The sequence below is a fragment of the Amblyomma mixtum genome, chromosome 5 (genome assembly GCF_055824585.1).
Source record: "Amblyomma mixtum isolate Tamu chromosome 5, ASM5582458v1, whole genome shotgun sequence".
Classification (NCBI taxonomy): domain Eukaryota; kingdom Metazoa; phylum Arthropoda; class Arachnida; order Ixodida; family Ixodidae; genus Amblyomma; species Amblyomma mixtum.
Window position 1 is genome coordinate 69,179,969 of NC_143016.1, and position 121,896 is coordinate 69,301,864.

At 49.4% G+C, this 121,896-nt stretch overlaps 4 protein-coding genes, 20 non-coding genes and 1 pseudogene across 24 annotated transcripts; all 25 read left to right on the forward strand.

The window, feature by feature from the left end:
* The first annotated feature begins 12,364 nt into the window (after positions 1-12,364).
* On the forward strand, positions 12,365-24,581 carry LOC149342516 (chitinase-3-like protein 1). Its single transcript, XM_089546811.1, has 8 exons — positions 12,365-12,620; positions 15,032-15,261; positions 16,604-16,885; positions 17,661-17,867; positions 18,404-18,583; positions 19,797-20,006; positions 21,209-21,439; positions 24,253-24,581. Exons 1-8 carry the CDS (start codon positions 12,365-12,367, stop codon positions 24,349-24,351), a joined length of 1,695 nt encoding a protein of 564 aa, XP_089402937.1. The 3' UTR covers positions 24,352-24,581.
* Positions 24,582-62,483: 37,902 nt separating this feature from the next.
* Positions 62,484-63,370, forward strand: LOC149342517 (uncharacterized). The gene has a single exon (XM_089542180.1). The coding sequence runs from the start codon at positions 62,484-62,486 to the stop codon at positions 63,180-63,182; it is 699 nt and encodes a 232-aa protein (XP_089398306.1). The 3' UTR covers positions 63,183-63,370.
* A 2,457-nt stretch (positions 63,371-65,827) lies between these two features.
* Positions 65,828-69,438, forward strand: LOC149342518 (uncharacterized). The gene is made up of 2 exons (XM_089542181.1): positions 65,828-66,101; positions 69,123-69,438. The coding sequence occupies exons 1-2, from the start codon at positions 65,828-65,830 to the stop codon at positions 69,374-69,376; spliced, it is 528 nt and encodes a 175-aa protein (XP_089398307.1). The 3' UTR covers positions 69,377-69,438.
* A 5,280-nt stretch (positions 69,439-74,718) lies between these two features.
* Positions 74,719-74,800, forward strand: TRNAS-GCU (transfer RNA serine (anticodon GCU)). The gene has a single exon. It is a non-coding gene; the product is annotated as a tRNA-Ser (tRNA).
* Positions 74,801-74,874: 74 nt separating this feature from the next.
* Positions 74,875-74,956, forward strand: TRNAS-GCU (transfer RNA serine (anticodon GCU)). The gene has a single exon. It is a non-coding gene; the product is annotated as a tRNA-Ser (tRNA).
* Positions 74,957-75,030: 74 nt separating this feature from the next.
* Positions 75,031-75,112, forward strand: TRNAS-GCU (transfer RNA serine (anticodon GCU)). The gene has a single exon. It is a non-coding gene; the product is annotated as a tRNA-Ser (tRNA).
* Positions 75,113-75,186: 74 nt separating this feature from the next.
* TRNAS-GCU (transfer RNA serine (anticodon GCU)) lies at positions 75,187-75,268 on the forward strand. The gene has a single exon. It is a non-coding gene; the product is annotated as a tRNA-Ser (tRNA).
* A 74-nt stretch (positions 75,269-75,342) lies between these two features.
* TRNAS-GCU (transfer RNA serine (anticodon GCU)) lies at positions 75,343-75,424 on the forward strand. The gene has a single exon. It is a non-coding gene; the product is annotated as a tRNA-Ser (tRNA).
* A 74-nt stretch (positions 75,425-75,498) lies between these two features.
* TRNAS-GCU (transfer RNA serine (anticodon GCU)) lies at positions 75,499-75,580 on the forward strand. The gene has a single exon. It is a non-coding gene; the product is annotated as a tRNA-Ser (tRNA).
* Positions 75,581-80,771: 5,191 nt separating this feature from the next.
* On the forward strand, positions 80,772-80,853 carry TRNAS-GCU (transfer RNA serine (anticodon GCU)). Its single transcript has one exon. It is a non-coding gene; the product is annotated as a tRNA-Ser (tRNA).
* A 262-nt stretch (positions 80,854-81,115) lies between these two features.
* Positions 81,116-81,197, forward strand: TRNAS-GCU (transfer RNA serine (anticodon GCU)). The gene has a single exon. It is a non-coding gene; the product is annotated as a tRNA-Ser (tRNA).
* A 99-nt stretch (positions 81,198-81,296) lies between these two features.
* Positions 81,297-82,479, forward strand: LOC149342527 (uncharacterized). The gene has a single exon (XM_089546813.1). The coding sequence runs from the start codon at positions 81,322-81,324 to the stop codon at positions 82,477-82,479; it is 1,158 nt and encodes a 385-aa protein (XP_089402939.1). The 5' UTR covers positions 81,297-81,321.
* A 6,479-nt stretch (positions 82,480-88,958) lies between these two features.
* TRNAS-GCU (transfer RNA serine (anticodon GCU)) lies at positions 88,959-89,040 on the forward strand. The gene has a single exon. It is a non-coding gene; the product is annotated as a tRNA-Ser (tRNA).
* Positions 89,041-89,113: 73 nt separating this feature from the next.
* On the forward strand, positions 89,114-89,195 carry TRNAS-GCU (transfer RNA serine (anticodon GCU)). Its single transcript has one exon. It is a non-coding gene; the product is annotated as a tRNA-Ser (tRNA).
* A 4,972-nt stretch (positions 89,196-94,167) lies between these two features.
* Positions 94,168-94,249, forward strand: TRNAS-GCU (transfer RNA serine (anticodon GCU)). Its single transcript has one exon. It is a non-coding gene; the product is annotated as a tRNA-Ser (tRNA).
* Positions 94,250-94,322: 73 nt separating this feature from the next.
* TRNAS-GCU (transfer RNA serine (anticodon GCU)) lies at positions 94,323-94,404 on the forward strand. The gene has a single exon. It is a non-coding gene; the product is annotated as a tRNA-Ser (tRNA).
* Positions 94,405-94,477: 73 nt separating this feature from the next.
* Positions 94,478-94,559, forward strand: TRNAS-GCU (transfer RNA serine (anticodon GCU)). Its single transcript has one exon. It is a non-coding gene; the product is annotated as a tRNA-Ser (tRNA).
* Positions 94,560-94,632: 73 nt separating this feature from the next.
* Positions 94,633-94,714, forward strand: TRNAS-GCU (transfer RNA serine (anticodon GCU)). The gene has a single exon. It is a non-coding gene; the product is annotated as a tRNA-Ser (tRNA).
* Positions 94,715-94,787: 73 nt separating this feature from the next.
* On the forward strand, positions 94,788-94,869 carry TRNAS-GCU (transfer RNA serine (anticodon GCU)). Its single transcript has one exon. It is a non-coding gene; the product is annotated as a tRNA-Ser (tRNA).
* A 75-nt stretch (positions 94,870-94,944) lies between these two features.
* Positions 94,945-95,026, forward strand: TRNAS-GCU (transfer RNA serine (anticodon GCU)). Its single transcript has one exon. It is a non-coding gene; the product is annotated as a tRNA-Ser (tRNA).
* Positions 95,027-100,107: 5,081 nt separating this feature from the next.
* Positions 100,108-100,189, forward strand: TRNAS-GCU (transfer RNA serine (anticodon GCU)). The gene has a single exon. It is a non-coding gene; the product is annotated as a tRNA-Ser (tRNA).
* Positions 100,190-100,263: 74 nt separating this feature from the next.
* On the forward strand, positions 100,264-100,345 carry TRNAS-GCU (transfer RNA serine (anticodon GCU)). Its single transcript has one exon. It is a non-coding gene; the product is annotated as a tRNA-Ser (tRNA).
* A 2,210-nt stretch (positions 100,346-102,555) lies between these two features.
* LOC149342538 (uncharacterized) lies at positions 102,556-103,834 on the forward strand (annotated as a pseudogene).
* A 3,574-nt stretch (positions 103,835-107,408) lies between these two features.
* TRNAS-GCU (transfer RNA serine (anticodon GCU)) lies at positions 107,409-107,490 on the forward strand. Its single transcript has one exon. It is a non-coding gene; the product is annotated as a tRNA-Ser (tRNA).
* A 76-nt stretch (positions 107,491-107,566) lies between these two features.
* On the forward strand, positions 107,567-107,648 carry TRNAS-GCU (transfer RNA serine (anticodon GCU)). Its single transcript has one exon. It is a non-coding gene; the product is annotated as a tRNA-Ser (tRNA).
* Positions 107,649-121,896: the final 14,248 nt, after the last annotated feature.

The following is a 121,896-nucleotide window of genomic DNA, read 5'->3' on the forward strand; positions in this document are numbered from 1 at the left end:
TTCAAAGGGCAAGGCATCGCGCCGAACGGGTGGTGGCGTTCCTCCCTTCCTGTGGTTCGGGTGTCCACCGAGATGACAGAGAATTACTGCGCCATGCCTTGCCCTTTGAACGCACCGCTTTTTAAGGAAAGAAAATGGCGCAGTAATTCTCTGTCATCTCGGTGGACACCCTAACCGACCGCTAAGCGCGCCGCGCGCGGCAGGAGCGGAAGTTAGGCCGCGCTTGGTAGCTGCGGCCTCGCTACGCGACGGCGCGAGTTGGGCCCCTGGTTTTTTCGACAGATGGCATGATGTCACAGCAGGGGGTTATGCTAAAGGTCATTGGTAGCTACCGGCCTCGCTACGCGACGGGCTGAAAGTGCAACTAGTATTGCTTTCGCAAGAAAAACTCTTGCATCAAGATCAGGAAGGTATAGGTTCCGGTCAGTTCATTGTACATGTCGAAGACCACGAGGACGGCCAAAGTCCTGCACCACCAAAGTCGCAGTTGGTCACAGAGGCTATGAAATGGGATTTTGATGTGCTATTTACTGCAAAAGGGGGCTTGCGGCAACCAATAACAATATCGTCATGACATTTAATTACGTTATATGAACAGCAGTTGTAGTGCGGTTGTAGAACGTGGCAGGTTATAAATGAAGTAGGTAGACTCAGTAGATTACGGCTGTAGGCGGCCAATCCAAGTGAGTAAATCTTTTGCGATCTCTATGATGGGGACTAACTGTTATAAATGCGTTAGCATTAGAACTGTCTGTGCGAGCGGAATTGGTGACCACCTTCTGTCAGTAGGCAGTGGCAATTGGCGACCTGCCCAACGGGCTACGAACGAATTAGCATACTGCTTATACGAACTTAGTATACTATCTCGGGTACAACAAACCTTAGTATGCCACCCCGAATATAAAGTAATTTCATGCATAAACCTCGGTCATAACAAACCTTCGTATGCCACCTCGGATATAACAAACTTTGTGTCTTAACCTCGGATATAACAAATTCAATGTGTTGACCACGGATATCACGAACCTAAGTGCATCACCTAGGATATAGCGAACTTAAGTGCTTCCTCCTGGGATTTAACGAATGTTTGGATACTAACACATTGAAACGATCCACCCGGGATCGCCTAAGAGCTTTTTTTTTTCTTGCTCGAAAAAAGTGCCAGACAACCCGAACTACAGGCTTTAATCAGTTATATCTGATTTGAAGACGCACCAAATGTCAAAGAATCTGTGGCAGGCGCCGAACCTAGCACGAAAGTGAAGCATGTGCTGGGATAGCTTCTTTTAGGTAGCCGTAAACACTACATGAAACATTTTGTACGTGCAGTCTTTGTCAAAATATACAGCCCAAGGGGTTTGTTTCCAAGCCGTGTAGCGGGGCTTTTTAGCACATTCGACAGTCCTAAGCTTGGGAGGGTTTAGGACTTACGTTCCTCCCGCCTTAGTGATATTAGGGTTCCTGAGTATGCAAGAGGAGCCGCGCTGCAGGGCTTCGAAGCAGACTCATTGGGCTGTATACGTTTGACAAAGACTGTACATTGTAAGCGGCTAAGCGATACCGGGCTGCTCCATAAAAATGCTGGAGCTCTCAAACCCTGACAATTGAATTCGCGGCCGTGGTACGTGATTTAGGGGGCTGGTTAACAAAGCCATGCATAACGCTCAGTTGTGGGGATCATTTCGCTGGTTGCGCCTGCCATGACATACGCAGAGGCGTCGACTGTATTTCTTCTGACGAACGTCTACAAGTAGGCAATGCGTTAGCGGTTTCAAAGAGCATCGGTGAGTGAAGCCTCTTCCCTGCAGAAGCATCAGCTGCTAGAGAGCCCCTCACTGCACCCCCCTAGCTATAGGTGAATGCCCACTCAGCCACCGGCACCCTTGTTACACCTCCCCACCCCATCACCGCCTACCTTCACTAGAGTGCCTCGATGCCAGTAGTTAAACCGAGAAGGACATGCGAAAGCACTTGAGGGAACACCGCCTCAAAAGCAAGAACATGCAAGATCATGGTCAAATTTCAAGGTCAAAGGTAAGATCAAAGGTTGAGGCTTCACACATACCCCGGGTTTTTCAGCTTTGCCAGCGAAGTAGTGCTTTCGCACTAAAAGCGACGGCGAAACCGAATTCTAAGATGCAATGGGAAATCCAGCTGCCCACCAAAGGCATCAACCCGCCGCCACTCCGCTTCCACTGACACAGTAAAAGCATTTATTAGAGTACGAACATTGAAGTAATCATAGAGGGTAATCCAACTGCACTAGCAGATTTCTCGCATCTGGTTTCACGCTTACTCACTCGAGATTGTTCAGAATGATTCTACCCGTTTCACTCTTCAAAACTGAAATCGGAGTGCTAGTCCCTACCACGAAACAAACCATAAGTCCATCGCCACTTGCTTCTCGCCTTAATTTTTCTTCCCTCTGCATAGCTGACAAAATATTTTTTCGTAACACCCACCTGCGCAATTAATATCTGATTCATCCTATCGTTCAGCCCGCCTTTTTCAATCTCGCGCAGTCGGATTTATTTCTTGCCGTACTAGCTGTTTCCTTTGCAGGTTTTCCTATTTTACCGGGATCGGTTTAGAGTAGAGGCCGGCTTAAATCCGAGTGTATACGGTATACCCAAGGTTCATGTTTTAAGAGCAGATAGACCAACTGTTGCCTGAGTGACTTCCTTGTCCGGCTTCTATGATCAACATATCGCCCTCTGCGCCAAAACGCACGTCGTTTGTGGACACCCTTATCCGCGCTGCAAAAGCCGTTGCGGTAACCCACAGCGCCCCTAGAGGCTAATCCCTTGCCCCAGTAGGCCTCAAGGGGCGCTTTGCGGCTAACCTACACCGCGTTAAACACCCTCGTAGCACCGCTTGGGATTATGCAACAGCGGAACCAGCTTAGCAGGACTGAGAGCGCTGTCCGTTGTGTACAAATCTCTTCGAAAAACGCATGTTTCTCGCCAGCGGGTCAGGAGGCGACGGCGACAAATCCTGCTTGCAGCCACACATCAACCGCAGCCGTCGCTGCGCCGACGACATTGTGTGCGGCGCGAGGTATTGCCGGGCCTTACACTCACTCTCTCCCCCTCTCTCAGAAAGGAGGGCGAGAGAGAAAGGGCTGGAGAATGAGTGGAAGGAAGGAGACACAAGCACTAATCTCGCGCACTGCCGGCGCCTCATTTGCATAACCAGGCGTCGGCGTCCCCTCCGGGCGGGTGTTAAGTACTGCGCGCGTTGAAGCCGTCAGCGACGACGCTCGTTACCGGCACGCGCCACACTTGGACCCGAGCAGAGGAAGCTACACTCGTTTGCTTTAAAACAGTGCAGCGTCGGTGACCCTTACGCAGGCGTTGGCTGTTCAAGACAAAGCTACCAGACACGTTTAAAGCAGCCATTCTTCCCCATGAATTCCACCCCGCTGTTATGAAACACGCCGTCCAGAGTCCTCGATCCTTGCGGTAGCGAGGTGAGGGAGAAAGGGGGGGTGGGGTGCTTTTATCCAGTGCCGAATAATTAAAAGGAATGGAATGAGATTGGAATCGTCAGACAAAATATTCGACGTGTTTGTAACAAACAGCAGTTGGCGACTGGCTGGCTCCATCTGCGACGTACGCCGCTATGCCCAGTGCGCCAACTCCGATCAATCCTATAAGCCGCTTCAAGCCCCAGAAGCTTTGCGAGTTCGTCTCCTTATTGAATGATGCCAGTTCTAGCTTCCACGGCACTGCACACTTTTCTCGAGAGTCGAGCGTAGAGGCGCACATGGGGTGCATCGCCCCTCAGTCGTCGTCGTTGTCAACGATCCCCTCTCGAGGACGTGTAGCAGGTCGGGCCACGGGCAGCCTGCGTTCGGCGCGTTCGGCCTCTCCCCAGGTTGATTCGCGGTGCAGAGAACCGAGTTTGTAACGCTCGAGGCATCGATGTACTCGAGGTTCGGGCACATGCCTTGTTTTCTTTGAGCGGTTGTATAGGAACTGTAGGAACTCCGAGTCGCCGCCACTGTCTGCAGGGTTTGTGCGGGAAACACATTTCCCACAATTCGGTGCCGGCACCGCGACAGCTACACGCCGTCTTCAAACTGGTATACTTCGTAGCGCGAGGCGGCGAATTCCTTAAGTGCGCTGCATTCACGCGATCGAGAGTGAATCACACAGGTGTCGATGCCGTCGAAACACGTCCAACATTCTGGGACAAAAATTTTGAAAATTGGAAAATTGTAAGACACTGTTATGGAAATATTGAAGGTAACAGTCCATTCTTCTGATATGTAGCAAAATCTTGCTTTTAGAATGGTTCCACCCATCGCATCGGACAGTTAAGACTGACACGGAAAACCAATGGGGAAGGCATTTCACGATAGCAAAAGCGTTAATAGAAAAGAAAATTCAAAAGTTCCGTCGTGTGATCTGCTGATATATCGATTGTTCTAGTGAAATCTTACATAATATGAAAAAATTGCGTTCATAAACGAATTGAAGCTCAAAAATACTTCTTCCAGAATTGTTGGATATGAAGCGCTCATAGCTTTTGCTCCATTGTCAGCAAGTTTTGAGACAGAGTTCCGCGCATGCGCTCAGACAAAGGTTTGGCAGCTCGCACATCTCTCCTGGATACATTGAAGCTCTCAAGAGCCATCATTCCGCGACTAAAAGACAGTTTGGTCAAACGCTCAGGTTTGATCCTGAGGGCGCCGGACGGGTCTGTGTCGAACAAAAATTTAACGATATTCACTTGTTCGTACTGGAAATCTCGGTGTATCATTTTGGGAATGCAGACAGCCCAAATATACTGCTCTTAATTTGTATAACTCGTAAAATTGTTGCATAAATCTCACTGGATCACGAAAATCTTCCTCCCTTCCCTTCGTCTGCCCTCTCCTCCATTCCACTTCGCTGCAGCTGGCGTGGACGAGTTTCGTCTTTTCCACGTGGCTACAGCTGTCGCGAAACCGGTTTTCGACCTTCACCAGGACCCCACTAGGCATCACTAGGACATATAACGGCGTTTTCGCTAGTGCTCGTGCACGAAAAGGAAATAGGGATTTTCCTCTCACAACTTCGCCACCTGCCAACTGTAGGAGGTGGCAGCTGGGGAAAAGGAGGCTTCACCAAGGCACACACAGGCTTTTTCATTAAGGTCCCACCTACTGCAAGCACACTCCACCTGCCAATCATGGCAAGTGGAGGTTTCATCCGCAGATACACTCTAAACACGAATACGCTTATATGGGAGTAAACAAAGGAGTAAAGTTGTCCTCTGGCGCACTCCCTTCTATAAATGGGAGTGGGCTAGAGTACAGTTCACTCCCTTTTTACTCCTCTCTGTTTAGAGTGTAGGACGACTTTTTTGCTAGCGAGGCATCTAGCGCTAACGCGCTAAAAAAATCCTGGCGATGAGCCTGCTCCTAAACCCTACCCGTTCTTTCTTCTACCGTCTCAAACGCTCCCCTGCGTGCACAAATTTCCCGCATATACGCTACTCTGGAACATTCCCTGCTGTCCTCTCCCGTTGCCATTCAATCTCCCCATCACCCATACCCGTCGCTCGTGATGTGGCGAGACTGGCTGGCTTCGAACCAGCTGACGGACCAGTTGGCGTTGGTGCGCCGGGCGCAGGATATTATTGTCATTCAATGCTGCGTCGTAATGACGTTGTCTCTCTCTTTTTCAAACGTTGGAAAAAATAGCTGGCAAAATTCATAGTCCATGCCTGAGAAGGATATATTTCTCAAAACATACTCGCAACATCAGCGGTAGCAGAAGCAGAGTGTATGAGACGCAAGATGGTTTACTGTAGAATGCAAATCTCCGGCCGAAACTGCCGAAACATTTAGTGGTCGTAGTCATCAATCAAAACGTAAGTTGTACTCCTAGATGCGCTCCTTATAGCATAGAAGGAGCGCCTACTCTTCGCCGTAACGGGCAGAGCTCTGCTGGCCAGGCTGGGCTAAGCTGACAGTATTAGAAAAATTCAGGAAACGGGCATAATCTCAGATGAGCTACCAAAGACATTCTTGGTCCAGCTGCTGCCCCGGAACGTGCACCCCGAACTACACAAGGGGCGCAGGGAGGCATGAGCCAGGGCTCTGGAGAAACGCCTAGCGGGAAGGGCAGATATGGTCTTCGTAGGCGCCTCCGCCTGCTTAGGAACCAGAGCGGCAGTAGCCTCGATGGTCGACCATGCTCATAGGGAGATCACCAGCGACACCGTCAACTGCGGCAACCCACTGGAAACGGAGAAGAGGCCATTGCCCTGGAACGGTTGAAGGCTCCAGCAGGGCTACTCCCTAAACAGCAGTCACAGACTCCCAGGTGACCTGGCGGATTTACCTTAGGAGTAGGACCAGCAAACCGGCCGGCAGCTACTAACTGTGCTGCGGATACCATAGCTCGAGGGTACACTAACCGAGCTGCAGAGGACCCGCTAGAACCCAGACCAGTGGTTTCGACGTGTAGTGGTATCTTAGAAGAACATGAAGGATGGCTCTATCCCAGCTCTCAGCCAGCTCACACAAAAAAAAAAAAACCGCTGGGAGGCGGCTAGAGGCAAACACTTACCCTAATTTACACATCCTCCGCAAAACCTACCCAACAGCCGATAGGGCCGCCTCTTCGCTATGCGGGGAGGTGGCCATACTATATCACACCTCGTGGCGCTGCCATCGCAACACGGCAGCTCCCAATATACTAAACCCATCGCAGGAGCAGTGAGAGGAGGTTTTGTCCTGCTCAAACTAGTCTGCCGACCACTTCGCGGTGCGCTTCCCGACGCCGCAACCGTATTTCAGTACACACGACATGCCGTATTATGTGGAAACTGTCTGAAGTCTTAAGGGCCAACCTGCCGCCGAGAAGTGGAGTTCGCAAATATGCTTTTTTTGCGTGTGTGTGTGGGGGGGACCAATGACGGACACACTTGTCCTCAGGGAAACACAACGTTCTTTCTCCCTTACAAGGCTGGCTTGTTTCCTCTTCTTTATTCCTTCTCTATTCTGCAGGTTGGAAAGCCGTAAACATATCACTGTCGCTAGAAAATGTCTTCAGCCAAAGAAAGGTTTTCAAGCGTCATAAGGGTTTCAAATAAGCGCGTCGAATACGCCTTCGTTCTGCTTTGCATCTAGGTGTAAGGCGCCGGGCGACTGGTGCGTCTAGTCGTACTTTTCTCGCTCGTCAAAAGCGAGCGCTGTAGCGAGAGGTAATTGACGAAAAAAAAGAGAGAAGCTCTACCATTTTTCTCATTCGTTACAGGGGGCCTGGTAGCGGAGTCTAGGCCTAACAAAGAGGCAGGGGGACCAACAGACCGACCGACCGACCGACAACTAAATGCGACCGTCGACGAGCAGCAAAGCAAAGGGGCACTGCATTCGGCTTTCACACGCCCTCCCGCCGCGCGGTGTCGCTCCGTTAGCGGCCGCCCGCGGAACTGCAGCAGGGAGCAAAGGTTCCTCGACGACGTCTCCCGGCCGCCGGGTTGCCGAAAAGGAGACAGCCTTTATCAGCTGTCGGCGAGATGGAGCCCGGGGCCGGGGCCTCCGGAAGTCTGCGAGCCCCGGTTCGACCATTACTCATCGCCTGGAGACGCGCGGACCGATAAGGGCCGCGCGCAGGCTTGCATCATCTCCCTCCTTCTCCGTTGCCTCCGAGATTCGCTGCAGTCGCCTTGCTCCGTACGCGACGCCCGTCTGCCGGGGACGGCAACACTGCGGTGATACGTCGAGAAGCAGAAGCAGCGGCGACGGTTAGGCGACTTGCTCCAGTCTAGCTTCGGCGTGTACGCACACTTGGCGCTGCCTGAGCTCCGCTGCCAACGACGATGGTGCCGCTTCTCGTCGTCCGGAGATGTTGACACGAAGTGCTGCCTCGCTGTATAAATAACAAGGAAATATAGATAAGGGCTTTTTCTCGAAAACCACTCGTTTTCTGTTTGCTTTCTCTCTCTCTCTCTTTCTCAACTTCTTTCGTTTTCAACATCAAGGCGTGCGAATCGGATTTGCGATCCATAAACGTTATACGGCGTGCTCGTGACATCAATACCTTGTCTTGTTTTATAAAGAGCAGTCCTCTAATCGCTACTGCAAAGTGGTGCAAAGTCTAGGATTACTCTCTAATTACACTGCGAACATGAAACAACAGTGAGCCTGCGCTGTCAATATGGGCGTTATCCACGTTTGGTTTCTGGCGCAATGGTCATGCTGGACAAGAACGCTAGGACTTAGTAACGCTACAAGATTCGTTCCTACGCGTTCCGCGATGAAAGCGTCGAAACGCAAACTTTGCTCAAGAATAATGGAACTCTTAAGTGAGTAAACATTGCACACAGCACTGTATTAAGATCGTACGCGAGGAAGTGTCGTCACACAGAGGCGACGTGCTTGGTGCGCTCTATTGCCATTTTGTCATGTTTTCGTAGTTTGTTAAAGAAAGATTTCAGAACTACATGCAGGATTGAACCATGTCGAATGCCGGATGAATTGCTACGAAAGCTTTCTGGCTGCTGCCTCAAGTTCCCACTGAATTCTGTTTCACGCCAAGACCCGGTTTCCATGATGGTGGTCCGAGAATCGCTTCCGGAGTGCCCGTTGCAGCTTGTTGCGATAAGCGGATTAGATAAACCCACTGCCTCTCCAGTATTCGTGTTTTTTTTTCAACATGATGGTCTCTGTGACGTCAGTGCAGCCATGCCAAAGAAAGGTAATTTCTTTCAACATAAGTAACGAAACATAAGTAACTCATTCAACATAAGTGACGAAAAACGTCTGTCGAGTGACTTAATACACGTAGGATCGGTCTAAGGAGAGTGTTAGGGTACCTTTAGTACATCATCATTATCATCAGCCTGACTACAACCACTTCAGGACAAAGGCCTTTCCCATATCCCTCCAATTAACCCTGTATTTTGCCAGCAACGGCCACCTTATCTCAGCAAATTTCTTAATCTCATTCTCCCAGCTAACTCTCTGCCGCCCTCTTCTACGTTCGCCTTCTCTTCAAATCCATTCTGTTACCCTTAAGGACCAGCGGTTATCTTGCCTTCGCATTGCATGCCCTGTCCAAGCCCATTTCTTCCTCTTTATTTTGACTACGATGTCATTAACCCGCGTTTGTTCCCTCACCCACTCCACCCGCTTCCGGTCTCTTAGCGTTACACCTATCATTTTTCTTTCCATTGCTCACTGCGTTGTCAGTAAACTGAAGCCTTTTCGTTAGCCTCCACATTTTTGCCCCATTACAAGCTTTACAACCTTTAGTACAACCTTGTTTATAAGTGGTCGTGAACATTCCACCTCTCAGCAACTAGCAGCACCACCCTCGGCTACTCATCTCTGATCTTCTCTCCTAATAACCGACGATGCTTCATACGACCGCAACGAAATTTCTGAGCATCCTTCTGCGATATGAAACTAACTGCCTTCGCCACAACCGCAGTGCGCCGGTCCGTATTCTCGCGTATTTCCGAGTTGCGTCATCCAACGGGCGGGCGACTTCGACGCGGCACCACGCTGCAGGCAGCGAACCGCTCAGCGGCCTGCTTGTCGGTGTCGCGCAACGACCGATCGAAGCCTCACGCCTGCCTCAAAGTGCGCCCGCACGTTCCACCATGGCACTCGCGATGGCGGCACATATCGCAGGTCGCCAGCGCAAACCTGCGCAGCTTTCCCTTCCCTCCCCCTGGCGACCCCGCCTTTCCCGTTCCGCTCGTATGTCTTCCTTCCCGAGGGGATTGCATCGCAAGGTGTCCGAGCAGGGCGTGACTACGGGTCTGGACCTCTGGCCTGTCAAGGAGCGCAACCGGGGCGCGCTGGCTGCAAGCAACGCGACAGCTGGGGGAGGACCCTGCATCGTTAATGTAAACCTAGGGCGCTCTCCGCTAGCCCGTTATTGTAACAAATGGAGGCTTGAGTGAGCCTGGGCTGTCACTGGAGTAGAGGCAAGAGAAACGTCGTATGTCGGGCGATGTCACCGACAGAAACAGTGTACCCGCTAGGTCAGTTAGTTGTCAGGACAGAAGCGTTCAGGGTATGGTTTCTAGCTCCGCGAGCTTTCTGATGAAGGAATTATTAGCTTTTACGCTTCTGCAGTGATTATACTTTGTTCGTCTGCTCCATCAACGAGTATATCTGACTGCCGGACGCCGCTTATCAACGCCGGTATTTTCCCCGAACCTCCTTGAAATATACGTGCAGGTGTTGTTTCCCTCCCCATATCATGCACGATTTCACTATTCCGGAATATAAGAGTAATTCTGCACCAGTGTCAGATTCTTTTCGCGCTTCGTTTCTGGGTGATTATTATCAGCATTCTCGTTATCAAAGCGACTGGTCGCATGGCGAGGCGATGATATATCATCGCCTCGCCAGTATACTTAAAGAAAAAGAACAGTACTCGCGTAACAGCGTCCGTAAAACGACGATCATCGCATGACGCCAAAGTGTAACTGGAGTACTGGAAAAGCAGACATCATCGGCAAGGACATGCGCGATCCCTATTTTTAACGAGTGGGCGAAGTAGTCAAGGGATGATATGGCGTGTAGCCAGTTGTTTCGTAAGCAGTGTCATTATCAACATGGCGTTTCAGTGGCTGCTAGAAAACAAAAGGCTCTGCACTCCTCCTGCCACTTCACCGCTCCTTGCCCGGTTGACCATACCATGCCATGAATTTTGACTACAAGATGCAAGAAGCTATGGCGACCGTCTCTAATACTGGCGGGCATCGCTCCATGCGCTTCTTGGTCTAAACTTATAGCATGAAATGGTCAACCGGGCAAGGTGGTGTGACGTTACAGGAGGAGTGCAGAGGCCCTTTGTTGCCAGAAGGCATAGGTCGTTCTTTCGCACCTGACACGCCGCAGAAGCACTGGACGGCAGGTCGATTGGTGCACGATTTCGTAACAAGTAAACCAGATGGGAAGGCGCACCAAGATGCAGGGCGACGGCGATTGTTCGGTACCCTCCTTTCTTGTTTTGCGTCGCTTTTGCCTAAACGAAATGTTTAAATGTTAACAAACTTTCGAGTCAGAAAGCAACCCTGAGGCCTAAGAGGTAAGTCATAAAGTGTTTAGAGTTATTTGCAACCGCTTCCTTGAAAACTCACTCGCTAGAGCTACTCTTCGTTGGCAGCCATGAGAGAACAGTAGCTAATTGAAAACACTCCCGACCCAGCGAAAAAAAGCCTTGGGTGCAATAGTCGCAGAAATGCATTCGCACTAGAAGCCCATAGAAAGCCGTATATTGTAACGAGGCTGTCTAAATCGTAAAACAATGCGCGGACGCAGTCACCACCAAAGACACAAACACTAGAGGGCAAAACACTTACGCCCAAATGTTCGTGTTTTATGGTTTCTGTGTCCACGTACTCCATCCTGAAGGTTGCGCAATGTATTCAAGCGCCAGTGTCACACCGACTAGCCCGTTGTTATTGTTGTTTGCCTCTGATGACATGGCACAGACCCACGAAGGGGGATCGGTCAGGATTTGGAGAATAATGCCACGAAGTGTGATCGAAATGATGGCAAGGTTAAGGGGGAAGAATTTTTTGCTGTTGTTGCCACTGAAGCAATGGCACGTACCCACGGAGCGCGATAAGTCGGAGTTTGGTGCAGATCCAAACAAAAGAAAAATTCATTCAGACTTATCTCAAATGATTCATAATGTTGTTGTTGTTAGCCTTTGAAAAGATGGCACATACCCACACTGAGGGATCGGCCAAGAATCGGGAGGCAGAGGTTGCTATTCACCTGTACATACTAAAGGCAAAAGAAAAGCACACAAGAGAGCAACACCGGGTTCGATCCCGGCCGCGGCGGATGAATTTCGATGAAGGTGAAATTCCAGAGGCCCGTGTACTGCGCGATGTCAGTGCACGTTAAAGAACCCCAGGTGGTCGAAATTTCCGGAGCCCTCCACTACGGCGTCCCTCATAGCCTGAGTTGCTTTGGGATGTTAAACCCCAATAAACCAAACCAAACCATTATCTTCTACTTCTTCATCTCTTCTGCTTCCACGTCTTCTTTCAAGCTCACCTCCACAATATAGACAACCTTATCCTGCTTACCTAAGCTGCTATGTATGTAGTGAGCGTTTGTGAGTATACGGGTGCTCAGTAATGTCATGCAGCTGATCGTTGACATGAATTAATATTCAGTTTATTTCAGCAGTACAGCGCGAAAAATTAGCGCCCGAAAATTTGGCGAGAAGCCCTAGAATGCATTTATGCAAGAAAAAAAAAGTCACCACGTGCGCGCAGGCGCCCAGCCGCGTGGCGAGGAAGCAGAAGGAGGGCTCGTGACACGTGAGGCCGCTACCGCCGTCCTTATTCTGAGAGCTGAACGCCGAAGGACGCCATTATCTGGGCAGCCGGCAGTATGGCTTCAACGCTCAGCCACGTCCGGAAGGCTTCCTGCGTGGCCGGGGGTGAGCTCGGTCCGCTGCAGATGCCTGCAGCGATCGCGGAGCGCCCACTTCCACCGGGCACCGAGGCGAACGAGCCCCCGAGCTCAGCGCCGCCATCACCACCGCTTCCGGCGGGCTCCCGTCCCACTTCAGTCCGGTCCTCGCCCCAGGCTGCGACTTCGGTAGCGACTTTGACTTCGACCTGGTGCAGAATCCTGCCGTCTCCAGGTCAGTGGAAGGCGCCACTCAGATATTCCTCGTGAGAATTTAATGCACAGCTTAGGTGTGAAGATGCCGGTACAACTGCACTACCCTAAGTACTGCGTGCAGGTGTCTTCGTTATTAAGGCGAAAGTCTTTAATGCCTCATACTGTCGTTAGCAGCCGTGTCGACAGCCGTGTCGGCAGATGTGAGCCGCCGCGGTAGCTGTGGTTATGGTGCTCGGCTGCTGACCCGAAAGACGCGGGTTCGATCCCGGCCGCGGCGGTTGAATTTCTTTGGAGTAGAAATTCTAGAGGCCCGGGTACTGTGCGAGGTCAGTGCACGTTAAAGAACCCCAGGTGGTCGAAATTTCCGGAGCCCTCCACTACGGCGTCTCTCATAGCCTTAGTCGCTTTGGGACGTTAAACCCCATAAACCAAACCAAACAAACCAGATGTGTTGGCAGATGTGTCCGCGTTTTGACGGGTGTCCACCTAGTTAAGCGATACAGTTACTGCGTAATTTCCTTTCCTCAAATACAATTTTCAGTTTCTTCATTACGGCGCCTCTTTCTCTTTCTTCTTTCACTTCCACTTCCTCCCTTCCGGTGCGGTTCGGGTGTCCACCGAGATGACAGAGAATTGCTGCGCCTTTTCCTTTCCTCAAAAAGCGTTGCGTTCAAAGGGCAAGGCATCGCGCCGAAGGGGTAGTGGCGTTCCTCCCTTCCTGTACGGTGCGGTTCGGGCGACCATCGAGATGACAGGGAATTACTGCACCATTTCCTTTGGTTTGGTTTATGGGGTTTAACGTCCCAAAGCGACTAAGGCTATGAGAGACGCCGTAGTGGAGGGCTCCGGAAATTTCGACCACCTGGGGTTCTTTAACGTGCACTGACATCGCACAGTACACGGGCCTCTAGAATTTCTCCTCCAAAGAAATTCTAGCCGCCGCGGCCGGGATCGAACCCGCGTCCTTTGGGTCAGCAGCCGAGCACCATAACCGCTGAGCCACCGCGGCGGCACACCATTTCCTTTCCTCAAAAAGCGTTGCGTTCAAAGGGCAAGGCATCGCGCCGAACGGGGGGTGGCGTTCCGTGGAGTGCCTGGTAGCGCTGCAATATGCTGTCACGTTCCACTGCTAAAGGCGAAGCTTAAGCGTCATTAATTCGCAGTTAATTAGTATTTAGTCATTAATCAGTAATTAGCCACTAATTTGTAATTTGTCATGACTTCGCCATCAATTGTGTGACGTCATCCAGTGGTGACGTCACTAGTGTCACATAGGCAAAGTTGTGCGGAAAACGCTTTCGCCTCTACGCACTTTAGTGCCCCCTGAATTTTTTTTTCATGGCTATGGAGGATGAGGAAATGTCCTGGAGTTCTTTTCTCAGCATTAAGAAATCGATGCGCGTGCACTACAATTGCACACTTTAGAATACCGGCCTTTTAAAGTCATACCTCAATGCATGCAGGGCTTCCCCAAGGCTTGATTTTCAGCGAAAAACTGACAAAGGCACAGAATGAGTGCAGCATCTGTGTCTGTCTTTTGATGTGTGACATCGAAGTTCCATGAGACTGGTCGTCGTGAACGGTGTTCCCGCATCCCTTCTTCCTTCTTTTTTGGCGCGAAGTTATCAAAGAACAGTTATCACATATTTGCCACATCTCTTTTTGCTCATATCTAAATGACGTTTCTAGTTGCACCTCATGTACATGCGTCACTTATATATTTTCATTTCATTTTCATTTTATTACCTTAAAGACCCACGAGGGGTATTACATAAGGGGTGGGTACATATATTTTGGTGAGCCAGTGTTAACACAAAGAAACATGACTGGTAACATTATTAGCAAAGTTGGATGAGCACATGATGGCTGCGATTTTGTTGGGTAGGTCGTTCCAGTCTGCTGCAGTACGGGAAAAAAATGATGCGGCAAAGGTGGTAGTACGGGCACGAGGTCTGGAAACTTGAAAAGGATGACGAGTGCGATGAGATATGCGGGCTGGAGGGACGATGTAGGGTGCGTGGCCTAGTGAATTATGGAAAAATTTATGGAACAAGCAAAGGCTGGCAATGCGGCGACGAAGCGATAAGGGCAATAAGTCGGATTCAGCTTTCAACGCTGATACACTGATGTTGTAAGAATACGATGAATGGATGAATCTGGCTGCTCTGTTTTGGACTGATTCGAGTGTATTTATAAGGTAAGCTTGGTTCGGGTCCCAAATGGGTGAAGCATTTTCTAATTTTGGTCTAACAAGAGATTTGTATGCTAATAACTTTACATCGCAGCTTAGTTCGAACGCTTCTCCGGATAGCTGGGTTGGTCAGCTCAATAATGTCACCAGTCCCTGCTTCATCGCAGCCAGTTAACTCTGCTGCATTGTATAAAAGGGTGGGGCACCTCTCAGAGCCCGGGTTGACTTGGGGAGCGCAGAGGGTGGCGACCCGGCCGGCGGCGCGGAGGCAGGCGGCAGCCCCCTGGAGGATGCCCGTGCCGACGTGCTGCTCTCGGTGGCGTGCCTGCTGTCGGTGCTGGTGTTTCTGCTGGCTCTCGCCGTGGCCCTGGAGGCGCTGCTGCTGCGCATGCTCAACCTGGACGGACCCCCCTCGACGCAGGCCAGGGCTGCCGAGCGACAGCCCAGGCTACAGAGGCACCAGCAGCAGGTGCGCGCTAGTCAAGCCTGTTTCGTTGTACAGGCGGCAACATTCAGCTGTCTGGGTAGCTTGTAGCCAGTAGCTTGTAGACTCTGCACAATGTTCAGTAGCTTTGTTTTTGTTTTTTTACTGTGTTGTCAGCGCTGCTGGAATGGCAGGCGCTCAAGAGTAAATCGCTCTGTATTGCCGAACTGCAAGGAAACCTCTAATTGTCGTACTTCACCACTGGAACGCCAACAATGGCACTTGAGTTTTTTATTTTATTCATTCGTTTTTATTTCTAACCCTTAATAATGTCTACTTCCATGAACTAGCGCAACAGTACATAGGTACAGTCTTTGGCAAAAGTAACCCGGCACAGGTGGTTCGTTTCTTAGGCGCGTAGCGAAGCACTCGTGGCAGCCCTTAAGCCCTGATTCTGTGCAAAGTAAGATGAGCCCTTGCCCTTATGTTATGACACCTTTCGGTCTTTAGGGGTACCATAGAGGCTCCGTTATGCGGTTGAGAAGCAAAATCCTGCTGCTCGGTTGCTTTTGGCAAAGGGGGTACATACGGAGGTTGAATATAAATCGATGCACGCAATCCCGCATTCCAGCGATGTTGGTCGTTCCTAGCCAATCATGTGCACTGAATGGAGGTTAAGAGACGGCAGCTTCACCCAGTGTGGACAATGTGCGTTATATAGTGTAAAGGTTTAACTGTACCGCACATACCGCCTAGCTGTTCAGAGTTCCGTACACCACCTAACTCATCTGTGCTATATTCTGTGGACTCAATATGCACGTGCCCTGAAAAATTTAGAACTACGCCGCGTAAAACAATTTAAGTTAATCATAATGTCCGTACAGCTTTTGTAAAAAAAAACTGGAAACTACTTTTGCTTTCTCGCCATGCAGTAAAGCTCTCTAGAGCTCTTAGCACACCTGAGCCGCGGTGTGGTCGAGGGATGCAGAGAGCAGGCGTTGTGAAACTAGCCGCACTGTCAAACCCTCAAAGAAGCCCAGAGGTCTGCTCATGTTGCAGAGATGGCACATCGAGTGTCTACGCTGGCTACCTCTCGTAATAATCCAAATTACTGCGTTCTAAGTTTCGCACTTCATGGGCCATGCTGGGGAATTGTTATAGATGGCGAAAATACGCTGAGCTTTTAAAAGTGAGCCAGTTAATTGACTGCATAACTTGTCTGTGCCTATTTAAAAGAAGAAAACGGACAGGGGGCAATTAATTTTTTGGTTGGGTTAGGTTGGGTTGTATTTAAATTTCTTCGATTGCACGATCATGTGCGCTTAGATGCACCGAGCTCTTTTACTCTATTCATCTGCCGCGATTTCTTATTCGTACTACGTTACAGATGCAGCACGAACAGAAGTCCGGCGTCGATCCGGGGCGCACGCCGCTGCCGTCTCTGCCCAGCGGCGCGTACCAGTCCAGCCGCAAGATGTTCTGCGTGTTCAACGGAGTGCCGCGAGATGCCAGCAGCGCACGCCAGGGCTACGGACTCGCCTCTTTTCCACACCAGCTGTGCACGGACGTCGTCCTGTGCTGCGCGGGCCTGGAGCCGACCACCATGGCGCTCGACTTGGACGCACCGCAGGCACTCCACTTCGCGGCACTGCGCCTCACCAACGCCAGAGTGCGCGCAAGTCACTTGACGCAAATCTATCCACTCTTTCCGCGCATCATCTATGAAACACCTTCGTAGCAGGTTTTATATTATGGCACCCATGCCAGGCTTGAAAGACTCTTCTCTTCGGGTATCTTACTTAAAGCCGCGTTCAAAAGGTACCCCATATTTTCTGTCGGGTTAGGTAGCAGTTGGCTGCACTATAGGACACTCGTGCTTTGGTGCCTTGGAGAGCTGTGCATTCAGAGGCCTTTTCTACTGCACACAGATTTCTGGCAGAGCTGTCTTAACTCAAGTGCCCACGTTCCACGTTTCGACTGAGCCGAAATACGAAAGATACACGAGTTCTGTGCCATGTTAGTGCATGCTAAAGATCCCCAGGAGCTCTAAATTATTTCGGAGCTCTCCCCTACAGCACCCCTCTTTCTTCTTTCAATCCCACAAAAGGAGAAAACATGGAATGGTGTCCTCTGGGACTTCGCACGCAGAATGGCTAAAGGCAATCAAACGCTGTCGTTCCCCATCAGGTCTAGTTCCTGCTTGCATACAAAAGTGCGTGCCCTTCTTAATCTGGTAGCGGATCCTGTTGCTTTTACATGTGAGTACACTTCAAACTGAAAGCGCCCGAGGCTTTCGTACTTCTGTGTCAGACCTCCTGATTTGGCACCGTGGACAATGTCAGTGACGAACGCATGCTGTCCCATAGCTTCAAGTCGTTAGGCAATGTAGCACCACGATCGCGTCCAGATGGTGTAGTCGTTTTCTAACTGAGTCGTGCTTGCAGCTTCGGCTGTGGCTGTGCGTGGGCGGCGACGAGCCACGCAGCCGGGGCTTCTTTCGTGCCGCCGAGGACGCCGAAGCTCGACGACGTCTGGTGAACGCTGCCATCGGCTGGCTCCAGGAGTCCGGCTTCCAGGGCCTGTTCCTCCACTGGACGCCACCGGGACCCCGGCGCCCGCGGCAGTTGGTCCGCATCCTCGCGCCCCTCAAGGTGAGAGTTTGGCCGGTTGCACCCGCAGTGGCTCATCATGTGTCGTGAGATTTATTCGAGGAAACAGTTCGGCGACCATTTCAACCAAAAACTGTCACTGTTTTCTAGTGACGCATTCGCGCTAAGTCCGTGGCTTTATATGCGCAGTCTTCTCTAATCATAAATGCATACTTGAAACGCTCCCTAAAGTAGCTCGACTGTTCGCAGCTCTGTAGGCGCGCATCTGTTGCGCAATCAAGTATGTTGTGGCAGCTGTAGACTGAAAGCGACGCGAAGTTGTCCACGGTAAAAACTGTAATCTTGTCTTGGGAAAAGGCCTTAGGGGGCCCCAGGATAATAAAGGCAACCCATTGAACCTCAGCCTGCGAGCTGAGCGTAGCTGAGCGTAGCTGCCACACCAGAGCCCTGACGGGGCTTCTTTAATGAATGAGAAGAAACATGCACGATTGTGTAACTTGGGCCGCCCTGTGCCGCTGTCGCTTCGGACACGATCACGTGCGGAGACATCTCGACGAGTATAAGTTCTTTGGTGGCAGGTGGCCCTCGACCTGACTGGCCAGTCGCTGGGCGCCGTGATACCGCTGGACGAGGAGCAGCGGGCACGATTTGACGCCCCCGCCGTGGCCGACCTGCTTGGGCGCCACTCTGTGCTCGTTCTGCCGGATGGGTCCTCCGCGTGGCACTACAACCGCACCTTCCTGCCCTACTCGCAGGAGGTATATACATACCGCTTTACTGCGTTTTCAGCTCCGGCGAACCGGCCGCACGGTTATTCTATGGAGAGCTCATTATCGTAGCACTACTGTAAATTCGGGGACAAAAGTCTCCGGACCACGTGTTCTTCTAACGAAGCCGATAGCTCTGCTATTATTCGGCGGCTGGAGACCACTCTTGTGGAGGTAAAAGTTAAATTTTTGTTCTTTCATCTTCACAAGTGCGGTCTCCAACCGCTGTCTGATTGTAGAGTTATAAGCTTCGTTTGAGGAACACGTGGTCCGGAGACTTTTGTCCCCGATTGTACATCAAAACGAGGCAGAAGCAGCGCCTGTCTCCTAGCTCGTGCTTCGTTCTTTCGCGTTGCACCGGTTGTTTTACTGCAGGTGCAGTAACTCCGTTATTTCTGGAGCATTTGTTTACTAAGTGCAAGTACTATTTGTGACAAAAGTCTCCAGGACGCGTCAGCGGTAACCAAAGCCGACAGCTCCATTAAACGTTGGATCGAGCCGACACTCGTGGAGATGAAGTCGCGCACTGTTACGCGCAATAGTGAAATGTCATCGCCGTTTAACAACGCGACACATGTGAGACATTTGCCCCCAACGTGACACCTTTACGGCGTGATGAAGGCAACAGCATAAGACGGATTATACTAGTGAACTATACTAGTGAACTCGCTTCGCTGGTTAAGTTGCACGCGCTGGTAACCTTCAAGATAGCAATTCTCAATTCCTCTTACGCCACGCGCAGTAGCTGAGTGGTGCTCGGCTGCTGACCCGATAGACGCGGGTTCAATCCCGGCCGCGGCGGTTGAATTTCTTTGGAGGGGAAATTCTAGAGGCCCGTGTACTGTGCGATGTCAGTGCACGTTAAAGAACCCCAGGTGGTCTAAATTTCCGGAGCCCTTCACTACGGCGTCTCTCATAGCCTTAGTCGCTTTGGGACGTTCAAGCCCATAAACCCATAAAAACGCAATTCCACTTACGATCTCAACATAAGGGGCTCTTTCCACATAGCTGATTATTGGCACACAAATAGAATAATTTTTACCGTAACCTCCTCTGGCATAAATTGCTTGCATATCCATAATGTCACGATGCTTATTTTAAGAAAGTTTATGCACATGACCCGCACTTTATCTTTGCATCAATCCCAGCGGGCGCAGCGCATAATGCGCGCAATGGCGGTAAAAGCGGTTCTCGCTTCTCTCAGGTTGTGGAGCAGTACGCGCGCGCGGCCGACGAGTTGTCGCACGAGGCTTGCTACCTGGTGACGCTGGGCGGCACCTCGCTGGCACTCGAAGACCGCGACCAGTGGGACCTGGGAGACCCGGCCCGAGGCCCTGGCACGTTGGGCAACGGCACCCAGTCGGGCCTTGCGGCGCTCGATGAGGTCTGCAAGCTCCAGTGGGTCGGCTCCAAGGTTAGCGAGATTCGATCACTTCACCAGCTTCAACCAACCGAAAGCTACTTAGATAACTTAGATAACTGATAACTGATAACTTAGATAACTGACCCTCGTAATAGAAGCCTGTGATGAGCGTAGTTATCAAAGCCACATGCCCGTGTTTGATCGCCCAGCAAGACCATCCGCCGAACAGATGAAAGTATATTATCGGGTATTGGCGCTTAGGGTCTGTGTCCTCCTAGTCATCAGTAAACTAAAACTTGAGCAAGGCAACTAAGTGAAATTCTACCTCAAAACACACAGAGGTACACATTCCTATCCGACGAAAAGGCCAAAGCCAGTTGGCCATTTCCCTTCCCTCCGCACATACAGTATCGGAGTTGTAAGGGTACGCGCGTAGTGACCCACGCAGCTCCAGAGATACACCAGTAACAAACACGTGCTAGTCGGGCGAGACATTGGATTTGGCGGTTGTGTAAAATGCCCATGTGAAGTGAAGTGGCCAGTGAATTTCGCCGGAACTGTGGCTTATTTCTGAAATTAGTTCTAGCGCTCACCTCTTTTCTTGGCGAAAGCGATTTTCCTCGAAACGACTGCCTTACCGCTAAGACATCGGAATGTTCTAAGTATTTAGTCTCTACACAATTTAAGGCGAAAGCCTCTAATGGCTCATACTGTCGTACGTTAGTAGAGGTGTCTTCGCAGAGTTTAACTCGCGTTAACTCGGGAACTAAAAAACACACGAGAAAACCGATGGTTTCTTCAGATAGAGGAGTAAAAAATAAACCAATGAGTCACGTCTGATGGCTGTAGATTAATTAGTTAATTACTTACAATCAAAAATGTGAAAATTGCGTCGAAATAGCGCGGATGTCGATATAGCCACGGAAACGGTGTGACGATACATTCACCGGAAGTCGTCACGGCATAGTGAAAATTGCCACAGAATGGTCGGAAAAACGCCAAATTTGTGTCAAATTAGATGGTAAAATGTGTAATTAAGCGTAATTAACGCTTAAGATACCCGAAAGATGTATAATTTGGGCATCGATATAGCCACGAGAATGGTGTCACGTCACATCCACCGGAAGTCGTCACGGCATAGTGTCGTCACGGCATAGTGCCTCTCAATACTTTAGTTGCCGAAGTGTCCGCAATTTTCAGCATGCGCCTGAAGGCTTCCGCCTCCTCTCCATCCGTTGTAACTCCGCTCGCAGGTTAGGCGCTACGGGACGTACTCACGGCGAGGGACCCAGTGGGCGGGCTACCTGACCGCGAGCACGCTGCGAGACCTGCTGGTGGACCTCGCCAACGCCACCAGCTCGCTCGGTGCCTCCACCTGCCTCGGAGTGGCTGACCCCGAGTGGGACGACTTCGCGGCGAGGTGCCGACCGGGCCACCCCTTCCCGCTCACCAGAGTGGTCGCCGCTGCTGCGCTGGGTATCAAGGTGCGTGGATGATGCGGTGAGGGCTATTGGGCCGACGGCTGCAGACTTCACCTTAGTATCTACTGCCGCACGAAGGCAGAGCCGAGCGGACAGGTTTCATCTAAAATACGAGGTCTGTTAGAAAAGTATCCGCCCTTTGGCCGTTGAAAAAAAACTTGCATAACTGAAGCGTTGCAAACCTAGTCATCTTTAAAGTAGTCTACTTGGGACTCCACACACTTCTCCCAGCGGTGCTGCCATTGTGGGAAGTATTCCGAAAAGACCCTTTTCGGAATGGAGTTTAGCTCAGCTGTCGTTGCAGCCATAATGTTCTTCCTTGTCTGAAATCGCGCTCCTTTCAATGGTCTTTTGATTTTGGGAACCAGCCAGAAATCGCAGGGGCCATATCAGGACAGTAAGGAGTCTGTTGAACTACAGGAGTCTGGTTTTTCACCAAAAAATCTGATTCGAGTGCGAGGAATGTGCAGGAGCATTGGCGCGATGGGTGCGCCAATTTCCTGTTGACCTCAGCTCCGGGTTCTTGCGCCGCACAGCATCACGTAGGCAACGTAGGACATCCCTGTAGTACTCTTTGGTCATTGTTTGACCCTGTAGAGTGCGTACTCGTGGTCTGCCACACAGAGGGTGTCAAAGAAAGCAGTCAGCATCACTTTCACATTGCTGCGCAATTGGCGGGCCTTCTCAAGTCTTGGTGACGTGGAATGCTTCCACTCTGACGACTGGGATCTGGTTTCCGGGTCATACCTGTACACCCAAGACTCGTCACTAGTGATTATGATGTTGATGAAGTCGGGGTCACTGTTTGCGGAATCCAGCATGTCCTGTGAGACTTCAACACGAAGCTGCTTTTGCTCCACCGTGAGCAGCTTCGGCACGAATTTCGCCGCAACTCTCTCCATGGCCAAATCTTCGGTGATAATGGAATGTGCGGAGAAATTGCTCATGTCCACCTCTTCCTCAATTTCTCGGATAGTCACGCGACAGTCCCGCATCACCATAGCGTTCAGTTCGGCAATGACCTGGTCATTTTGGCATGCTGATGGCCGATTGGAGCGTGGCTCGTTCTCCACCGATGTGCGGCCATCTTTAAAACAATTGTAACACTGCTTAAACTGTGTGCTGCTCATAGCATCTTCACCGAAAGCCGTCTGAATATTTCGAATGGTTTCCACTCGGCTGTCGCCAAGTTTATGGCAAAATTTGTTGCAGTAGCGCTGCTCCTTTCACTCCGCCATTTTCCTTGCAATAAAAAACCGACGAGAGCACTGCACACTGCCTCACTCAAACGCTGCTTCCCAGCAACTGACGCTATCGGCAAGCAGGAAAAAATTCATGCATGCGCATGAAGGTTCAAGATCGCCTGATGCAAGCGCGCTTGTCTCATATCCATCAGGTGTTCGCAAAAAAAAATAAAGTCGGATACTTTTCTAACAGACCTCGTATTTTCTGCGCCTAACTAAAGAAGCTGGTTGTGTTAGGCGTATTCGCTCTAAATACCACGCATTTTCTCAGTCATCGTAGAGTTCTGTAATTGCAATTTTACTGTCATCCTTTTAATTGCGAATTCGACACAGGATGTCTCTTTAAATGTGCCTTGAAACGATTTTAACCGAGATTAAGGAAAATGCAAGAGTGGTAGGTAATCCTGTTTTCGTCACCGCACCGCGTAAAGTTTTCGAGCTAGATTCATTAACACCGATTATACGTGCGAATAAAATTGACGCTCCCTTAGTACCCACCTATACCGACACATGCAGACCACAAGAAAAGCAAGAGAAATAATATAGGTGGAACTATACGCCTCGTTCATGAGTAAGTCACGTATTGAGGCCTGGTTTGTTTGTTTCCGGAAAGACTTAACAAAGATGCGGCAGCTGAAATCGAAACAATGCACCCATACGGCCGAGGGGCTCGCGAATCATCACGAATAGATCACTGGTGTACTTGGCGTCATGGTTGCAGCTAATTATAGCTCTTATTACTTGTTGCGAAACCGCCCGTGGAGCCCATGTATTGAAATTCGGCACTCTGGTTTGGTTAAACGTTCGGAGCTTAGAGTTCCGTCGTGGCCCCCGTGGTCAATAAAGCAAACTGTGTTCAATTTTACGAACGCCGAGATTATTGACCAAGCTCAGTGCACCAAGCTCAGTGCACCAGAGGCAGTAACAAAATTTCGATATAAAAGTTCGCAAAAATAAACTAATGCCAAAGCACGCACATTGCAAAATCAGCTCTTCAGACGATAATGCCAAGTGGCAACAGTTCTTATTAGCCACTTTTATACACCACCATCTGTAAACCTCGGCAAAGTGTCCACTGGGACTAGTCACATTTTTAAGCGGAACTGCCCCACTGGTATCTTGAGAGAGCTGTGTAGCCAATGGCAGCGTCCGGCTGTTTGTCGTTCACCTCGGCGATCAGCGGTACCCGTGACGTCGCGGCAGCGAGAAATAATTCCCAAAGCTGTCAATACGCGATGAACGATCGACTGAAAACCACGGTTTTTTAAAATTAATAAATAAATCACAGGCTCCGTTCTAAGGACGCATACTCTCTGTGAATGCTAAACAGCGTTCGTATTAGGCAGATAACACATTTACCGGGAGTCTTGGGAGACCTTCCATGGTCCCTTTAAGACTGCATCACAATCACCATGAACGCCCCGTAAAACACGGGGAGTTGACCGGACAGCAGATGTGCACAAACGCGTAAGCACGGCCGCGCTAGGCGCTCTGTCCCTCCTGCCCTGATAGTATGGGGATGCGCAAGCCCCTTTCACTTAAGTGGTGGCCTCGTTGGTTCTCTTCGCCCAGGCCCTGGCCGAAGACGGCGCGGATCCGACGCCTTCGACGCCGGCCAACGCATCGGCGGCCACAGAGGTCGCTCGGGAAGGCCCTTCCAGGGGGGCCTGACCAAAGGGGGCAGAGTTCGCAACTGCCTTCAAGTGCAGTTTAGTCCTTCGGTCAGGCCCGTTCGCAACTGCCTTCAAATGAGCAGTTTAGCCCTTCCAACGGGGGCCTGACCGAAGGCGGCACCATCCGCAACTGCCTTCAAGTGCAGTGTATTGCGGGCAACGACAGCGCCTACGGCGCACTGCTGTTTCTGTTTATTTCTTTCTCAATTTCTTACTGACATTGACAGTTTTGTTATCGTTCATAATTAAACACACTTTGAATTCTTGATAAAATCATTGGCAACAGAAGTGCGCATAAACATAGCATTATGCACTTCGGACTTTTTTATTTTTTGCGTGCAGTGTGGAGAGACGCTTTACAATTTGGTGGTGGAACCAAGAGCTTTGTTGGACTGTTGACGCTTTTACCGCGATAGCATTAAAGCTATCCTGCTGCAGAAAATCCGGCATCGTCCGCGCTGTGAACGAAAAATAAGCAACCAAGGTAGGCCACCTAGGTCACGTGACCTTGTGGAGTCGTCGCAACCTGCCCACTGGATTGAGAAAACACGACCGTGGCAGGTGGCTGTTAATAATTTGTTAGGGAAGAGCAACCTGGGTCGCATAAGCATCACTGGTAGCAGCACCTGCCATCGCAGGGCAGTGGCGCATCGCTTAACCGCTGCACCGCTACGCGAGGAGTGGTACGAGGACTGCCAGGGATCTATGAATGCAAACTCAAGTTCGGCCAACTCCGTACCCCTTAACGCTACTGCGACAATTTTATCCGCTCTTTTGTACATTCAACAGCCATGAAACTTATCCGATCATTCTCTGGCGGAGGCGTGGGGAACATTCTCAAACACCTCGTTTTTTCAGCCAGTTGAAAACACTTCTCCAGTGAAGCGATGCTTTAAGAGGCAATAAAACTTCTTGCAGCGGATCTTTATTTCGAGATTTCCCTCCCCTCGGTTAAAAGCAGAATTTTGTTTCAGTCGCACGGGCTATACGCAAACCAGCTCTGTATATGCAAGCACCCGCGCGTAAGAGTTTTAGTGCGAGTTAGTGGGGGCACCACATATACAGAGGGCTTTGTTATTGTGTGCGAGGTGGGTGGGGCCATACTTTGTGTGCCAAACGTACCCAAAGAGCCAGGTATTAATGTTGTTTCACTAAAATTAAACACTTTGGACACTAAACATAGTGTCGCTGGATAGGGCCAAACTTCACGAATTAATAGCGCACGTGATTAGCTGGTGTCGATGCACTGGGCAGTCACCGGCCATGGCCTTAATTCGTGCCTCCATTCATTCATTGAGCCAGTTCTACCGCGAGCTGCAAGCTCCCCTGAAGAGCGAACGCCAGCTCTCGGAGAGTTTGATACTTCAAACCGACGGGCTAAAATCACTTGCGCCTTTTACACACGTGGCACAAATGCTTTTAGCAGGCACCATGAAGGATCCGCTCACCTGACATCACAGGTGCTCCCACGAACTGGTTCGCAGCGTGAAACGCCGCCTCTTATTTGGGCGAAGAGGCGCAAGAGCTCGTTAAGCACTATGGTATAAGCTAAAATGCTTCGCTGTAAGGTCAGGATCATATGGAACGGTACCAAGGCAGTACATATCTAGGTATGGATAGCCCGGTTAGCCAGGTCGCTTACGATGCAATGGCATCGTGGAAACTAAAGGTGAGATGGTGCAAAACTTCTTTGTTGTAAGGATAACAACGCATCACCTAAATGTCATTTACGAGTGAATACAATTTCGAGTATCGCAGTCCATTTTATAGCGCTCGCTCTCTCAATGGAGCGTGCAATATACTATATGCCGTACACTCCAGTTAACTCTGACCACCTAAGCAGCATGGCAACGGGAGCATGCTGGCCGCTCAACAATTCAAACAAATGTCTCGAAACATCCTCTGTGAGGGAGCGAAATGAGTTTCCCGTAGCCTAACAAGTGCTGTGAAAGTTGCACCAATAGCCTCTCGCCGCAACAGGTTTTAAGCAACTTCAAGGGAAGGTAACTCCAGCTTTGAAAGACTTCAAGCAATTCTCCTGCTCCTGCAGAATCTTTCCTGTGGGCGAGCTTGAGGAGATAAAAGCTACCTCAGCGAAGTTTACGTTCGCAGTAGGATTCGTTTCAACGCAGTGCACAAAAACAGTGTTCAGACCTCGCACACGGCGTCGTGGCTGTGCATATACTGAGCCGAGTACTGCGAAAATTCGTTGGCATAGTGACGTGACTTACTCTACGCTTTAAACGAGTTCGGAGTGACTGGCGGAATAAACTTGCCGGTCTATTGCCAACAAAAGAAAAAGAAAACGCCTTGGATTCTTGTAAACGTTGTTCGTAAAATCAAAACGAGATCAAAAGGAAGCACATGTTGAAATCTAATCAAGTTGCAGCCTCGGATAAAAATAGGGTCGCGTGCATGTGTCGTCTGCAGGTCTTCACTGGACGCGGTAGGAAAGGTGTTGACTCCCAATCCTCGTCCAAGGTGCCTAATTCGAGTACTGCGTCCTACTCGTCGACACAAGAGCCAGAAAAAATCATTCTGGTTTTTGTCCGAATGGCCACAGCATGGACGATTTGCTGCGTGTGCTCGTTCTCACGCGGAGCTTAAGATCGCCACTGGGAGACTGTGATATGCTGTCCGGTTCGAAATCATCCTCACTGAATGCGCTAGCAGGTGTTGCGGCAAAAGATTTCCGGGCTTTCGAGGCACCAGCTCCTGCGCTCGATTCACGCACTGCAACTGTGTTCAGAGGCCGTTGCTTACTGCGTTCCTTCTCTGGCTTCTTGGTTGATGGGGGAGATTGCTCTCGCTCAATCACAGACGTTTCGTCGTCGAACTTGTCATCGGAGGTCGCGTATTCTGGGCTGGCAGCTTCGTGGGGTCTTTTATTTTTTCGCTTCCGTTGCCTGCTCCTGTGCCTGTGCATTTTCGCCTTGCCTTTGCTCTTCTTGTGAGAAGTCCTGAAAGCTGCCTCGTTAGACCACGTGTCAACCTGAGATGACGGACGATCAGTTTTGCTTTGCACCAAGGTCTCAGTGGTCGTTGTTTCCTGGAGCGTGGCATGGATGCCGGAGGGTGCAGCAGCGGCGGGAATGGTGGGGGGCTGCCCAGCTTGAAACAGGTCGACCTCCACCAGAGCCAGACATGGCATTTTCTTCTTCCTTCGCTCCTGCTCTTCATATTCCAGCAGAAGGCCCGACGATGAGAGAGTGAAGGAGCCCGGCGAGGACTCGGTCACGAAGCTGACGGAGTCAGAGTGCAATACCTCGGGCACCGGCTTGGGCCTACCGCTGCGCTTCCTGTGGCGTGGTCTAATAGCGGCTTCATCGCAAGCGTCTGCGTCGTATTCGGCAGCCGCTTCCGCCTTGGTTGTCACTTCATGTTTTGTGGCCAGCTTGTTTCCACTGTCGATATTGGTGTCAGGAGGCGTTGCAGTCGGACCGCGTTCTTTGTCGCTTGTAGGACCGAGTGTCACGAATGTTTTTGTCTGTAGATCCGAGGTCTCTTCAGATCGCGGGAGACTCCAGTCTTCTTGCATAGTGAAAGGACCCTCGAATAGATGGCCAGGGGACGTTCTGAATGGTGTGTGTGTTGCGGACGTTCGTGACTCTTGGCTGTCGGCAGCAGTTTTGTCCATAGGTGACGCAACGGCCGTGTGTAGTTCGCTGATACTCCTGCTCATAGGCATGTTTTGACAAGCCGGCGACAACAGCCCTGCACCTAGAAACTGCCTGCTTGAGCCTTCCACATCAGGGCCAGAACTTGCCAATGCATACGTTGGAGTGCACGGGGCATCTTTATAAATGTCGCTGCTCTCGGTTCTAAGCTGCGCTGTGAACGTTGATGTTTCCTCCGGTAGCTTCAGCCAGTCATTATCAGTGGGCAAGGAAGCCTGAGGCAGGTATTGCTGTGAAATGGACAGCGGAGCTACTGCGCCACTTTCCATGCTCTTTTCTTCTGAACCTTTTGCGTTCCCAAGTTCGGTCTTGGTGTTCTGGTTTTTAGTTCCTTTCTGAATTTCGACAGCGGTTTTAGTAGACGATGGGCACCACTCTGGGGCCGGCGTTGTGGTCTCTGGCTTGTAACCGTCACTTTGTAGACCGGCTATGCTCACAGGGCTCGCGGGCATGGACGCGGCGTCCTTGGTCGGCGACTCAGAAGTGTCTACAGCAGCAGCAGACAGCGTAACGCTTACGTCGGGCGTGAGTGGCGGCAGAGAAGGCCCACCGTGTCGACGCGGGGGCGAAGATCTCGCCAGAGGCGTTGCTCCCATTGATCGGATCTTGCCGCCAGCTGCACCACGCTCTATCCTGAAGCGAGACAAGGAGTCCTTGTCCTCCGGAAAGAAGTCGTCTTCAGTCACGCCGGCACCGCTCGAAGAGGACGTGGTCGACTGGTCGATCCTGACTTCCCTGGCAGGGATCGCGCCGGCAGCGTCGGTCGCCGGCGTGCTGAGGCTGTGGCGCCTACGGGAACGGCCTCGCTGGAGGCTCCCTTTGCCCACAGCCAGGATGGAACTCCTCCTGCGGTGGCGCTTCCTGTGCGAGCGCTGCGCATCTTCGAGCATCCTGCGAGCCTGGCGTACGTTGCGGGCCCGCTCGCGCTGCTTGCGGGCTCGCCTCTGCTGTGTGTAAATGTCTCCCTGGAAGGCCAGCTCGTTCTGCTGCGACGTGCTGGGCTCCGGCGAGCTGTCGTCATCCAGTTCCCGGTTGGCTCGCTCCAGGGCCGAGTCGGCCGTCGGCGCCGAGTCGGAGGACAGTCGCAGCGCGGAATGCTCGTCTTGGTCGGTCTGCCCACGCGTCACCCCACTTGCATGTTCAGAACCAATCGCAGCTGCGATGGTTCGCGACTGGCCCCGTGCTGGCCGGAACAAGGCACCAAAGGCTCCTGACTCCCACAAGTTGACCAGGACGGGACCGAACTTCTCGTACAGAAGCGCCGGGTGCAGCGTCCAAGCCATGCCCGCCATGGTGCTGCAAGGTGTCGTGCCGATAACTGTGGCGTCCGCAGGAAGGTTACGGACAAAAGGCGCTTCGAGGTCGTAACGAATGGGAAACGGCTTCGTCTTCGAACCGAGACAGCTGCTGAGCGTGCAAGCAAAGCTCGTATTCGTTTTCCTCGAAAGAGTGAGCCGTGTGCTCTCGCGTGAGTCTCCAGCTCTTATTCTTTGTCACCCGAGATGCTCCTACTCGTATGACGACTTATGCTTGTTGACAAAAGCGCAAGCAGCGATTTGATCTTTCAGTCCGGCGCTACAAATGGAGTAGTTCATGTACCAAACATAAATATAAGCAGAGCTTGAACCTAGAATCATACCCCTGAACAATCCAAAAACGTCTTTTATTTCTTAGCATAAAATACTCCGAGGTTCAAAAATATATTATGCTTAAGTGCTCGATATTCTGACTTGTACCTTTGCTAAAGCAGCTCAGGACATACATAAAAGTGAAAGAGCGAACGACAAAACTCTGGTAGGGTCACATGACACGCATATATGATATGCGTTTCTCGTATTTCCACGTCATTTAGCGCCAGACATCCATGACATGCAGCGTCAACTAACCCAACAGCCTAATCGGCTTGGCATGAAGAAAGGAGTGCTTCGAAAAGCAGTAGAAAGGAATAACTCACCTGTTTAAGTACAATATGATAACATAATCACAGAATAATACAAGAAGCTGTCAAGCATTCATAAACTTGTCTTTCCGTTCTAGTAGAAGAGAGAGTGATGAGCAAAGACGCAGTGACTGTCTGACGCTGAACCCACACCTATAGGCGGCGTGAAGGATTGATGAAGGGGATGAAAAACAAAGAGGAAAAGAAGTACAGGTTCCTATAGTACAAACGGTGTATGGCGTGAGTGGGTGGATCCAACACACATGTGTTCTCAGAAATGCGGTGCGCACATGTGCTCGCATGTGCTTCTGCACATGCGAGCACATGTAGAGCACCCGCGAGTAGAGCACCCGCTTTACTGGAGAGACTGTGAAATGGATGGGCCACAGTCTTGATCCAGGAATATTAAGAAGCTGAAGATTTCTGCTTTGCCACTTTGGGTGCGTTTTTTTATGAGCGGTTGGAGCTCGAACAGAGCAGCACAGCAATGCGTGGTGTAGATTCAGTCTCCTCTTCAGGGAACGTTCCCTCATTGCTCACAGGCGTATTACTGGCTGCTAACATTCCTAACCTACAAAAGCGGCTGTCTCCTCGCACAGCACATGGCTTCAAAATGGGAGCGTGTCTACGGAAGATATATTTTCCGTCGAGTGAATAGCGACGCAGAAGACCTCTCCTTGCTTGAACTCTTGCGTCAGCTGATGCGCGTTGGTGGGAAGGATGTGGAAAGTAATGCATGAACTATCCATCCTATCTAGTCCTTGAGCACTGATTCTGGATTCGTCCTTTTTGGCGTTGGGCATCTGAGTGGGTCCCTAGAACTGTCGGTTTATAACCGGGCACTCTGAAAGCCTGGACAAAAGTGCACACTAGCTATGTGTTCGTTGTCATTTTTTTTTTCTATAAAGCCGAAAGTTAAAACTTTGTTTTTGCTTCGCATGGGGGTCATTTTTACTAGCCTCCGTGGTGAGAACGGCAAAGAAATAGATAAGCCATATGTCTGTGCAATGCGAGCATCCTCTTACGTCCTCTTCAGCACCACGGCGACATCAGAAGCCTTGGATTGGGACTTACAACCTGTAAATCCTGTAAAACCGAGCTAAAAGCACTTTTTAAAATGCGAGCACGTTGTAAGCGACGAACTGGAAACTCGCCTCTGCGGAAGGCACGCAGAAGTGCACGCGTTTTCTCCCTTCTGCTTCCCCAGAACCTCCTCTACTTCCTTCCCGTCCCTAGGCCGTTCCCCTTAGGAACCAGTAATCCTCTTTTAAAAGCGACGGCGGCAGAACACAAAAGGTTATTTTGCGAGCCACGGCGAGCGCGAACAAGCCAGCGACCGATTTTTCAACGACGCAGAAACGCGGTAAAAAAAAAAGCGTTACTACAGCGGGGAGGCAAACAGGCTTAAAATGGCACCGAAGCCAGCGCGCGAGGAAACCAGGAACCGTTCGGTCGGTCGGGCCTTCTGCCTAACTCCTCTTCGCCAACCTTCTTCATTCCGCACCCCCACTGGTTCGCCTTATTCTTGCGCTCCTTCACTTTTCGGGCAGCTAACTCAATTTAAAATAATTACGCTCGCTCGTGCATGATGCACGCGCACGGAATCCTCCACCACCAAATCGCGTTCGGCCGTACAGTACTTCCTTTATTCTGCTCTCTCTCTCTTTCCCCCTTTTATTCTTTCCCTCTCTCTCTCTGACTTCCTCTGTATCTTCCTCTGCCTTCCAGTTTTCCATCTTTGAACGTGCGCGAGTATGTGTGCATTTTAAATGCGCAGATTCTCTCTTCCCACGCCGCCGTTTTCATATTCCCCGGGACTTTTCGTCAACGAACTCCGCAGCAGAGACAAAGGGAAAGGGCGAAGGGAGAGGAGGAAGCTGGCTGCCTTTACGGTGTCCTCAGCCAAGTCGGTAGCGAAGGCAAAACGCCCAGGCTTCTTTTTTTTTTTTGTCTTTATTTTGTCCCCTTGTTTCTCGCTTAGGTGTACACCGTCTCGCGCTTTATGGCCTTAGAGAGATTTATGGTGTATGCCTGAGAAAAGCGCGACACGGGCACGCACCTCTACAAAGGCGGAAGATGTTGAGCCCCATTCTTTTAAGCCGGAAATACTCCCTCACTTTCTCGTTCCTTTCCCCTGTCTTCCGTTTCTTAATTCTTTGGTCATTTTGTTCCGTCTTTGGGGACGGAGGAAGGGAAGAGAGAGAGAGATAAAGCGAAGGGTACGCATATTCCACCAAGCACTGCCGGCAATTGCATGCAGGGCTCCTGAAACCACCATTACAAAAAAAGCAAAGAATTAAGCTCGTTAACTGAAAATGGGTTTTAGAGTTCTGAAATATAAAGCACTTTGAGTTTATTCCAGAATGTGAACAAAAGCCGGTGGTTATTAAATAACTTTTACGAGTGCAAGTTGCTTTTGAAGCAGCGTTTGCACGAAGCTGGTCTCCTCGCATCCTGCCCTCTAATATTCCATCAGCACGTCTTTGCACAAAGTTTAAAATAACACGTAAAAGTGATCAAACACTCCATAACGGAACTGCAACAATCTATTCTATCAGGCTCTCTCAAGTAAATACCAGCTGATCTAAGAAAGTTTTCGCGTTTGAACATAAATATTCAATGGAGCTTTTCACTAGGTTCAAAATAACTGTAAATGGGTGCGCTCAGATTTCAAGCAGAGCGTCTGCTTGCAACAGCTACCCCATTCTAAATCTAATAAGCTCTGCCACATGGCCATGCAAGGCTGTAAATCGCCGCGCACTGGGAGATGAAGCTCTGGTGAGCGCACGTCACACCACTTAGCGTACGTATCTGTCTTTTCATATCATTTATCACTGATACCATACTAGAGATTATATTTCGGATATACACCTGTCGGTGGGACCTCTTATGGAGATTTATATTCACTTACGCGTGCTAAAAGTTGGTACCAGCACAGTTTTTGCATGAGGATGAGAAGTCATACCTCTTTTCCGGGCTTTTGCATTACATGGACCCACAGAAACAGCCCTTACTGTGCGGCTTACAGGTAGCTGTTTCGTCGTATCGTCGTACGACACTCAGATTTAAAGGAACACGTACAGGACAAATAGAACATGGCCTGAATCAATAGATTACGGGGTTTTAATGAAAAAGATACCAATTTCACTAAAACGGTGCCTTTATAAGCTAGAAATGGTCGCAAAAACGAAAAACAGCTGTGGCCGCCACACCACCGGCCGTTTTCGTGAGCACACTGCTGTTACGTAAAAAAAAAAATTCTATGCTAATCTCTGAGGCTAGGCTACACCAGGCGCCCACTCAATTCCAAACGGTGATCACGGAGTCATTTTCGGTCACGAGTCCTTTACGAGTTGTAATAGAGCGGCGCGAAAATTTTTAAATGCAAATTTCTCAAAAATGAACGTGTCTTTTGCTCCTTACAGCAAACATCAACATGGCTAGAAAAGGCCGCTGAATCTATCTTTATGAACGACTAAGATAGGATGGGGGTCGCCTCGGTGTTGTCCTTTAATATAGCCACATCTTGGCTTGCGGCACCTTTCACCGGCTCATCCCTTGCACATGCAATCAAATAAGAACTAGCGCTCTCTCTTTCCCTTACACAAAGTGAGCAGCCAACAAGACAGGAAACGTGCCAACCACCTGAACGTTCGCACGGAAAAAGGTGTGGTGACACAAAGTTCTCAAGCGATGGCTTTCCTTAGTGGACTATCAATGTTCGGTGCTTCGACAGTGGTGCATATAGGGCAGCCCCTAAGTGCTACACCTAACACCCCCCTTATGCTTCCCTCACCCCTATTCCAGGCATACGCTCCGACAAGCCCGGCTGCTGAAAGCTTCTTAGCGCCACGAGCGGCCGAGCACGCAAATGTAACGACCCGGCCGCGGCGCCCATTCGCGCGGCAAAGGGCCCGGCTGACAAGGCGGGGTCGGGCGGTGATTGTCACGCGCTATCGACCAAGACCCACCAGCGCGTTCGGGAGCGGAGAGCAGCGAAGATTGGCCGAAATAAAACGGAAGCAGCGGGCGTTAAAGAAAGAAAAATGAGCAAATACTCGCTCAGTGCTTGAAAGTGTCGATCGGTGAGCGAGGCACTTTTAACAAGCAGCGGATATTGCCAATTAGGAGAAGCGAGGTGACATAAGAAGGAAGAAAACGGTGGAAAACAAAAACAAAGATAGCATTACAAATCGGGTGGGACGTTGTTAACAAGCTACTCGTTTAATCAAATTGGAGGGGACACTTATGCTCCGCCTTAAAAATATGACACGATAGCGCAATGTGTTGATTCCCATATATGCAGCAGTTCACTTTCTACTTTACGTTCATAGATCCCTGGGAGTCCCCATACCCCTCCTGGCGCAGTGGTGCAGCGGTTAAGCGATGCGATACTGCTCTGCGATGACAGGTGCTCCCAGCGGTGGGCCTGGTGCGATCCAGGTTGCTCCTCCCGAGCGACCAATCATTAATTTAACTGCCACCTGCCACGGTGAGCACTTTGCTCACTATCCGGTAGACACGTTATGATGACGCTGCAAGGTCACGTGACCTGGGTTGCCCCCCTGCCACCTAGGTTTCACTCTGGGCATCACCTGTCAGAGTCATGCTCGTAATTTTTCGCTCACAACGCCTACGCAGACAACGCCGACGCTGGATTTTCTGGTGAACGGCGCCTTAAACACTATCTCGTTAATATGCATGCTTGAATGCTACCGGGCTCGAGCAGAAAGAATGATTATCGTTCACGCCATAATTTTTTTAGCTGGTCGTGGGCGGAGGTATTACTACCGCTCAAAAGCTTCCACAAAGTATCTTTCATCACGGGATTTAGTTACATTTATTACAGAATGGAAGTGCTTCATTTATACATTCTTTCAGCGAGGATTAGTAGCCTTTAGGTCCGATAAAAACTAAAAGCTTTGCATCTCTTTCGCGACCCTATGAAGCACAAGAAATACGCAGAGCACACCACCCATATCTTCCTTTATACACAGCCTCATATGTATCCGTACTGCATTAAGGAATACAAGACGTCGTCGCTGTGATATGTTCTGGGAGCTTGATATTTATTTATGTTCGACCACTGTTTGTCGGTTAAGCTGGTAGTTTTCGTACTCCAAGCCCGCTGTCAATGCAGGAAGCGGGCGAAACGATGCACACACTGAGATTGAAAGGCGCTCGAGCCAGACAACGCACCTTTAGTTAATTTAACCTGATTGGTCTTATTTTCTGAATTACGTCTGGTACCACCGAAGGAAACTGTGACGGGCCTTTTCTGTAGAACGGCCTGTACTATCGGGCGCAAACATTTTTTCAAATAAATCTGGCGAAGTCTTTTCTCGCCTTCTGTGAACCAGAGTTAAAAGGGGCAAAACTTTTGCAGTTCCACATTTATTTCTTTTTTACAGTTTATTTATTTCTATTCATAGCCCATTATATCGGAAGCAGTTTGGAAAAGCGCGCTTTGGAATATTTAGTCAGTACCTAAAATACTTAATGCAAATTAAGTATAAGAAAACACATAGGCAGTAACAGTACGGAGTTTGACTTTACCAAAGCGTTCAAGCGAGCAAAGTCCCTCCAAAAAATTTGTAGTTTACGCGCTCCTTGTACTGACTGCTTTCGGTTACGTGAAGTAGTTTTTCTAGCGGCCTAAAACCATAACTCTCACAATAAAAGAAAAGCCTCCATGCGACAACGTTGCCACTTCAATGCCCCTAGACGCGTCTGAGAGAACAAAATCCGGTTTTTTCTTGAGTGCTCTCCCCGATGAGGCTTCACGTGTGCGCTGAGCGAAAGATGTGAACCGGCACCTGGTCACGTGATAGCTTTCTTTGAGGGCTGATAAATAAAGCTACGTATATCACTTCTTATTGAAAAAGGGCTACTAGCTGATTTTCGAGACGATCTACAACTTCTGTGTTGACACTTTGTTCCTCAATCCAATAATTAAAAAGTTCGATAGTTAGTCCTCACTACTTAACTAACTTCGAAGAACAAAAATACTGCAGACTAGGCAAGGTGACTCTGAACAACCCTCAATTGGTTGCACTGGGCTAGGACATTCCGTCTTTTTTAAAAGCTTTGTCATATTTAGCTGCGACACCTGGTATACATGCCTCCTATTCTTTCCAGTTTCCTGCAATAAATGGGAGATCTTTTTTTCTCTCCGCAGTATCGAGGTTGGAAAGGACAGTTCCGAGAAGGCCGGTGAGTGCGCTCAATCATAAGAAAACTTTAGCTCCATCGTGCCGTAAATAAACCAACTGCTTTAACTACGTCCGTAAGGCAAATGAATCTAGGCAAGCACTGCAACTAGCAACAGGAACGCGTCCCCGTAATGGCCAGCTGTGCAAAAACTCCCTACTGCTGGGTCAACTGAGGAGAGTACGCTCTACGTACTGTATTAAGAACAAAGCGCGAGCTCCTAGCGAGCCGCACTATGTGACTGTCATAGCGCGTCTGACAAGCTGTGCCCAGCACGCTAGGGATGTCACGCAAAGGGCAAGAAAACTCAATTTTCCCGGAAATAAACACTTGTTTTTAGTGCACTGTAGCTCGTAGTAGTCGTTTCTCTTGCGACGAGAGCGGTATCTGTCGGAACTGACCTCCCAGGCGTCGTCCGGGCAAGATAGGACAACGCACATCGGAATCCGCAAACAAGGATGGCAAGAGCCTGGAGAACAGGCGTAAGGAGCGTACACCGGACACTACGCATCAAGATAGGCAGCGACACAATAACAAACTGCGTCATTTTTTGTACAGAAGACGTGTTGCGTCTTGGTAGAATCGACGAGTATGACCCCAAGGTCCAGAACCTTGAATCTACCTTAGAACGCTCTGAGCATTTCGTCAGTGTCAATGACATTGCAGCGGAAAAGAAGCTGGCAGTTTATTACAGTAATAGATGCAGAGGTGTATGAAGTTCTTAATAAATTGGTACTTCAAGCGCTTTCTGGGAAGGAGAGTTCGGTTCGAAGGAGTCGACGTTCTTCTCAAGGTACCAATATACAGTCCGCAAACGTAGGTCATTGCTGAAAGATGCAGGTTTAACCATGCGAGTTCAATTTGAGCGCCAGAGTGTAGACGATTTTGTGGTCGAGTGAAAGCACCACGTTTGGAAGCTTTTTGAAAGACTCTTTGCAGGGCATACTTGTAGATACTTGTAGAAGGCATTCAGAATGAAGAAACCGGAAGTGTCCTGTTCGTAGCGAAGAGGGCGACATATCAAGGCGCCTGCAAGACTGCACTTGACAGGGCTGGCAAAGCTTGCACTTGATTCTTTTTGCAGGAACGCCGCTCATCGAAGTCATTTAATTCACGTCATTCGCCTGCTTGCATGTCAATTGGACATTTGTCAGCACGAGAGAACTTTCCGTAAAAAAATAGCAAAGCACGTAATGGGAAACAACGCGTGCTGTAATCGGGAAGGGCGACCGCGATTACAATGGTGCTAACCTGCCACACTAGAGCCGACGCCAACGTGCAACGTGGGCGCTTCAGGGAACAGGATGACACAGTCGCAGGGCAAACAGAATCACTGAGGTTAGCACGAGCAAAAGATCAGTGTGGATATTACAGCCGTGGTCAAAAGTCTTCAGGCCAGAGGATCTGCTTTTGAAAGGTGCAGTTTGGCACTTCTTGCGGCGCCGTCTGTGAAGCTACCAGTGCACGTACTGAAGTGATGAGGAGAAGAGTGCCCCTAACTCTCCAGAGATCTTGAGCCACGGGAGTGTCCCAAGTGCCTCGCTACAAGGCTAAGACACAGATCCTGTGGCCTCAAGGCTTTTCACCACGGCTGTACATGTTGAGAGGCCAGACACGTCCAGCTGCACCAGTTGCCTTTATATCCGCGTCCCAACTTGTAATATGTGCTAATGAACTTCTTCGTGGAAATCTCTGCATTAAGTGCATTAAGCGGAAGACAATGGTGCACATTCCTGGCAATATATCGCTCGGAACAGCGAATCACGTCATCAGTCATAAGCTTGAAATCGAAAGACCTGGGTTCCAGTGGGTCTTTCATCGACTGGTAAATGGCATGAAGCAAGCTCGCTCCACTGCTCGTACGCCAGAAATATCAGGCTGATTACGATGAGGAGGGAGATTACTTTCTCCACCGGATCGTCACCGAAGATCAAACGGGGTTCTTCAATTAGACCTTGCAACTAAACGTCACTTAATGAGCACTTACATGTTCACCTCGTCTTAAAAAGATAAAGACGCAGTCATTAAAAAAATTATGGCGGCCATCTTTAGGGTATGGTGTGAAGGCGTTACGCTGTTTGAATTTCTTGAACATGGCACCTAAATTCAGCACACTGCTTTGAGAGAATGCAAAAATTGCGTGTGTGTCTGCGAATACCTCGACCACAGAAAGCTACAGTCTTTAAACCTGAAAGCGCTCGGCCGTGTACAAGCCGGGAGAGCAATGTCGCTTGTGAGAGAAGCTGCAGTTCCGCGATGCTTTTTTTTTACACACCCTACGTCCAGGATTTTACGCCATACAAATCTGGCTGCTTCTTCAGGTCACAGAACTTTTCAGTGGTGCTCGCTTAGAGTCCCACGAAGCTATCGCCAGTGCCACTCGGTGTTGGGGCTGTCAACGGCCGCTGTAAAGGACTATAGTCCACCAAAGGCGGCACTAATCCGCTCGGAACTATACCGGAAAGTAATCTCCTCTTGGGAAACATGACGTTCTAAGCGTTCACGTCAACTTAAAAGCTTTGAATTCCATTCCTTAAAATACTGTTGCAGGCAATGGGCTAACAGAACGACTCTCGTATCTTCGGCCTGGCTCCAACACGCCACTGCGTGCCACAGCTTGCCACTGAGTGCCATAGCTTGTCACTGCGTGCCACAGCGCGAAATAGCAATGTGGTTTCGTCACACGCGCTTTGATCTTAACATCCCGCTGCTGCCTTATGCCCGGGACTTTCAAAACGGGGATGACATTCTGTGCAGTCTCCCGCTAGGTTTTCACCTAATCTTTGAAGGCAGTGCTTACGTCTTATGCAATGCGCTACTTTGCTTCAGTCTGTCGCTTCTCTCCTCCCTGCGTACGGCAGAGGCAGGTGTCTCGAGTATTTCGCAAAACTGTGATTTCTTTCGTTCCGCACACTGCCATGTAGCCTGCACCTCCGGGGAAGAAAAAAAAATCATAAAAACATCGCTAGAGCAGCCCGGGCCAAGACGGCGCACGACGGAGGAGAAGACGGCTGAGCCGAAATCTCGAGCGGAGCACTCCACATCAATTTAAGGATTAATGGGAGCCAAACAAATGCGCGTATCGGGCATTAAGGGGCCTACAGTGCAGCGGGCGAAAAAGGCCCCGCGTCGAGGAGGATGAGGGTGAGTGCACCGGCCACCAAAGACAAAGAGCGCGCTGTTGGCCTTTTTTCCTTTGACTCCGCACCGAGAGCGAAGTTGTTCCCCCGTTTTCCTCGGCAAGGAAGAAACCTGAGCGCCATTAGACGAGGCGGGAGCGATTCTCGGCCGGAACAGAACGACCTCGTTCAGCTCTCGCCAGCCATTACATTTTCCGCGCCGGGTGAAGCTGTAATTCTTCTCTTTCTGTGCCTCCACCTTCCCTCTTTCTCTACCTTTCTCGCTACCTTTGTGACTACTCCCACCATGCCACTCCTTCTGGAGACAAAACGAGTCCGACTGCCGCAAAATGTGCAGCGACCCACTTGATGTCTCCGGGTTTAACACTGGCGACAAAAGTTAGCTCTTGGTAGAGAAGTAGTGTCGCACCATTCCCAAGCTGCAAGACCCTAAATGACCCGCTTTTCCCTCAGTCAGGTGTGCGAAGCTATCTTTTATATCCTTCTATCCGAAAAGCTTTTCCTTTCTTGTCTTTAAAACGTAGTGCACATTTTGGTTCACGGGGCCGCTTAGAAGGGATACACGGCCTGGCTTCGCCCAATTAAGAAGCTGCGATCCAAATTAGTTTCCTTACAGCGTTCATCGTCGTGGCTGATGTATCTCAAGACGAAATTAAAGTTCGGAAAGCAACGAAGGAGGAAAAAAATGGCTAAGACTACGCGTAATTAGAGTTCAACTGAGCGCGCTGACCTCCTTTTAAATACTTGATGGATGCACATGAAACGCCATTGGGGCGGAAATAAAGTTACAAGGTCGTTTCGCGCCGGTTTGGAGCCTGCGTGAAACAAGGGCGACACATCACATGGTCTAATGCGCCAGTGGCGACATCTGCTACAGCACTGTATTTGTAACATTTTATTTTTCTTTTTTGTCGTGGGGTTTTCTATTCGAAATGAACAATCTGCAACTCAACAGGGTTTTAACCGTCACTGAACACAAATTGACTTTTTAAGGCTAGAGAAACGTTCCCACTTGAGCGTGACCCGTTTTAGCAAACAGCGCAGCAACCGCTTCATGGATAGCGAGCCAATTTTACTGTGAACTTTCATCGTGATTTTCTTATACAATGTGTCAGTCTTCTTTAAAGGTCGAGTTTGGTAGGCTAGGCACCAAACTAAAGGAAATTTTGCCTCCACAGCTGGGTTTCGAGAAGCAGTGCTTGCATCGGACCTCCGTCGAACCTTACGCCGAATCCAGCATCTTGATGTGGGATGAGGAGCAGTGCAACGATCGAAGATATCACCAACAATTTCCGCAAAATTTCACGATAAGCTGCAGTTTTGGCTATGTTGTCTATGGTCATCATAACCAGCAAGTGTCACCAGAAGTGAATAAATAAAAAATGTTCTCAGTAACCTTTTTAAAAATTTCTTGAGGCCAGTACAGCGTTTTCTTCCCGTTTCTTTTCTGAAACACAACTGCAGGAACGTGGCGGCCCAATTCCCTTTTAAAATTGCCACAAAATTCTGCACAAGGCTCAAAGCGAGGCATTAAAATTGAATCAGTGAATGCTGAAGACCTCATAAATAATTGCAAATTTGTTTTAAGTACACACACCAAACAGTCGCATGTCACACTTATCTGCATTACTAGCTTATAAATCCAGCCACAAGATGCGCACACAGCTGCCGCTTCTGGGCACCAAGAATAAAAGTAAGAGAGCTCCACCATAGCGTATGCCGTCTACCGCCAGCGCCAGCCAATAAAGAGCATGCGCAAATGGCCACGAGGAGCCAGATGCATCAGCAGCTGGCTTCCATCTGGCCCATCGGCACCACCTCCGCATGCGCATTAGTGGCTGGCGGAGGAGGTAAGCGGTCGAAGTAGACGGTATACGCTGTGCCTGCCGAAATTCTCTACACACGCACCGTAACCGCGGCCTCTCCTAGGTCCACCGTAGAGTCACCTTTTCTACCTTGGCCTCACAACGTGTTAGCAATTTTGGTTACCGATGTTACGCGCCAGAGATTTTCACTCGGTTTCAAGGGCTGCCTCAGGGTACGGACACTGCGCAGGCATGGAGATATTTTAAGGCAAAAGCCTTCAATGGCGCATTCTACCGTCCGTCCGTTCGTCCGGCGTTACATTCAGCACCTGGGGTGACTCATTCCCTCGTCTGTCCGGCGTTACATCCAGCGCCTGGGGTGACTCATTCTCCCGTCCGTCCGTCCGGCGTTACATACAGCGCCTGGGGTGACTCATTCTCCCGTCCGTCCGTCCGGCGTTACATCCAGCGCCTGGGGTGACTCATTCTCCCGTCCGTCCGTCCGTCCGTCCGGCGTTACATACAGCGCCTGGGGTGACTCATTCTCCCGTCCGTCCGTCCGTTCGTCCGGCGTTACATCCAGCGCCTGGGGTGACTCATTCTCCCGTCCGTCCGTCCGGCGTTATATACAGCGCCTGGGGTGACTCATTCTCCCGTCCGTCCGTCCGGCGTTACATCCAGCGCCTGGGGTGACTCATTCTCCCGTCCGTCCGTCCGGCGTTACATCCAGCGCCTGGGGTGACTCATTCTCCCGTCCGTCCGTCCGTCCGTCCGGCGTTACATACAGCGCCTGGGGTGACTCATTCTCCCGTCCGTCCGTCCGTTCGTCCGGCGTTACATCCAGCGCCTGGGGTGACTCATTCTCCCGTCCGTCCGTCCGGCGTTATATACAGCGCCTGGGGTGACTCATTCTCCCGTCCGTCCGTCCGTCCGGCGTTACATCCAGCGCCTGGGGTGACTCATTCTCCCGTCCGTCCGTCCGTTCGTCCGGCGTTACATCCAGCGCCTGGGGTGACTCATTCTCCCGTCCGTCCGTCCGGCGTTATATACAGCGCCTGGGGTGACTCATTCTCCCGTCCGTCCGTCCGGCGTTACATCCAGCGCCTGGGGTGACTCATTCTCCCGTCCGTCCGTCCGTCCGGCGTTACATCCAGCGCCTGGGGTGACTCATTCTCCCGTCCGTCCATCCGGCGTTACATACAGCGCCTGGGGTGACTCATTCTCCCGTCCGTCCGTACGGCGTTATATCCAGCGCCTGGGGTGACTCATTCTCCCGTCCGTCTGTCCGGCGTTACATACAGCGCCTGGGGTGACTCATTCTCCCGTCCGTCCGTCCGGCGTTACATACAGCGCCTGGGGTGACTCATTCTCCCGTCCGTCCGTCCGGCGTTACATCCAGCGCCTGGGGTGACTCATTCTCCCGTCCGTCCGTCCGGCGCTACATACAGCGCCTGGGGTGACTCATTCTCCCGTCCGTCCGTACGGCGTTATATCCAGCGCCTGGGGTGACTCATTCTCCCGTCCGTCTGTCCGGCGTTACATACAGCGCCTGGGGTGACTCATTCTCCCGTCCGTCCGTCCGGCGTTACATACAGCGCCTGGGGTGACTCATTCTCCCGTCCGTCCGTCCGGCGTTATATACAGCGCCTGGGGTGACTCATTCTCCCGTCCGTCCGTCCGGCGCTACATACAGCGCCTGGGGTGACTCATTCTCCCGTCCGTCCGTACGGCGTTATATCCAGCGCCTGGGGTGACTCATTCTCCCGTCCGTCTGTCCGGCGTTACATCCAGCGCCTGGGGTGACTCATTCTCCCGTCCGTCCGTCCGGCGTTATATCCAGCGCCTGGGGTGACTCATTCTCCCGTCCGTCCGTCCGGCGTTACATACAGCGCCTGGGGTGACTCATTCTCCCGTCCGTCCGTACGGCGTTATATCCAGCGCCTGGGGTGACTCATTCTCCCGTCCGTCCGTCCGGCGTTACATACAGCGCCTGGGGTGACTCATTCTCCCGTCCGTCCGTCCGGCGTTACATACAGCGCCTGGGGTGACTCATTCTCCCGTCCGTCTGTCCGGCGTTACATACAGCGCCTGGGGTGACTCATTCTCCCGTCCGTCCGTACGGCGTTATATCCAGCGCCTGGGGTGACTCATTCTCCCGTCCGTCCGTCCGGCGTTACATACAGCACCTGGGGTGACTCATTCTCCCGTCCGTCCGTCCGGCGTTACATCCAGCGCCTGGGGTGACTCATTCTCCCGTCCGTCCGTCCGGCGCTACATACAGCGCCTGGGGTGACTCATTCTCCCGTCCGTCCGTACGGCGTTATATCCAGCGCCTGGGGTGACTCATTCTCCCGTCCGTCTGTCCGGCGTTACATACAGCGCCTGGGGTGACTCATTCTCCCGTCCGTCCGTCCGGCGTTACATACAGCGCCTGGGGTGACTCATTCTCCCGTCCGTCTGTCCGGCGTTACATACAGCGCCTGGGGTGACTCATTCTCCCGTCCGTCCGTACGGCGTTATATCCAGCGCCTGGGGTGACTCATTCTCCCGTCCGTCCGTCCGGCGTTACATACAGCGCCTGGGGTGACTCATTCTCCCGTCCGTCCGTCCGGCGTTACATACAGCGCCTGGGGTGACTCATTCTCCCGTCCGTCTGTCCGGCGTTACATACAGCGCCTGGGGTGACTCATTCTCCCGTCCGTCCGTACGGCGTTATATCCAGCGCCTGGGGTGACTCATTCTCCCGTCCGTCCGTCCGGCGTTACATACAGCGCCTGGGGTGACTCATTCTCCCGTCCGTCCGTCCGGCGTTACATCCAGCGCCTGGGGTGACTCATTCTCCCGTCCGTCCGTACGGCGTTATATCCAGCGCCTGGGGTGACTCATTCTCCCGTCCGTCTGTCCGGCGTTACATACAGCGCCTGGGGTGACTCATTCTCCCGTCCGTCCGTCCGGCGTTACATACAGCGCCTGGGGTGACTCATTCTCCCGTCCGTCCGTCCGGCGTTACATCCAGCGCCTGGGGTGACTCATTCTCCCGTCCGTCCGTCCGGCGCTACATACAGCGCCTGGGGTGACTCATTCTCCCGTCCGTCCGTACGGCGTTATATCCAGCGCCTGGGGTGACTCATTCTCCCGTTCGTCTGTCCGGCGTTACATACAGCGCCTGGGGTGACTCATTCTCCCGTCCGTCCGTCCGGCGTTACATACAGCGCCTGGGGTGACTCATTCTCCCGTCCGTCCGTCCGGCGTTACATCCAGCGCCTGGGGTGACTCATTCTCCCGTCCGTCCGTCCGGCGCTACATACAGCGCCTGGGGTGACTCATTCTCCCGTCCGTCCGTCCGGCGTTACAGCCAGCGCCTGGGGTGACTCATTCTTCCGTCCGTCCGTCCGTCCGGCGTTACATCCAACGCCTGGGGTGACTCATTCTCCCGTCTGTCCGTCCGGCGTTACGTACAGCGCCTGGGGTGACTCATTCTCGCGTCCGTCCGTCCGTCCGGCGTTACATCCAGCGCCTGGGGTGACCCATCGACGAACATAGCTGCCAAAAGTTGACGTCATCTTCGTCGACAGGTGGAGCTGTCGGCGCGACGGCGTCGAACGCTGCTCCGTCGTTAGTCGGTGAGCGGCAGCTAGTGAAGGAAGATGGCTCCCAAGTGGTGCAACCGTAACAAACATAGGCTGTCAATGGTAGAGAGAGGGTGTGGTTGATGGTCCTTTGCGATCACAAAAATGAACAAGGGAGGGGAAAACCTCAGGTTGCTTGAGCCAACGTTTCGACAAGGGGACTTGTCAATGACAGTCCAAGTAGCGCGACAAGGGATTCCGCCTAGCGCACTTTAGGCTGCCAAAGTGCCCCATAGTTTTTTGTAGCGTTAGCTCTTATTAGCTCTTGCCTCAGTTTCGTACCGCTGGCGTCGGCTAACGCAACCCCAACAAAGGGAACCCACCAACAAAAATGCATCTCCCACCTACGAGTCCACCATCTCCTACCCAGCACCTCTCATACACAACAATTCTGGAGGAAACCAATTTTTTACATTGTAACATTTCACTATAACAATCATTACATACGCAGATCTCCCGTCAGCACGCATTCATTTTTTGCTATCGTGAAAAGTGTTCCCCATTGGTTTTCTATGGCAGCCTTAACTGCTCGATGCGAGCAATGGAAACACTGTGAAATAAATATTTTGCTACATAGCCGAAGAGTGGACCGTTACATTCAATATTTCTATGCCAGTACCTTACAGTTTTTCAATTTCCAAAATTTTTCTCCAAGAATGTCGGACATGACCGCTTCCACATACGAGCCGGAGGCACTAACCACTATGTAATCGCTGCGGTGGCCTACTGGCTAGCGCACCCACTCTAATATCAGCAGCAGCCTTACTAGGCACACTGCAGGACAAAGGCCCCTCACATATTCTCCAATTATCTCTGTCCTGTGCCAAATGTAGATATCGTATTCGCGCAAAGTTCTTAATCTCATCCGCCCCCTAACTTTGTGCCGCCCCTGCTACACTTGCCTTCTCTTGGAATCTACTCCGTTACCTTTAAGAACCATCGGTTACGTTGCCTTCGCATGTTACAGACCCCGCCCAAGCCCATTTCTTCCTCTTAATTTCGACTAGGATGTCATTAACTCGAGTTTGATCCCTGACCCTTTTGTACCTTCTAGTCTCTTAGCGTTGCGCCTTAACGTTACACCTGTCGATCACAAGCCACCTAATGCTGGATCATATGCGTTACACACTCATAATCATACTACATTTTTTTTCTTTCTTTCCTCCTTTCATTTCTTTCTTCAGTGGCACCAGCACCTATACTGTGCAAACACAGTCCAGTAGTGAGCTTTTCGTGCTAATGCAGTGGAAAGCGCGCTTGCAGCAAGAAAAGGTAAAAAATAATCCAGGGGTCGTATTTTGGCTTCCTTCACTTTAATTGTCCCTTTATAATCGGCCTATGGTGTCAGGGCTGGTAACCGGCAATTATCGAAGCCGGGCCTGACCACCACTACCAAAGAGGCACAAGAAATGCAAAGAAAATAGAAGGGTCATAAACACAGCCCCTGAACTATTGAAGTGGCGGCATATCGCCCCAGCTCAGGGCAGCAACATGATTTTCTGCCTCTCTGTTGCGTTAAAGTGTCGAGTGTTGCGAAATTTTGCGCTAAATGCCACTCCAGACGTCATAAATTCCCACATTAAAAGTGGAAATCGCCCTCTCACAATGCAGTTATAAAAATGGCTACACGTAGATGGCTTTACCGGTGGGTTCCCTGAGCTGCACCTACGCAGCGTGCCCCGATCCGCTCCGACCCGCTAGGACTCCGACTCGCAGAAAGAGGACTACGTTACTAAAACAGAAAACCGGTGGGCTTCCGGTGGCACTGATATTCTGCCTCATGACTTCCCGCATACGAGGTTGATGCTCTACCAAACAGTCCACAGTTGCTTCCATGAGGCCTTACACAATTGCTAAATAAAGATAGGACATAGCCGGAAACCACCCTGCCTTCATTAACAATAGGACTTGGTTACTGAATATTTAGAGTTCACGCGTGTAGGGTCACCTGATTGCGGGTGATACAGAAACCGCGCTCGTGTTGAGCTGAACTATTTAGTGCGTTTGGAGTGAGGTTTGCTGGGACGTTTAGGAGATTGTCCCTGCGGAAATGATGGCCTGTATACAGCATGTACTACATAGGCAATGTAGCGACAGCGGCGACCGAGGCTCGCAGACTGTGGAGCTTTTGTTACACCCACAGAAACAAATGCGTACTCGAGCGAGGCCCGGTACTGCCGCATGGCTTATGTGTAGGCACGTGGTATAAATCACAGGGGAAGTTTGTTGATGTCACCCGCACAAATCGTTCACGTAGGACCGGGTTGACTGATTGCTTTAGAGTTGGACGCAGAGGTTTCAAATTGGAGCGAGAAGTTTTTGAAAGATTAGGTGGTTCGAGGTTATAAGCCTAAGTTTTAAAAGTTGAAAGTCGACACGTGAATGTCATCGTCATCAGCATCACTACGCCCACTGTAGGACAAAGGTCTCTGGCATATCTCTCCAATTAACTCTGTCCTGCGCCAGCTGCAGCCGGCTTATTCCCGCCGACTTCTTAATCTCATCCGCCAACCTAACTTTCTGCCTCCCTCTGCTACACTCGCCTTCTCTTCGCACCTGGTGCCCATTCTGTTACCCTTAACGTCCCGTTACCCATGACGACCCCTTTCTTATGGATTAAGATGATATTAGTGTTCTCCCAAGCTTCTGGTACGCTCGAGGTCGTAATGCATTGCGTATATAGGTTGGCTAGATTTTCTAGAACGATTTCTCCACTATCCTTCAGCAGATATGCTGTTGCCTGATCCTCTCCAGTTACTTTCCCCCTGTGCATTGCTCCTATGGCTTTCTTTACTTCTTATTTCGTCAATGAATGGATGTCCCATTGCTGCCCGCTACAACCTCTTTCATTAACCTCCTAGTTTATGTAGAACTCTTTGGCTACTTTAACTGTCTTATCCATATTGTTAATTATATTGCCCTCTTTTTCTCTTAACGCATATATCTGATTTCTGCCTGTGCCTATAGTTTCCTCCTCATCGCTTTTAGCTACTCCGTTCTTTAGAGCATGCTCGATTGTCTCCCTATTAAGCTTTCTTATGTCAGTTACCTTCCGCTTATTGATCAGCTTTGATAGATCTGCCGTTTCTATTCTATCGATGGGGTTGGAGGCTTTCATACTTTAGCGTTTCTTAATCAGATATTTCTTCTCCTGAGAGAGCTTGCCGATATTCTGTCTAATCATCCTACCGCTCACTTCTGCTGCGCATTCCGTAATTATAGCTGTGAGATTATGGTTCATTGCTTGAAAATTAAGGTCATCTTCATCAGTTAAAGACGAATACCTGTTCTACAGCGAGATAATGAAATCATCTGCTTTCCCTCTTAACGTCAACTCGTTTATTGGCTTCCGCCTCACTAGTTTCTTCCGTTCTCTCTTCAAGTCTAGGCTAATTCGAGACCTTACCATCCTGTGCTCACCACAACGCATCTTTCCGAGGACGTCCAGATCCTGCACAATGCCAAGGTGAAGTCATAGAGTGAAGCCTATTTCATTTTTAGTTTAACCATTGCGGCTCTTTCATATTCACTTCCTGTTCTTCCCTTTGCGAATGGGATTCATGATCCATAAATTACTTCTCTCTGCTGACTCCAATAATGAATCCATCACTGCTATCCCCAGAGCCTACTTTATAGTCGCCCCACTGCCTGGCCTCCAGCCTGCTTATTGCCTACCTTGGAATTGAAGTCGCCCATCAGTACAGCGCACTGTGTTTTTATTTTGCTCATAACCGACTCTACGTCTTCACTGAATGTTCGACACTCTGGTCATAATGGCTGAGTGCAGGCGCGAAGCCAGTCCCACATTGGCTTTGTACCTCTCATTAAGCTTAATTACAATAACTGCCACCATTTCGTTAATACGGTCAATTCTTCTATGTTGCCAGCTATATCCTGATTGATGAGGAATCCCACACCTAGTTCTCGTCTCTGCAATAATCCACGACAGCACAGTACTTGCCCGCCTCTTAGTATTGTATATGCCTCGTCTGCCCTCCTATAATTTCCCTAAGCCCTATAACATCCCATTTAACACACTTCAGTTCCTCGAATAGCACTGCTTGGTTAGCCTCACTGGATAAGGTTCTAGCGTTGAATGTTGCCCGGTTCAGCTCCAAAAAGCGGCCTATCTGAAGCCAGAGATTCTTAGCAGTCTCCGCTGCGTCACAGGTCTGACCACCGCCTTAGTCAGCTGCTCCTCAATTGCTGCAGTGAGGCAGCGATAGGGTAGAGGTAGAGCATCCGCCTCGCGTAAAAAAAAAAAAAACATACATTTGTTGATCGAGCTGCAAACCTTGCCTGGGGTGCAGCCTGATCTCGGTGATCAGAAACGACAATGCACTCGCTCACCAGAACAGAATTTGGCCACCCTAGTGCAGTACTTGGTCTCAACCTCTTTTTTAAATACGTGAATGAAGAGGAGCCTTTTATTATTAAACGACGCCACTATATGAATTGTCTTTGACTTACTCATCTTCTGAAGGCTCACACAGTTCGCCAAAATTCCTGCTTACCAAGCACAAGTGCGGTTGTGCCACGAGGCCCACCCTCAACCCTTGCATCGACTACCTGAGACGCGATAGCGAAAAGCATCGGCACCTACCTATATAGCAAAGAGAAGTCGCGGCTACACCAGAATCAGCTCCCATATTGCGCAATATACAGGGAGTCTAAACTTTCATACTAAACACACACCCTCAAAAGAAAGCTGAAAATTTCGAAGGATTTCGACGTTCTCAGTAAACTTTTTCTACTCTAGAAAGCCACTTTAGCCCTCCGCACTGCGAACGCCACTAAGTTGGCCTGGCTAAAGACAAAATCAAAGTACTCAAGCAGAAAGCCGACAATGAGCTTTTTCGCACACGCCGAAACTTTTCAGATATCCACGCTGCATCTTCTCTTCACCCGTTCACCTTCATAAAGTCTTCGTCAGCACCAACTCTTTTCCCGCCAGCGTGATCATCATCGCCAGCCCAGAGTCATTAGGCAAATTGCTTGCAACGCGACTCCCCTTAAAATACGCGAAAAATTGGCAGAACGTAACTGAACACTCGTTATCGCCTCCTCGTCCATCCGCTTTTTGCCGAAATTATTCCGCTCTCCGTTCGGGCAACAACCACGCTGCGCCGCTAAGCAGTCGAGGGAGTTGGACAGGCTTCACTAGGCCTAATTTTTAAGCAGAAATCTCGAAACAATAAAACCAACAAGGGCGCTGCATGACGCCGCTATAGCAGATCGATATGTAACTTGGCCTCACAGGCACCAAAATGTGATGTGTGCGCGCTTCTCTCTTTCGTTTTATTTATTTATTTATTTATTAACAACAAAGAGCACGAAGGGACGCCAAGGGCCAGCTGCGGTGCAGCGGTTCGCGGAATGCACCCGAGCGTGGCTGGTTGCGTGGGAGTCGATTATAAATTAGCCATTAATGCCGCAGCAGGCACGCTTCTGTTTTGTTTCTTCGAGAGCGATAGCACGACCGAAAATTTCTGTGCAGCGGAGGCGAATGCGCGTGCGCAAGAATACTCGCTCTCATTCGCGCTTTCGGACTCATTTTTCAGTCCCCGGAAAAACTGTGACATGCTCAAAATTTTGCTCGGCCCGATGCTGCTATGGGCCGAGAGTGAAGCATGTTCCTGCCATGTTCCGTTATTACAATCAAGCCGGCCAAACATAAAGGACTCAGTTGCTGATTTGTTCTCTTTGTTTGTTTTTTATTTACACGGTGCCCTTCGAGAGTGGAGGTTTCCCGTTTCCCGAAGTACAATTAAAACCGTATGCTACTAACGCGCTGGTTCAAATAGGCTTTTTTCCAGTTCAATAAAATTTGCAACCACAAAGAGTACAAAAACATTACGTAGCACGAGCGCAAGTCTAGGCTGCGAGAGTAGTAAGGCTCGGTGCATGCACAAGCCTTCCCTACACAACCACACATTAGTCCGCGGTTGCCATCAGCTAGAAAAGGGTGGAGAAACAGGGGCTGTGTGAACGAAATGTTGAAAACGGGCTCTGATGCAGCTCAGTTCAAGGGCTCCTTAAATGAGAGAATATTTCCCGCAAAAGTCACAATCTTGGCTGCCCGAATTGAGTCGGTCAAGCAGCTGCACCTCTCTTGCCTCGTGTACCCTCCTTTGCACATATACTATTGGCTGTCAAATCTTACGTAAAGGAGATTATAGTCCTGCGTCGGATTCACAGTTCCTACTGTCAGCAAGAAGGCGTGTTTACACACGGCTGTTCCGTGTTCGTAGCTTTTTTTTCTTTCTTTAGGCTAAGACTGCAGTGTACTGAGTGCATTCACGCAAAAAAAGAAATGCTTTAAGTCGAGCTTTATAAGTTGCTCATATGTGACGAGGAATGTAGACTACTATGCTCGCAGCTCGCTTATGCAGGCGCTTGTAGGTTACTTTTATGTCGATTGCTACGAGAACATAAAAGTTATTCGCGAGATAAAGTGATTCGCAGCAAGTTAAGCCTTTGTGAAAAGTTTGGAGCCCTGTGGAAATGCTTCTTAGCCGTGTAGTGGGGCGTTTGTAGAATTTGTGGAAGTCTGAAACAGTGGAGGTGGCAGGATCAAAAATATTCTCATCTAGGAAGGTTTTGATCACTAAGGATGCATTACAAGCTACACGGTGTGGCTCTGAAGCAAACACCCTGGGCTCTAAGCTTTAGACAAAGGAGTTCATAAAATGCACTTAGTAACTCAAAGTAGCGCGCCTTCTCGTGCGGGCTTGTGTGAATTACATACCGTTCGTTCCTCCACAACTGTTTTCATACGGACGCTGTCAAGAAATAGTGTGCGGCCCCTTGTGCTCTACATCATGGACAGCAGGGACATTCTAAAGGTCTAAATAAATCTTGACTATGCATTACCGTATCCGGCAGCTTCCTAACCGGATAGGATGGTAAACGTTCTGCGCGCTCTGTTAGAATCAGTAGACTTAGAATGACAGGCGCTCACCTCAACTGGAGCACAAGAATACACAACACTGTCCACGCTAACGTACTACAGCCATTTTCTATCATGTACTGACCCCGTTTCTACAGTCCCTACTCAGCCGTTCCTTACGCTAGCCCTCCTCAACGGGAGAGCTTTTCAAAGAACTGTGCCTTATGTCAGGGCTGTGCTAGCCACAGTCTAGTGAAGAGTGATTGCAAAAGTGAGCATAAACTACGTGCACCCTGAAGTATATCATTTCTGACGCGTACTAACTTAACAATACGCTCTGTTGAGCGATGCGGACTCTGATGGTTCGACTTCAGACGGCGACCCGGACCAAGGTCGAAAAGTATATGCTTTACTCTCTCTCTCTCCGTTGCCAATCAAAGCTCTGTTCAAAGCTTAGACATAGTTTTCTGACCGACTGTCCCACGAACAGCAGTTTTCTTTAATTCAAGTGAATTTTGCCTTTGTTTCTTGTCCCTATTTTGACCAGTGACCTGTCAATTTTGTTCACTATGGTAAGTTCACCATATGACAGAAACGACCAGGTGTCACGCTTGGTATCATTTTGTACTGACTTCGATTCCAGTTGCAACTCCGGCTATGCTGCACAGAACTATGAAGAATCGTGCTCGGGCGTGGCCAAAGAGCTGCTGGCCTGGGATCGCATCTTTAAACAGATGCACCGAGCGTCGTCCCTGGTGCACGATCGAACTGACCTCCTCGCCGAACTATCAGCTCGAGGCCTTCTTTCCCAGAACCCTACTCCGTTCTTCTTTCTATTTGCCTCGGTTATCCTCGGTTTTGGGTTATCCTCTCCCCTGTTCCGCACTTTTTCCCTCGCGGTTCTCTAAATCCAGACGCGACCGTCTTCATTGGCTCGCTTTCCTCCCTAGTCCTACGTTCCAGCTCATGCATAGTGCAGCGCGGCTTTGTTTTGGCTTACCGCCCTGCCTTCATCTGCATACGTGTTCGCCGGATCCTCGCTAAACATGGCGGATTATAGCCGCAGCTGGGCTTGGCGGCCTGCGGTCAGGCATGCTCTGGTGATTTTTCTGTCTTGGTCTCTGACCTTTAGAATGTCGGGCCAGTACTAGGCTCTGGCTTCGCTTGTTCATGCTATTCTTTTTTTCCCCAGACGGGCAGGCGGCTTCTCTCTCCAGAAATTTGAATACTGATTAATGCAATTACAGCTCCCTTACAGGACGTATAGGGAGTAGTTGTTAGCGTGAAGGCAAGTGAAAAACTCCTAATTAGGCAGCCCGAGAACAGTCTGTATGCTCCACATTTTCGAATGCTTTAATTTATGCAAAAAAAGTTCTCGGCAAGACCAGTGGCTGAAGCTGGCGCAGGAAACTTGCACAAAAATGCTATTTTGGGCCTTTACATTACACAGAAAAAAAAAACTAATAAACTAAAAACATCTGACATTCGAGATTTCAGAAAGGCCCGATTGACCATGCGTACATATGTTCCAACCAGCAACTTGAGTGCCCTCGTTTAAAACGACGGCTGGCGCAATCTGACTGAGAACTCTAAATTCAGAATTTCGACCTGCAACAGAAAGCGGTACCTTTTTATTAGCATTATTATCGCCGGTCGGCTCAACATTTAGACATATTTAAAACTGTTCCAAACGTGAATTCTATGCCGATTTACTTAATCTTGCGTCCTAATTAGAGATGCACGCATGCCGCACAGAATTTCGACAAAACTCGGAACATTAAAGTCCCCGTCCGATGAATCCACCATGTCGTGGCCATTTTATGTAGCTTAGTACAGAAGTTACTCAGGAAAAATGTGGCGATAGGCACTTCAGCCGACATGAAGGCGGTGGTTATGAAGTCGTATAGCTCAACATATCTGGCTTCGAGATTTCGTACGGCTCTTTACATGAGGCTCTGTAGAGCCAATTCCTTCATTACTTCTTAGTATTTACCGACATTATTTGCTGCGCAACTTATTTCCTTCCTGCCAAAAATTAAAAACATGATGTTCTTGCTATTAGCATAAAACAAAAAAGGAGCCAAGGTTCTTATAGCGCTTTGGTGCATCACTTAGATACAGTAGCGACAGAAGTCAGGAACGACTAGTTAGTAGTGAAAGATTCTACGGTATATTCGGTTATTAGTGTCCAAAAATAAAGTCCGTTCAATGAGTGATTGCCCGGAGCAAGAATATGTTCCAGACTTTCTAAGGTTCTGGAAAGAGACAGTGGATCACGTCGGCCCGTATACGCACATGTGGCACACGTATGGCGCACGTCGACCTTGTCCTAGCGGTTGACAAAAAAAATGGCTGAGGCTTAACTTGGTTAAGCCTGGAGAATGCGAAGCATCATCGTGTCGCGTAATTTGGAGGGGCACAACCACAGCGACGGCGCGAGGTGGGCCCCCGTTTCTCCACTGTCGTGACGTCATCGTGTCACGTGGTGTGACGTCATGTATCACGTGATTTGGAGGCGCACAACCACAGCGACGGCGCGAGGTGGGCCCCCGTTTCTCCACTGTCGTGACGTCATCGTGTCACGTGGTGTGACGTCATGTATCACGTGATTTGGAGGCGCATAACCACGGTGAAGGGCTGAAGTGGTAGCTAAAGTAGTATGCTTCGCATAAACAACACGGAGCCCACTACACATGGCGCATGTCCAGATCGAACTGACATTAGCCGGCACTAGAATGCGGGAGTTTGGGGTTACGACATGCAACTCTAACTGGCAACTAATCGATTACCTTTAAGTAAATCCCATATACAGCAGTGGCTGTAAAAACTCCGAGACAAACGCCTTCTGCGTTATCAATGCCTAGCTTATCAATCGAAAATGGCTAATCAAGTCCTTTCCTGCACCCCCCCCCCCCTTTTTTTTTATTTTGTCCTTCCTCGCTCGCGGTAGCTTCCCTGCCTATAACACCTTAGGCTGGTCACGTATACCGGCGTCAAATGAAATGCGAAAAGCGGAGCGCGTGGCCAAAGGCCCATTTTACGCCGTCTGCCTGTCGTTATCAGAGATAGGCGCGCTCATCCTGTTTGCGACAGTTTTGTTTTCTTTGACGTCCATTTTCCCGCTTCGTCACTGGAGCGCCACTTTCGTACGTTCCACCGATCTCAACTTGCGCAGCGCGGTATACCGCTGGCGGCCACGGCTGTGGACCGCGTAGGTGAAGCGAGCGCTCTCGGCTCCCTGGCCTACAGAGCTTCGGCGTGTTATCAGCGTCTGGTCGTGCTGCGAACAAATAAAGGTTGACCGCTTGCGAGAATTAAGAAAAACACGAAGACCTCTCGTCGCGTCGCAATACTCAGTATGATATTCATTGCATTAAAGGAATCCTGCCAAACATATGGTAGTGTAGACATGCACATATGGGCGGTAAGGCACACGTGGGGCCGTATCCTTTACTTTCGATCCATTTTCTGTCCATTTTTTTTTTGTCTATTTTGCGTCCATTCGGTTCTCTATCAGTGGTCACTTAGATATGCCCGCGGCTTTGAAGCGTATGCGGCAAACGACCCTGCCATTGGTTGGTTGGAGACCGGAGCTTACAATTGGCTTAAACTGGACGCAATATGCAGCCAATAATGAGGTGCATCACAGCGCCCTGTTAACAGCAGACGAGCGAACCTGACCACTGTGATTGTCATTGGCTGCGATATGCAGCCAGCCACCCAATGGCCGGGAAGCTTGCCACAGACGCTTGAAAGCCCCGGGAATATCTGAGCGGCCACTGACAAGAGGATCGAATTGACGCGAAATAGACAATGGAAACTTATAGAATACGGTCCCTGAAGTTGTCGGCTCTCTAAATCCGCTAAAGCTGGTCCCAGTGAGTTCAAAACATCTACATCGTTAGCGAACGTCACGTAGCGCCAGTTCTCCGCAGTCCATGATTCATGGTCTCGTTTCAAGACGAGCCTTGCTTTACTATTCACCTATGAGACTCCTGGCTTCTGCGATGCTACTCGGCATAGCAAAACAGCCTCATGTAGACGACTGCTAATGGTCGTCGTGCTGGCACACAACTGAAAAGTGTTCCTTACCTCATGAGGCGTAGTGCTGGGCGTGTCTGCTGCAGCGGTAGGTCTTGATCCTTGCCGGTAACCTGCTGTCGATGCCCACGAAGCATGCTTCCAAGCCTTCCCACATCACAGAATGCCTAGAAAATTCTGGTAACTCTAGACGCAGGACGACCTGTTTCCTTTGCAATTACGCGTTACTGCACACCGCAACGGTAAAGAGAAATGATTCGCGCTCTTTTCAGGTCGTACGCCCAGGCGTCAACGTTCGATTCTAGCGTATTCGAGCTTTTCTGGTGGCGATAGAGTGGCGGCTACTACCAGAAACAACCCGTTCTGGAACTGTCGAGTTGAACACTGGCAGGAGCACCATCAGTCTTTTTCACTATTAGCATCACAACCAGACGCTGATAACAAGGATGACGGAAGCAAAATCAAAGCGCTGCAGGCCAAGAGATAAGAGCGCTCGCTTCAATCACGCGTGCCGCAGCCGGTTCCGCCAGCTAAACCGCTCTCAGCAAGTTGAGATCGGCGGAAATTATGAATGTGGCGCTCCAGTGGCAAACCGAGAAAATTAACATCAAAGAAAACAGAAGCATAGATAATGCAAAGCGGATGAGCACGACTATCTCCGATTACGACAGGCGGACGGCGCAAAATAGACCTTTGGCTACGTGCTCCGCTGTTCGCATTTCATTTGACGTCGATAATACGTAAGTTCTCCGCCGGATGTCACCGCGTCGACGAGGCTATAGGAAGCCCCATGTGGCGCCGCAGCCAAAGTGACGTAACGCGGGCTCCCGCCAGAGCGCGCCCGGTCGGGGATGACCGATCAACGAGGTGTCCTCACACTAAAAAGCGGATCGTACGGCAGGCAACCATATCACAGGAGGTGTTCCCCAGCATTAATCGAGGTATTGGTATTGGTGCGTAGGCTTCACCTTCCCGGAGCGACACACGGGCTAGGAGGCGCACCGTAATTTGCGACTCCGGTATAACTTTGGCCACCTGCAGTTCTCAACGTTCGCTGACACCACACAGCACACGTTCGTTTTTTTTTTATTTAGCGTCCATCAAAATGCCGCTCCCGCCGCCAGGAGTCAAACCCGAGACCTTTGGATCAACAACCGAACGCCAAACCTCCTGAGCCACCGTGGTGGCTAATGTACCGTTACTAATGTATCGTTCTGGGCATTACAAAACAACCACTGATTTGCTCACCTTCGCCAAATGTTTGACTAGTTACAGTCACTGGTTTTAGAACATGTCCTGTACATTAGTAGACGAATAATTCCTGCGGATGGAGCTCTGTGGCTGCTACCCTTGAGCCAAAAAAAATGTAATAATCACCATCTTCGTCATTTTAAAGATTCCCTCACTCATCGCCCTTTTCCGAGGGTGAAGGAGTTGCTCGTAGGCGTTACGCCAGACATCATCATGAGCAACCTCACAGTTGCAGCATCAGTCATGTTAGACTACGATAGTTCGCGACCTAGTCCCTTTGTGGAACATGCATTACAAAACTCGCCCTGAGTGAGGAAACGCAAAATAAGACCGTGCTCACTGGTGGCGCCAAAGAAGCAGCAAAACTGTAAAGTGCAGACATAAAAGGCATCTCCATTTGTGCTACCAGAGGATCGGTGGCACAGCTGACGAGTCTCCGGCATGCTGGCCAAGGTGGCGTGTTCGCCAAATGCAGCCGGTACAGCCAGCGATGACAGCGCCGCCCACCGGCAGGTAGCAGCCACATTAAGGCTGGTTATAAATATTCATTCAGAACGACGGCTTGGCATCGCTGCTATGGCGCAGTGGATTAGAGGCTCGTGTTGCGTATGGAAGGTCGGCCGTTCGACTCCGCTTTCTGTACTGTAGTTTTATTGCTTTTTTTAATTTCATTTTTTTCCATTTTTTCCCTTTTAGGTCGCAAATCGTGATGCTTAGTGCCATATAACGCCGTTTAAGAGGATTATTATCCCTTTTAGGTAAGGCGTTGTGACAATCTTCAGTCACCGTGATAAATTCACCGTGGTTTCAAGCCTTGTGGCTGTACAGGCTGCAGTTGGCGAATACGCGGCCAGGTGGGGTTACTGAGAAGACACCGTACTAAATAACATGGGTGTGATTTTATGCGGTAAACTGCACATAAAATGCGGTCATGTGGTCTGCCGTTTCGGAGAAATCGCATTAGGAAACTTATTTCGAATGTGTTATTTTCACCATGGCACCTTTAGTTGACAGCTAAAACGTGGTCGTACATTGCGTGCTATTAGAGATGTTCACAAGACGGGGCCACAACCGGCCACAACGTTGGGTGCTCGAGGTGGTCGAAATTAATCCAGAGCCCTCTACTTCAGCACCTCTTTTCGTTCGCTTTCTTTCACTCTGCCTTTCATCCCTTCCCTTGCGGTTCGGGTAATTTGTCCACCAAGGGTGTTACGTTTACTGCGTCCTGCTTTTCCTAAAAAAATCATTTGCGTTTTGCATGTGTATTTGCGGAAGCAGTTTGGAGTGCACGTTTACCCATTGGTGAGACACGCTACTGAGCAATGGTTTAAAACTGACTTTTATCGCAAGAAAAAATTGCCCCTGCATACATTGAAAAAGAAAACACATGCATGCATGTTCGTTTTTGACGCTGCTTAATTGTCATACTTTCAGCCTGTAGCAGTCTAGTCCAAACAAAAACGTTAGTACCTGACTGCAACGTCATCTTTTTCATCTTGCTTTTTCGTTGTTCCAGAGACATCGCGTTTTTCTGACACTCGTTAAAGACAAATTAGCCAAACTCTTCGCAAAGAGCCGCGCAAGGAAACAAGCCGTACTCGCTTACTCCAAGCGAAAAAACTTTAATCTCGTTGAATTTAGGCAGCAGAAAAACTTCCAACTGCCCGCGCACGCCAAGGGAAGCCAGGAAGCGGCGTACGGCGTTTTCTCTCGAAAATTAGCATTTTCTCGGGCGGTGGCGAGCGCCACTTCAAGGAGGAAAGTCCGACCGAAGTTTGATGGGCTTTTGATAATGGTTGCGAGCACGCCGCTCGCAGGGCTGAGAAGACGACGGGAAGATGACGCCGCCGCGGCGAGCTCCGGAGAAAGCGAACACGTCACGACAGCTCCAGCCTCGAACGTCATCGTCCGATGGAAGAGAGGCGTACCGAGAGCGTCCTCTTGACTTCCCGAAAAACTACCCCGCGCGGACTCCATCCTTCTACGTACGGGGCGCACTCCTCCTAATCTGCATAACGAACTCCCTCACTTTTGGCCGGATTTTTTTTCTCTACAGAGCGCTAATGCGCTTGATTGTCTCCGTGGCCGAAACAGCACTGCTAACATTCCACGTCGTTTTCCCTTTGGCGAGCGGCTCCTCTTCGAGGAGGAGCAGCAGTCATTTGAGACTCGTTCTTAGCGCGGCCCGTCTGATGGACTTCTTATCGTTGGTCTGGCGAGAAACTTCCTCCCGACATTAGGAGCCGTCATTGCCGCGCGCGGTTCGCTCCTACTTCTGCGGAGACCGCCCACCGGAGGAGAAAGTGTGCACACAGTAGCAATGCGAAACGGTGAAGATGAGTTTGCATGCATTAGTGTGAAGGAACAAAGCGACATCGGGAAGGCATTTGGTTCTCGAATTCTCGTATCTGTATTTCGTCCTTTTCTCGCTATGTTCTTTTGTGGTAGTTCTTGCGAACTTCAAGAACAAGTCCGTGGCTCACCTCGAAGAAGCGGTGCTTCTTTTCTTACTGAGCTCCTCGAGCCTCAAAGTACACGAAGGAGTCCTGGGGTGTTTCTTAGCGCACTAAAAAAAGAGCTGATTTACACAGTTGGCGGCAAAATCTGATTACTGTAATCATTGAACCGATAGAGCAAGACGTTTACGTAGGTTTCTAATCACTTCATCGCCCAATGATTATGAGGAACAATACGTCGGTGAAACGTATCCTTTTGAATCTGCAGTGAATATTCACGCCTACTCCAGAGCAGCCATGCTACCGTCGTGTTTGTGGCACGTAGAAAGAAAAACCATGTGGAAGTTTTGTTGAATAGCATTTAAATATTTGAAGGATCCAATCTACAAGTTATGTGAGAAATGTAGGGAGCATTTGTCTCTTAACAAAGAGTATTCGTATCCACCTTACTTCTCTCTCTTCTTCCATATGGCTCCCATTGATGCTTTCTAAGAGCGAGGCATTGCGACAGCGCCTTTACTTAGACCAGGTAGCGCTTTGTAACCACTGAAGGCAATTGACGCATATCCACAGAAGAGAAACCTGACGGCAACACGCATGTAGCCGTAACACTAAAAGGCCAAGTGCATATTGTCGCCGCCGTGCATGTGCACCTCGATGTCGGACCACATTGAGGGCGTCTCCGAGGATTTGTAAACTCAAAGAAAATGCTTATTCGAGCGAGATGACTGCGCGTTGCCATTCTACGGCCATTGTTCCTCCTCTATCACGCAAAAAAATGGGGAACTAAATAAACTCGCACACACTTCAACAGCGAAACTGTTTACGTTCTGTTTGCGTTTTTAATGTGATAGAAGTCTCATGAAGCTAAACTGCGTTGTCGGTCATAAAATTCGCCCTTTGGCTAGTTACAGCTCACGTCACCAGGCTGGAGTATTCCTATTCGCTGGATTGAAGTGACATCACCAAACCGGAGCATTCCCATTGGCTAGAGGAAGCGATGTTACCAAACCGGAAGTGACGTCACTTCTAATAAAGCCATCAATGTGTAATTTTTGGAGTTTGCTTCGCAAACAAGACACCCTTAGTGCACTCATTGAATGTTGTGATGCTGATATAGTGCTGGGAACGGAAACGTAGTTGCACCCTGATATCGACAATGGCGAACTTTGTTTCGTAATCTCTGTCTTTAGGAAGGACAGGTGCACCTCACGTGGTGGGGGAATTTTGATTGCCGGGAAAACTAATTTCCAAGCCACCTTGCTAGACAGCCCTTCACGTAAAGAAATCTTGTGGCTTGCATTGCGACTGCATGATTTTGTTACCTGTATTGCCGGTGTTTGTTACCGTCCACCGGAATCGCCTGCTGAATTTATTAAGGATCTGAATGCATCACTGTGCTTTGTGCAAGACAGATACCCAACCTCAGAGATAATCCTTGCTGGCGACTTCAACTACTCAGGTATAAATTGGCTGACGTACACAGCCGAAGGCCCTGCAAGGAAAAATGAATGTAAAGAATTTCTTTGATTTCTCAGTTCAGTTTGTCGCAAATTGTTTCTGCTCCTACACGTGGCGAGTCGGTCCTAGACCTTGTATTGACAACGCAACCTGAAAAATTTCAGTGCATGTTTTGGAATGTGTCAGCGATACAACGCTCTTCACTGCGAATATACACTAGTAAGAAAGAAAACGGAAATTCCTAGGAAACCTATTTACAACTACGCACGGGCAAATGTTCAACAATCGATTAGTGAACTGTCATTGTTCAGTGAGCAGTTCCTAGAATCACTATCTAGCCGTTGTTCAAATGACAACTGGAATCTGTTAAGCGCTGAAATGAACAAACTAAAATAAGGACACATTCCAAAAATCACGGTCACGACGTCATCACAGAGCATGTGGTTCACTTCTAACGTCAAACGGTGCATCTGGAAGAAAAAGCGTCTTTACACTAAGGCAAAACGTGCTGCATCTGAGGGCGATTGGAATAACTACCGCGCGCAGTCAAGGATATGCCAAGCAGAAGTTGAGAGTGCCAAAGATAAATTCTTTAATCATGATATATCAACTTTACTTAAGACCAATACACAAAAATTTTGGAAAGTTGTCAATCCTAAGTCTCCTTCGTCTAGTCTGATGACAATAGTAAAAAACGGTGATTTTATTCAGCGATCTGATGCTGCCACAGAATTCAATCTATTTTTTAGCTCCGTGTTTACTAACGAAACACCAATTCCCATAGGTTTAAATGCTGCTACTATAAACGCGGACATGGCTGACATCTTAATACCACAGGAAGGAATTGAGCACGCTATTGATCGTTTGCCGAGTAATTCAGCCCCCGGGCCGGATGACATATGTCCAAAACTGCTCAAGCTAACTAAACCAGTGATAGCTCGCATACTCACTCCCATTTTTCAGCAGTCTATTGATACAGGAATTGTGCCTGACGCTTGGAAAATCGCACGCATTATACCTATATTTAAATCTGGAGATCCTTCTGTCCTTTCAAATTACACGCCCATCTCATTAACGAGTATACCTTGCAAAATCCTGGAACACATCATATCATCAGCAATAATGAAGTACCTCAATCAGCATAGCTTTTTTTTTCCAAATCAACACGGATACTTGCGTGGCCGTTCCTGCGAGTCACAGCTATTTGAACTCGTAGCTGACCTGCGCGACGCTGTACACCATTTAATGAGAACTGACGCCATATTCATCGACTTCGCAAAAGCGTTCGACACAGTTGCTCACGATCGTCTCATATTTAAACTTTCAAATCTCAATATAAACGGCAATGTCTTGAACTGGATTGTTAACTTTTTAACTAAGCGTCAGCAGTTTGTGTTTGCCAATGGATTTTGCTCCGCTTTAACCCATGTAAAGTCTGGTGTGCCTCAAGGTTCGGTGCTTGGCCCGGTCCTCTTCCTCATTTACATTAATGACATAAGCAGCAACACCACTTCCTCAATTAGGCTATTTGCAGACGACTGTGTTATTTACAGAAAGATTACTGTTCCTCTCGATACTAATGTTTTGCAATCGGATCTTGACAAAATCGCTGAGTGGTGCAAACAATGGCATATGAAAATAAATGTTTCGAAAACAAATCTTATAACATTTGCGACAGCTAGAGTAACTCAGCCCATCTTTTATTCTATTGGTAACGTGGCCATCCAAAAAGTTCCTGCAGTCCTAGGTGCTCACATTTATTCAGACTTGACATGGCACAAACACATTGATTACATAACCACTAAAGCATCCAAAACACTTGGTTTCATTAGACGTCATTTGTACTTTGCAAATCAGGACACCAAACTCTTGGCATACACAACTTTAGTAAGATCACAGCTAGAATATGCCGGTATCATCTGGAACCCGTATCAAGCATATCTTGCCGAGAAACTGCAATCACTTCAAAATAAGGCAGCTAGGTATATCACAAGGAAATACGCTCGCTACTCCAGCATCACCGGTATTAAATCATCTCTACATTTAAGCGCACTTGAAAAGCGAAGACTTGTCACCCTGATAAGTCACTTTCACAGGCTTTATCACAGTCCTTCTCCCTTCACAGAATCTCATATCAAACCAGCACATCGCATTTTTCCCCGATTAGACCACTGCTTTAAAGTGCAACCCAAGATCGCTCACACCAAACTTATGCGCAATTCGCCATTGTTCCTTGCCATTTACCATTGGAATAAGCTGCCTGCAGAAATCGTTTCCGAAAAAAATTACGACGCATTTGTTAGCAAACTGAAGTGCTTACTCAATGTTTAGTTATTCTTATTACACTGTTGCTAGGACTGAGTTTTGTCTCCAGCATTGTGGTCTATGTGTGTGTGTGTTATCAAGCCTTTCATTGACCCAGTTATGTTCACTCTTTACTGGAGCGCGTTTGTTTATGCTTTTCACATTTTCAGGTTTCAAATTTCACTTTGTTATGTACTTACTACGTTGACTATGGGTTTTTCAACCCCCCTATGTAATACCTGTAAAGGGCCTTTAGGGTATGTGAATAACAAAAAATAGCTGGCAATGCTGTCGCATTGCCAACCCATAGTGGGAGTAGATGTCCCTGTGAATTTTGTTCGTTTTTGAAGCCTCACGACAGTCTATAAGCCTTTTATGGATCGCTGCAAAAAAGAGGTCTTGATAGATTTGCGCATTAATGTGATGGGGATACCTATGATGGCCGTGCCCTTTACTGCGGATTATCATCGCCACTTTGCGCGCTGCAGCCAGAAAAAAAAATAAAAAGAAAGAGTGAAGTAGAAACCGGAGCGAGAAATGCTGTGGGATCGTACACTTCGTAGTCACATGCGCCCATTTGGTTCGCTCAATGCTGACGTCATGTTTCGATGCGATAGTCACAACTCCAAGATTTCATAGGAGCATTACGCCTATTCAAATGCAATCATCATCATCATCAGCCTGACTACGCCCACTGCAGCAACGTTACTAGATTTGAAAGAGGTAATATAGTAACGTTGCACTGCAGGGCAAAGGCCTCTCCCATGTCTCTCCAATTAACCCTGTCCTTTGCCAGTTGCGGCCACTGTATCCCCGCAAATTTCTTAATCTCATCCGCCCACCTAACTTTCTTCTCGTAATATGTTCCGCCAGCAGCTGTGTGACGTGTTTTATTGGGGCTTGCCTTCAGATGCAGCCAGATGACTGTAGCCATTGCGGCCAGCCCGCGAAAAGCTTACTACGCTCTGATCACATGGTCGGCCCGTGTAGACAATGGTATGTTAGCACGTGGTACTCGAGTAATGTTCGATCGGAGAGTATTTTCTCTCGGGAATATTGATTCACCGATTGCGTAGGAATGCTCGAGGTACAGCTACAGGCATCCGCCACAGGTCGAAAACTCTAGCTGTTTTTTAGCTCTAGAAGTTTTATCAAGTACGCGAAACAGTTTTATACGCACTCACCAACTGAAGATCACAGGATTAATGCCGGCATCTGACGGAGCAGAGCCCCTTTAACAATGGATGTATTTCCTTCTGATGAACAGATTTTAAATATTGTGATTTTAAGGTGCCTGTGTTTTTGGTGGGGCTTTTCTTACAATACAGAGAATATTGTCTACAGCGTATAAGAACCTAACAAGCATCAGTTATTCGACGTCAAGAAAGCGGCTTCAGGAAGTATGCGGTCTCATGTGAACCCAGGCATGCTTTTTGGAAGAGTGGCTTCAAATGCTTAGCGAGCTTGTAGCGAATGTCGCGTGTGTGTGGCAGGGGAGGGGGGGGGGGATGCAATCAGAATGACCGCACACTAATAAAGCGAACCAGTACAGCGTATTCACGAGCAGAAAATGTGCAGCCTTTGTTTCTTTATAACAAGTTGTTCGTGGGCGCTTACCGAACAACTGAGTCCAAAGAAAAAACGTTGTAATTAGCGTAGCAAACCAGCTAATTTACAAAAAAAAGAGAGAAGCGCGTGCTGGTCCCACGGTTGTCTTTTTCTTTTTCAGCAGGACCACAAAGTTGGGCCTGAAAGGAAAAGAAAAACGACGATGTAAACACCGAGTGGATTTGCGTCGGGCATTTGTGCAGGGTTTAATCGAACGTGTTTACCGCGGGTCGCAATGACTAGCACAAAATTTTTTGCTGGAAAAGGATAAATCCTCGAAAAGTGAGTATCGACAACCTTCATTCCGCTGAACGAAGGAGCTTTCTTGAACGTCATTATACCACGCAAACGCAAAGCTTCACTTCTTCGCATTAGAGCTGCAACTGCTTTGCGTGGACCTAGTGTGTTAGAGCAAAAAAATGCGGCATCAACTCGGAGAAGAGTGTTTGACTTAAAAAAATTGTTAGCTTTGCCTGCACAGGTATGGATCGCAACCCAACCCCTGTGCTCTAAATACTCGCCATAAGGGACAAAAACCGTTATTTTGGTGACTTAAGCCTTTTTCTTCTTCACGTTTGTGAAACGAATCAGATTGCTTGCATCCTCTAGTGCTAAGCCGGTCAGAGTCCTTTCAGCTTTGTTCTTATGCATGCTTCACATATGCATTGGTATGAACATTGAGACTGCGGACCTCAGAAATAAGAGCTGGCGTTACATACCTCCGGTCATCAAAGTGCTTAGCATTACCGACGCCCTTTGGCATAGTAGTGCTTGTGTTTCGCAATCTTCGGCGACAGACGGTCGGAAAAGAATAATGCCTCTCCCGACGAACGGAAGTCGGAGCGGATGCTACAGCCTGCGCTCTCATCTGCCACGCCGATCTCTTCTGAAGGGGTGATCACGAAAGATCACAGCCAAAACGTACGAGACGCAGAGACACAAAACTAAGAGGACATCGTTTTCCGTATGCATAATGCGTTTGCATATGACTTTCCACTATAGTTTATCACTACCTAGGCCAGTATTGCTCTCATCTTTTCAAATGACCTCTCTCGCGGTTAGCCATGTGCCCCACGTGCGGCATCTGCATCGAGTCCCTACGGAAGCGCGCCCCACCCGTGGCGACGCTGTGCGGACACGTGTTCCACGGGACCTGCCTGGCGCTGTGGTGTGAGGCCAATGGTTCGGAGAACGCCCCGTGCCCGCAGTGCAGGCTGCCCGTACGGCAAGAGGACCTGCGCAGGCTGTTCCTCGACGACCACCGGCCCCGCCGCAAAAAGAAGCACCGCCACCCACAAACCAGCAGCGCTGAGGACGCCATAGAGGACGCCACGTTCGGTGAGTGTTCGCGTCCGCTGTCCTCCCTCTGCACAAAGGCATTAACGCTTTTGCCGGTATCTACAGGTGCGGACAAAAGTAAACGAAGCATGCTATTGCCTTCGAACCTTATTCAAGAGTTACCTAGTTCAAATTGCTAGCTAGTTGTATATGCACGCTGCCAGTTCACGTTGGTGCACTTTGTCATGGACACACAGTGTTTCTTCATTTCCAATATTCAAGGCCTGATTTCACTTGGAACAGCACAGCGTGCTCCGTTTACTTATGTACGCGCCTGTACGCTAGCCTCTAAGGGTACTCCCTCAAGCCCTAATTTTCTTTTGCCTGGAGTCACGAAAATAGCGCGATCATTCCTCCAAATTTTAATGGGGATATCATTAGAAACCCCAGGGGCCAAAGTTCGTTGTAGGTAATAGAATTCGTCTTGTGGCTGGAGGCAAGATACGTCCCCTTACCAGCTTATTCCCATTGAAGAAGAAGAAGAACTTCATTTTCCACCGGTTTAGGGTGCCCCCTACTCCCCGCCCCTGGCCCGCAGGCTCAAGGGCGGGGCCCGGGGCCTCCGCGACTAAAGACAGGCGAAGTTACAGTGTTTCTTCGCGGCTTCCGTCGCCAGGCGGATGACTTGTTTCTGTTCGGCGGGGGACTCGCTTCGAAGCAAGGCCTCCCAGGCATCTCTACTTTTAATCTTCTTCCTGACTCCTGGGGAGTCAGGACATTGCCAGATTATGTGGTCAAGGGTGCCCCTTTCTCCGCAGATTTTACACCTATCAAGCCTGCAAGACTGGATTTGGGAAGTTCCCACCTTGCAGGCGTCACCAAGCGACAGACTCTCTGTTGCTTAAAGTTCGATCCAGTGGTGGCAGAGACCTTCTTCCAACTTTATAGAGCTCGAAGATTTCAGTGTAGGTTTGCGCGCGCTCATCCAGTCCCCGACAGGCGGGCCGCTCCACGGTTACCCGGAAGTAGAGAGCTCGGGCTAACTCGTGTGCCGCCTGATTGCCTGGGACTAATTCGTGTGCGGGGGACCACATTATCGTAATTTTACGGTTCAATTCAGGACTTGCTAAAATTTTTTTTGCCTCATTCGAGGTCCTTCCTTTGCCGAAATTCCAGGCAGCCGTTTTGCTATCGCTAATTATGATGTTTGCTTTCGTTCCAACGCAAGCGAGCGCTATTGCAACTTCCTCGATTGTATGTATGTTTCAGCTTCTAACGGATGCGGCGGCGACTGGTACGCCTCGGCCGTGCTGAAAACCAAATCGGCTCCGGGACCAGACGGGATTTCTATCAAAATTTCTCAGAAACTTAGACGACGAATCTATAATATCTCTCACAACGTATATGCAGGGAATATGAGACAAAAGCTGCCTCCCACAACAGTGGAAAATGGCAAATACCTTGTACCCAAGCCGGGAAAACCTCCGAAACTGGAAAATTTGAGACCCATTTCCTTAACATCATATATAGGGAAGCTAATGGAACGCGTAATCGAAACTAGACTAAGGCGCTTTATGGAGCAAAATGACTTGTGGCCACACGAAATGGTTGTTTCGCCCCGGCCTGTGCACACAGTACGTAACGCTTCGTCTAAAACACGGCATCAAAGAATCTAGAACCAAAAATGCAAAGGTGATATTAGGCCTAGATCTGACCAAAGCCTTCGATAATGTGAAACACGCAGCGATTCTCACTGGCCTCCAAGAAATTAGGGTTGGTAAGAAGACGCATGATTGCATAAAGGACTTTCATGAGACAGATCAATCAAAATGAAATTTCAGGACATAGAATCTTCCACCGTCCGACTGGGGAGCAGGGGTACGCCAAAGGGATCGGTGCTTTCCTCCTTCCTTTTCAACGTAGCCATACGAGACCTCCCGGCAGCCTTGAGGGAAGTGGAAAATTCGAAATTCAGCAAGTACGCGGAGGACGTCAATCTCCGGATCAACCAGGGCAGCGACGCGAGCATAGAGGAACGCCTGCAGGCAGCAGCGGACATTGTCTTGTCGTATGCGGCCGAGAGCAGCCTCTCATGCTCTCCGCAGAAATCTGAACTCCTTATTTCCATTGACTGAAGTAATCTGACGTCACCAGACAGGAGCATTCCCTTTGGCTGGAGGGAATTGACGTCACCATAATGCAAGTGGCGTCAGTTCCGGTAAAGGCATCACCGGATGCTAATGCTATGGCATTGCCAATGCATACATGAATAAGGTGTCTCTCTTAGTTTTTTTCAGCGATCTCTGATGTCTTTGTTGTAAAACTCGTTGCACTGCGTAGTGTCTCGTCTGCTGACGTGACAAGCCACTTTAGCAGTCAGCACCCATTTGGCGCCGACTGACGTAGCGTTTGTGGTGGCCAGACTCATTATCCTCCAACTGCGACAGACAAGAACCAAGTTGTGACGCCGCTCTGCAAGCACCAGTGACGTTTCCGGCACCTGGCACACTTTGAGGGCCATAAGCTGGATATATTTCTGCCTCCGTCAGATGTTTAGGGGAATCCCTCAAGGTGGAGTAGATTTGTAATAAGGCCGTAATTACACATTGGCATCTGCCCATGCGCAGAAACATCGTTGTTAAAGAAAAATTAGTCCTCCTCTGAGGTTCGAACCCGGGACCACTACTTCACTGGAGCAGTCGCTCTACCAACTAAGCTAACCGGGGCGGCAAGTAGGGCGAGAGCGAATCAATTGATCAATAAGAAGTTTCTGAAAAAGCTGTATAGCTTTCCTTTGTAGCCGTATGGCTGCGCTCGGGTGGATGCCATTGAGTAATTACTTCCTTATTATTCTGCCTCCTGTGAATCAACTCAAACTTGTATCCTCTGTCGCGATGACAGTCTCGGGGAAATGACGTTAAAGCACTTGAAGGCTAACCTTTAGACGCGTGCAAGTTTTAGCCCGAGGAAAATTTAACCTTGAGAATGTGTCGCCTGTGAGAACGCCAGAAGAGTAACGCATTGTTTTGCTCCTTACTTTCTCGCCGTAATCACTTTCTTGTGGCTTCTCCTTGTCCTCAGCTGAAGCCAGCCCAGAATATGTATCCACGGAGGACATGTCCGGCACCAGGTCTACGTCACCTTCGGTGAATGAGACGTGGGTGTTCCCGCCCGAGTCAGCGACATTCCTCGACCACGTCCTGATGCTCGTGTCCGACGTGAACTCGCTGGGACGCGAGGCGGCGCACAAAATCAGGCTCAGCGTGCAGCAGCTCGAAGAAGAGCTGCTCAGGGGCGTCGGAGAAGTCGCCATGCGACTCGGCTCCTGCCGCTAGCGTCATTATGCATGCCAACTCCCCGAAGACCTGATCGGCGAGCCGCCAGATCAACCAAAAGCCTCGACTACAGCAAAATCGTCTCGCAGTTTAAGCGGACTATATAATAGCAGGCGTGTGACTCTGCAGCACTGCTGCTCGGCGAGTCAAGTTTTGGACTAAACGCAATAAGCGTGCCAGAGATTCCGAGAAATAAAGAGCGCCAACAGAGTGTCTTCACCTGTCTGTGGCCCTGTGCATTGTCTATTAGTGCTTTCTTCGTTCGCGCTAAATTCAACTCTTGAAAAGCAGCTATCCCTCTGATGGGCAGATGCTTAGATGGATAGGCGTAAAGAACGTCTACAATAGATGCCCAGCGTTTCCAGTTCTCTGCAAGGTTAACCAATAAAATAATTCACTGGCACACCTAATTACATCATACGTTGGCAATGCATCATGTTTTAGCAGCTGTTGATGCTTTTCCAGAAAGTGACGTCACTTGCGATTTGGTGACGTCATTTTTATTCCTCCAGTGTGAATCGCCGGTCCGGTGCCGTCATTTCCCTCCAGTCACAGGGCGACTTTTATGGCCGCTGACCCAATTTAGCCTTCGAATGTTATCGCGTCAAAATGCTAATTATCACTACTACTAATTGTCAGGGGCCGAAGCATAAAGTACATTATTTCATTCTATGAAATTCCCTCGAATCCCTCGAGTAACCTCAAAATTATTAAACTGACCACGTCATGTTATACAACGAGAAATGCATCAGCTCTCACAACAGCCTTTCAAGACTATATTGATTCTTTTTTTTTTATGGAAGCGCGGGAATGGAACAGCCGCAATTAAAAATAAAAACGAATTGTGTCGTATATTTCCTCTAAAGTTAAAACTACAATGTTCCACGCGCACTAATCTCACCACAGCTGTTCGCTGTGACCATTACACGCTCCCTAAATAGTTTCTTCGTTAATGTTACCTTTTCCTCAAGATAAATCATGCCCTTTACCGCAGCTGCTAACAGCATCCCACCGAGGAAAGAAGATGGCCTGCAGCGCCACCTATGACCATCTCCGCGCGGCTTCCGATGCTCATCTTCTTCAGCGCAGCGCGCGGCGCATTTTGTCCTGCATATTGTGCGTTTCAATTAAGCCCGTCAGATCTAATTACTGGGGCTCGCGCGGGCGCAAAAACAAGAGGAACGCACAAATCAAAGCTTCCTCCCAAAGGGAGCGAACGCAACGCAGCATAGCGCGAGAGGAAGATGGCGGGGGGGATGAGATAAATCGTCAAACAGGAGAAGGAGGATCCTCTCCGAAATGAGCAAATAGCGAAGAAGGAGCGGAAGGCGCAGCGCCACTGAAAGCCGCGTCGGGGCTCATTGAAAAAGAGGGAGCTCTCGGGGAACTTTCCCAGCGGGCATTCCCGCACTTCCAGTATATCGCACCCCCCGCTTCGCCAGTGCATGCATTCGCCGCGGCACGATCGCAGCAAAAACAAACCGCCGCGGCGCCATCTCTCTGAAACAGGTGAACCGGCGCCGAAGAAAAATATAAAGCAAAGCAAAACGAAGAGTCACACGCGCAAAACGAAACAAGCGAAACCGGAACTTCCCGGCACACTAGGAGCGGCCTCATCCTCGGCTCGAGTTCGTTAACTAATCTCGAGCGCTAATAAAAAGCTTAATTAATTACGAGAGCAGCGCCGGGAGAGGGAGATATTGCTCGGGCATTGGCGCAACGCGGGCTTAGCCCGGCTGCCCGCGAGCCGGCCCAGTCCTGCAGTATCAACAAACACTTGGCAGTAATCTGCTTAAGCGATGCTCCGGGGGTCTCTGCCTTGTGCCATTCCTTTTCCCTTGGAGCAGCCAGCCAGCCTGCCGCGCCGGTACCTTCTGTGCGCTCGAAGCTGTCTTTTCAAATCTGATTCAATCGGAGAGGTGCCCCGCCTTGTTTGGCCAGCCCTCCGGCGGTGACCTCAGCTGTATCGGCGCGCGCCGGCTTCGGAAACACTGCTCCCTGGCCACCCCTCCCCTTTCCCTATCCTCCCAGACACACGCACACGGTGCGCAGGAGTAGAAGCGTCTTGACGTCGGCTAAGGCGAAAATTCTCAGTGAAAGACAGGTTCGAAGCAGCGAAAAGACTTGGGTGAGCGAAGAGGTGGAGCCCTCGAGCAGAGTTTCGCTGATTTGTTGTTGGGCCTAATACTGAGGGTGAATATAAGCATAGCGGAAGTTCACAGACTCATAAGTAAACGTAATGCAATCAACTGTAACTAGTTAATACTACACAGTAAGCGATTTAACTTTTTAGCGTCACTTAGTGCCCACAATTCCAGGTGGCTGTTTGCGTGTTCAACGCGCTCTTGGAAAGTTTCTGTACCTTTACACCTGCCATTTTTTTTCTATTTTTACACTTCTGCTTTTGCTTCTTTTTTCTTTCTTTTTTCCTTCTTTTCTTTTCTTTTTTTCATTTTCTCCTTTTGTATCTGAGCTTTACGTCCCATTCGGGAACTGCAAGCATGCTCACTGAAGGCCACATTGCAGGCACATGACCACTACGTTCGAAGCTAGAAGTGACTAGGCCATACAATTGGAGCATTGCTGCAAAATACACCATAACACAGCCAATCACGTTTTGGGCACTGAATGCTCAGTGCCAGGCCAGTACCGTAAAAGGTAGTGTGGGCTTAAAATTTTCAGGAGAGAACTAACAAACCTAGCTTGCAAGCTCTCAGGAAGCAGGCACTATCTATCAACGATATTTTTAATTTAAGCGTTTCCAACTCCCTCATAGTAATCGTAACAATTTCCGCGCTTGTGTAGATATCTACATCTACACTATAGCAGCTGCTGGGGCAACTCTTGCAAATGTTTGTGCTACGGTGACAAATAATAACTTTTTAATTGTTCGAAGAAAAAATGCACGAAACGGAATTAGAGAGGAATGTTTTGTTAGTGGCCCGCCTCACGACACTTTCGAAGTCAAACCCATCAAATCGTGCAAGCCTTACAAAATTAATCTTTTTTTTTACAATGAGCAGTTGTTTCAATTAATAATAAAAATTTGTAGCGAAATATGGGACAGCTTGTTTGTTTAAATCCAGAAATGGGAGCAAAACGAAACGTGCCTGAACGATTAAGCTGACGATCTGTTTTGTAGTTTTCTTTTCCTGTAACATTAACTCATTAAAATCTTCATATTTAGTTGTTCACATTGTAGAAGTAAAAATCAGTTCTCCGTATTTGGGGCATCTTCGCTTCGGTCTGAATATAGTGTCGGTGTCAACTTTGGTACGGTGCGATTGTGGTTGCCTCCATTTAGTGTGGCAAGAAAACTCAACGAGAGGTTAGAGAACGGCCTTGGGGTTATTCGAAGCCTTTCTTTACTGGGTTTATTTCCACATGATGGGCTTAGCTGCTGATATGCCAGTAAACCACAATCAATTGGTTTTCTCTTAAGTTTGCACTTAAGACCGAAATTAAAACCATCCGGGCACGCCGGTTCAGCTCTCTCTCCATTACCCGAAGGGATCATCGGTTACCTGCTTTCAGTATTAAATCCCCTGCCCATCCCCATATTCAGCTAGTATATCATTAACTCCTCTTTAATCCCTAAGAAAGTACCGTTTTTCCTGTCTCTCAGGTTTCTGCCTATCGTCCTGCTTTCCAAGGCTCACTGCGTAGCCCTCACTTTAATTCCCAGCGTTTTCGTTCCCCTCCAAGTTTTCACCCTGGGAATGGTGGCAAAACGTAGCTATTATATACTTCCCTCTTTCTGCTATTGATTACCCGAGAGTACCTTTTAAATGCGCTCCACCACATTCTTATCCCCTAAGTTACTTAGTACACGTGGTCCCGTTCTCCCATCACCATTTGGTCTAGATAGACTTATTCCCTGAATTCTCGCAGTACTTGGCTGGACATCGTAACTTGTCCTTGCTTTGGCATTTTTAGCTTTGTAATGTTAATTTTTAGCTTCACAATTCTACCTTGTGTTATTACGTTCTCAAACATGCGCTGTTATTTCTTCCCCAAATTATTTTTCACAGCAATGCCGTCAGCAAATCGGAAGTTACAGGGGTGTTTTCCGCTGACTCTTATCTCCAGCGCTTCCCAATCCAGCTCTCTGATAACCACTTGTAACCATGCAGTGTATAGCAGAGGAGAAATTTTGTCATGTTGCTCATTAGTATTCTACCACTTTTCCTGTGTAGAACTATGGTCGCGATGCAGTCCTACAGATATGTGGCGCTTACACGCATTGGTAGCAATTTGATTGCATGACTGCTGCCGTTCCGAATGAATAAAATAATTTTAATGCGAAAGCATTATATACTCATCAGCAACGAAACCCAGTGGAGTTTATTAGGAAAAGTGTACCAAAACCTCGTGACGTCAGAATAGTTTCACATTCCGTTACCAGTAGACCATAAGATAGTAATGGGTGATCGTAGGTGATGAAGCAAAAACATTACATGAGACAGTTGTAATTAGTGATATGGGTAGCTATTGATAATGATAGTGATAGTTATATTGATAGTTTTGTAATCATGAACAACCTTCCTAAATAATCATGACTTATAGTTAATTATAGTATTGGTGACCAAAACTGACACAGTTTTCTCCGCAAGAATAATTAGAAGTTTTCAGAAATTTCAACCAATACAGCCTAGCAGAAACGACGGTGGGTATCACTGAAGCAGCACGTGGTTATGACGTTTCACCACAGATGCTGTCTTCTGCCTTAATGCGACGACTTTGTGGAGCCCTTTCGCAAAAGTCTTCGTCGAGATCATGTGACACTTCCGCGCTGCGCCCTGATTGCTCCTCATGCCGCGACAGCATGATCGCGACGTGAGTCATAGATATTACATCGCGCCAGCTGAGTTTTGTTCCTGCTTTCTAAGCGTTAATTCAAACTTGCGTAATTCATTTCCACATCGTCTAGCAGTGGCGACGACTCTGCCGTGGCAACCCGTCTCGCTAGACGACCACGAAGAGTTGGGCGCCAGCGCCAATGCGAGAAACGAGATCCCCTGAGCTACAGCGACAACGAGAAGCTAAAACTCGATGCTGTCGCATATTTGTCGCCCTTTTAAGTCAGGCCCTTTCAGGCCCTTTTAAGGGCCTTACGAGGACCGTAGTCCACTTTAAACCCTTCGAAAGATTTTTATTATCTCTAGATATACCACGAGACAGATATCAGAAACACGCAAGGAAGCCTGTCCTATTAACGACACTAAGTGGGTCGCATCGTCGGCGTCTGCTGTTTCTGCCACACCCTGTTATATATCAACTTCAGACAAAAAATATTAAATGAAAGTCTACTGGCTGCCAGCTGCGGCTGTAATTGGTATCCAGACGAGGTGGCCGAGAGGTTAAGGCGATGGACTGCTAATCCATTGGGCTCTGCCCGCGTGGGTTCGAATACCATCCTCGTCGGAGGTACATTTTTTACCTTTTTCAGCCGTTTTGAAAGTGTACTGGCTGCCACCTGCAGCTGCAGTTGGTATCCAGACGGGGTGGCCGAGAGGTTAAGGCGATGGACTGCTAATCCATTGGGCTCTGCCCGCGTGGGTTCGAATCCCATCCTCGTCGGAGGTATATTTTTTACCTTTTTCGGCCGTTTTGAAAGTGTGCTGGCTGCCACCTGCAGCTGCAGTTGGTATCCAGACGGGGTGGCCGAGAGGTTAAGGCGATGGACTGCTAATCCATTGGGCTCTGCCCGCGTGGGTTCGAATCCCATCCTCGTCGGAGGTATATTTTTTACCTTTTTCAGCCGTTTTGAAAGTGTGCTGGCTGCCACCTGCAGCTGCAGTTGGTATCCAGACGGGGTGGCCGAGAGGTTAAGGCGATGGACTGCTAATCCATTGGGCTCTGCCCGCGTGGGTTCGAATCCCATCTTCGTCGGAGGTGCATTTTTTACCTTTTTCAGCCGTTTTGAAAGTGTGCTGGCTGCCACCTGCAGCTGCAGTTGGTATCCAGACGGGGTGGCCGAGAGGTTAAGGCGATGGACTGCTAATCTATTGGGCTCTTCCCGCGTGGGTTCGAATACCATCCTCGTCGGAGGTACATTTTTTACCTTTTTCAGCCGTTTTGAAAGTGTACTGGCTGCCACCTGCAGCTGCAGTTGGTATCCAGACGGGGTGGCCGAGAGGTTAAGGCGATGGACTGCTAATCCATTGGGCTCTGCCCGCGTAGGTTCGAATCCCATCCTCGTCGGAGTTACGTCTTTTACCTTTTTCAGCCGTTTTGAAAGTGTACTGGCTGCCACCTGCGGCTGCAGTTGGTATCCGGACGAGATGGCCGAGAGGTGGATTCTGCTTCCGGCCACTCCAGTGAACGGACGCAGGATGCAGGGCTCCGTTGGAGCGGCGTCAGCGGCCGTGTCAGGCCGCGGTGACAGGGCCAGTCAACAGGAAAATACTTACCAGGTTGTTCTGCCAGCACTGCCTACAGGTCGGTTCGTTTTGAATACGGTTTTTTTTTTTTTTGCACACCGATATCAGAGCCCGCCCGTACCGGGTGGAAGATTTCCGGGACGCTTTAGCAGAGTAGTCGCTGCTCCCCGATGTTATCGCAATGGGGGCGTATCAGATGAGCCACGTCTGGGCCGTCACTTTCAAGGATGCTGAAGCGGTGACCAAGATTATTAGTGTCGGTGAGCTGGTAGTGAAAAAAGGCCGCTGCTTGGTGATTGACCCGGTCAACCAAGACGTGCGACTGAAACTTCACTGGCTGCTCCACAACGTGCTAGACGAGGATGTTCGGGCTGCCTTTGCGCCGTACGGAAAAGTGACGGAAGTTGCCCGCGAGCGCTGGCGCGTGAGTGGTATGTCAGAAAAAGGCTCGACTACTAGACTCGTCACGCTGAAGTTGAGAGCTGGCGTGAAGCTGGATGACCTGCCGCACCAGCTGAACGTTAGCGGTGAGCTGGCGCTCGTTGTTGTGCCAGGCAGACCACCGTTGTGCCTACGCTGTCGGAGTACGGGGCACATCCGTAAGGAATGCCGAGACCCGCGTTGCGGAGCCTGCCGACGGTTCGGCCACGAAGACGGTCAGTGTGCCCGCACTTACGCGAGCATTACCGGCCCCGGTACAGGTGTAGACTCGTCTGAGTTGCTGATGGACGAGGCTAATGCGGAAGATGCAGTCCGTGCAGACGGGCAACCAGCAGCGAGGGAAGGGCCGTCGCTTACGGTTTTGACGAAGCAGAAGGCGACGTCAAGTGAGGTACCGTCGAGTGTTGTGCAAGTTCAGAGTGCATTTCAACAGTATGGGGATGGCGCGCCGAAGGGCGCGACAGAAGCCGCGGCCGAAGCTCTGGACAGCGCTGAACCTGCCAACACCGAAGGCATAGACTTCACTCAAGAGGCTGGCACCCTAACAGCTGGGAAACGCTCCCGCGACGAAAGCGCCGGCGAAAAGACGCATCTTGATGGTGGCAGCAACGAACCGCCGTCGAAGGCCCCGTGAATCCGGCGTCCGATGTTGAAGCCGAGGCCGAACGTCATGGCCGAGGCAAGGCAGGCGGTTCCCGGAAACCGCCTCCGTAGTTCTGCAATGTGCATTTGTGCTGTTTTTTTTTCTTGCTTTCCTTTTTTTCCCTTGTTTTTTTTTTTTTTTTGGTGGGGAGAGGTACCCATCAGACTGTGTGAGCGGATCTGGAACTGCTGGCGAAGGAATTACTCATGGGTTCCCGACGCCTGCACGCGGATATCTGGAAAGGCGACACCGTACATGCACAGTGAGTTTAAGAAGACTGCTCGGCTGACTATGAGGGGTACTGTGGGACTCAAGTCTCCTTTCATAGGGCATGGCGACGAGACTAGACACAGCTTTACAAGTAGCAACTTTGAATATGAGAGGCCTTGGTGCACGACGGCGTCAGTGCCAGCTTAATCGCCTGCTTGCTGAAAACGCGCTTGACATAGTTGCAGTCCAAGAGACTAAGATCGAAAGTGAGGAATCCACTGATCGCATGGTGTCCGCCTTTCGTGCAGCCTTTAACGTTTGTGTTTGCCATTCCGTTGGCACCTTGGGTGGGTGCGTATTATTTGTCCGAAATAATGAAAGCATCATTGTCGAGTCGGTTTTTTCTAGCCCTAGTGGTCGGCTTATAGTTCTAGATTTTTCCTTTTCCAATTTATGTTTGAAGTTTGAAGTTTATTTTACCACAAAGTAAAAAACTGATACATGAGATGTGGTAGGGAAGGTGGGAAAAAAGCTACACATTAGTAGCTTGACTAGCCCCACCTCCCAATAACTGACAGTTGGCGCATTATATGTGTGTATGCTCCAAATGTTGAATCTGAGCGTTTTGATTTCTTTACCTGTTTGGAGCCCTACCTTGTTTGTGACCGAGTGCTGTTGCTGTTGAGAGATGTTAATTGTGTGTGTGCTGCTACTGATCGAGTGAAGGGTACGCCTGTGCATGATAAGAGTGCTCAATTGCTTCAATCTCTGGCTTATGATAATAGTTTAGAGGACATTGGCAGTCTATTTACCGAAGGGAATCGACCTCAGTTCACTCATATGCAACGTAATAGTCATGCCAGGTTGGACATAATTTATGCATTAATAGATCTTGTCTTTTTGCACGAGTTGCAAAGTTATACCCGTAGCTTTTAGTGATCATTGCCCAGTGATCGCAAGTTTCGGCATAAAGCAAAGAAAGACAAGATTTAACTGGAATCTCTGGAAATTTAATGTAAAGCTTTTAGAGGACGAGGAAATCGTAACTGATATTGCGGATGAAATGCAGAAGCTGCTTGAGGAGCGACCCAGCGTTGTTGCGGTTCAGTGGGAAGATTTCAAGGAGTGGATAAAGAGAAGGGCCATTGAAAAAAGTTGCTTGAAGCGATACGAAGATAAAAAGGAAGAAAAAGCAGCTCGCGAACTGAAATTTTTAATAGGCATGGAGAGCTCCGAGCCTGGGAAGTATTCCAAGGACCTAAGGGAGGTGAAAAGCCTGCTCGAGCGCTTAGACACTGAAAGGTATAAAGCCGCCGTTATGCGCTCAAAGACACAGAAACTGTGGGCTGGTGAAACGCCGACGAAGCGAGCTTTGTGTGACGAAAAGCGTTATGCTTGCCAAAACGAAATCAGGCAGATAAGGAACGGAGATGAAGTCACGAGTGACGCTTTTACAATCAAGCAGCTATTTGAAGAGCAGTACATTGAGCTTCTTGGACATAACGCGTGACATGAATGAGGCCTTCCTGGTTGACTTTTTGCCTCTCCTGCCGAGACTTCAGGACGAAGTAAAGGAGCGTCTTGAGCAGCCCATAACTACAAAAGAAAGAGACTGCAATCGAAGACCTGCAAGCGGGAAAAGCTCCAGGACCTGATGGAATAGGGGATGAATTTTACAAAGCATTTAAGCCCACAGTCACTCAGTTACTGCTAAGAGTACTAGATGAAGCGTACAAAAGAAAACAAGTGCCACTCTCGTTCACCACGTCGTACATAGTGTTGATTCCGAAATCAGATAACCCAGAAAACAGGTTGTTTGTGGGGAACTATCTCCCGATAAGCCTCACCAACGTGGACTATAAATTATACATGAAGGTTTTAGCAAAGATTGCAGAGCATAATTACGAAATTGGTTGGGCCGCACCAGACTTGCGGAATCAAAGGTAGGAGTATCGCAACAAATGTACACGTCGCACGGACCGTGCTGGAATGTTGCGATATGCTCGGGGACCACATCGTTATGATGCAACTAGATCTGGCAAAAGCCTTTGATCGCGTTTGCCATGATGTCGTCTTCAGCATTTTGGAGCACGCTAATGTCGACCATATTATTGCAGAAGGTGTCAAGATGTCATATGCAAACTGCACCCCGCGCATTATTGTTAATGGTGACCTCACAGACAGGATAGCAGTTCATTCGTCGGTAAGACAGGGATGCCCGCTATCGCCTCTGCTGTTTGCGGCCTACTTGGAGCCACTGTGCTTAGCTATCATCAAAAGTGAGAGCATCACGGATTTTCGATTGCAGTCGACTCATGTCAAAATCCTTGCTTATGCGGACGATATTGCGGTATTCTGTTCAGACAGAGGCAGCATTACCGAGGTGATCAGCACGGTGGATAAATTTTGCAAACAAACTGGGTGTCTCATAAACTGGGACAAAAGCTCTGACTTTTGGCATGGCGACTGGGTAGCGATGCCTGAACACTTTTCTAGGATGCGATGGTCGTCTTTCCCGACGCAATATCTCGGCGTTCCCCTAGTGTGTTATCGTGATGCAAGTGAACACTAGAATGAGGATATGCCAAGGGTGAGGGAGAAAGCAGATGCCTGGAAAGGGAGGCAGTTATCAATGTTTGCGCGTGCCTCCGTCTGCAATCTTTTCCTTGTATCTAAAATATGGTATTTGATGAATGTGCTGTGGGCATCTCGGGCCAGTATTCAAAAGATGCACCGAGTGTTTGCTGTTTTTATTTGGTCGTAGAACTGGGAGAGAACCAGTCGTACCAATTTGTTTCTTTCAGTGAAAAAAGGAGGCCTCGGCCTTGTGCATTTATTTCTGCATCAAGTTGTTTCGCGTATTTTCTTTCTTCGAAATCAAGGCGATAATTTTCTTATGCCTGTTATCCAAGTACGGTTGCAGAGACTTCTTCCTGAATTTGTCGTCTCATCTTGTGCGAATATGTGTGGCACTGTCAATGATTACATGCGAGAGGTTGTACTCTCTTTTAGGCTGCTCCATGTGCGATTTTCCCTTGAGTACTTGTGTAAAGTTTCAAAGCAAAAGCTATATAAGGATCTGGTGGACACCATGTTACCGACCCGGTTACCTTATCGTGGAGGCCCAGGGCATGATGTATTAAAGAGAGTTAAAAATATGCTTGTGAACCCATCTACGAAATCTTTTTTCTTTAAATTACACTCGAATACACTTCCTGTTAAAACGTGGCTGCACGAAAAGGGGATTTTCGTCCCATGGACCACAAACTGTATATTATGCAAAAAACCTGAGAAGGTAGAACATGTATTTCTGGACTGTTGAGACCCCATTTTTTATTGGGATGTGCTCCAACGAACAGTCAAAAAAGGTTTTCCCTTGGATCCCTACGGCATCAGATTCTTGCCAATTCAAAATGAAGGAGTACCATATGACTTAAACATGCTTCTGGGCCCCCATTGCCTCTGGAGGACACGGATACAAGTGCGACACGCGGATGTTAACGTTCGCTCGGTGAACGAAAACTTTATTGAAAGTGTTGTGACCTTGAGAGAAACGTACCGAGCACAAGTTGACCCACCTGAATGGATTTCTGTATTTGATGACCTGGTCGCATTGAGAAGATTTTAAGCCCTGAAACGTCAGCCGAATTAGGCTGGTGCTTTTATCATTTCTACCTTTTGGTTTTGATGTCATAGTCGGCAATAAAGAAAAAAAAAAAACGAGGTGGCCGAGAGGTTAAGGCGATGGACTGCTAATCTATTGGGCTCTGCCCGCGTGGGTTCGAATCCAATCCTCGTCGGAGGCACATCTTTTACTTTTTTCAGCCGTTTTAAAGTCTACTGGCTGCCAGCTGCGGCTGTAGGTGATGTCCCGACGAGGTGGCCGAGTAATAAAGAAAAAAAAAAAGACGACGTGGCCGAGAGGTTAAGGCGATGGACTGCTAATTTATTGGGCTCTGCCCGTCTAGGTTCGAATCCCATCCTCGTCGGAGGCACATCTTTTACTTTTTTCAGCCGTTTTAAAGTCTACTGGCTGCCAGCTGCGGCTGCAGGTGGTGTCCGGACGAGGTGGCCGAGAGGTTAAGGCGATGGACTGCTAATCCATTGGGCTCTGCCCGCGTGGGTTCGAATCCCATCCTCGTCGGAGGCGTATCTTTTACTTTTTTCAGCCGTTTTAAAGTCTACTGGCTGCCAGCTGCGGCTGCAGGTGGTGTCCGGACGAGGTGGCCGAGATTCCACTTCCGGCTTCCGTGGGAGACGGTCGTGTGATGGGAAGCTCTGAGCGCGCTTCGTTATCGGTCATGTCTGGCCGAGGTTTCGGTGAGCGACGCCCACCAGTGGGCTATCGCTTAGTTTTGCCTACGCTGCCTTCGGGAGACGCAATGAAGACAGCGGTTTTCCTTCACTGCGATATTGCCGGGCGGCCTTATCGCATACAGGATTTTCGTGAGCCTTTGGAAACTGCCGGTGTTCTACCTTTCGTGGCTGGCATTGGGGCCTTTCAAATGTCGCATGTGTGGATGTTGAAGCTGAAAACTGCGGAAGCGAAGGAACGACTGCTGACAGAAGGAGCACTTGAAGTGAAAAAACGCTATTGTGCGGTCATAGACCCCAACAAACGTGAGTTGGCCTTCAGGGTGCACTGGGTGCCCTTCTACGTGTCGAATGATTCTGTGCAGAAGGCTTTCGAAGAATTTGGAGAGGTGACAGACGTCAACCGCGAGCAGTGGAACAGTCCCGGGTTCGAAGACGTCGAATCGACAACCCGTCTAGTGCGTATGGTTCTGAAGGATGGGCTCTCTATCGATGACTTGCCCCACATGCTCAAGTTTTACGGAGGGCAAGTGTTGGTGGTGGTGCCTGGCCGTCCACCAATATGCCTACGGTGCAAAAGGACGGGACATATTCGACGCGACTGCCGCACGCCAAGATGCAGTTTGTGTCACGCCTTCGGACACGAACGGGAAGGATGCGTTCGCACGTATGCGCGTGTGGCCACGGGTACTGCTCCGCCGCAAGACGACGGCAGCGAGCTGCTCATGGACCAGGAGGAACTGGAGAACGCCGGAGCCCCGCCCCCTTCAGGACTCAGCGACGGCCCTGCTTCCCAGCAGCCGGAGCTGCCTGCTGGCGACGAGAATTCACAAGGTGACCCCGCTTCAGAAACGACTGGCAAGAAGGCGGATGCTGCTGCGACGCCAGAAGAGCCAACGAGGAAGAGCACTTCAGGCGACCACGACTCCGAGGCACCGATGGATGCGACAGTCGCTTCCATTAAGCGACCTCGTGACTACGAAAAGGCACCGACCACGGAACGAGAACTTCGTCGGCTAGAAAGGCATTGGAGAGGGGAGGGAGCCAAGAAAGGCAAGTTGGCCTTGTCGCGGTCCTCGTCGCTCACTCGCGACGAGAGACCGAAACAGTGAGCTTTTTAGTCACTGTTGTTTGTTTGCTGTGTGCACGCTATGGCTTATTTGAAGAAACCGCTAAAAGTTGGCACTCTGAACGTACGAGGGTTTGCCTCGAAGCGTAAGCAAGTGCAGTTGAACCGACTGTTCGGGGAGTTAGATCTAGATATTACGGCTATTCAAGAAACAAAAGTTGAGGATGAGCAGCAAACAAATAACATGGTGCTTGGTTTTCGGTCACATTTCAATGTTTGTGAAAGCCATGCGGCTGGTTTGTCGGCGGGATGCTGTCTTTTCCTGAGGAAAAACATAGGCATAGTAGAGGAACAAATAATAACTTGTGCAATGGGGCGGTTTATTGTGTGTGATTTCACATATGAAACATTCGCGGTGAGGGTTGTTGTCCTGTATGCTCCCACGATACAAAAGGAACGGCGGGTTTTTTTTGAACAGTTAGCCTCGTTCCTTGATTGCAGCCGAGTGCTCATATTAATGGGAGACTTCAATTGTGTTTTGGACCCGAAAGATCGTTCAAATGTAAAGGATGTAAAAGACCCGAGTGTTGACTTCTTGAGGACTGTCCTCAACGAGTGCAGCTTGGAGGATGTAATATGCCTGGCGAAGAGTCAGAATCACGTGCATTTTACGCATTTTCAAGGTAGTAGCCACGCACGACTGGACAGAATATACGTGTCGCCGGAGTTTTCACCTTCCTGTGAGCAGTATGAAGTGAAGCAAGTGTCATTTAGTGACCACTGCCTAGTTACGGTAACTTTGGGAGGAAGGAAACAGCGTAAAGAAAAAATGAACTGGGATATGTGGAAACTAAACTCAAGACTTATAGAAGACGACATATTTTTAAGGAAAGTTAGATAAATCATGGATATGTTTAATAATAGTGAAACAGGATGTATTGAATCTTGGGAACGCTTTAAGCAGGAGGTGAAAATCCATGCCATTGAGCGTTCAAGCATAAGAAAATATGAGGAAAAAAAAGAAGAAAAGCAACTGCGTGGGCTTTTGACGAATTTAGGGCTTGAAGAGGAAAAAACGCCAGGCATGTTCATGCATGATATAAAAGGCGTCAAAGTTAGGCTAGAAGCTTTAGATGCTCAGAAGTACAGAGGGGCAGCGATAAGAGCACGCACGGAAAAGTGGCTTACTGGTGAAATTCCAACAAAACGCGCGCTCTCAGATGAAAAGCGATACGCGCGGTCGAACGAGATATCAGTTATCGAATACAAAGGACAAACCCTCAGTGAACAAAGTGGAATTTCGAGTGCATTCGTGGAACAGTACCGTGAGCTGTTTGCACGCAAAGCACCAAGTGAAGAAGGGTTTCGGGAAAACTTTTTGCCACTTATGCCAATATTAGGAAATGAGATTACTGAAGAACTAGAGAACGAAATAAGTATTAAGGAAATAGAGACAGCAATTGATGAATTGAATGCCGGAAAGTCGCCGGGACCTGACGGTTTGACTGCGGCCTTTTATAAGAGCTTTAAATGTGACCTTGCCATTATGCTCTATAAGCTTTTCAAAGAGTGCTTTGAGGTCGGTAGGCTGCCACCTTTGTTTAGCAATGCTCATACGGTCTTAATTCCGAAGACAGATGACCCAGCCAAGCTGGTAAAAGTAACAAGCTATAGACCGATCACGTTAACAAACGTTGATTATAAAATTCTGATGAAAGTGTTGGCCAAGCGATTGCAATATGCCATAAAGGATATTGTAGGACCTCACCAAACGTGTGGAATAAAAACAAAAAGCATATTTAAAAATATTCATGTAGCACGCAGCGTGCTCGAGTGCTGCGATGCTTTAAATAAGAAAGTGGCTATGGTTCAAATTGACTTTGAAAAAGCATTTGATCGGGTGTCTCATGAAATACTCTATTGTTTGTTGGAACATATTGGTATTGGTTCGGTTGTTCTCAATGGGGTTAAAATGGCTTATGCATGTTGCTCGACACGACTTATGGTAAACAAAATATTATCTGAAAGAATTGATGTGAGGGCTTCTGTTCGACAAGGATGTCCACTGTCCCCTCTACTTTTTGCAATTTATTTGGAGCCTTTTTGTAGGATGATAACTGCGAGCGAGCACATCCGAGGTTTTAGGTTGGGAGCGTGTGAGGTGCGAATACTGGGATATGCAGATGATGTTGCCCTCTTTTGTGAAGATCGCAAAAGTATTGTAGAAGCGTTACAAGTAAACGGAGAAAAAACCAGTCACACAAGACGACGGACAAGAAGAGTGTACACACCACAACGACTGGACTAACAACTGAAGGCTCTGATTGTATAAGCACAACTTCGGTGCGCCTACTTGAAAAAGAATTTGCTTTTTTAGGTCGTCCACGATAGTTTAGATTTCTTGTCTTTGTCTCTTTTTGCGCAGTGATTAGTGATGATGCTGTTGCGCATGCTCTGCTGGCCTTCCTCGGACCATGTATTTTCCAATAAACTTCAGTTGTTAGTCCAGTCGTTGTGGTGTGTACACTCTTCTTGTCCGTCGTCTTGTGTGACTGGTTTTTTCTCCGTTTACAATGTACCAACTGGCCCGCATTTCAACCCTTCTGCATACTATTTCTTCTTCCGTGGGCGTCTTTCTAAATGTTCATACTCCGCGCAGTCAGGCTACGCTTTGTGTTAGTGCAATTGCTTCCATCACTTGTCGAGCGCGCACCCTTTCCCATTGCCTCAAGGTCAACATTGCTCCACCAGAGCTGGTGGCGTTCTTCGGGTTGCTGGAGCCTTCGACCGGCCATTGGAAGAGAATGGTCAAGATCTGGAAATCGGAGTGCTGGAGGCAAGTGAGGCTTCTGCACGATTGGTTGCGAGTGTTGTGCCTCGCGGGACGTGACGAGCTGTCAGGAGCTCGCTGCCTCCAGGAGCACCGCCGTTTGGCAGGCCAGGCAACGGAAGCGTTCTGGAATCAGCTGAGGGTGCATCTGCCAAAAAAAGAACGGGCAAAGGAAAACAGAGCCTCAGTGGTATACCTGGAAGGTGCGACTGTGCCCAAGGATGTTGATGACCTGCTGAAAAATGGCCCTAAGTACAGCCTCACACCAAGCTTAAGGAGCCATGAGCTGCTAGCCACCGTACATCGGCTGGCTGATAAAGCACACAAGGATGAGAAACAGCGCTGTTTGTCTGAAGGGGTGGACGTTCTTTTGAAGGTTGATGGCAAGCAGTTAGTGCAGAGCAAACGAGCGCTAAACCGAGTTGTCGACCACTTCATCGAAAATGACCTGACCCTCCTCCAAGCGGACAAGGAAGGTGGCTTCGTGGTCCTCCCGACAAAGTCTTTTGGAGAGAAGGCATTGGCTGCTGTGTCGAAGAACTTCGTGCCTACTAGTCGGAAGCCCTCAAGGATAAAGACCGCCGCCATGAAGCTCCTGAAAGAAAACAACTTGGAGAAACTTTCGAATGGTGTCATCAAAAGCAAGGGTGACCGCCTGCAAGTGTTCTTTTCAGCCAAAACACACAAGGTGGGTTGCCCTCTGAGAGCCATCGTTACGGAGTCTGGTTCATGGCAGAAGGTAGTGAGCCAATTTCTTCAGCAGCAGTTGACGGCCCTTCCTGTACAGGACCCTTATAGCGTGGCCAGCTCGGCTGCGGTTGTTGACGCACTTAATCTCGGCATCCCCGGGGCCACCACGGCTTTTTCGGTTGACATTGAGGACCTCTTCTACAGCATTCCCCACGATGAACTCTTTGCAGCCGTGCGTGATCTTATTGATTATTGCAGTCCTGTGAACTTTCAGAACGCATGTGGCATGCCGGTTGATTCTTTTTTGGAGTTGTTATCTTTTTACCTGTCATCTACTGTTGTTGAATTCAAAGGTTCCTTGTTCCTTCAGAAAAATGGAATATGTATTGGTTCTAGCGTTGCCCCAGTGCTTTCCCAGATATTTTTAGCAAAATTTGACAGAACACTTCAAAACTTACTTCATGACAAGCGTGTGTGCAAAGTTTTTAGGTACGTGGACGATTTTTTAGTATTTTTAGACCTTTCACCTAATGACACTCTGCCCGCAGCAGTAGACGATGTTTTGACTGCTTTTAAAGCTTCTTCACGCAGTCTTAATTTTACTCATGAACTCCCTAGCAATCATTCTATCAGATTCCTAGAACTGCAACTAACATTCCTTGACGATGGCCATTTATGCTGGATGTTTTCGCCTAGAAGCAAGAAAGCTTTGTTACCTTTCGGTTCTGCGCACTCTAAGATTGTAAAGAGAGGGATTGCGATGAACTGTTTCCGCAATGCACTGGGAAAAAGCTGTCACCATGCCATCAAAACCAGCCTTGACAATCAGTGCAAAGGTTTGGAAGCCGCGGGGTTCCCTAAACCACTTTTGAAGGCAGTGGCTGAATCGCTGCTTCAGAACCTCAAGAAAGGACGCACGAAGAAGAGTGACGTTGGGCCAACTGAACGAAAGAAGTTCGAGGTCATGCCGTACGTGCACAAAGTGAGCCACAACTTGAAAAAAGTGGCGGCCAAGCAGGGAGTGAGCATGGTGTTCTCTGCTCCTTGCAAGCTGTCGGGACTCTGTTCGCGCATTTCTCGAGGCAGGGAAAGGAACCACGTTTGCACAACGCAGCATGAGAATCGCTTCACGACATGTGTCGCACAGGTGGTGTACAAGTTCCCCCTCACATGCGAGAGAGTTTACATCGGCCAAACTGGCCGGTGTATTAATGACCGGCTTCGTGAGCATCACTCCTCCCTGGGGTCCGGTGGCGGTGCAAACTTGCCTCGCCATTGCAATGAATGTGGCTGTTATCCTTTGTTCGGCAATACCACCATTCTTGGTAGAGGCAAGGGAAAACAGGAGCGGGAAATACTGGAGGCATATCATATCGGTTTGTTAGGCTCTGATTGTATAAGCACAACTTCGGTGCGCCTACTTGAAAAAGAATTTGCTTTTTTAGGTCGTCCACGATAGTTTAGATTTCTTGTCTTTGTCTCTTTTTGCGCAGTGATTAGTGATGATGCTGTTGCGCATGCTCTGCTGGCCTTCCTCGGACCATGTATTTTCCAATAAACTTCAGTTGTTAGTCCAGTCGTTGTGGTGTGTACACTCTTCTTGTCCGTCGTCTTGTGTGACTGGTTTTTTCTCCGTTTACAATGTACCAACTGGCCCGCATTTCAACCCTTCCGTTACAAGTAACCGAAAGGTTTTGCAGGCAAACTGGTAGCGCTGTTAATCTCGATAAATGTCTCAGAGTCTGGCATGGGCAATGGGACTTGGAACCAGAATTGTTCTGCGGGGTCCGATGGGCTACAACTCCCGGAGTTTATTTGGGAGTCCCGCTGGACAGATATAGGGGGAAATACCAATTACTGGAACGAAAAAGCGGAAGAAATGCGGTACCGGACCAAGGGATGGATGGGCCGTAATCTTTCTATTTTCGCGCGCGCAACTGTATGTAACACCTTTCTTGTGGCAAGGATCATGTATTTACTTCAAGTATTATATTGTGCACGAACCAATATCCAAAGGTTTCATCGGGTTTTTGCGGTCTTCATTTGGGCGTCCAATTGGGAACGAATTCGCAGAGATAATCTCTTCCGGAGAGTAAAGGTCGGGGGACTGTCTCTAATGCATCTCTATGTACGGCAGGTTGTTTTAAGGTTTTGTTTCCTGCGTGACCAAAATGACCCCTTCCTGCGAACAGTCATACAAACCATGTTATCCAGTGCACTTCCAGAATTCATTGTCTCTTCGTGCAATGCTCGGCGGTACACAGTGTCTCGCTTCATGCGAGAGGTTGTCTGGTCATTCAGGTTTTTGCAAGTGCGGTTCTCGCTAGAGTATTTAGCGAATATAACGCCGAAGCGCTTATACAAGGATCTTATTGAACAGTTGTTTCCAGCGCCACTGTACAGAACCTTATACTGTGAAGGACCTGGGAAAGACGTTCTCAGGCGAGTTAAAAAGATGACTTTTGCACCTGGCGTCAAAACATTCTTTTTTAAATTACACGCAGGAACGCTACCAGTAAAAACATGGCTAGAGGAAAAGGGCCTTTTTGTTCCTTGGGGCTCGAACTGTCTCCTGTGTAGAAAACCGGAGGCGGTAGAACACGTGTTCCTCGATTGTTGGGATGCGGTGTTCTACTGGGATGTTTTGCAAAGAACCCTAAAAAAGGACTTGCCATTGACACCGCGCGGAATTCGGTACTTGACCACTGAAAGTGATGTTGCACAGTATGACCAGATTATGTTATTGGGCCTTCACAGCATTTGGAGGAGTAGAATGGCTGTAAGACATTGTGACTTGGATGCACGATCGGTATGTGGTTATTTTGTGGAACATGTGTATAAGTTAAGAGAAGTCTTGAAGCAACAAGATTGCGCGGATGATGTATTGAGTCTGATGGACCAACTTGTGTTAATGAAAGTCCATTAGACACGGCTGTCTGCCAAGGGGCACGACAACTACGATATTTTATTGATGTATTCATTCATGCAATAAAGAAAAAAAAAACGAGGTGGCCGAGAGGTTAAGGCGATGGACTGCTAATCCATTGGGCTCTGCCCGCGTGGGTTCGAATCCCATCCTCGTCGGAGGCACATCTTTTACTTTTTTCAGCCGTTTTAAAGTCTACTGGCTGCCAGCTGCGGCTGCAGGTGGTGTGCGGACGAGGTGGCCGAGAGGTTAAGGCGATGGACTGCTAATCCATTGGGCTCTGCCCGCGTGGGTTCGAATCCCATCCTCGTCGGAGGCACATCTTTTACTTTTTTCAGCCGTTTTAAAGTCTACTGGCTGCCAGCTGCGGCTGCAGGTGGTGTCCGGACGAGGTGGCCGAGACATTCTACTTCCGGCCACTGGCGTGTACGGACGCAGGATCATGAGCTCCCACGGAGCGGCGACGGCGGCCATCGATGGCCGCGGAAACAGGTTCAGCGCCGAAGACAAGGAGTATGAGATCTTTTTGCCTACCCTGCTCACCGGACGTGTTGTTCTAAACACAGTTTTTTTGCACGGAGATGTGCGTGTGAGACCTTACAGGGTCGAAGACTTCAGGGACGCCCTCGCCAACACTGGTGCGCTCCCCGACGTCGTGGCGTTGGGGGCGTACCAGGTAAACCACGTGTGGGCGGTAACCTTCAGCAGCCCAGAAGCCGCGAAGAAATTAGCCGCCTTGAAGGAGCTTGAGGTACAGGGACGCCGGTGCATTGTTTTCGACCCGGAGGATCAGCAGGTGAAGCTGCGCCTGCATTGGATGCTGCACGGCGTCGCCGATGACGACATCCGGACTGCTTTCGCGGCGTTCGGAAACGTGACCGAGGTGACGCGGGAGCGTTGGCGCGTTCAAGGAATGAAAGAGAAGGGATCCACCACGAGAACAGTGCTGCTCAAGTTGAAGCCAGGTATGAAGGTGGACGAGCTGCCCCACCAGGTTCGAGTCGCCGGCGAGTTAGCTCTCGTGGTGGTGCCCGGGCGGCCGATGCAGTGCCTGCGTTGCCACGGCGCGGGTCACGTTCGTCGCGACTGCAAGGTTCCCAGGTGCTCCAAGTGCAGGCGCTACGGACACGCGGACGAGGACTGCGTCCGTACCTACGCGTCTTCGACCGGGCTCGGAGGTAAAGGAGACAGCGCGGAGCTGATGGATGTCGCGGAGGCTGAGGACGCAGCGAGGGGTACCGACGAGTTGGGCAACCTCCCTGTGTCGCTGGACACGTCGGCGACTTCAAGCGGCGACGCCCCCCTTGCCAGTGCACCAGGACTCCAGCCACCAACGGGAGACTCGCCTCAGTCAAAGGAGGCGACTTCGGGCGATGCAAAAAGCCTACCAGTGCCGATGGACTTTGTAGCGAAGGAGCCTACCGAGGGTCATCGGCAGAACACCGGTGGCCGTGCGACCACTGTGGCTACGCCTGGGAAGCGTCCCCATGGAGACACCAGCCCCGACGGCGACAAGGAGGCGGCGCCCAGCGTAGAGGAACCACCAGCAAAGACGCCTCAAGCAAGGCGGGCCAGTTTTCGGCCGCGCCCTAACCTTGCGAGCGAGAAGCGCGCCGGCGACAAGGCGCCTCCCGAGCTGGGCCAGGTGCACGCTCAGGATGACGCCGGCGGCGATGGCGGCGGCGGCGTATAGCCATGTGCTGGACGCGAGAGGTAAGCACCATGCTTTCGGTCTCTTCTTCTTATGTAGAAATGGCTCCTGCATCTCCGCTGAAAGTCGCCTCCCTGAATGTTAGGTCTGGCAGGAAAGAGAAAGCAAGGCCAGCTCTTTCGGCTTTTAACGGAGCACGGCATAGATGTACTGGCTGTGCAGGAGACGAAAGTAGACGGCGAAGAAGAGACCGGGAGCATGGTGCAACGTTTCACGTCCTCGTTTTTTGCTGTAGTCAGCCACGCTGTAGGCACATCGGCTGGCTGTGTTCTTTTTCTAAAGAAGTTGCCGGGGCTAGAAGTGCAAGCTCATTTCTCTTGTATGTCGGGCCGGTGTGTTTTCCTTGACTTTCGATTGAATAACGTCGAGTGGCGGATTATTTGTCTGTACGCGCCTAATGAAGCAGAAGAAAGGGCGCGTTTTTTTTATAGCATCGAAGAGCGCCTTCGTAGTGACAGACAGCTGATCGTCCTGGGCGATTTTAATTGTGTACTTAGTGCGCGAGATAAGACAAGCCCTCGACCCTTTAGAGATGCCAGCACACAAGTGTTATCGCTAATGGTTGAGAAATGGAACATGGAAGATGTGGCAGAGTGTCTTGAGGGAACGCGTGCAGTAAAGCTCACACACTTTCAGGGTTCTAGCCATGCACGGCTGGACCGCATTTATGCATCCGTCGATGTCTTACCTGAATGTCATAGTTACGATGTTGTGCCAGTATCTTTTTCAGACCATTGTTTAGTTAAATGTTGTTTTGGGATGGTAAAGAGAGGGAATTCTTTTTCGTGGGAAATGTGGAAATTCAATAATAAACTCTTGCAGGACGAACTGTATACCAGCATAGTAAAAGATGAAATTGCAAAAATAGGCCCCGGTAAAAATATGCACATATGGCAACAGTGGGAGCTGTGTAAAGAAACTATAAAAATTAAAGCAATAGAGAGGGCTTCCTGTATACGGTTTCAAGAAAAACAGAAAGAGACAGAGTTAAAGAAGCTGCTCCATAGGCTGCTTCAACAGGAATCTCTAGCGCCGGGGAAATGGACTGAAGATGTGAGGAAAACAAAGCAAAAACTAGAATTGATGGAAGAAGAACGGTATCGGGGAGCGTTAGTAAGGGCAAGGGCAGAAGACATAGCTGCAGGGGAGACGCCATCAAAACGAGCGCTAGGGTTGGAAAAGGCAAACGCTGAAAGAAACCACATCGACAAAATAGAATGGGGCGGTGTCTTGTCGGCGGACAACGACCACATAAAAGCAGCTTTCAACGAGCATTACCAAGCGCTCTTCGCTTCCCACGTGGTAGACACTATCACGTTTAAAGATAAGTTTCTGGCGGCGATGCCGCGTCTCGGTGATGACGTAAAAGAGAGATTAGAAATGGCTATCAGTGAAGCCGAAGTGGAGCATGCAATCGCCAGTTTAAACCCCGGTAAATCGCCGGGACCAGATGGGCTCAGCGCGCGTTTTTACAAAGAATTCAAGCACGAAATTGCCCCTATTTTGAACGTGATATTTAACGCAGCCTACACAGTAAATGCACTGCCTCCGTCATATGGGTCATCCCATACGGTGCTCATTCCTAAAACGGATCAAATAGATAAATTGCGACTGGTTACAGCCTACAGACCCATAGCACTTACGAATGTTGAATATAAAATTTTTATGAAGGTTTTGGCTCGGAGGTTGCAGACGGTGATTAAGGATATAGTTGGGCCACACCAGACGTGTGGGATAAAAGGGAGGTCAATAATGTCCAATATTCATAAGATGCGAAGTGTGCTTGAGTGTTGTGATGACTCGAATGGTCGGGTGGCCATTCTCCAGGTCGACCTTGAGAAAGCTTTTGACTGTGTCGATCACGAAATTTTGTTTTCTATTTTGGACCATGCGAATGTTGGGTCAGTTATCCGCAAGGGCGTGGCCCTGGCGTACCGAAACTGCACGACGAGATTGATCGTAAATAAGAGTCTGGGGGCCCCCATTAGCGTGCAGCGTTCGGTGCGACAGGGCTGCCCTCTCAGCCATCTTTTGTTTTGTATATATATTGAGACATTGTGTATTAAAATATTGAACAATGATAACGTAAAAGGGTTTAAGTTACAAGCAGCCGAGGTGAAGCTGCTGGCTTACGCGGACGATGTTGCACTTTGTACGGTTGACCATGAGAGTATAACCGAGGCGGTCAAATGTGTCCGTGAGTTCTCTCAGGTTACCGGAAGCGGGGTGAACTGGGCCAAGTGCCTTGGGTTCTGGCATGGACGGTGGCCATCGCAGCCTGACCACTTTGCAAATGTGACGTGGGCGAAAACCCCAACCAAGTACTTAGGCGTTGAGCTTGATGGTTACCGCCAAAGCGAGCAATATTGGCAAGAGCAGACGAAAGCGCTAAGGGAGAAAGCGGAGAAGTGGAAAGGTGCCAACTTATCGATTTTCGCCAGGGCTACTGTATGTAACCTTTTTTTTATCAGTAAACTTTGGTTTGTTATGCAAGTTTTGCATTGTTCGCGTGTAAACATACAGAAGCTCCACAGGATTTTCGCTGTCTTTGTTTGGGCTGCAGAATGGGAACGCTGCAGCAGAACAAATTTATTCCGTCGGGTAAAAGACGGCGGCTTGGGACTTGGACACCTCTTTTTGCGGCAAGTGGTCAATCGGTTTTTGTTTTTCCGCGACGTTTCTGACCCTTTCTTGCGCACTGTCTGCCAAGTTAGGCTGCGGCGCCTACTACCGGAGTTTGTTGTCTCCACCGAAGAAGTTACGTGTGGTATTTTCGGCTATTACAGAGAGGTCGTCGCAAGTCTTAGATTTCTTTCAGTGCGTTTCTTTAATGAATATTTGTCCTGTGTAAAACGGAAAAAGCTGTACCACGATTTATGTGACACTGTTTTACCACAACCTTTGTATAGAGTCTTATACAGTGGAGGCCCAGGCTCGGACGTCTTAAAGAGGGTAAAGAAAATGCAGGTGCCGCCAGGAGCTAAGACCTTTTTCTTTAAATTACACACCGGAACGTTGCCAGTAAAGAAATTTTTTGAGGAAAAGGATTTATTTCTACCTTGGGGTTCGCATTGTTTAATCTGTAAGCAGCCGGAAACAGTAGACCATGTTTTTTTACATTGTTGGGAAGGGGTTTATTTTTGGGATGTTTTGCAACGGACTATGAAGAAAGATTTCCCCCTAGATTCGCATGGCATTCGATATTTAAGCATTGATAATGACGACGGGGTTCCATTTGATTTAATTATGCTCCTGGGTCTCCACTGTATATGGCGCTCAAGAATGGCAGGCTATCACTGTGACAGGGAAGCACGCCCCGCCCGAATTTATTTCCGAGAGTGTATGGACTGGTTTGCCGCTATACAAAAAGCGGCTGCGGAACCTCCCGAGTGGCTCTCGAGGGTAGAGCCTCTGTTGTCCTTGCGGGAGTTTTAATGTGACGAAGCCAGCCTGACGCTGGCTGAGTATGACTTTCAGTGTGTTCATTGTCTTGTATTATTGCTTTTGTGATTTGTCTGTTCTTTTCGTGCCGTGTTGTTTTCCAAAGCCAGGAAATAAAGAAGAAAAAAAAAAAAACGAGGTGGCCGAGAGGTTAAGGCGATGGACTGCTAATCCATTGGGCTCTGCCCGCGTGGGTTCGAATCCCATCCTCGTCGGAGGCACATCTTTTACTTTTTTCAGCCGTTTTAAGGTCTACTGGCTGCCAGCTGCGGCTGCAGGTGGTGTGCGGACGAGGTGGCCGAGAGGTTAAGGCGATGGACTGCTAATCCATTGGGCTCTGCCCGCGTGGGTTCGAATCCCATCCTCGTCGGAGGCACATCTTTTACTTTTTTCAGCCGTTTTAAAGTCTACTGGCTGCCAGCTGCGGCTGCAGGTGGTGTCCAGACGAGGTGGCCGAGAGGTTAAGGCGATGGACTGCTAATCCATTGGGCTCTGCCCGCGTGGGTTCGAATCCCATCCTCGTCGGAGGCACATCTTTTACTTTTTTCAGCCGTTTTAAAGTCTACTGGCTGCCAGCTGCGGCTGCAGGTGGTGTCCGGACGAGGTGGCCGAGAGGTTAAGGCGATGGACTGCTAATCCATTGGGCTCTGCCCGCGTGGGTTCGAATCCCATCCTCGTCGGAGGCACATCTTATACTTTTTTCAGCCGTTTTAAAGTCTACTGGCTGCCAGCTGCGGCTGCAGGTGGTGTCCGGACGAGGTGGCCGAGAGGTTAAGGCGATGGACTGCTAATCCATTGGGCTCTGCCCGCGTGGGTTCGAATCCCATCCTCGTCGGAGGCACATCTTTTACTTTTTTTTCAGCCGTTTTAAAGTCTACTGGCTGCCAGCTGCGGCTGCAGGTGGTGTCCGGACGAGGTGGCCGAGAGGTTAAGGCGATGGACTGCTAATCCATTGGGCTCTGCCCGCGTGGGTTCGAATCCCATCCTCGTCGGAGGCACATCTTTTACTTTTTTCAGCCGTTTTAAAGTCTACTGGCTGCCAGCTGCGGCTGCAGGTGGTGTCCGGACGAGGTGGCCGGTGTGTATCATGGGCTCCCAAGGAGCGGATTTAGCGGCCCAGCCGGGCCGCGGTATCAGGAGTACGATCAAACCGAACGAGGACTACCAGCTGATTTTGCCGCATTTGCCAACAGGTTCGAGCGTTTTGCATACTGTTTTTTTGCATGGCGACGTCCAAGCCAGGCCATACCGTGTTGAAAACTTTCGTGACGCTCTTGAGCGTCTGTCATTGCTGCCGGAAGTGGTTGCCCTCGGGGCATATCAGATGAATCATGTTTGGGCCGTGACATTCTGCAATGAAGAAGGAAAAAACAAAATGCTACAGGCGGAGGCGTTCAACGTCAAGGACCACCGCTGTGTGGTCATTGACCCATGCAACCACGGCGTCAGGCTGAAGCTGTTCTGGCTGCTACACGGCGTGAAAGATGACGACGTGAAGGCAGCTCTGGCGGCTTTTGGAAAAGTGACCGACATAACTCGGGACAAGTGGAGAGTCAAAGGCTGCGTCGACAAGTCGTCTACTACGCGCTCAGTGACATTGAAGCTGAAGGTGGGCGTTACCATCGAGGACTTACCGCACCAGCTGCGTGTTGGAGAGGACGTCGCACTCGTTCACGTTCCTGGCAGAGCTCCGCTCTGCCTCCGGTGCCGCGGCACCGGACCCATACGTCGGGAGTGCCGTGTGCCACGTTGCGGGCTCTGTCGTCGCTTCGGCCACGACGACGCCCAGTGCGTGCGAACATATGCTACCGTAGCTGGTCCTGGTCGTAGGGATACTACTGAGGAGCATATTATGGACGAAGTCGACGCAGTAGAGGCGACCCGTGAGAGTCGGGAAGACGCAGTACCGAAAAGCATAGCCTCAGAAAAAGCAACGCTTCCCACGGAACATGAGGCTGCCAACTCAGAAGAACCGCCTGTGCCTGACACCAGAACTGAGGCGGACGCGGGAAAAGCAGATGATGCTGCGGCAGGTGCAGCTAAGACGGTTTTGGAATCGACCGACGAGAAGGACGTTGACACGGAGATGCCCGCGGCGTCAACTTTGCCAGCGAAGAGGACGCACGACGAAGCTGATGACAAGGCGACGAGCTACGACGGGACGGACCATGAGGAACCTCTTCCCAAAGCGCCTCCTGTTCGACGTGCGGCCTACAAGCCCAAGCCGAACATCCCTCCTGATCGTAGGACTTCGTCGGGTGTCCCTCCGCCTTAGCGGAGGTGCCTTGCAGGGTCTTCGTGTTGGTAACCCGGTCTTCGATCGGGTTCAGTGCTGACACCGCCGTACTTTGCAAGCTGGAAGGATTTTTGATGAGGTGAGCTGCAAACCGATGTCACTTCGAGAGCGGCGAATCCCAACCATTTAGATGGCGTCTCAACTAACATCTAGCTTGCGTATTGCCACAATGAACGTGAGAGGTCTTTCTGCGCGAAGAAGGCAAAATCAGCTTAAACGTCTCTTGTTCGAAAACGAAATCGATCTGTTGGCTGTTCAAGAGACAAAAATTGAAAGCGAAGAGTCGACAGATGCGATGGCTGAAATTTACCGTGCACAATTCAGTGTTTGCGTGTGCCATGCAGAAGGAAAGTCGGGAGGGTGTCTGATTTTAACTCGAAACGGCAAAGTCGCCGTGGAAACTGTATTTTCCTGTGAAAGTGGCCGGATTGTAGCATGCGATTTTTACTTTTCTGGTGTAGAGTGGCGAGCTGTGTGTGTATATGCACCTAATAGAATTCCCGAACTAGATGCCTTTTTTCGCCGTGTTCAACCTTTCCTGCTGACAGAAAAGTGTGTACTATTGCTTGGAGATTTTAACTGTGTGTGTAGACCTGAAGATAGAACAACGAACAAAACCCTGCAGGACACTAGTGCCGAGCTGCTGTCTGAGATGATTAATGAGGCAGAATTGGAAGACATTGCCATTATAATGCAAGGTTCAGAACAAGCACAGTACACGCATTTCCAAGGCGTTAGTCACGCAAGGCTGGACAGAACTTATGTTTCTTCTGAGGTTGTGCCCTTGTGTTCCCAGTAGCAGACTGTGCACGTCAGCTTCAGTGATCATTCTTTAGTCGTGATCACACTTGGGGAGAGGAAAAGGACTGTCAAGTTTAGTTGGGAATTATGGAAATTTAATGACTCATTGTTGGAGGATGACGAGTTTAGCAAGAAACTAAAAGACTCAGTCAAAAGCTTGTTAGAAAAAGAGACAGACTTTATACAAACATGGGAACAATTTAAATGCGACGTGAAAGTGGCCGCTATAGAAAGACCATGTGTTTTAAAGCGTAAAGAAAAACAGCAAGAAAAGGAACTTCGTACCGAGCTTGATTTCATGCTCAGCATGATAGGCGTCAAGCCGGGGTTGTACAGACAAGAAATAAAAGAGACCAAAACTAAGCTTGAACTAATAGATGAAACGAAATATCGAGGTGCTGTGATAAGGGCGCGCAGCGAAAGATTTTGGCTTGGGGAGACGCCCACAAAAAGGGTGCTCAGCGACGAAAAACAGTATGCAGTTTCGAAAGAGATAAAGGAAATTTGTTATCGCAATGACATAACTTCCGAATCTGAGGTGATTGAAAGGGCGTTTCTAGAATATTACCAAAACTTGTTCAGCCTTAAAACGCCTGATGTTGAACATTACAAAACTGCATTCCTGTCGCTAATGCCAAGAGTCGAGGAGGACCTGGCGCAGGTACTTGAGGAGCCCATAACGGCAGCAGAAATCGAAGCTGCAATACAGCAGCTGAGCTTAAACAAGTCGCCTGGGCCGGACGGCCTCGGTGCCGCACTTTACAAGGCTTTGAAAATAGAAATGGCAATAGCATTGCAGCGCGTAATAAGCGAGTGTTACGAAAGAAAGTTAACTCCACCGTCTTTTCGAACTTCCCACGTGGTGTTGATCCCAAAATCGGACGACCCGAGTAGGTTGCAGTCAGTTGAGTGTTACCGCCCAATAAGCTTAACTAACGTAGACTACAAAATTTATATGAAAGTGCTAGCCGGATGACTCCAAACAGTAATTAAAACCCTTGTTGGCCCACACCAGACCTGCGGCATAAAAGAAAGATCCATTTTTACTAACATACACGTAGCTAGGAGTGTCCTTGAATGCTGTGATGCAACGGAGGGTCGTGTCGCCATGATGCAACTGGACCTGCATAAGGCGTTTGATAAAGTTGTGCATGAAATTTTGTTCGTGCTTTTGGAACATGTTATTGTGAGATGTATCATCACTGATGGCGTGAAAATGGTTTATGATGGCTGTACATCCAGGTTCATAATTAATAACCGCCTAAGTAGTATTATTCCTGTATTGTCGTCAGTGAGGCAGGGTTGCCCTCTTTCTCCACTGCTTTTTGCACTTTACCTGGAGCCCTTTTGTTTAAAGCTGTTAACTACGCAAAACATTCGAGGTTACGCCTTTTGTCATACTGAAGTGAAGGTATTGGCATATGCAGATGATATAGCAGTGTTCTGCAGAGACCAGGAAAGCGTGCAAGAAGTGGTGAGAGAAGCCGTAATTTTTTGTGATGCAAGTGGCTGTGCGATAAGCTGGCAGAAATGTTTTGGTTTTTGGCATGGAAAGTGGCAGGCCACGCCAGAAGTATTCTGTCGAATGAAGTGGGTAGACACGCCAGGAAAGTACCTCGGCGTGCCGCTAACCAACTACAGAGAAAGCAAAGAATATTGGGCCCATGAAACCGAACGAGTCAAAGCTCAGACAGGCAAATGGGGCGGTCACAACTTTTCCATGTTTGCAAGAGCTACGGTGTGCAACATGTTTTTAATAGCGAGGATTTTTTACGTTCTGCAAGCGTTAACTTTCCCAAGGACTTCAGTGCAAAGGTTGCACAGAGTGTTTGCAACATTTATTTGGGCGTCAACATGGGAACGTACCAGCCGATGCAATCTGTTCCACAAGGTGCGGAACGGGGGGCTAGGGTTATCAAATTTATTTCTGAGACAGATAGTCACTAGATTCTTTTTCTTGCGTCAAGATAATGATTTTCTGCGAACTGTTATACAAGTGCGATTGTCAGAATCACTGCCTGATTATGTTGTGTCATCCATGTCTGCAGGGCGGAGTGGGTTAAGTGCTTTTTTGCAAGAAGTTGTTGCAGCAGTCCGTATTCTTCGGTCAAAATTTTCCGATGAATATCTAACCATTGTAACAAGGAAAAAGATGTACAAGGACCTGCTTGATGTGTTTCTGCCAGTGCCTTTTTATCGCAGTGCATATCTTCTGGGTCCCGAAAGGGATGTGCTAAAAAGAGTCAAAAGAATGCCGGTGAAGCCTTCAGTGCGTTCTTTCTTTTTTCAATTGCATACTGGAACCCTCCCAGTGAAGCCATGGTTGCAAAGCAAAGGCCTTTTTGTACCTTGGTCAGTAGAGTGTCTTATTTGCAAGAAAGTGGAAACTATAGAACATATCTTTCTCGACTGTCATGACGCTGTTTTTCTTTGGGATGTGTTGAAGCGCACACTGAAAAAAGATTTCCCCCTGACTCCTTTTGGAATACGCTTCCTACCATGTGCAGAGCCAGGTGGAGTGCCTTGCGACCTGCTAATGTTGCTCTGCATGCACAGCCTATGGCGTACGCGAATGGATGTCAGGCATGAACATGTTGTTGTGAATCCGGCTCATCAGTATTTCATTGAGAGCATGATGTATACTCAGGAAGTTTTCGGACAGCAAGCTCCTCAGCCTGAGTGGCTGCCTGTCCTCGACCAACTAAAATCATTTAACCCATTTTATCATCGTGCACTAGCTAGAAATTGACCTGTGCTTTTATTGTCATGTCATTGTATTTTTGTTTTGTTTGCCCGGCCAAATCGGTAATAAAGAAAAAAAAAATAGGTGGCCGAGAGGTTAAGGTGATGGACTGCTAATCCATTGGGCTCTGCACGCGTGGGTTCGAATCCCGTCCTCGTCGGAGGCGTATATTTTACTTTTTTCTGCCGTTTTAAAGTCTACTGGCTGCCAGCTGTGGCTGAAGGTGGTGTCAGGACGAGGTGGCCGAGAGGTTAAGGCGATGGACTGCTAATCCATTGGGCTCTGCACGCGTGGGTTCGAATCCCATCCTCGTCGGAGGCACATCTTTTACTTTTTTTCAGCCGTTTTAAAGTCTACTGGCTGCCAGCTGCGGCTGAAGGTGGTGTCCGGACGAGGTGGCCTAGAGGTTAAGGCGATGGACTGCTAATCCATTGGGCTCTGCCCGCGTGGGTTCGATTCCCATCCTCGTCGGAGGCGTATCTTTTACTTTTTTCAGCCGTTTTAAAGTCTACTGGCTGCCAGCTGCGGCTGCAGGTGGTGTCCGGACGCCTCGACTTGACGATGAGAAGTGTGCTATAGTGAAGGGACCTATCACTTTGGATGAAATTCAATCAGCCATTTCTGCCCTGCAGAGCCAGAAATCTCCTGGCCCAGATGGTATTACTAGCGAATTCTATAAAATATTTTCGCCTTGCCTAGTGCCTGTTTTGATGGAAGTTTTCCAAGCATCTTATGATCTGGGTGTCCTGCCTCCCACTTTCTATTCTGGGCACACAATATTAATTCCCAAAAGCAAAGATACTAATCGTTTGAAAACTGTTGAGGGATATCGTCCAATTTTCCTCTGCAGTGTTGATTACAAACTTTTTGCCAAGGTTCTTTCCAGTCGTCTGCAGCTCGTCATTATGGACTTGATAGGTTCGCATCAGGTCTCTGGTATTAGAGGCCGCAGTATTCAAACACATATCCATATTGCACGTTCAGTATTAGAGAAAGTATCAGATGAGACAGGCCATGTAGCTCCGATTCAAATTGACTTGGCGAAGCATCTGTTCGTCAAGGATGTCCACTGTCTCTGTTGTTGTTTGCCCTATATCTGGAACCCCTCTGTCTCAGTATAATTAACAACGCAGCTATCCGCGGTTTCTCTCTCGCTCAATGTGAAGTTAAAGTTTTAGCCTACGCTGATGATGTCGCCCTTTTTTGTTGTGACAAAAAGAGTGTACTTGAGGCTTTACACTTGACTAAACAGTTCTGCGATGTAGCAGGCGCGGCTCTTAATTTGGAGAAATCCAAAGGCTTTTGGTTGGGTCATTGGGGAACTAGGCCAAGCCAGTTCGGTGACATATGCTGGGACTGTAGGCCTCTTGAGTACCTAGGCGTTCCGCTGCACCAAGTTCGCAACAGTACAGCCTACTGGGATTCACAAATTGTAACTCTACGGCGGCAAACACAGGCTTGGATGGGTAGGGAACTCTATGTTGGCGAGGGCACAGGTCTGTAACATATTTTTGTTTGCAAAGCTCGCGTATGTCCTTCAAGTCCTGCATTGTGCGAGGAGGAAGGTGCAAGCAATACACAGAATATTTTCAACATTCGTGTGGCGCTCTCAATGGGAGTCCATGAGGCGTGACAACTTGTTCCTTCCCTTAGAGGGTGGCGGAGTGGGTCTTGTTCACCTGTTCGTGCATGAACTTGTTTCCCGTTTTTTCTTTTTCAAATCGGCAAACCACCCGTTTCTGGTAGCTGTGCTCATTAGGCGGCTTAGTTTTCATTTGCCTTACTTATTCGCATCGACTGTGCAGGCTCGTGTGGGGACTCCATGGGGATTCCTTAAGGAGATTGCTGACACATTCAATTTCCTCACTGTGCGCTTCTCTTTAGATTATCTATATAGCCTCTCGAGAAAACAGATGACTCAGGCTCTCCCTGAGTCTTTGTTCCCTACACCATTGTATCGGCAGCCTTATCTGGGGTCTTTGGACATCAGTGTTCTAAAGCGTGTTAGGCGGATGTGCATTCAGGCAGCCGCTAAAACGTTCTTTTTCAAACTACACACAGCGACGCTGCCTGTCAAGACATTTCTTAATGACAAGGGGATGTTTGTACCCTGGAATGTGAATTGCCGTCTGTGTAACGTGCCTGAGACAATTGATCATTGCTTCATCCTGTGCCGTGATGCCATGTTTTTTTTGGGACATACTACAACGAACTCTTAAGAAGGACATTAAAATTACACCATACACTATTAGATTCCTGCCTGTTGGCAAAAACTCTGTTGTGCCTTATGACCTGTTTGTGTTGATGGGACTATTCAGTCTTTGGAAAAGCCGTATGATGGACATACATGCCGAGCCACCAAGATCGTCCAAATCTGTGTTTCGTGAACAGTGTGCTTTGGTGAGGAGTGTATATGCTGCACGCGAAGAACCTCGAAGCTGGCTGCCGTGCCTAGATGCATGTGTGTGCCTCCCTGAATTTTGATGTTTTGATGGGGATGCAGTGTTGAGTTAGGGCTATGGTGGGCTCCTATTAAGCAGCCCGGTAACTTCAGACGCGAACCAGTTTCCTTGAAGTTTTTCCCCCTTTTTACGGAAGTTCTTCCATGAAATAAAGAAAAAAAAAGGACGAGGTGGCCGATCATTCTACTTCCGGCCACCGAGCGTGACGGACGCAGGATCATGAGCTCCGGCGGAGCGGCGATAGCGGCACTTGCTGGCCGCGGAAAGAGGTTTGCTGCCGACGCAGATAAGGAATACGAGATAGTTTTGCCTACCCTGCCTACAGGACGTGTTGTTCTTAACACGGTGTTTCTTCACGGCGACGTGCGAGCGAGGCCCTACAGGGTGGGAGATTTTCGGGATGCCCTGGCCAACGCTGGTGCACTCCCCGACGTCGTGGCGTTGGGGGCGTATCAGATTAACCACGTGTGGGCGGTGACGATGAGCACCTCAGAAGCTGCGAAGAAACTTGCTGCCTGCAAAGATCTACAAGTGAAAGGACGCCGGTGCATTATTTTCGACCCTGAAGATCAGCAGGTAAAGCTGCGCCTGCATTGGATGCTGCACGGGGTGGCTGACGACGACATCCGGACTGCGTTCGCGGCGTTCGGCAACGTGACGGAGGTGACGCGGGAGCGTTGGCGTGTCCAAGGCATGAAGGAGAAAGGCTCGACCACCAGGACCGTGCTACTGAAGTTGAAGCCGGGAATTAAGGTGGATGATTTGCCACACCAGGTCCGAGTAGCCGGTGAGCTGGCCCTCGTTGTTGTCCCTGGGCGACCGATGCAGTGCCTGCGTTGCCACGGCACGGGTCACGTTCGCCGCGACTGCAAGGTGCCCAGGTGTTCCCAGTGCAGGCGCTACGGACACGTGGACGCGAACTGCGTCCGTACCTACGCGTCAGCTACCGGGCTCGGAAAGGCGAACGACACTGCGGAACTCATGGACATCACCGAGGCGGAGGAAGCAGCCACTGCCCGCCTCGTCCGTACCGGACGAGGCGGGCAAGTCGGCTTCTATGCTTGCGACGTCTGGGACTCCCAGTGACCACACCAAAGCGGCCGACGAACCAGAGAGCCAACAGCCGACGGGAGGCTCCCTAGGCGTCTCTAACGAGACGTCAGAGAACGGGGCGTGCCCACCAGAGCCCGTGGTCGACGAGGGAAAGGACCTGAACGAGGACCACCACGAGAATACCGGCGCCCGCACAACAAGCGTCACGCCCCCCGTTACCACCCCGGCGAAGCGTCCCCATGACCAGGCCAGCCCCGAAGGGGACAAAGTGGTAGCACCCGCCGTCGAGGAGCCCCCTGCAAAGACGACTCAAGCCCGGCGTTCGTCGTTCCAGCCACGCCCAAACTATGCGGCCGACAAACGGTACTCCTCCGCAGACAAGGTACTACTCGAGAAGACTGATGTTCTTGCGCCGGATGATACCGGCGGCAACAGTGGCGTCTAGCTGCGTCGCGCTAGACGCGGAAGGTAAGCACCATGCTGTTGGTTCCTTCCTCTTGCGTAAAAATGGCTCCCGCCTCCGCCTTTAGAGTCGCTACATTGAATGTGAGGGGCCTGGCGGCAAGGAAAAAACAAGGTCAGGTGTACCGACTTATTACGGAGCGCGAGATAGATGTATTGGCCGTGCAGGAGACGAAAGTGGACGGCAACGAAGGAACCGACAGCATGGTGCGACGTTTCACGACTAGATTTTATGCTGTCGTCACTCAAGCAGTGGGAACATCGGCTGGCTGCGTGCTTTATGTAAAGATGCCGGGGCTAGAGGTGCAGGCTTATTTCTCGTGTGTGTTTGGCCGGTGTATTGCGCTTGATTTTTGTCTGAACGGCACTGAGTGGCGCATTGTTACCGTGTACGCGCCGAATGTGGTTGAGGAAAGGGTTGCCTTTTTCCAAAGCCTCCAAGAGCGCCTTTGCACGGAGAGGCGGCTCATTGTATTAGGCGACTTCAATTGTGTTCTTAATGCGCGCGATAAGTCAAGCATCCGGGGGTTTCGAGACAGGAGCACTGAAGTGTTGATGCGAATGATCGAGAACGGAAACCTTGAGAATGTGGCTGAACTTATTGAGGGTGCGCGGGCAGTGCAGTTCACTCATTTCCAGGGCTCAAGCCATGCACGGCTGGACCGCATTTACGCATCAGTCGACCTTGCCCCTGATTGCAACCATTATGAAGTTGTGGGAGATCTCCTTCTCAGACCACTGTTTAGTTGAGTGCTGCCTGGGAAGTGTGAACCGAAGCAAGGCATTTTCGTGGGAAATGTGGAAGCTAAACAACACGCTTCTTCACGACGATATCTACTGCAGAGCAGTAAAGGATGAAATAGGGAAAATAAACCCGCGCAAGAACCTGAAGATTTGGCAACAGTGGGAGCTAAGTAAAGAATCTTTAAAAATCAAAGCAATAGAAAGGGCGACATGTATCCGTTATAAGGAAAAACAAGACGAAGCTGAGCTAAGGGCACTGCTTCAAACGCTGATGAAGCAGGAATGCAAAGAGCCTGGGAAATGAATAGATGTCAGGAAAACAAAACAAAAGATAAAGCTTATGGAAGAACGGCGTTATCGCGGAGCACTAGTGAGGGCGAGGGCGGAAGACACAGCTGCTGGCGAAGCGCCATCGAAACGTGCTCTTGGTCTAGAAAAAGCGCGCGCTGAAAGAAATCACATCGATAAAATAGATTGGGGGGGTATCTTATCGGCAGACACTGACCACATCAAAGAAGCCTTTAATGAATACTACCAGAGGCTTTTTTCATCGACTCCTGTAGACGCAGTAGCCTTTACGCATCAGTTTCTTGGTGCAATGCCACGTCTTGACGAAGAAAGCAAAAAGAGAATGGAACTGGCAATAACTCACAGCGAGGTGGAGCACGCGATAGATCAGTTAAACCTAGGAAAATCACCAGGACCAGATCGACTCAGTGCGGCATTTTATAATGAATGAATTTAAGCACGAAATTGCCCCAGTGCTGTGTACAATGTTCAATGAAGCCTATGGAGTAAACGTATTGCCTCCGTCTTTTGGGACCTCCCATACAGTGCTGATACCTAAAACGGATAATATAGAGAAATTACAATTGGTTACAGCGTATCGACCGATAGCACTCACTAATGTGGACTACAAAATTTTTATGAAGGTATAGGCGCGAAGACTGCAGACAGTGATATCGGATATTGTTGGACCCCACCAGACGTGTGGAATCAAAGGGCGCTCAATTTTTTCCAACATTCACAAAGCGCGCAGTGTGCTTGAAAGCTGTGACGACATCGGGGGGCGAGTAGCGATGCTTCAGATTGATCTCGAAAAGGCATTTGATTGTGTTTCCCATGAAATTTTGTTTACCGTTTTAGGCCATGTGAACGTCGATTCAGTTATCCGTAAGGGTGTAGCCCTGGCGTATCGAAACTGCACAAGACTGATCGTTAACAAGAGTCTGGGGGTCCCCATTAGCGTGCAGCGTTAGGTGCGTCAGGGCTGCCCCCTCAGCCCTCTCTTGTTTTGTATTTACATCGAAACGCTGTGCATGAAAATCATAGAAAACAATAGTATTAATGGCTTTAGGTTACAAGCAGCTGAAGTTAAGCTGCTGGCCTATGCAGATGACGTTGCAGTATTTACGGTTGATCAGAGGAGCATAATTGAAGCTGTCGGGTGTGTACGCGCGTTCAGCGAAGTGACAGGTAGCGGGGTTAACTGGTCCAAGTGCCTTGGGCTCTTGCATAGATGGTGGCCAACCCACCCGGACCATTTCGTCAACGTACCGTGGGCGACGACCCCGGGCAAGTATTTGGGCGTTCCGCTCGATGCTTATCGCGATAGCGAGGAGTACTGGAAAGAGCAAACTAAAGACGCACGTGACCGAGCTGGGAAATGGAAAGGCACCAGCCTTTCAATTTTCGCCAGAGCTACAGTCTGCAATCTTTTTTTTTATTAGCAAACTCTGGTATGTGATGCAGGTTTTGCATTGCTCACGTGTGAACGTTCAGAAGCTACACAGGATTTTTGCAGCTTTCATATGGGCGTCCGAATGGGAACGTTGTAGCAGAACGAACCTGTTCCGGCGGGTAAAAGACGGGGGGCTAGGGCTAGGGCACCTCTTTTTAAGGCAGCTGGTGAACCGTTTCTTGTTTTTTCGCGACGTCACAGACCCGTTCTTGCGCACAGTGTGCCAAGTGAAGCTGCGGCGATTGCTGCCGGAGTTTGTGGTATCCACAGAAGAGCTCTCTGGTGGAATTTTTGGTTACTACAAAGAGATTGTAGCAAGCGTTCGGTTTCTTTCGGCACGTTTTTCCACCGATTATTTGTGTAAAAGTAAAAGGAAAAAGTTGTACAATGATCTTTGTGATATTGTTTTCCCAGAGCCCATGTACAGGGCCTTGTACAGTGGAGGCCCGGGAGGGAATGTTTCAAAAAGGGTGAAGAAAATGCGGGTGCCACCAGGAGTAAAGACTTTCTTTTTTAAGTTACACACCGGGACGTTACCAGTTAAAAAGTTTCTAGAGGGAAAGGATTTATTTTTACCGTGGGGATCGAACTGCTTAATTTGTAAACAGCCTGAAACAATAGACCATGTTTTTTTGCATTGCTGGGAAGGGGTTTATTTTTGGGACGTGTTACAAAGGACCATAAAGAAAGAGCTACCACTTGACGCGCACGCATTTCGCTATTTAAGCATTGATAATGAGGATGGGGCACCTTTTGATCTCATAATGCTCTTGGGCCTCCACTGTATATGGCGCTCGAGAATGGCAGGCTACCATTGTGACAAAGACGCACAACCGGCCCGAATTCATTTTCGGGAAAGAATGGACTGGTTTCTTGCCATCCAAAAAGCAGCTGCGGAGCCTCCCGAGTGGCTCTCAAGACTAGAGCCGTTGTGTATGTTGCGGGAATTTTAAGCTGACGAAGCCAGTCTCGTGCTGGCTGACCACGACAGTGTCGTATGTATATAGCGTTATGTGTATTTTTGTTGTGCAATGTCATGAGCCAAAGCCAGGCAATAAATAAAAAAAAAAAGGGCGAGGTGGCCGAGAGGTAAAGGCGATGGACTGCTAATCCATTGGGATCTGCCCGCGTAGGTTCGAATCCCACCCTCGTCGAACGTTGTTTTTACTTTTCCTGCTCGGCAGCTTTGTGCGTCTACTGGCTACCAGCTGAGGCTGCAATGCATACACGGGCGAGGTGGCCGAGAGGTTAAGGCGATGGACTGCTAATCCGTTGGGCTCTGCCCGCGTGGGTTCGAATCCCATCCTCGTCGGAGGTTCTTTTTTTCGGCGCTTCTGAAACTCTACTGGCTGCCAGCAGCGGTTGCAGTGCATAAAAGGACCTGAAGAACTGCATGACCAGACGGACTTAGAACTAGATGCATTCACTCTTGGTGTCGTGCTTAGGCTTGCTTCGCTGCTAGTCCTTTGTGTCCTCCAGATGTTTCGTTCTGGGATGATTTTGATAAGTCATTAGAAATGGCTCATGTATACATAACATAGTATCACTGTGTTAAATACCCTATTAAAAAATAGACGACGTGGCCATGAGATCAAGGCACTGGCCTGCTCGCCGAGTTAACCGGACTGAAGTTGTTGCATGCTCAGCCTTGCTTCCCTTCAATCCCAACCAAGGTGGCCGCGTTTCGGCGGGGGCCAAACACAAAAGGCGTGCGTTTGCTATGCGCTGTCAGTGCTAGGTGAGAAACCCCAGTAGTCGAAATTATTCCGGAACTCTCCAATATGGCGCCTCTTTCTCTGTCTTCTCTCACTCCCTCCTTCATCCCTTTCATCACGGCGTAATTGAGGTGTCCAGCTAGAAATGGAACCGTTACTGCGTCTCTCCTTTCTTTTCTTCTAACCAATTTTTATTTTCCTGTAGCACAGCTCAGTCTTCGGTAGAGATTAAAGTGACTTTCTGGCACCCGCGAAGCTCACGCTCAGCCACGTTAGAAGTAATCTCTCGAGAGGTGTGAAACTACATACCGGTCAAGAAGCAAAGATATCCGCGCAGCTAAGAGTGTATCGCGCCTAGGAAGCGTGCGTTTGAGCTCAGATATCCCCTGCACATCCCCACTTCGAAGAAGCACATGCCTCGTTTCGAAAGAGGTAGTCTATCTAATGCTCTCTCTGCATTTTTGTCTTATACACCACCGCCTTGAGCCAGTTCCAAGTCCTACGTCGACTTCGTGTAAGAAGGAGTCTCCGGGAAGCTATTCAAGAGACCCCAAATCTTCGCCTATTCACTTGCTGCGCAATACGACACACCCCGTGCCCCATGGCGACGTACCTGACCCCTTCACCTCCCAGCACACGCGCACACTGTCTCTACACCACTTCCTTTTTCCTAGGTGTTCTTTTTTAACATTCTTTTTCTTTCTCCACGCCGGCGTTCTCGTGCGCATGTTCCGTTGGCGCCCGCGCTCAATTTCTGTAATCTTATTCCGCGCCTCGCCCTTCTCCTGCCTGGCCGCCGCAGCGCGCGTCGAGATTTCGTGGAGCGCGCAAGAAAAATGGAATGCCGCGCGATTTATTACTCCGCGGCGCGCGCCCGCGCAATGACCCTTCGACGGCGACGCGAGCGCGCACCAGACCCATCGGCGCGCGAGCGCGCATGGACCGAGCCGTTTTTCTTTCGCTGCAGCACCGCGCGCGTTCCCGACGCGCTTTATTAGTTTCCAGAACTTTTACCTTCCTCCCATCCCCCCCCACCAGCACCTCATTCTTTTTTCATTCTCCGATCCGTTTCTTTCGGAGACGTTCTCTTTTGCTTTCTTCGGAGTCGTTCCTTTTGTGAAGGCTGCTACGCGAAGACCACCCTCCCTCTTCCTTCTCGGTTTTTGCCTTTGAGCGCGGGGCAGCTGGAAAAGCGATGGGGTATTCGGTCGCTGATTGTCCCGTGAGCGGCGGCGGTCAGCGGTCGGTCTCGCGAAAGGAACAAGAAAAAGTGGCGTCGCACGCGCTGGTGTGCCCGCCGATCGCGTTAAGGGAGGCGTAAAATGGTTCGCGCCCAGCCATTCCGGCCGAAAAGGCCGAGGTGGCGATATGGCTTGCTCGATTTATCGCGTCCCCCAACCTTGCATCTTCTTACTGTTCTCTTTCCTCGTTTTTTTTTCTTTTTTCGTTTTGTTCTCACTGCGAGCGTTCTATTATTCACGCCTTCGCGTTTAAGTCCTCATTTTCTTGCTCAGTTTCCTCCTTCTTCTACTTTGTGCTGCATCGGCCGTCGTGCGGTTGCCTATGGAACGACGACGTCGAAAGTCTTCGGCTGAAACGTTTGCGGCGTTCGCCTCAGAAACGCGTGGAGATTTCGCGGGCGTGGCTTAGAGGGCGGAGCGGTGTTGTTGAAGGAAGTCGGCATTGAGAGACTGCCATTGTATGCCCAGCTCGCATGCTTTGCAGCATGTGCTAGACACAAACTCCTAAGTGACGGCCGAAACGTTCGGTCAGACACGATTGCACAGCCCCTTCTTCTGAGTTGCGTGCCAAGCCTTTCATAAAATGGGATCTCATGGAACGAACAGAGAAAACGTGAGAGGCTAAATTTACAAGTATACTGTAAATAAATAAACCTGGCAGCACGAGATTTGCCGGTGAAGTAAATTCGTGCCACACTAAGCAACAATCAAGGGCTGTGGGCCGTGTTTAGGACGTTTCACATCACAAACCGGTTCTGAGAAGAGTCCTTTCTGAATGCGGAAATATGTTCGGGGCCATAGAAGTTGGCCGTGAAATATTTGCACAGACATTTCTGTCTATGCCAGCGAATCCCACTTCCACATGAAATGCGTGATGTCTCCAACATGCTGTTAGTTCATATGGTTGTCTTTAAGTTCGCATTGGCACCAGCCGTTGTTCGAACTTAGTTTTCCTCTTGTTAGGCGATTAACATCTGCAGCACGATGGCGGCTCCGTGCAAGCAGTGCAGTTAATACGCCGTCTTGCCTGTCTGTTTGTCCTGTAAAGTGTGCACTGCCGCAGTGCTACTGTTCACGCGGCAAAGCAAATTACCTGTAAGGGACACCGGCCGCGCGAGTTGAAACACGCATACGTAATGTAAGCTGCGCATGCAACAGGGAATTCATTTTAATTGAATTTTATTTGTTCACGGTTAATCACGTAACGGACGCTGCTTTTTTTTTTTAATGGAACCAAAGTGGTAATTTAGTGCCCGTGCTGCCATCTGCCGATCGGACAAGAGAGCCAGAAAACAAACGACAACCTGGATTCATCATGAGTCAGAAATGACATAAATTGGTGTGGGCAGAAAAAAAAGGGAAAAAAAATAAAATTGCCCTGCCCGCGCCGCATAGAGCGCAACGGGCTAGCCAGTAATAACAGTAGGCTTATGACAAGCCTGGCTCTCCAAAGTCCGCTAGGGGGTTAATTTTTAAGCTGTAGAGTAAAAACTAACTCGAGAAGATTGCCGTACTATCAGTTTCAAAAGGTTATATGCACTTATCACACATGAATAATAATGAACTTTCAAAACATTCTGAAAAAGGTCCCCTGAAGGCGTGGTTGCGCCACCTCAGAAATAACATTAAAACTGTGGTTAACCTCCCTACCCTTCCTATTCCTCTCTCTCTCTCTTTCTTTCTCGCTCTCTCTTAGGTACAGTCCCACCGCATCAACATGAAGTATCCGGGGCAGATGCACTGTAGTGACCTTTTTTTTTTTCGTCGCATTAATCTGCTTTGGCATTCCACTCCCTTCGTGCGCAGCCCCAAAGAACCAAATCTATTCCTTTTTAGAGCCCGCAAACCGGACTCCGTGCCTTGCTTCCTTTACCACTTCACAATGCATGAAAAGCCAGCCCTCTTGGGGACATTTGCTTATGGCGGCATCAGCCGGCGACGCATTGAAATGAGGTTAATCTGCGCTTCTGTGGCCCACTTGCCATTTTCTTTTGCCTCTCTCCAGAATGTGCTTCGTGTTAGCCTACTTTTCTTAGCATTCTTGAGTTGAAACTCTCCTGCAGTCAAGTACGTCAATGGTACCTTTCCTATCTTTAGATTTTTAAAATAGGGCACTCTCGCTGGGAAAGGAACGACAACAGCATCTCTTTGCCTTATGCCCCCTTTCATCTCATAACCACAACTTTTCCCGGGTCCGTCTTGAACCCATGGACACAGATGGAAGTTCTACAGAGCACGGCCTTCTTGTCTCACATCTCTGCTATTCAGGTTTAGGCATCGGCTTTAGCACTGGGTGAATGAAACCAAAAATAGAAAGGGAAGTTAATAAATACGTTCATGGCAGCGCAGGCCAAGACGACGATCTTGATACAATATACTAATCGAGAACACTGTTCTAAGACCCTAGATCTAAGTCTCTTGTTATGCACCTTCGCATTAATGACAAAATATAAAGCGACACGAAGTGAAGTACTTTTTGCTAAAGCATATTTCAAGCTGCTCCGTATCTTGCAGTGGTTTACGATGCCTCCACTAATCACGTTCAAAGTCTTCTTGAAGCTGCATGGCAAGCTGACTGTTCGATAAGGGTGAGTCACTGGCATTGTGCGAACGCCTTCCTTTCATTCCCGCCATAGCATCCGTTCAGTCGGAGTCGGCGGCACGTAACAGCGGCGCCTATACATACGGAAACGACCAACCGCCGTTGCGGGAGGTCCCAGACAGCCCATTCGGGCGGCCCCGAATGCTTCCCCCGAGATAGAGCCCCGAGTGCGCTGAAGAGGCCCGCAGAATGGCACCCACAAAGACCGGGGGCGTATAGGCGGCACTGTGTGCGCGCTGGGCGTGCGCAAACAGAGACGCGGCGGCTTCTTTCGCTTTTCCGGAATGGGCTCGTTTGCATAGACCCCCGCCATCTCGGCTGCGGCTCCCGTGCACCGGAGGGGCCGGTGTGGAACGTACGCGTTTTTCACTCCTAGCTGCGGTTCTCCGCTCAGCACTATAAAAAGCGCCGTCAAGACGAACAGCGAACAAAAGAGGAACTCCTAGGGACGGCGCCAGAAGCGTACGCAGTGAGGAAACATTAACGGGTCTACACCGCGAAGAGGGTGGTCTCATTGTAGGTCTACGCGAAGGACAAGTTGTGATGGTCATTCGGCCTGTGCCAAACATCATAAAGCAATACTGAAAATTGCGTAACGTAGTAGGAACGAGTTGCGTGGAAGACTGATTCAAACTTAGCAATTTAGGCTCCGTGAGAAGCATTTTTAGGCGGAAACGCATGCAACGTATCGCACTTCGGGCTGGCCGGCGCTGAACAGTATTAAGTATTGCAAAAGCAATACCTACGGCGCGAATGGAGGTTCTGCTTTACACGCTGGAATTAGCGCTGAACGGTTTCAGCTAGCATTTCAAGGGGGCCGAACTTATTTCTTTGCTGAAAGTCATGACACATTGCGTGAACACCCGAGCTGCTCCACTCAGCTGTGTTTCAGCGGGATTATGATTATGTAGTTGGGAGACAACTAAGGGTCCCCCTCCTATTTCGCCTTGAGCCCTAATGCCGACTGCTTCTAATATCCACTGTTCGGCGCATTTTAATCTGAGCGTCCCAGTACAGCCTAACAATTTAAAGTACTCAGTCCTTATGACGCCAAAAACCCTACCTTAAAAGCGTGTCTGTCCCGATCCCGACTATAGGACACATACGACGACACTTTGGCATTATATACGCCGACACTCTCTATTGACTACAATTTGTAACTGCAAGAATCATATAAAATATGACTTTCATTTATTCTTTTCACTTCGTGGAATGACCGGCCAATTTTTTTTACTGTCGTGATCGCAATCAACTTATTACGTTAGCACTAGAAGGGTCAGTGTAAGAGTAAACGGCGAGTAAACGGCTTAATACTGACGTATTAAGTAAACGGCTAGCCCCGTCTGTCAGTAGCCACCGGCAGGTCGCCCGCCTGGTGCGGTTGGCAGGCGATAGCCTGGCCATCGGGCTACCACTGCATTTAGTGTAACTACCTATACGAACTTAATTTACTACTTCGGATATAACGAACCTTAGAGTGCCACCTCGGATATAACGACATTTCGTGTGTTAACCTCGTATATAATGAACTTTCGTGTGTTACCTCAGATATAAAGAACCTAAGAAAGACACAAACTTTCGTTTCGGGACCTCGGATGTAATGAGCTTAGTGCGTTGACCGCAGATATAACGAATCTATGTGTACCGCATCGGATATAATGAATTTTACTTTGTCAACCTCGAATATAACGAACTTTGGCTGCGCAATTAAAGCGGTCTAACAAGGATCGCCTAAGAATTTTTTTTTTTTTTTTGCTGTCACTCAATCTGGCGACGACTTCAATGCTACCGCTCAGTCCACGCGCATAATTCTCGAAATTCTTTGTAGTCAACGTTTTTGTCCTTACATTCAAAAGGCCTTGCAAAAAGCCAACTCTTCAGCACCAGTCTTCCTGTTCTACTGAGCGCATTTCTTCTTCATGCAGCTGCTCAACATCTATACCATGTTACATGTAAGGGACAATGTCCACCCCTTCGTTCTACAAGTTTTTGCAGTTTTCCATCAGCCTCCGCCCTTACTGCTGACTCTTAACACAAGTAAACACTTGAAATCGGGCTGAAAACGCATGCGATTTGGACCGAAATTTAGCTCAGTAACGTAAAATTCTCCTTCTTACTATAATAAGGGTGCATGAAGTCTTAGTCGCTAATAATGCACCCGGTGTCGATCACATTGTTCTGCTCTCTACTGCGGTTGCTGCTATGCACAAAACTGTGTTTCTTTACCTGAAACGCCGAGTGTGATAGCTAAAAGCATTACATTTCTAAAATAGACAGCCAGTTTGAGTACTTAATCAAGTGACATTAAAAAAAAAAGACCAAATCTGAAGCATGAGGCGTGGAAGAAAAAAAAATATGCAAAGACGGTAGTAATTTCGAAGTGAATCGTTGAAGCTAAATCATTAGTTCCGCTCATTTCAAGTAAATTTTAATAGCAACAACTCTTAATACAAGGAAGTCACAGGACGGCTAACAGTTTCAACGCCAATGATCCAGCGTAAGCTGGGTTTTCGTCGTGAAGATACAGAAACATATTAGATTAGATGTGTTAGAGTGGATGCAATAACCATTAGACCACCGCTGCTGAGGTGCTGTGAGGTGCTTGAGGTACTGCGAGGTACGGGAAGTGCAGAGTGGGGCAGGCTGCGCTCGTGTGCGGGAGGTACTGTTCTACTCGTGGGCGCCCGGCGGTGGGCTTGCGGACGCCGATGCCAACAGCGCAAAAACTACGGGGACACTTGAGTCGCCTTCAGAGTGGAATGCAATAGCATTAGATTTCACACTTTTCGCAGCTTCTGTTGCAACTCCTGTGTGGTCTACGTCAGTTTCTTGCAATTGACGGTGCATCGACCGCCATATTCGGACTGCTAGATGCAGTTGCAGATATCCGCTATGCTGTTACGGTGCCGACATTTGCGAATATCACATTTTGCTGATTTTCGATTTCCATCCTCTATCTAGGTTGCTTTCTAGAAATGAGGTTACTCAAAATCCAAAATGCGGGTTGAGATGACGTCGCAAGTCACTTGACCTGTTTCGACCAATCAGGGGGCTTCATCAGGGCAGGTCGTGAATGGGTCACAAGGTCTCGTGATCTCTCTCGACCAATCAGTAAATTTTACGACAACGGACATTGCGGGGTTTTGGTATGACAACTCTAATGTTATCTCATTAAAACAGCTAGAGTAAAAAGCTAAGAAAAGCTATCACTGTAACTACTAGGCCACCACAGCCGCAGCATCCGCATACGAGCATCCGCTTTGTATGCGCAGGTGCCGGGAGGTGCTGGGCTAGAAGGTGGCAGATGCATTATAAGGCGAAAGCCTTTAAGCCCCATCGTTGTCGACAGAAGTTTGTCAGCAGAAGTGTCACGCTTTTCGGTTGGTCGAAATGGTCATGACGTCAGAGCGCGCGCGTTCGAAGCAATGAGGTCACCCACGGATGCCTGACGCCTTCTTTTGGAGCAGACGACAACTATTAAAAATAGTTGTGGTCCACTCCGACAGGCGGCGTAAGGCGTCCGTGGGTGACCACATTACATACCTCATTACTGCGAACAGAGCTATGAATGCAACCGAACTAATCGAAGCAGAGAGAGAGTCGTGCTAAAGAAGCAGTCAAAGTCGGCAGTCAAAATGTGTAGTTGTAATGTGTAGTCAAAGTGTGTAGTGAAATAAAGCACTAATACAGCACAAACAGTCTCGCAGTCAATGCCAAACAGTGCGCCAGGAAAGGCTTTCGCTTTGCAGTACTTTAGAGAGCCAAGGTGCGCCTTGAATTTTTTTACCGGTGGGTGCCCGGTGGCGGGCTGTGCGGACGTCACCGTCGATGCCACAATTTTTAGCACTTACCCAAGAGCCGTTAACGTTGCAAAATTGAAACTTCGCGCAGCGCGATGCGGCGACTAATTAGCGAAACAGTGACTCGAGCCATGGACGAGTAGAATTATTGAAATTTCTCCTCCAGTTGGCGTTGCAACTCCAGTTGCCATTGCCGTTGCAACTGGCAAATGAACCAGTAAATACAACCATGGCCGGGTAGATACACCGATATTTCTTTACACTAGGCTGACGCCACGTTACGGCTATTTTTCATATCTAACGCGAACGCGACTGCGTTCCTTCTTCGGGGAGAAAACTAGACTGCCGATGCGACGCGAACCACTTAAATAATGATGACCTTTGCCTAAGTTTGTAGTCCTCTCGTCTGTGTAAGAAAGATCACCGACTACAATGCAGTTCTCGTTTTTCCTTCGCGGCCAGCAAGCCCTTTTCGGTCTACAAGAAGAAGCTGCTTACATTGGCTTTTATTTCAGTAAGAATAAATACGGCAAAGAATATGGTGGAATACTGCCCGAGGCAATACACTGACGTGAGTATACATACATTAGTGACTTGCAAATATGCTAATAAATGCTCGTCATTGAACAGCGGAAGGGAACAGAAAACCATAAAGAATACGCTAATAGCAATAAAGCTAAACCGATGCTGGTAAAGCATCAAAAAAAATTGCGCTTGATACAAACGAGCCCCTAACAATAATTTTTTGTTTTCCTTACACCATTCATTAACAGCCCCATAGTCCGATACAGATAGTCCTGTCGATAAAACACATTTCACATACTAGTATAGAAAGATCTTCTGCGAAAAAATCTGATGATATAAACAAAAAAATGAACGTACAGAAAAATAAACAAGAATATTGTAGCCCAGTCAGTAGCCAAACGTCAATGGGTACGGCGAAGAGCGCTAGACGTGACGTAGTCGAACACGGTTTTCGTCAGGGGAAACCGTGTACCGGCCCTCCCGCAAAGACCGCCGACGTCGTCCCACTCCGGGTCCGCGACTCCCATGCAGCGCCTGGCATTCTTCGTCCGGTTGGTGAGCGCAGTCAACAAGGCACTGAGAGTTCCCAGACTGTGCGTCGCCGTCCAGAAGATCCCCGACTGGGCCACGTTGGCGTACGGAGCGGCGCGACTAGTGGTCCACGTCTGGCGACACACGTCGTCTAGGGAGATCCAGCCGTTAGCGACGCTGCCTCCGGTCCAGGGCCCAACCGCCTCAGCGCCCAAACTGCCGTTGCTCGAGTCGGCCAGAATCAGCGCCGTGCCTGCCAGGGACACCAGGAAGCACACGTCCCACGGCGTTGGGATGTGGCGTGACAGGCCGTGCTTGCGGATTTCGCGCCGAACAGCCACCAGCGAATCGACGACCCCTTTGTCGTAGAGAAGGAACGTCTCTGAGAACGGAGGCACCGCTTCGCGCTTTCCCGAGCTCAGGGGAGGAGGCTTGACAATCACCGCGCTGTCGTCGAGGGCTTCCAGAAGCCGAAGAAATTCCGGCCGACCTTTGACCTCGGGCCCATCAACAAGGACGGCTAGTTCCAGGCCGGCTTCGTTCAGCGCCCTCTTTAAAAGCCTGAAGAGTGCGATGGACTTTCTCTCACCATAAATTATCTCCTCAGATTGGCACAGATGCTTCCAGGGAAAAGCGACCGCTTCATAGCCGTAAGTCTTGAGCCAACCGACCACGCGAGAAGCGAACCGCTGATTATCTGCACGTCTGGCGTTGATGAGTTTTTCGATGCACTGAACACCACCGCGGAACTCTATAAACAACCACAGCTTCGTGAAGGGATTGCGCCTCTTGAGAAGAGGGAAGGCGCGAAACTGCCATGCGCTGGGATCCTGGAGGCTGGTGACGTTGTCGTCCAGCGGCGCGCAGCAATAGGCGGCGTCAGTGCAGAGGTGGTAAGGAAACTGCGGCAGATCGTAAACAACGCTGCGTCTCGACCGGGTAAGGGTGTCTTCGTTGAGGACGCAGAACGACTTGGCGCCGGTCAGGTACGCCTCGCGCGGGTATAGCTTGTAGCGGAAGAACTCGTGTTCAGCGCTTACCAGTGCACCAGGGTCTTTCGCGTTTAGCATAGATGAGTGCTGTCGCGCCGCCGCGAGGACGTCCTCCTGACGAGAGCCGTTTGAGTTCTCCTGAACAAGGGAGTCTTGACTGTCGATGTCACTGACCAGAAAATAGGAGCGAAGCCAAAGCATGGCTGTGATGGACACAAGGACGACCACTAGGGCGGCCAGGCTGGTGAAGAAGGCGGAGTTCTCAGTGAAGAGTGGGTGTGCTCCGGGAGCCTTCATAACATCTCTTCCACCAGCCTCAGAAGAGTCGGCATCCACGTCCAGCTGGGCAAGGGAGCCCTCTTCGTTCCATACGCAGGACAGTGAGGGACCTGGAGCTGCAGGTTCCTCAGCAGCTGAGTCTACTCCTTGGTACGGCACCACAGTTGCGTTTCGATACATGGCTGTCTTCGGTCTCGGGGGGAGAAGGGGCAGCTCGCGCGAAGCCCCGCGTGTGCTGGCGCGTTTACCCAGCAGTGATCATGGTTAGCAGATTAGAATATGGAAACCTTTAATTAGGACAAAATAGACGTGGAGCTTATTCGTGGGAAGAACTCTCAAAATCCTTTGAAGTTGAAAGATCACGTGCAACGGTTTTGCATGCCTTATTTACCTTTGCAGCAAATGGAATTTTGGGTTATCCTTTTCTTCGTCTTTCTCTATGAAACGAATTGCTTTTCGACTACCACGTTTATGCTGGCAGCGTAAACACCCAGCATTGTACGCTTTCTGGCTACTCGTTTAGCGCTACAGTACGCGGTAAATTTCCATCTACGCCTTCTGCACTGGTGTTTCAAGAGGCACGAGTTCCTTTGGATCTGTATAGCATTTTTCTGCATCTTCTAGAATAACCTAGCGGTGTGTTGCCAGCTCAACAATGAGTACAATGCCTTCAAACGTCGGTACATTGGTTTGTTGTTCGTCTTGAGGAACTCTACAGGACTATCTCTGCTAGAACGCCGATGTCGGAAAGAGGAGGTGGAGGCGATCCAGTACATTTAATGTCTCCCCTACTGTCGCTGTCCTGAGCCTTACAACACAGTCCTGTGCGCGTCCCCGAAGGCCGCCCTCAGGGGGCACCCGAAACTAACTGGCCGCTGTAGGTTGTTTCCCCTCGTCGCCTGAACGGCCACGGAACTCACGGCTACAGCCAAATATCTCGACCATATATTCGGGGCAATAGAAGGCAGGAGCTCTATCCCAGCTTCGACACCGTTGTCCACGCTCTTCCCAATCGACCGGGGCTCCCATGGGAGCCTTCACATTCAGGCGGCGAGACGCCGCAGTGAAGTGCGTTCATCTCCCACTCAGTTCTCAATCTCTGACCGAGAGAATAGAACGCCACCGTACACCACTCAATTGAAAGACGGGCGCCAGTTCTCCGACTTTGGCGTTCACCTCATGCGTTATAAACAAAGATTAAAAAAAGGAAACGACGAGTCTGCGCGGGTGGTGCAAGCGAACCTTGAAGCGGACAGTCAGAAATAAACAATGAGAGCGCAAGAAGTCGTAAAAAAGGGGGAAAGGGGGGAGGGGGGTGAGGATCACTCGTTTCCAGATGGAAGCGTCGTTACCGGGTTCCCCAATTTGTCGCCAAAACGCGATGGAACGAGAACCAATCAAGCCTAACTGCTTTGTTGGAGCAGCCGAGCTGAACAATGGCAAAAAATATGGGTCGTGCTCTCTGTTTCTTTCTTTTAAAGGGGCTCAAAACAACTTGAGAAAATTTGAGTGCCACACGTCTCCTCCTCGTCGTTTCAGTCGGGACTGATTGCTGCGGCGATCGTGAAGTGCGCACGAAAGTGGGAGAGATTTTGCTCTTACACAGGACAAGCATCGCAGCGGTGGCTTTAGCAGTCTCATGGAAATTGTTTCAGTGTACACGAAATAAAAGTCAGTTGTGCCACGTATACGAGAGACCCTCAGAAACATGTCAAGGGCGTACAGGAACAAAGATGTGTCATGTTCCTCGTTATCATCACGTGAGTGAGTGAGTGAGTGAGTGAGTGAGTGAGTGAGTGAGTGAGTGAGTGAGTGAGTGAGTGAGTGAGTGAGTGAGTGAGTGAGTGAGTGAGTGAGTGAGTGAGTGAGTGAGTGAGTGAGTGAGTGAGTGAGTGAGTGAGTGAGTGAGTGAGTGAGTGAGTGAGTGAGTGAGTGAGTGAGTGAGTGAGTGAGTGAGTGAGTGAGTGAGTGAGTGAGTGAGTGAGTGAGTGAGTGAGTGAGTGAGTGAGTGAGTGAGTGAGTGAGTGAGTGAGTGAGTGAGTGAGTGAGTGAGTGAGTGAGTGAGTGAGTGAGTGAGTGAGTGAGTGAGTGAGTGAGTGAGTGAGTGAGTGAGTGAGTGAGTGAGTGAGTGAGTGAGTGAGTGAGTGAGTGAGTGAGTGAGTGAGTGAGTGAGTGAGTGAGTGAGTGAGTGAGTGAGTGAGTGAGTGAGTGAGTGAGTGAGTGAGTGAGTGAGTGAGTGAGTGAGTGAGTGAGTGAGTGAGTGAGTGAGTGAGTGAGTGAGTGAGTGAGTGAGTGAGTGAGTGAGTGAGTGAGTGAGTGAGTGAGTGAGTGAGTGAGTGAGTGAGTGAGTGAGTGAGTGAGTGAGTGAGTGAGTGAGTGAGTGAGTGAATAAACCAAGCAACGAATCTGCTCTCGTAAGCGTGCCCCGTGGTATTGTTGCCGCTTCAGAAATAAATACAGCATTCGCTTTACAAGCCGACTGCATGATACTTTCGCAACTCAGCCTAATCTTTCCGTGCTCTTTTGGTCCCTTCATAGCAAAACAAAAGACAACCGACTTCTTAAGAGAAGACCAGCAGCCCAAAAATGCCGATAGCCGAGCTTGTTTAAGACAGAAGAAGAGCGGAGCACAGCAAGAAAGTTAGACGCGCGGGCGGCAAAAGCGCAAGAAAAGAACTGGCCGTTTACGAACCGCTTCATGGTCGGCTGACTTTCCTCCGTATACAGCAGCGGGGCCCCATTCTCTGCGACCAGGGACGGGAGCGCTGGTTGTTCCGCGAAACAATCTGTCAGCCGACGTTGCAGTTCGGTATTAATCAAGGTTTGCCAGACGAAAGAATGGGTTGGGCAGCCTTCCAGCGGCAGAAAAGGAACAAGAGGAACCGACAGCAGCGGAGAGAGGGAGGGCGAGCGCACATAAGGGGCCTGCTCTTGAAGGCCAGCTCAAGAGGACTTGGAGGTCACGTACCGCTTCAGCGGAGCGCGGGCGAGGGAGCCGGCGCAGAAATAGAGCCCATCATTAACGTGGGATCAACGAATCGGCACAAGCATCGCCATTGGAATGAAGTTTCCGCATAATCTTCTTAACATAGACGCTAGCGGTTTTTTTTTCCTTTTCTTTTCTTGTGAAAGTCTTATCTTCGCTTAGCCCTGGTTTCTCGTTCAGAGAGAGCTTGCCATCGTAGAAAAATGTGTTGAGAAAAGAGCCTGACTTGCGAGGAATTGTGCTCCTCTGCATGCCTACGGTAAAATAATACCTTCTCGCCTGCTGCAATTCCCGTCACCAATGACTGCGTATATATGCCACACGTCGCGCTTAATCGTGTGATCAGTCTGTTAGAGAGCTGCCAAAATCCGCTTTATATCTTTCTCTGGCAAGCGCAACCTTGAGTAAACTCCGCGTTACGTGTTAGAGGCTATGTCAGTCCACTCAGCATAAAATTATTTCCAAGAATCGCTTTAAATGAGCAAGCAATAAGGGCATAATGCACGTATCCCCACTGAGCTACAAACGCAATTCGTTATTCGGGGATGAAAAGACCTTCCAAGTGGGGGCAACGTCTGTACCCATCAGAGAGCCGCCAGAGAGCGAAGCGATCGCCGAGCCTCGGAACGCCGCCGACAGCGCTGTTGAAGCAATTCGCCGATTTATTAAGCGAACGGGGCCTTTCATAATCAAACTCCCGTCGACGAGCCTCTTGGCCCTATATCCTTTTGAGCGCTTAGATACACCCGCCCTAAGAACAAACAAAGTACTGCAAAAAGAGGTAAGAAAAGGGCAAGTACGAGAATAACGCCCGAAACACCGCGGCTCTCTCCGGCCGCGCTATACGTCGTGGCCCATCCCGTCGATTCCACTGGTCGTTAAAAAGAGG

Bases quoted from the DNA above. Each gene is read 5' to 3' on its own strand.
- LOC149342518 (XM_089542181.1), top strand. From the start codon at position 65,828: ATGTGCCCCACGTGCGGCATCTGCATCGAGTCCCTACGGAAGCGCGCC. The intron at 66,102-69,122 runs GTGAGTGTTCGC...CCTTGTCCTCAG, and splicing joins CATAGAGGACGCCACGTTCG to CTGAAGCCAGCCCAGAATAT.
- LOC149342516 (XM_089546811.1), top strand. From the start codon at position 12,365: ATGGCTTCAACGCTCAGCCACGTCCGGAAGGCTTCCTGCGTGGCCGGG. The intron at 18,584-19,796 runs GTATATACATAC...CGCTTCTCTCAG, and splicing joins TCCTGCCCTACTCGCAGGAG to GTTGTGGAGCAGTACGCGCG. The intron at 20,007-21,208 runs GTTAGCGAGATT...CTCCGCTCGCAG, and splicing joins TCCAGTGGGTCGGCTCCAAG to GTTAGGCGCTACGGGACGTA.
- LOC149342517 (XM_089542180.1), top strand. From the start codon at position 62,484: ATGAAAATAAATGTTTCGAAAACAAATCTTATAACATTTGCGACAGCT.
- LOC149342527 (XM_089546813.1), top strand. From the start codon at position 81,322: ATGGGAAGCTCTGAGCGCGCTTCGTTATCGGTCATGTCTGGCCGAGGT.